This window comes from Oncorhynchus masou, chromosome 32 (assembly GCF_036934945.1).
Source record: "Oncorhynchus masou masou isolate Uvic2021 chromosome 32, UVic_Omas_1.1, whole genome shotgun sequence".
In the NCBI taxonomy this organism is placed as follows: domain Eukaryota; kingdom Metazoa; phylum Chordata; class Actinopteri; order Salmoniformes; family Salmonidae; genus Oncorhynchus; species Oncorhynchus masou.
The window spans coordinates 95266993-95411171 of NC_088243.1; the positions used below are offsets into that span (position 1 = coordinate 95266993).

Below are 144179 nucleotides of genomic sequence, written 5' to 3' on the forward strand. Positions count from 1 at the left end.
CCCTAAGTTTGTTTTACTCACTGCTTTAGCACACTCTGCTAACCCTGATGTCCTTGCCGTGTCTGAATCCTGGCTCAGGAAGGCCACAAAACATTCTGAGATTTCCATACCCGACTATAACATTTTCCGTCAAGATAGAACTGCCAAAGGGGGAAGAGTTGCAGTCTACTGCAGAGATAGCCTGCAAAGTAATGTTATACCTTCCAGGTCCATACCCAAACAGTTCGAACTACTAATTTTAAAAATGACTCTCTCCAGAAATAAGTCTCTCACTGTTGCTGCCTGCTACCGACCCCCCTCAGCTCCCAGCTGTGCCCTGGACACCATTTGTGAATTGATTGCCCCCCATCTAGCTTCAGAGTTTGTTCTGTTAGGTGACCTAAACTGGGATATGCACCCCGGCAGTCCTACAATCTAAGCTAGATGCCCTCAATCTCACACAAATCATCAAGGAACCCACCAGGTACAACCCTAAATCTGTAAACAAGGGCACCCTCATAGACGTAATCCTGACCAACTGGCCCTCCAAATACACCTCCGCTGTCTTCAACCAGGATCTCAGAGATCACTGCCTCATTGCCTGTATCCGCTACGGACCCGCAGTCAAACGACCACCCCTCATCACTGTCAAACGCTCCCTAAAACACTTCTGTGATCAGGCCTTTCTAATCGACCTGGCCCGAGTATCCTGGAAGGACATTGACCTCATCCCGTCAGTTGAGGTTGCCTGGTCATTCTTTAAAAGTAACTTCCTCACCATTTTAGATAAGCATGCTCCGTTCAAAAAATGCAGAACCAAGAACAGATATAGCCCTTGGTTCACTCCAGACCTGACTGCCCTCGACCAGCACAAAAACATGCTATGGCGGACTGCAATAGCATTGAATATTCCCCGCGATATGCAACTGTTCAGGGAAGTCAGGAACCAATACACACAGTCAGTCAGGAAAGCTAAAGCCAGCTTCTTCAGGCAGAAATTTGCATCCTGTAGCTCCAACTCCAAAATGTTCTGGGACACTGTGAAGTCCATGGAGAACAAGAGCACCTCCTCCCAGCTGCCCACTGCACTGAGGCTAGGTAACACGGTCACCACCGATAAATCCATGATTATCGAAAACTTCAACAAGCATTTCTCAACGGCTGGCCATGCCTTCATCCTGGCTACTCCAACCTCGGCCAACAGCTCCGCCCACCCCGCAGCTACTCGCCCAAGCCTCTCCAGGTTCTCCTTTACCCAAATCCAGATAGCAGATGTTCTGAAAGAGCTGCAAAACCTGTACCCGTACAAATCAGCTGGGCTTGATAATCTGGACCCTCTATTTCTGAAACTATCCGCCGCCATTGTCGCAACCCCTATTACAGTGCCTTGCGAAAGTATTCGCCCCCCTTGAACTTTGCGACCTTTTGCCACATTTCAGGCTTCAAACATAAAGATATAAAACTGTATTTTTTTGTGAAGAATCAACAACAAGTGGGACACAATTATGAAGTGGAACGACATTTATTGGATATTTCAAACTTTAACAAATCAAAAACTGAAAAATTGGGCGTGCAAAATTATTCAGCCCCCTTAAGTTAATACTTTGTAGCGTCACCTTTTGCTGCGATTACAGCTGTAAATTGCTTGGGGTATGTCTCTATCAGTTTTACTCATCGAGAGACTGAATTTTTTTTCCCATTCCTCCTTGCAAAACAGCTCGAGCTCAGTGAGGTTGGATGGAGAGCATTTGTGAACAGCAGTTTTCAGTTCTTTCCACAGATTCTCGATTGGATTCAGGTCTGGACTTTGACTTGGCCATTCTAACACCTGGATATGTTTATTTTTGAACCATTCCATTGTAGATTTTGCTTTATGTTTTGGATCAGTGTCTTGTTGGAAGACAAATCTCCGTCCCAGTCTCAGGTCTTTTGCAGACTCCATCAGGTTCTTCCAGAATGGTCCTGTATTTGGCTCCATCCATCTTCCCATCAATTTTAACCTGTTGCGTCGCGCAATCCCGGTTCCGGGATTCTATTTATAGCCTCAAGCTCATTAGCATAACGCAACGTTAACTATTCACGAAAATCGCAAATGAAATGAAATACATATATTTGCTCTCAAGCTTAGACTTTTGTTAACAACACTGTCATCTCAGATTTTCAAAATATGCTTTTCAACCATAGCTAAACAAGCATTTGTGTAAGAGTATTGATTGCTAACATAGCTATAAGCCTAGAATTCAGCCAGCAACATTTTCACAAAAACAAGAAAATAATTCAAATAAAATCATTTACCTTTGAAGAACTTCAGATGTTTTCAATGAGGAGACTCTCAGTTAGATTGCAAATGTTCAGTTTTTCAAAAAAATATTATTTGTGTAGGACAAATCGCTCCGTTTTGTTCACGTTTGGCTATGAAAAAAACCTGTATACAGTTATAGCCTCAAGCTCATTAACATTAACGTTAACGATTTCTGAAAATCGCAAATAAAATGAAAATAATGCACCTGCTCTCAAGCTTAGCCTTTTCTTAACAACACTGTCATCTCAAATTTTCAAAATATGCTTTTGAACCATAGCTATTCACTAATTTGTGTAAGAGTATGCTAAGCTAGCTTAGCATTTTGAGTAGCATTTAGCATGCAACATTTTCACAAAAACCAGATAACCAAATAAATAAAATCATTTACCTTTGAAGAGCTTCGGATGTTTTCAATGAGGAGACTCTCAGTTACATAGCAAATGTTCAGTTTTTCCTGAAAGAATCTTTGTGTAGGAGAAATCGCTCCGTTTTGTACATCACATTTGGCTACCGAAACTAACCGAAAATTCAGTCACCAACAACGTCAAACTTTTTCCGAATTAACTCCATAATATCGACTGAAACATGGCAAACGTTGTTTGGAATCAATCCTCAAGGTGTTTTTTCACATATCTCTTCATTGATATATCGTTCATGGAAGCCTGCTTTCTTCTCTGAATTCCATGGAAAAATACTTGCAGCTGAGGTTTGCGCACCAATTTCGGCGCAGGACACCGGGCGGACACCTGGTAAATGTGGTCTCTTATGGTCAATCTTCCAATGATATGCCTACAAATACGTCACAATGCGGCAGACACCTTGGGGAAACGACAGAAAGGGCATGCTCATTCATCTCGCATTCACAGCCATATAAGGAGACAATGGAAAATGGAGCCTCAAAAATCCTGCTGATTTCCTGGATGCCGTTTCATCTTGGTTTTGCCTGTAGCTCACGTTCTAGGGCACGCACAGAGAATATCTTTGCAGTTCTGGAAACCTCAGTGTTTTCTTTCCAAAGCTATCAATTATATGCATAGTCGAGCATCTTTTTGTGACAAAATATTGCGCTTAAAACGGGCACGTCTTTTTATCCAAAAATGATATAGCGCCCCAAGAGTTTCAAGAGGTTAACCATCTTCCCTGTCCCTGCTGAAGAAAAGCAGAGGCCGAAGCCATGATGCTGCCACCACCATGTTTGACAGTGGGGATGGTGTGTTCAGAGTGATGAGCTGTGTTGCTTTTACGCCAAACATAACGTTTTGCATTGTTGCCAAAAAGTTCAATTTTGGTTTCATCTGACCAGAGCACCTTCTTCCACATGTTTGGTGTGTCTCCCAGGTGGCTTGTGGCAAACTTTAAACAACACTTTTTATGGATATCTTTAAGAAATGGCTTTCTTCTTGCCACTCTTCCATAAAGGCCAGATTTGTGCAATATGGGCCTCTTGGCTGCATCTCTGATCAGTCTTCTCCTTGTATGAGCTGAAGGTTTAGAGGGACGGCCAGGTCTTGGTAGATTTGCAGTGGTCTGATACTCCTTCCATTTCAATATTATCGCTTGCACAGTGCTCCTTGGGATGTTTAAAGCTTGGGAATTTTTTTGGTATCCAAATCCGGCTTTAAACTTCTTCACAACAGTATCTCGGACCTGCCTGGTGTGTTCCTTGTTCTTCATGATGCTCTCTGCGCTTTTAACGGACCTCTGAGACTATCACAGTGCAGGTGCATTTATACGGAGACTTGATTACACACAGGTGGATTGTATTTATCATCATTAGTCATTTAGGTCAACTCTCTTCTGGAGAGAGTTTGCTGCACTGAAAATAAAGGGGCTGAATAATTTTGCACGCCCAATTTTTCAGTTTTTGATTTGTTAAAAAAGTTTGAAATATCCAATAAATGTCGTTCCACTTCATGATTGTGTCCCACTTGTTGTTGATTCTTCACAAAAAAATACAGTTTTATATCTTTATGTTTGAAGCCTGAAATGTGGCAAAAGGTCGCAAAGTTCAAGGGGGCCGAATACTTTCGCAAGGCACTGTAATGTTGTTAATCAACTGTTGTATATGATGTTCCATATATGTCATTTTTAGTTTTTGGTGCTTAATAAGCACCAGAGGAGGGTTATTTGGGAGAAAATGTACATATATGGAGGAGCATAAATACTATAACACAAGAGAGAGAGATACACTTATAGAGTGCATTTGCCATTCTGATAAAATACATTGTCTATTGAATAGCAGAGGAGACCAGAGGAGGCCATAGAAGTATAGGACAGCTGGAAACACTAAAAATGGAGACACATAGTCTGCTAATCTTAGACAACCACATGAAGGGAAGGCGACATATAGGCGCCAGGACAGCTGGACACACTAAAACTAGAGTAAGCACACAGTCTGCTGATCCGAGATAAAGACACACATACAAAGGAACACATGGAGCTAATTACAGGGTCAAAGCATAGGCCATAGGTTAGAGGGAAGTATATTATCTTTAGGTCAAAGCAAGGGTCTTGCCATCATTATAATCTAACGGAAAGCAGATGTGGGTGTTATTGGGCGGAAACAAGCAGGAAGCCTGAACTGGAGCCAGGGCTCTGGAAAAGGTGTGTGTTCCGCGGAGCACTCCGGCTTGCTATTCTCTTGTATTAAAGACTGATTGATTTCACAAGTTCTGGTATGCGTTGTATTTTGATCTGATTTTCCACGACAGCGTGCCCTTGTTTATAGATTTAGGGTTGTACCTGGTGGGTTCCTTGATGATTTGTGTGAGATTGAGGGCATCTAGCTTAGATTGTAGGACTGCCGGGGTGTTAAGCATATCCCAGTTTAGGTCACCTAACAGAACAAACTCTGAAGCTAGATGGGGGGCGATCGATTCACAAATGGTGTCCAGGGCACAGCTGGGAACTGAGGGGGGTTGGTAGCAGGCGGAAACAGTGAGAGATTTATTTCTGGAGAGAGTCATTTTTAAAATTAGTAGTTCGAACTGTTTGGGTATGTACCTGGAAAGTATGACAATACTTTGCAGGCTATCTCTGCAGTAGACTGCAACTCCTGCCCCTTTGGCAGTTCTATCTTGACGGAAAATGTTATAGTTGGGTATGGAAATCTCAGAATTTTTGGTGGCCTTCCTGAGCCAGGATTCAAACACGGCAAGGACATCAGGGTTAGCAGAGTGTGCTAAAGCAGTGAGTAAAACAAACTTAGGGAGGAGGCTTCTGATGTTGACATGCATGACACCAAATCTTTTTCGATCACAGAAGTCAACGAATGAGGGTGCCTGGGGACATGCAGGGCCTGGGTTTACCTCCACATCACCCGCGGAACAGAGGAGGAGTAGTATGAGGGTGCTGCTAAAGGCTATCAAAACTGGTCGCCTAGAGCGTTGGGGACAAAGAATAAAAGGAGCAGATTTCTGGGCATGGTAGAATATATTCAGGGCATAATGCGCAGACAGGGGTATGGTGGGGTGCGGGTACAGCGGAGGTAAGCCCAGGCACTGGGTGATGATAAGAGAGGTTGTATCTCTGGACATGCTGGTTGTAATGGGTGAGGTCACCGCATGCGTAAGAGGTGGGACAAAGGAGGTATCAAGGGTATGAAGAGTGGAACTAGGTGCTCCATTGTAAACTAAAACAATTATAACTAACCTGAACAACAGTATACAAGGCATATTGACATTTGAGAGAGACATACAGCGAGGCATACAGTAATCACAAGTGTTGATTGGGAGAGCTAGCTAAAACAGTAGGTGAGACAACAACAGCTGCTCAAATCTTTATTTTTTATTTATTTTTTATTTTTTTCACCTTTATTTAAACCAGGTAGGTAAATTGAGAACAAGTTCTCATTTACAATTGAGACCTGGCCAAGATAAAGCAAAGCAGTTCGACACATACAATGACACAGAGTTACACATGGAGTAAAACAAACATGCAGTCAATAATACAGTATAAACAATCGTCTATAAACGATGTGAGCAAATGAGGTTAGAGAATGGTGGTAAAGGCAAAAAAAGGCCATGGTGGCAAAGTAAATACAATATAGCAAGTAAAACACTGGAATGGTAGATTTGCAGTGGAAGAATGTGCAAAGTAGACATAAAAATAATGGGGTGCAAAGGAGCAAAATAAATAAATAAGTAAAATAGATACAGTAGGGAAAGAGGTAGTTGTTTGGGCTAAATTATAGGTGGGCTATGTACAGGTGCAATAATCTGTGAGCTGCTCTAACAGTTGGTGCTTAAAGCTAATGAGGGAGATAAGTGTTTCCAGTTTCAGAGATTTTTGTAGTTCGTTCCAGTCAATGGCTGCAGAGAACTGGAAGCAGAGGCGGCCAAAGAAAGTATTGGTTTTGGGGGTGACTAGAGACATATACCTGCTGGAGCGTGTGCTACAGGTGGGAGATGCTATGGGGACCAGCGAGCTGAGATAAGGGGGGACTTTACCTAGCAGGGTCTTGTAGATGACATGGAGCCAGTGGGTTTTTGCGACCAGCATGAAGCGAGGGCCAGCCAACGAGAGCGTACAGGTCGCAATGGTGGGTAGTATATCAAATCAAATTGTATTTGTCACATACACATGGTTAGCAGATGTTAATGCGAGTGTAGCGAAATGCTTGTGTTTCTAGTTCCGACAATGCAGTAATAACCAACACGTAATCAAACTAACAATTCCTAAACTACTCTTATACACAGTGTAAGGGGATAAAGAATATGTACATAAGGATATATGAATGAGTGATGGTACAGAGCAGCATAGGCAAGATACAGTAGGTGGTATCGAGTACAGTATATACATATGAGATGAGTATGTAAACAAAGTGGCATAGTTAAAGTGGCTAGTGATACATGTATTACATAACGATGCAGTCGATGATATAGAGTACAGTATATACGTATGCATATGAGATGAATAATGTAGGGTAAGTAACATTATATAAGGTAGCATTGTTTAAAGTAGCTAGTGATATATTTACATCATTCCCATAAATTCCCATTATTAAAGTGGCTGGAGTTGAGTCAGTGTCAGTGTGTTGGCAGCAGCCACTCAATGTTAGTGGTGGCTGTTTAACAGTCTTTAACTCTCGATTGTGCATCTGTAGAAGTTTGTGAGTGCTTTTGGTGACAAGCCGAATTTCTTCAGCCTCCTGAGGTTGAAGAGGCGCTGCTGCGCCTTCTTCACGATGCTGTCTGTGTGAGTGGACCAATTCAGTTTGTCTGTGATGTGTATGCCGAGGAACTTAAAACTTGCTACTCTCTCCACTACTGTTCCATCGATGTGGATAGGGGGGTGTTCCCTCTGCTGTTTCCTGAAGTCCACAATCATCTCCTTAGTTTTGTTGACGTTGAGTGTGAGGTTATTTTCCTGACACCACACTCCGAGGGCCCTCACCTCCTCCCTGTAGGCCGTCTCGTCGTTGTTGGTAATCAAGCCTACCACTGTTGTGTCGTCCGCAAACTTGATGATTGAGTTGGAGGCGTGCGTGGCCACGCAGTCGTGGGTGAACAGGGAGTACAGGAGAGGGCTCAGAACGCACCCTTGTGGGGCCCCAGGGTTGAGTATCAGCGGGGAGGAGATGTTGTTACCAACCCTCACCACCTGGGGGCGGCCAGTCAGGAAGTCCAGTACCCAGTTGCACAGGGCGGGGTCGAGACCCAGGGTCTCGAGCTTGATGACGAGCTTGGAGGGTACTATGGTGTTGAATGCCGAGCTGTAGTCGATGAACAGCATTCTCACATAGGTCCAGATGGGTTAGGATCTTGTCCAGATGGGTTAGGGCAGTGTGCAGTGTGGTTGAGATTGCATCGTCTGTGGACCTATTTGGGCGGTAAGCAAATTGGAGTGGGTCTAGGGTGTCAGGTAGGGTGGAGGTGATATGGTCCTTGACTAGTCTCTCAAAGCACTTCATGATGACGGAAGTGAGTGCTACGGGGCGGTAGTCGTTTAGCTCAGTTACCTTAGCTTTCTTGGGAACAGGAACAATGGTGGCCCTCTTGAAGCATGTGGGAACAGCAGACTGGTATAGGGATTGATTGAATATGTCCGTAAACACACCAGTCAGCTGGTCTGCGCATGCTCTGAGGGCGCGGCTGGGGATGCCGTCTGGGCTTGCAGCCTTGCGAGGGTTAACATGTTTAAATGTTTTACTCACCTCGGCTGCAGTGAAGGAGAGACCGCATGTTTCCGTTGCAGGCCGTGTCAGTGACACTGTATTGTCCTCAAAGCGGGCAAAAAAGTTATTTAGTCTGACTGGGAGCAAGACATCCTGGTCCGTGACTGGGCTGGATTTCTTCCTGTAGTCCGTGATTGACTGTAGACCCTGCCACATGCCTCGTGTCTGAGCCGTTGAATTGAGATTCTACTTTGTCTCTGTACTGACACTTAGCTTGTTTGATAGCCTTACGGAGGGAATAGCTGCACTGTTTGTATTCGGTCATGTTACCAGACACCTTGCCCTGATTGAAAGCAGTGGTTCGCGCTTTCAGTTTCACGCGAATGCTGCCATCAATCCACGGTTTCTGGTTAGGGAATGTTTTAATCGTTGCTATGGGAACGACATCTTCAACGCACGTTCTAATGAACTCGCACACCGAATCAGCGTATTCGTCATTGTTATCTGACGCAATACGAAACATGTCCCAGTCCACGTGATGGAAGCAGTCTTGGAGTGTGGAGTCAGCTTGGTCGGACCAGCGTTGGACAGACCTCAGCGTGGGAGCTTACATTTACATTACATTTAAGTCATTTGGCAGACGCTCTTATCCAGAGCGACTTACAAATTGGTGAATTCACCTTATGACATCCAGTGGAACAGCCACTTTACAATAGTGCATCTAAATCATTTAAGGGGGGGGGGGTGAGAAGGATTACTTTATCCTATCCTAGGTATTTCTTAAAGAGGTGGGGTTTCAGGTGTCTTGTTTTAGTTTTCGTCTGTAGGCAGGTATCAGCAAAATGGAGTCCTGGTCAGCTTTTCCGAAAGGGGGGCGGGCAGGGCCTTATATGCGTCGCGGAAGTTAGAGTAACAGTGATCCAAGGTTTTTCCACCCCTGGTTGCGCAATCGATATGCTGATAAAATTTAGGGAGTCTTGTTTTCAGATTAGCCTTGTTAAAATCCCCAGCAACAATGAATGCAGCCTCCGGATAAATGGTTTCCAGTTTGCAAAGAGTTAAATAAAGTTCGTTCAGAGCCATCGATGTGTCTGCTTGGGGGGGGGGTATATACGGCTGTGATTATAATCAAAGAGAATTCTCTTGGTAGATAATGCGGTCTACATTTCATTGTGAGGAATTCTAAATCAGGTGAACAGAAGGATTTGAGTTCCTGTATGTTTCTTTCATCGCACCATGCCTCATTAGCCATAAGGCATACGCCCCCACCCCTCTTCTTACCAGAAAGGTGTTTGTTTCTGTCGGCGCGATGCGTGGAGAAACCCGTTGGCTGTACCGCTTCGGATAGCGTCTCTCCAGTGAGCCATGTTTCCGCGAAACACAGAACGTTACAGTCTCTGATGTCCCTCTGGAATGCTACCCTTGCTCGGATTTCATCAACCTTGTTGTCAAGAGACTGGACATTGGCAAGAAGAATGCTAGGGAGTGGTGCACGATGTGCCCGTCTCCGGAGTCTGACCAGAAGACCGCCTCGTTTCCCTCTTTTTCGGAGTCGTTTTTTTGGGTCGCTGCATGCGATCCATTCCGTTGTCCTGTTTGTAAGGCAGAACACAGGATCCGCGTCGCGAAAAACATATTCTTGGTCGTATTCTTGGTCGTACTGATGGTGAGTTGACGCTGATCTTATATACAGTAGTTCTTCTTGACTGTATGTAATGAAACCTAAGATTACCTGGGGTACTAATGTAAGAAATAACACGTAAAAAAAACAAGCATAGTTTCCTAGGAACGCGAAGCGAGGCGGCCATCTCTGTCGGCTTCGGTGACAAAACGGATTGCACTGTGATAGACTGCATCCAATTTGTTGAGTAGGGTATTGGAGGCTATTTTGTAAATGACATCGCCGAAGTCGAGGATAGCTAGGATGGACAGTTTTACAAGGGTATGTTTGGCAGCATGAGAGAAGGATGCTTTGTTGCGAAATAGCAAGCCTATTCTAGATTTAACTTTGGATTGGTGATGTTTGATTTGGGTCTGGAAGGAGGGTTTACAGTCTAACCAGACACCTAGGTATTTGTAGTTGTCCACGTATTCTAAGTCAGAGCCGTCCAGAGTAGTGATGTTGGACAGGCGGGCAGGTGCAGGCAGCGATCAGTTGAAGAGCATGCATTTAGTTTTACTTGTATTTAAGAGCAAATGGAGGCCACGGAAGGAGAGTTGTATGGCATTGAAGCTTGCCTGGAGGGTTGTTAACACAGTGTCCAAAGAAGGGCCAGAAGTATACAGAATGGTGTCGTCTGCGTAGAGGTGGATCAGAGACTCACCAGCAGCAAGAGCGACATCACTGATGTATACAGAGAAGAGAGTCGGTCCAAGAATTGAACCCTGTGGCACCCCCATAGAGACTGCCAGAGGTCCGGACAGCAGACCCTCCGATTTGACACACTGAACTCTATCAGAGAAGTAGTTGGTGAACCAGGCGATGCAATCATTTGAGAAACCAAGGCTGTCGAGTCTGCCGATGAGGATGTGGTGATTGACAGAGTCGAAAGCCTTGGCCAGATCAATGAATACAGCTGCACAGTAATGTTTCTTATCGATGGCGGTTAAGATATCGTTTAGGACCTTGAGTGTGGCTGAGGTGCACCCATGACCAGCCCTGAAACCAGATTGCATAGCAGAGAAAGTATGGTGAGATTCGAAATGGTCGGTAATCTGTTTGTTGACTTGGCTTTCGAAGACCTTAGAAAGGCAGGGTAGGATAGATATAGGTCTGTGGCAGTTTGAGTCAAGAGTGTCCCCCCCTTTGATGAGGGGAATGACCGCAGCTGCTTTCCAATCTTTGGGAATCTCAGACGACACGAAAGAGAGGTTGAACAGGCTAGTAATAGGGGTGGCAACAATTTCGGCAGATGATTTTAGAAAGAAAGGGTCCAGATTGTCTAGCCCGGCTGATTTGTAGGGGTCCAGATTTTGCAGCTCTTTCAGAACATCAGCTGACTGGATTTGGGAGAAGGAGAAATGGGGAAGGCTTGGGCGAGTTGCTGTGGGGGGTGCAGTGCTGTTGACCGGGGTAGGAGTAGCCAGGTGGAAAGCATGGCCAGCCGTAGAAAAATGCTTATTTAAATTCTCAATTATGGTGGATTTATCAGTGGTGACAGTGTTTCCTATCTTCAGTGCATTAGGCAGCTGGGAGGAGGTGTTCTTATTCTCCATGGACTTTACAGTGTCCCAGAACTTTTTTGAGTTAGTGTTGCAGGAATCAAATTTGTGCTTGAAAAAGCTAGCCTTGGCATTTCTAACTGCCTGTGTATAATGGTTTCTTGCTTCCATGAACAGCTGCATATCACGGGGGCTGTTCGATGCTAATGCAGAACGCCATAGGATGTTTTTGTGTTGGTTAAGGGCAGTCAGGTCTGGGGAGAACCAAGGGCTATATCTGTTCCTGGTTCTACATTTCTTTAATGGGGCATGCTTATTTAAGATGGTTAGGAAGGCATTTAAAAAATATACCCAGGCATCCTCTACTAACGGGATGAGATCAATATCCTTCCAGGATACCCCGGCCAGGTCGATTAGAAAGGCCTGCTCGCTGAAGTGTTTCAGTGAGCGTTTGACAGTGATGAGTGAAGGTCGTTTGACCGCTGACCCATTACGGATGCAGGCAATGTGGCAGTGATCGCTGAGATCTTGGTTGAAGACAGCAGAGGTGTATTTAGAGGGCAAGTTGGTTAGGATGATATCTATGAGGGTGCCTGTGTTTAAGGCTTTGGGGAGATACCTGGTAGGTTCATTGATCATTTGTGTGAGATTGAGGGCATCAAGCTTAGATTATAGGATGGCTGGGGTGTTAGGCATGTTCCAGTTTATGTCGCCTAGCAGCACGAGCACTGAAGATAGATGGGGGGCAATCAGTTCACATATGTTGTCCAGAGCACAGCTGGGGGCAGAGGGTGGTCTATAGCAGGTGGCAACGGTGAGAGACTTGTTTTTAGAGAGGTGGATTTTCAAAAGTAGAAGTTCAAATTGTTTGGGTACAGACCTGGATAGTAGGACAGAGCTCTGCAGGCTATCTTTGCAGTAGATTGCAACACCGCCCCCTTTGGCAGTTCTATCTTGTCTGAAAATGTTGTAGTTTGGGATGAAAATTCTTCCTAAACCAGGATTCAGACACAGCTAGAACATCCGGGTTGGCAGAGTGTGCTCAAGCAGTGAATAGAATAAACGTAGGGAGGAGGCTTCTAATGTTAACATGCATGAAACCAAGGCTATTACGGTTACAGAAGTCATCAAAAGAGAGCGCCTGGGGAATAGGAGTGGAGCTAGGCACTGCAGGGCCTGGATTCACTTCTACATCGCCAGAAGAACCGAGGAGGAGTAGGATAAGGGTACGGCTAAAAGCAATAAGAATTGGTCGTCTAGAACGCCTGGAACAGAGAGTAAAAGGAGGTTTCTGGGGGCGATAAAATAGCTTCAAGGTATAATGTACAGACAAAGGTATGGTAGGATGTGAATACAGTGGAGGTAAACCTAGGTATTGAGTGATGAAGAGAGAGATATTGTCTCTAGAAACATCATTGAAACCAGGAGATGTCATCGCATGTGTGGGTGGGGGAACTAATAGGTTGGATAAGGTATAGTGAGCTGGACTAGAGGCTCTACAGTGAAATAAGCCAATAAACACTAATCAGAACAGCAATGGACAAGGCATATTGACTTTAAGGAGAGGCATGCTTAGTCGAGTGATCAAAAGGGTCCAGTGAGTAGAAAGGTTGGTTGGGGTCACGGCGATTTAGACAGCTAGCCGGGCCATCGGTAGCAAGCTAGCATAGGATGGAGGTCTGTTATTAGCCACCTCATGCGTTTCAGTCGGTAGGATTAGTGGGGTTCCGTGTGGGAGAGGGAATGAATCCAAATCACACACAAAAAAACAAAAACAAACAATAGATATGGTTGTAGAGGCCCAAGAAAAAAATAAAATAAAAAAAATAAAAAATAATTGTCTGATAGGCCTATTCAGACGATAAAACAGCTAATGGTTAGCGGGCCACAGATGGGCGTTCAGGTAAAGTCGCGACGGAGGAGACAGCCGGATAACTCCTTTGGGTAGATAACGTCGGTAGTCCAGTTGTGAAGGCCCGGTGGGGCTCCGCGTTGGCAGTAAAAACGGGTCCGGATAGGTGATTGTAGCCCAGGAGTGATTGATGGAACTCTTCAGCTGGCTAGCTACGGAATAATTGCTGTTTGCTCCGGAATCGACGAAAGCCGATAGTCACACGGATAGCAGCTAGCGAGCTGCGAGATTCCGGTATGAATATCTAGAGTTAGCGGTTGAAATCCAGGGACATGGAGAGAAAAATAGGTCCGGTGTGTTCCATTCCGAGCCGCGCCGTACAAAACTGGCGATAGATTTTCGAGCTAAAGGATAGCTGATGACCACAAACCGTGGTTAGCTGAATACTAATGATTAGCCAGTAAAGAAGCTAACTAGCTTCTGATGAGCTTCTGATTAGCACCTGGCTCGCTTCTGGTTAGCTTCTGGTTAGCTTCTATGGAGGATTACAGAATTGAGGTAAATAATAATATATTTTTTTAATAAATATAAATTGGTGAGGCGGGTTGCAGGAGAGTGTTTCGAAGATGAGTTTATGGAAAATAAAAAAATATATATAAAAAGGTATGCGAAAAAAGAAAAAAGGACACGACAAGACGAGGACAAAAGACGTCTGAACTGCTATGCCATCTTGGAACTTTCATTCTTGAGTAGAACCTCTCAAATTATCATATTACTCCAGTGCACAGAAGAGGACTGGCCACCCCTCAGAGCCTGGTTCCTCCCTAGGTTGCTTCCAAGGTTCCAGCCTTTCAAGGGAGTTTTTCCTAGCCACGTTGCTTCTACATCTGCATTGTTTGCTATTTGGGGTTTTAGGCTGGGTTTCTGTAAAAGCACTTTGTGACATCTGCTGATGTAAATAGGCTTTATAAATCCATTTGACTGATTGAGCAAGTAATCCTGCTGCGGTCTTTAGATCCTCTTTCCATCTAGACCTGCTGTCCCCACAATGACCTCTGACATGTGCTGATGTCCTTACAATGACCTCTGTTCTCTTTCCACTGAGGGAATTAAAGACTTCTAGGATATTAATGATAGGAAACATGTACCAACAATATGCTGAATGACTGTGTGTATGCTGGAGATTACTGTGAGTTAGTGGTTGTCACATGCAGTGTCATATGTTGGCCACTCAGTGTCCCCAACCATTCATATGATAGTTACCAGACAGTTCAGGTCAACCTTTATTCACATACTGGTTTAAGACAATGACCAATAATAAATACATTACATCAGAACACACGCATACATACAACATGTACACACTTAGTAATAACTAAACACACAGTGGCCAGTTTATTAGGTACACCACCCCGTTCAAGATAATGGTTCGCTCCTACAGACAGTTTGAGTTCATTTGGATTTTTACAGGGACAGTGCACATTAATTGATGTTTCAGTAAGCGTCAGTTTTAGCTATTTTTAAACCTCAGTCCCTGGGCTGGTTATTAAAAACAACTCCAATAACAATACAGACAAACAATGAGCAGTGGCCACATGCAGAGCAACATAGGACCTGCAACACATAACTTGCAGACAGACAGAGCAACATAGGACAATCAACACGTAGCATGCAGACAGACAGAGCAACATAGAACAAGCCACACTTAGCATGCAGACAGAAAAATAGCACAAAAAGCAACAAAACTAAATCCATAAAAGCAAGTGTTTCCACACTTCACCAGCTACAGACAACATGGAGAGGCAATACACACCTCACCAGCTACAGACAACATGGAGAGACAATACACACCTCACCAGCTACAGACAACATGGAGAGAAAATACACACCTCACCAGCTACAGACAACATGGAGAGACAATACACACCTCACCAGCTACAGACAACATGGAGAGACAATACACACCTCACCAGCTACAGATAACATGGAGAGACAATACACACCTCACCAGCTACAGATAACATGGAGAGACAATACACACCTCACCAGCTAGACAACATGGAGAGACAATACACACCTCACCAGCTACAGATAACATGGAGAGACAATACACACCTCACCAGCTACAGACAACATGGAGAGAAAATACACACCTCACCAGCTACAGATAACATGGAGAGACAATACACACCTCACCAGCTACAGACAACATGGAGAGAAAATACATACCTCACCAGCTACAGACAACATGGAGAGACAATACACACCTCACCAGCTACAGACAACATGGAGAGAAAATACACACCTCACCAGCTACAGACAACACGGAGAGACAATACACACCTCACCAGCTACAGATAACACGGAGAGACAACACACCTCACCAGCTACAGACAACACGGAGAGACAATACACACCTCACCAGCTACAGACAACACGGAGAGACAATACACACCTCACCAGCTAGACAACACGGAGAGACAATACACACCTCACCAGCTACAGACAACACGGAGAGACAATACACACCTCACCAGCTACAGATAACACGGAGAGACAATACACACCTCAGCAGCTAGACAACATGGAGAGACAATACACACCTCACCAGCTAGACAACACACACCTCACCAGCTACAGATTACATGGAGAGACAATACACACCTCACCAGCTACAGATAACATGGAGAGACAATACACACCTCACCAGCTACAGATAACATGGAGAGACAATACACACCTCACCAGCTACAGACAACATGGAGAGACAATACACACCTCACCAGCTACAGACAACATGGAGAGACAATACACACCTCACCAGCTACAGACAACATGGAGAGACAATACACACCTCACCAGCTACAGATAACATGGGGAGACAATACACACCTCACCAGCTAGACAACATGGAGAGACAATACACACCTCACCAGCTACAGATAACATGGAGAGACAATACACACCTCACCAGCTAGACAACATGGAGAGACAATACACACCTCACCAGCTACAGATAACACGGAGAGACAATACACACCTCACCAGCTACAGATAACACGGAGAGACAATACACACCTCACCAGCTACAGATAACACGGAGAGACAATACACACCTCACCAGCTAGACAACATGGAGAGACAATACACACCTCACCAGCTAGACAACATGGAGAGACAATACACACCTCACCAGCTACAGACAACACGGAGAGACAATACACACCTCACCAGCTAGACAACACGGAGAGACAATACACACCTCACCAGCTAGACAACACGGAGAGACAATACACACCTCACCAGCTACAGACAACATGGAGAGACAATACACACCTCACCAGCTACAGATAACACGGAGAGACAATACACACCTCACCAGCTAGACAACATGGAGAGACAATACACACCTCACCAGCTACAGATAACATGGAGAGACAATACACACCTCACCAGCTAGACAACATGGAGAGACAATACACACCTCACCAGCTACAGATAACATGGAGAGACAATACACACCTCACCAGCTACAGACAACATGGAGAGACAATACACACCTCACCAGCTAGACAACATGGAGAGACAATACACACCTCACCAGCTACAGATAACATGGAGAGACAATACACACCTCACCAGCTACAGACAACATGGAGAGACAATACACACCTCACCAGCTAGACAACATGGAGAGACAATACACACCTCACCAGCTACAGACAACATGGAGAGACAATACACACCTCACCAGCTACAGACAACATGGAGAGACAATACACACCTCACCAGCTAGACAACATGGAGAGACAATACACACCTCACCAGCTACAGACAACATGGAGAGACAATACACACCTCACCAGCTACAGACAACATGGAGAGACAATACACACCTCACCAGCTAGACAACATGGAGAGACAATACACACCTCACCAGCTACAGACAACATGGAGAGACAATACACACCTCACCAGCTACAGACAACATGGAGAGACAATACACACCTCACCAGCTACAGACAACATGGAGAGACAATACACACCTCACCAGCTACAGACAACATGGAGAGACAATACACACCTCACCAGCTACAGACAACATGGAGAGACAATACACACCTCACCAGCTACAGACAACATGGAGAGACAATACACACCTCACCAGCTACAGACAACATGGAGAGACAATACACACCTCACCAGCTACAGACAACATGGAGAGACAATACACACCTCACCAGCTGCAGACAACATGGAGAGACAATACACACCTCACCAGCTACAGACAACATGGAGAGACAATACACACCTCACCAGCTACAGACAACATGGAGAGACAATAGCCGTGTCTTTATGTTCACTATTCTGATTGGTCTTTAGTCATGTTCACTAGTCTGATTTGTCCTTTAGCCGTGTCTTTATGTTCACTAGTCTGATTTGGCCTTTAGCCATGTCTTTATGTTCACTAGTCTGATTTGGACATTGTCCATGTCTTTATGTTCACTAGTCTGATTGGTCTTTATGTTCACTTGTCTGATTTGGCCTTTAGCCGTGTCTTTATGTTCACGAGTCTGATTGGTCTTTAGTCATGTTCACTAGTCTGATTGGTCTTTAGTCATAGACATCTGGCTCAGTAGCATCAGATACCACCTGGAGCTTCTCCCCTGACACATAGACATCTGGCTCAGTAGCATCAGATACCAGCTGGAGCTTCTCCCCTGACACATAGACATCTGGCTCAGTAGCATCAGATACCACCTGGAGCTTCTCATCTGGCTCAGTAGCATCAGATACCAGCTGGAGCACATAGACATCTGGCTCAGTAGCATCAGATACCAGCTGGAGCTTCTCCCCTGACACATAGACATCTGGCTCAGTAGCATCAGATACCACCTGGAGCTTCTCCCCTGACACATAGACATCTGGCTCAGTAGCATCAGATACCACCTGGAGCTTCTCCCCTGACACATAGACATCTGGCTCAGTAGCATCAGATACCAGCTGGAGCTTCTCCCCTGACACACAGACATCTGACTCAGTGGCATCAGATACCACCTGCAGCTTCTCCCCTGACACATAGACATCTGGCTCAGTAGCATCAGATACCAGCTGGAGCTTCTCCCCTGACACATAGACATCTGACTCAGTAGCATCAGATACCAGCTGGAGCTTCTCCCCTGACACATAGACATCTGGCTCAGTAGCATCAGATACCACCTGGAGTGGCTTGCTGTATAAAGTTTGTCACGTGGCTGTGGCTTACTATATCAAGCAGGCAGACAGGCAATGGGGCATTCAGTTACTGTTTGATTGAACATTAGAATGGGAAAAACTAGTGACCTAAGTAACTTTGAGCGTGGTGTGATCGTCGGTTCCAGTTTCCCAGAAACAGCCTCCTGGGATTTTCACATACGACAGTGTCTAGGGTTTACTGAGAATAGGGTTAGAAACAAATAACCTCCAGTCATCGGAAATCCCGTGGGCAAAAACAGCTCGTTGATGAGAGAGGTTGAAGGAGAATGGCAAAAACCGTGCAAGCTAACAAATGGGCCACAAAAAGGCAAATGCAGTCCATCAAAGCAGCACGGTGCAGTACAGCAATGGTGTGCAGAACGGCATCTTGGAAAGCACATCTCTTCAGTCCTTGTCACGGATGGGCTATTGCAGCAGATGACCAGACCAGGTTCCACTCCAATCAGCTAAAAACAAGAAGAAGAGGCTCCAGTAGGCACACGGTCATCAAAACTGGACAATTGAGGAGTGAAAAAACATTGCCTGACATGATGAATCACAGTTTCTGTTGTCAGGATTTGGCATAAGCAGCATGAGACCATGGCTCCATCCTGCCTGGTGCAGGCTGGTGGCGGTGGTGTAATAGTGTGGAAAATGTTTTCCTGGCACATGTTAGGTCCCTCGATACAAACTGAGCAACATTTTAACAAGACACCTTGAAGAATCCATGCCCCAAAGAATTCAGGCTGTTCTGGAGCAAAGGCAGGTCCAACCCAGTACTAGATGAGTGTACCTAATAACCTGGCCGCTATATATTCCAGTCAAACATTTTGGACACATCTACTCATTCAAGGGTTTTTCTATATTTTACTGTTTTCTACATTGCAGAATAATAGTGAAGACATCAAACCTATGAAATAACCCATGGATTCATGTAGTAACCAACGCCCCATGAAAGAATCCCAAGAGTGTGCAAAGCTGTCAAGGAAAAGGATGAATTAAAATTATATTTAACACTTATTTTAGTAACTTGATTATTCCATAGTTTTATTTACCCTTAGGCAAGTCAGTTAAGAACAAATTCTTATTTTCAATGCCTTGTTCAGGGACAGATTTGCACCTTGTCAGCTCAGGGATTTGAACTTGGAACCTTTTGATTACTAGCCCAATGCTCTAACCACTAGGCTACCCAGCCACCCCATGCTCCATGTTTAATGTCTTTACTATTATTCTGCAATGTAGAAATGTGTGTGTGTGTGTGTGTGTGTGTGTGTGTGTGTGTGTGTGTGTGTGTGTGTGTGTGTGTGTGTGTGTGTGTGTGTGTGTGTGTGTGTGTGTGTGTGTGTGTGTACTACAGTTTAAAACTTTGGGGTCACTTAGAAATGTCCTTGTTTTTGTCCATTAAAATAACATCAAATTGATCAGAAATGCAGTGTAGACAAAATCTGGATCCCTACAAATCAGCTGGGCTAGACAATCTGGACCATCTCTTCCTAAAATTGTCCGCTGCCATTGTTGCAACCCCTATTACCAGCCTGTTCAACCTCTATTTTGTATCGTCTGAGATTCCTAAAGATTAGACATCGGCTGCGGTCATCCCCCTCTTCAAAGGGGGAGGCACTCTAGACCCAAACTGTTACAGACATACATCTATCATGCCCTGCCTCTCTAAAGTGAACAAACAGATCACTGACAATTTTGAATCCCACCATACCTTCTCCACTATGCAATCTGGTTTCCGAGCTGGTCACGAGCGCACCTCAGCCACGCTCAAGGTCCTAAATGATATCATAACCGCCATCGATAAAAGACAGTGCTGTGCAGCCGTCTTCATCGACCTGGCAAAGGCTTTTGACTCTGTCAACCACCGTATTCTTATCGCCAGACTCAACAGCCTTGGTTTCTCAAATGACTGCCTCGCCTGGTTCACTAACTACTTCTCAGAGAGTTTAGCGTGTCAAAACGGAAGGCCTGTTGTCTGCCTCTGGCAGTCTCTATGGGTGTGCCACAGGGTTCAATTCTTGGACTGACTGTTTTCGTTGTATGTAACAATAATGTCGCTCTTGATCCACCTCTACGCAGACGGCACCATTCTGTATATATCTGGCCCTTCTTTAGACACTGCGTTAGCAAACCTCCAGATGAGCTTCAACGCCATACAACACTCCTTCCGTGGCCTCCAACTGCTCTTAAATGCTAGTAAAATAAAATGCATGCTCTTAAACCGATCGCTGCCCGCACCCGCCCGCCCGACTAGCATCACTACTCTGGACAGTTCTGACTTAGAATATGTGGACAACTATAAATACCTAGATGTCGGGCTAGACTGTAAACTCTCATTCCAGACATACATATTTAAGCATCTCCAATCCAAAGTTAAATATAGTATTGGCTTTCTATTTCACAACAATTCCTAATTAACTCATGCTGCCAAACATACCCTCGTAAAACTGACTATCTTACCGATCCTTGACGTCAACGATGTCATTTACAAAATAGCCTCCAACACCCTACTCAGCAAATTATATGCAGTCTATCACAGTGCCATTTGTTTTGTCACCAAAGCCCCATATGCTACCCACCACTGCGACCTGTATGGTCTCGTTAGCTAGTCCTCGCTAGATATTAGTCACCAAACCCACTGGCTCCAGGTCATCTATAAGTCTTTCCTAGGTAAAGCTCCGCCTTATCTCAGCTCATTGGTCACCATAGCAACATCCACCCAAAGAGCGCTCCAGCGGGTATATTTCACTGGTCTTCCCCAATGCCAAGACCTCTTTGGCCGCCTTTCTTTCCAGTTTGCCTGCTGCCTATGACTGGAACGAATTGCCATTTTGAGCCTGTAATCGAACCCTCAAATGCTGATGCTCCAGATACTCGACTAGTCTAAAGAAGGCCAGTTTTATTGCTTCTTTAAATCAGAACAACAGTTTTCAGCTGTGTTAACATAAATGCAAAATGATTTTCTAATGATCAATTAGCCTTTTAAAATGAAAAACTTGGATTAGCTAACACAATGTGCCATTGAAACACAGGAGTGATGGTTGCTGATCATGGGCCTCTGTATGTAGATATTCCATAAAAAAATCTGCCGTTTTCAGCTACAATAGTCATTTACAAAATTAACAATGTTTACACTGTATTTCTGATCAATTTGATGTCGGTGAAATTTTGCACGCCCAATTTTTCAGTTTTTGATTTGTTAAAAAAGTTTGAAATATCCAATCAATGTCGTTCCACTTCATGATTGTGTCCCACTTGTTGTTGATTCTTCACAAAAAAATACAGTTTTATATCTTTATGTTTGAAGCCTGAAATGTGGCAAAAGGTCGCAAAGTTCAAGGGGGCCGAATACTTTCGCAAGGCACTGTAGGAAATTCACATGAGCACCACATTGCCAACTCCACCCATATTCTACCAAGGTTTTCCAGCACACAGCTTTGACCTACTACAGTAGCTATGTTGGTATTGTACATCAAACTATGTGTAGGTAGGATTAGGATTCAAATATTCTCAAACAGACTAATCCATAGTCTGAGAGGTGTGCCCACAATAATGTGTGTTTTACCTTGTGCAAGATAAAGTATTGGATTCTTCACACACCACAGTAAGACATTATCCCATTATGCTCTCTTTTCATGCTTTTTGTATTAAATGAAAGCATGCTTTCCTTTTATACTTACAAGACCATCAGGTTTGATTTCTCTTGTAGTAATGTGGTGCCTGCCTGTATTTCCTTAAACCTTTACTTTAGCAAAACATGTCATTACATTTTTTAAATTCCTTTTTTGGTTTATTTATGCTGCAGTAGTTTATGTGTCAGGGGCCTAGGGTCAGTTTGTTATATCTGGAGCACTTCTCCTGTCTTATTCGGTGACCTGTGTGAATGTAAGTATGCTCTCTCCAATTCTCTTTCATTCACTCTTTCTTTCTCTCTCTCGTAGGACCTGAGCCCTAGGACCATGCCTCAGGACTACCTGGCATGATGACTCCTTGCTGTCCCCAGTATCCCTGGCCATGCTGCTGCTAAATGACTTAAATGTAAATGTAAATGTGCTCCAGGTTCAACTGTTCAACTGTTCTGCCTGCGGCTATGGAACCCTGGCCTGTTCATCGGATGTGCTGCCTGTCCCAGACCTGCTGTTTTCAACTCTCTAGAGACAGCAGGAGCGGCAGAGATACTCTGAATGATCGGCTATGAAAAGCCATCTGACATTTACTCCTGAGGTACTGACTTGCTGCACCCTCGACAACTACTGTGATTATTATTATTTGACCATGCTGGTCATTTATGAACATTTGAGCATCTTGGTCATGTTCTGTTATAATCTCCACCCGGCACAGCCAGAAGAGGACTGGCCACCCCTCATAGCCTGGTTCCTCTCTAGGTTTCTTCCTAGGTTTTGGCCTTTCTAGGGAGTTTTTCCTAGCCACCGTGCTTCTACACCTGCATTTGCTTGCTGTTTGGGGTTTTAGGCTGGGTTTCTGTACAGCACTTTGAGATATCAGCTGATGTAAGAAGGGCTGTATAAATAAATTTGATATATATCATTTTAATAGCAGGGTAGAGTAAAGTCCATTATTTTTCTGAAGAGTATAGACTGTTTGAGAAGTGTTGAATGAGCATGGGCGGAGTATTCATTGTGGTGCTCGTGAATTTCCTTTCTTTTTCAGCTTCAAACCAATGACTATTCTCACTTAACTTAGTTTTTTGTTTTTCATTTCTATGTTTTTTACACCGGAAGGTGATTATCCAACATTATTATACAACATTATATAACAGCACATGCTCTCCTCACAATGTCATGCGTTTTATTGATTTGATTTATTGATAAGATCCTAGCTCATAATCCTACTGAACATTGGTCGAAGCAAATTGGCGAGAGCAAGGAAACACAAACTGAAGTGAATGGTTACTTTGTGATTACACAATGTGGCTGACTAGATGACTACAGGAGAGATTACACAATGTATCTTGCTGGATGACTACAGGAGCGAGAAATATGGATGAGCTGTTCAATGGAAGAGTTCTGAAATATTCTTTCTCGCCAAGGCAAAATGTGACTGTGAGTATGTCATATTCATCAAACTCAGTGGAAATTACTTGGGCCACACAAAGGGGACAGCCCTGGTGCTTCAGATGAGAGCTGATTTGGAGGTAGTCATCAGAATGTTCTCAGAGAGAACGGTGGTCAACTCTGACATCACACAGTGGAGGAGTTGGATGTTCCAGTGGGAGGAGACCAGGCTGGTACACAGCAAGTCACCAAGCAATGATTCTGATGTTTTAACCTGGTGCAGTGTGTGGAGTCCCCTGACTATGTTTTACTTGCGGATAGCGATTTCAGATTTTCTGTGAACACGCTGAAAAGTAATTTGACACCTAAGTTGATCAGTCAGCACACATTTGGATTCTAAATGTCAAGACGGCAGGAGAGGGAGTTTATGCCGGAGCTGTCATTTATTCGACAAATGTTTGAAACAGCAATGCTGTCAGTCTGGTAAGCATGCAGAACTGAGGTTCGGTTTCCATGTGCGTTTGGGGTTCTTAATTTTATGTAGTTCAACATTGCTAACTTAGTGTATCTCAACAAACCCATTTGTTTTCTTGGCTATGGTTTGTGTTGTGGTCTTGGTTCTTCTTAGGAAATGTAGCGTAGCTAACTGCAATGTTAGTCCTGTCTGACATTACCATAGCTTAATCAGTGCAATGCAAATAAACATGATGAGTATTTTTATTCATCCGTTATTTTACCAGGTAAGATGACTCAGAACACATTCTCAGCAACGACCTGGGAAATAGTTACAGGGGAGAGGAGGGGGATGAATGAGCCAATTTAAAACTGGGGATTATTAGGTGACTGTGATGGTTTGATGGCCAGATTGGGAATGTTAGTTACGGGTCTCCTGACTCTGCGCTCATTAAAGAGCCCATGGCACTTATCGTAAGAGTAGGGGTGAAAGGCAGCACCCTACACAGGGCAGTGTCCCCAATCACTGCCCTCAGGAATTGAGACATTGTTAGACCAGAGGAAAGAGTGCCTCCTACTGCCCTCCAACACCACTTCCAGCAGCATCTGGTCTCCCATCCAGGGACTGACCAGGACCAACCCTGCTTAGCTTTTACTTCCCAAAGTTTGGTGGTTTTAGACTTAATGTAACTAACATTAACTAAATAGTAATGTTTTGTGTAAGAAAGTATGATATATTGTCGTGCATGAACTGGCCATACACGTTAGCTAATGTTAAGTCTTATGTTGGCTAAGGTTACTTAGCTAGCTAAAGTTAATTGGCTATAATAGCAGCCAAGGACATTAGCTAATTTATTTCTGCATCTTTGTTTGTGCTCTGGTTACATGTAAGTGTCTAGATCAGCAGTTTACACAAGATGATTTCAGCATTATGTGAAAAATCTTATTGGCAAAATATAGCTTGCTAGCTAGCGTTCCCTACTTATTGGTTAACTACCTAGCCAATGTTAGCTCTCACTTGACTGGTATAACATTATGTTAGCTAGCTAGCTAGCTAGCTAATCAAAACAAAAGCACATTCATCGGCCTGCTACATTTATTTGCCTCTGTTTGCTGACTGGTGATAGCTAGCTACAGAGGCTAGCTGCTGGACTTTGTACAAGCAAGCTAATGTTAGCTAGGTAGCATTAGCTATTTAGCTACCTAGCTAATCAAAATATCTCTTTAAATTTATTGATTAACCTCAGCTATATGGTGGTATCGAAGCTGTCTTTTTAAAGTAGTCTTGGTTTGTTCCATACACTTATGACTGGCAGCATGGTGTTGTTAAAAGCACCTGACCCAGTGTTAGAACTCAGAGTTTCAGCTAAAAAATAGTTTAGCATTGTCCGAAATGCTACCAAAATGTAGCACGTCGTTGTTTCTTAACGGACAGAAATGTGCACTTGAGGCCGATTTGAAATGATAAATTTAACAAAAACTGTTAGTCAATCAGCCATTTTTTAAGTCCAATGGTCACTTTATGGAGGGTATAGCCTTGTTTTAATCCGCCATCTAGTATTTGACCTAGGTAGGCGCAAGAAAACACGCTTCACCATCTGGCAGTCTGACGGACGAATCTGGGTTTGGCGGGTGCCAGGAGAACGCTACCTGCCCCAATGCATAGTGCCAACTGTAAAGTTTGGGGGTGGGAATAATTTGTTGTTTTTCATGGTTCGAGCTAGGCCATTTAGTTCCAGCGATGGAAATCTTAATGCTACAGCATACAATTACATTCTAGACAATTCTGTGCTTCCAACTTATTTTGGGAAAGGCCATTCCCTGTTTCAGCATGACAATGCCCCAGTGCACAAAGCTAGGCCCATACAGAAATGGTTTGTCGAGATCAGTGTGGAAGAACTTGACTGGCCTGCACAGAGTCCTGACCTCAACCCCATCGAACATCTTTGGGATGAATTAGAACGCCGAATGCGAGCCAGGCCTAATAGCCCAACATCAGTGCCAAACCTCACTAATGCTCTTGTGGCTGAATGGAAGCAAGCATGCAATGTTCTAGTGGAAAGATTTCCCAGAAGAGTTGAGGTCAATATTGCAGCAAAGGGGTACCAACTCCATATGCATTGTGCATAGGGGCATTGTCATGCTGAAACAGGAAAAGGCCTTCCCCAAACTGTTGCCACAAAGTTGGAACTACAGAATTGTCTAGAATGTCATTGTATGCTGTAGCGTTAAGATTTCCCTTTACTAGAACTAATGGGCATAGCCCAAACCATGAAAAACAGAGCTTGACATTGTGCATCGTGATCTTAGGCTCGTGTGCCCCACTCACTCACTCACTCACTCACTCACTCACTCACTCACTCACTCACTCACTCACTCACTCAAAGCGTGTTCCCCTCCCTAACGGTGGCTGTGCCCCTGTCTCTGTGGCCGGTTGTCTCTGTGTCCTGCTAGTGGACCTGAATGTTGACAGGCGTCGTCTGAAGCCCTCTCCAGAGAAGAAGTAGAGCAAGGGGTCAAAGCAGGAGTTGGAGGCAGCCAGACAGAGTGTCACCACCACACTCTTCTGCATGTACACCAGCTCCGAACAGGAAGTGGCAGTCTGGGAGAGGAAGCTGAGGTGGACGGAGCGTTGGACGTGGTACGGCATGAAGCACAGCAGGAATGCTAGCATCACTATGACAATCATTCTGATGGCCTTAGACCCCGCCCCCTTCTGGCGCTGCGCAGTGTGTTGCCGTGACAGCAGAGCCCGGATAATCCCGGCATAGCACAGCAGGATGACCAAGAAAGGAAGCACGAAGCCCACGACCAATGAGAAGTAGTTGAGCATGATGAGCTTGCTAAGCCCGCCCCCTGTGCTGCGCTCTGGAGGCTCGAAGCACTTGGTCTTATTGGTGGCTGGGTCGAGGTGCTGACCAGTCATGAGGAAGGGGGAGGAGACAGTGCAGATGAACACCCAGATACAGACACACACCAGACGGGCGCGACGCTCTGAGACCAGGCGCAGGTTCTGCACGGGAAACACGATGGCGAGGAAGCGTGTGACGGACATGGCGGTCATGAAGAACACGCTGCAGTAGAGGTTCACGTAGAGGGCATAGGACGAAACCCTGCACAGGAAGTCTCCCAGGTTCCACTGACCCTGAGGGAGAGGGTCAAAAACAACAATAATCTATTTTAATAGCATCTCAAAGACCTGGATTCATTCAAAGGTGCTTTGTCGGCAATGTTCCTTTTAAAGGGAAATTTCTCCCGAAGTAAATTATCTGTAAAAGTCAAGTGAAATGCGCTTGTCGACAACTCAGCTTTGATTGAGTTCGTCCAAAACAATGTTACAGAGCACAACCCCCCAAAAAACAAGAAGTAGAAATAGTCCTACCTTATTGACGTAGTAGAGGACCCGTAGCGGCAGCGTGGAGACACACAGCAGGTCGGACACGGCCAGGTTCAACATGTAGATGTGGAACGCAGAACGCTGACGGAACGTTTTAACCAGAACCAACAGGGCGAAACCATTACCGGCCAGGCCGAACACTGTGATGATAGAGTACACCGTAGAGTACACCTGCAGAGACAAACACCTGGTTACAGACAGTAGAATGCACCTGTTAAAACATAGATACCTGGTTACAGACAGAGTACACCTGGTAACACACAGATACACCTAGTTACAGACAGAAAGTAGAATACACCTGGTTACAGACAGACAGTAGAAAACACCTGATAACACATGCAGTAGATACACCTGGTTACAGACAGAACGTAGAATGTGGCAGGGCTTGCAAACCATTGCAGATTACAAAGGGAAGCAAAGACGAGAGCTGCACAGTCACACAAGCCTACCAGACAAACTAAACTAGTTCTATGCTCGCTTCGAGGCATATAACACTGAAACATGCATGAGAGCACCAGCTGTTCCGGAAGACTGTGTGATCGCGATCTCTGCAGCCGATGTAAGACCTTTAACCTGTTAAATCTATGGGGGCGCTATTTCATTTTTGGATAAAAAGACGTGCCCGTTTTAAGCGCAATATTTTGTCACAGAAAGATGCTCGACTATGCATATAATTGATAGCTTTGGAAAGAAAACACTCTGACGTTTCCAGAACTGCAAAGATCTTGTCTATGAATGCCCCAGAACAGAAGCTACAGGCAAAACCAAGATGAAACTGCAACCAGGAAATGAGCAGGATTTTTGAGGCTCTGTTTTTCATTGTCTCCTTATTTTTTTAAATTTTCTAATTTTACCTTTATTTAACCAGGCAAGTCAGTTAAGAACAAATTCTTATTTTCAATGACGGCCTGGGAACAGTGGGTTAACTGCCTGTTCAGGGGCAGATTTGTACCTTGTCAGCTCGGGGTTTTGGACTTGCAACCTTTCGGTTACTAGTCCAACGCTCTAACCACTAGGCTACCCTGCCGACCACCATAGTCCCTGTGCCCAAAACACTAAGGTAACCTGCCTAAATGACTACCGACCCATAGCACTCACGTCTGTAGCCATAGCGCCCCCAAGTGCTTTGAAAGGCTGGTCACGGCTCACATCAACACCATTATCCCAGAAACCCTAGACCCACTCCAATTTGCATACCGCCCAAACAGATCCACAGATAATGCAATCTCTATTGCACTCAACACTGCCCTTTCCCACCTGGACAAAAGGAACACCTACGTGAGAATGCTATGCATTGACTAAAGCTCAGCGTTCAACACCATAGTGCCCTCAAAGCTCATCAATAAGCTAAGGACCTTGGAACTAAACACCTCCCTCTGCAACTGGGATCCTGGACTTCCTGATGGGCCGCCCCCAGGTGGTAAGGGTAGGTAACAACACATCCGCCACGCTGATCCTCAACATAGGGGCCCTTCAGGGGTGCATGCTGTGTCCCTTCCTGTACTCCCTGTTCACTCATGACTGCACAGCCAGGCATGACTCCAACAAAATCATTAAGTTTGCCGATGAGACAACAGTGGTAGGCCTGATCACCGACAACAACGAGTCAGTCTATAGGGAGGTCAGAGACCTGGCCGTGTGGTGCCAGGACAATAACCTCTCCCTCAACTTGATCAAGACGAAGAAGATGATTGTGGACTACAGGAAAAAGAGAATTGAGCACACCCCCATTCTCATCGACTGGGCTGTAGTGGAGCAGGTTGAGAGCTTCAAGTTCCTTGGTGTCCACATCACCAACAAACTAACATTCTTTAAAAAATATACATTTATTTTTATTTAACCTTTATTTAACCAGGTAGGCTAGTTGAGAAAAGTTATCATTTGCAACTGTGACCTGGCCAAGATAAAGCAAAGCAGTGTGACACAGACAACAACACAGAGTTACACATGTAGTAAACAATAAACAAGCCAATAACGCAATAAACAAGTCAATGACACAGTAGAAAAAATAAAGTCTATATACAGTGTGTGCAAAAGGCAATAAATAGGTAGGCAATAAATAGGCCATAGGAGCAAATAATTACAATTTAGCAGATTAACACTGGAGTGGTAAATGAGCAGATGATGAAGTGCAGGTAGAGATACTGGTGTGCAAAAGAGCAGAAAAGTAAATGAAACAAAAACAGTATGGGGATGAGGTAGGTAAATTGGGTGGGCTATTTACAGATGGACTATATACAGCTGCAGCGATCGGTTAGCTGCTCAGATAGTTGATGTTTAAAGTTGGTGAGGGAAATAAAAGTCTCCAACTTCAGCAATTTTTGCAATTCGTTCCAGTCAATGGCAGCAGAGAACTGGAAGGAAAGGCGGTCAAATGGGGTGTTGGCTTTGGGGATGATCAGTGAGATATACCTGCTGGAACGTGTGCTACGGGTTTCCTTCACTCTGCGGTCCAACTTATCCCAAACCATTTCAATTGGGTTGAGGTCGGGTAATTGTGGAGGAAAGGTCATCTGATACAGCACTCCATCACTCTCCTTCTTGGTCAAATAGCCTTTTTATTTATTTTTTATTTTTATTTCACCTTTGTTTAATCAGGTAGGCTAGTTGAGAACAAGTTCTCATTTGTAACTGTGACACTCGCCAAGATAAAACAGAGCAGTGTGAACAGACAACAACACAGAGTTACACAGAGTTCTCAACTAGCCTACCTGGTTAAATAAAGGTGAAGTTAAAAAATAAAAACAAATAAAATGCATACAAAGCTCTGCATTTGGAAAATCTGTCTATAGCTCTATACTCCTTATTCCCGCTCACAACCAAAGACTCAAACAGGAAGTTCCAGTGACGTGCACAATAAGGAAGTAATCTGAATACGCGGATGCTAAGCTACAGGACTGTTTCGCTAGCACAGACTCTTCCTGGTGTCCAGCAAAATTAAAGTAGTTTTTCCAAAACATTACAGTACATTCACAGATTTCATAACACACTGTGTGTCCTCAGGCTCCTACTCCACCACTACCACATATCTACACAACAAAATCTGTGTGTACATGTGTGTATAGTGCATATGTTATCGTGTGTGTGTATACATATGTCTGTGCCTACGTTTGTGTTTCTTCACAGTCCCTGCTGTTCAGAAGGTATTTGTATCTGTTTTTTAAAATCTGATTCTACTGCTTGCATCAGTTATTTGATGTGGAATAGAGTTCCATGTAGTCATGGCTCTTTGTAGTACTGTGGAATAGAGTTCCATGTAGTCATGGCAATATGTAGTACTCTGCACCTCCCATAGTCTGTTCTGGACTTGTGGACTGTGAAGAGACCTCTGGTGACATGTCTTGTGGGGTATGCATGGGTGTCCAAGCTGTACGCCAGCAGCTTAAACAGACAGCTTGGTGCATTCAACATGTCAATACCTCTCATAAATACAAGTAGTGATGAAGTCAATCTCCTCCACTTTGAGCCAGGAGAGATTGACATGCATATTATTAATATTAGCTCTCTGTGTACATCCAAGGGCCAGCCGTGCTGCCCTGTTCTGAACCAGGCGTGCTGCCCTGTTCTGAGCAAATTGCAGTTTTCCTAAGTCCCTCTTTGAGCACACGACTGAACAGTAGTCCAGGTGAGACAAAACTAGGGCCTATGGACCTACCTTGTTGATTGTGCTGTTAAGAAGGTAGAGCAATGCTTTTTTATGGACAGACTTCTCCCCATTTTAGCTACTGTTGTATCAACATGTTTTGACCATGACAGTTTACAATCCAGGGTTGATCCAGGGTTACTTCAAACATGTTACCTGTTGAAATTGCTGTACAATATGATTTTGTTGCCATTTGATGCACATTCAGATGTCATAAATCAGCACTGCAGAGCTTTCCCTGTACTATGCCGTGCCTTGACTGTAACACACTGCTTCTGTTAGATACCACTAACCAATCAATCTCTCTCATTGCACAGCTTTCCCATAGCATAGAAGTATATAAATGAGTGGGCATCCACCCTTTGCGTGATGCATGGACGAAAGGGGGAGCGGGGGGGCAGACAGGCAGGCAGAAAGACAGATATGGTTACCTGGTTACGGAAGTCATCGATCGACAGACAGTTGGTAGTGTTGTCCCTCAGAGTCACGTTGTCAAACTCCGCTAGATGCATGTCTGCATGTCTGGAACACACAGACAGACAGTATAAAAAGAGAGGAAGACAGACAGACAGTATAAAAAGAGAGGAAAACAGCCAGACAGTATGAGAAGAGAAGAAAACACGTTTCTACAGAGTTCAGGTACGCCTCTGCACTACATGAAAGAAAACACTTTTCTACAGAGTTCAGGTATGCCTTTGCATGAAAGAAAATAACGTTGGAGGAGTTTTCAACAACAATGACAGGAATCCCATACTAGGGCAGAACCAGGAAGCCTTCAAGTACTACAGTAATACAGAGTAGTTTTATGTTTGCTTTGATGGCAACCTACAAAACATGTGTTATCTAAGCTTTGTTTGTCGCAAAGCTTTGCTGTTTATGAAGCAGATACTAATCTGATAATTTTCTGTTGATGTTCCGTCAGTTCTCAGGAGAAGAGATTCCACAGAACACCAACAGAGCCCTCCACATTGTTACAAAATTTTAGAGGCACTCAGCGATGCGGTTATGGAGCTTGATTTAGCCTCAGCATGACTCCGGGGCCTTCGCAATTGCGTCACACAATCCACACGTAGCCACTGAACCTACGCTCCGGGATAAAGCATAAATTGAATTTAACTCTCCCTGAATATCACAGAACACCCTAACCCTCCCTGCTGCAGACAATAAGATAACAGCTATTGGGTCAGGACTGTTATGTTCTGTCAGTACCAGCTATTGGTTCAGAACTGTTATGTTCTGTCAATATCAGTTATTGGGCCAGGACTGTTCTGTCAGTACCAGCTATTGGGTCAGGACTGTTCTCACAGTACCAGCATTTGGGTCAGAACTGTATGTTCTGTCAGTACCAGCTATTGGTTAGGACTGTTCTGACAGTACCAGCTATTGGTTCAGGACTGTTCTGACAGTACCAGCTATTGGGTCAGGACTGTTCTGACAGTACCAGTTATTGGGTCGGGACTGTTCTGACAGTACCAGTTATTGGATCGTGACTGTTCTGACAGTACCAGTTATTGGGTCGGGACTGTTCTGTCAGTACCAGCTATTGGGTCGGGACTGTTCTGTCAGTACCAGCTATTGGTTCAGGACTGTTCTGTCAGTACCAGCTATTGGTTCAGGACTGTTCTGTCAGTACCAGCTATTGGTTCAGGACTGTTCTGACAGTACAAGGTATTGGGTCGGGACTGTTCTGACAGTACAAGGTATTGGGTCGGGACTGTTCTGACAGTACCAGCTATTGGTTCAGGACTGTTCTGACAGTACCAGCTACTGGTTAAGGACTGTTCTGACAGTACCAGCTACTGGTTAAGGACTGTTCTGACAGTACCAGCTATTGGGTCAGGACTGTTCTGACAGTACCAGCTATTGGGTCAGGACTGTTCTGTCAGTACCAGCTGAAAAACATCCTGCTAGTAGCTATGTCAAACACATCACTTCACTTTTCAATCGATTTCACCTCTAAGATTACAGTTAAGCTTGTCAGTAACTGGCTGGGAAATATAAGACACTGACAAACATCCTGTTTGTGTGTGTGTGCGCCCATGCGTGTGTGTCTAATATGTGTATGAACATGACGTCTCGTGACTGAAGTTTCTGCCAAAAAGGTTACCAAGTGAAGTTATGCAAATATCCAGCAGGTCAGAGAAGTGAAAGTGTTTCAAGTATTTAGATCTGCACCCTATCCCCAGCAGCACACCACCCTACATCCCACTGCTGGCTTGGTCCTGGTCAGTCTTATTGAGAATTGTCCAGACCATGTATGTTAATTATTAATTGCAGAAGAGCTAGTAAGATGGGTGCACTCTATATGTGCTCTGGGTCATTAGACACCATTAGACATGCACCTGTCTGGGGTGTGGACACAACTGGGTATTCCTGTAACGGTGTTATGGCCTAATTTGGACTGTTGCTATGGTCCTACATGCATGAAGCTGTCTTAAGGCGAGTACATGTCTGTATTTTTGTGGCTCTACAGTTTCTAATATGAAACCAAACTAAAATGAATGCAAGGCAATACGATAACGGTGGCTAAATGCCAGAGGGGAGGAGTCATTAAGAGGAGTTACTATTGGTGTGACGTAACGAGGAAAAATGTATAACAAGTACGTGCCAAGACTGAACCAGCTCGACTTTTATTATGCTGTAATAAAAGTCTATTTGAATCTGAGAAATATGATTGACTATATATTTCCACCACAGTCTCCAGATGGGAGACCAGATGCTGCTGGTAGTGGTATTGGAGGGCCAGTCTCTTGATGGGAAACCAGATGCTGCTGGTAGTGGTGTTGGAGGGCCAGTCTCTAGATGGGAATCCAGATGCTGCTGGTAGTGGTGTTGGAGGGCCAGTCTCTAGATGGGAGACCAGAAGCTGCTAGAAGTGGTGTTGGAGCGCCAATTTTTAGATGAGAGACCAGAAGCTTCTGGAAGTGGTGTTGGAGGGCCAGTAGGAGGTACTAGTTCTGGTCTAAAGTAACATATCCTAGGGCAGTGATTGGGGACATTGCCCTGTGTAGGGTGCAGTCTTCCGGTTGGGACGTTAAGCGGTTGTCCTGACTCTCTGTGGTCACTAAAGATCCCATGGCACTTATTGTAAGAGTAGAGGCGTTAACCCTGGTGTACTGGCTAAATTCCCAAACTGGCCCGCATACGATCATGGCTACCTAATCATCACCAGCTTACAACTGTCTCATTCATTATCCCTCCTCTCCCCTGTAAATATTCACGAAGTCGTTGCAGCAAAAGTGCAGATGAAGTGCAGGTCTTTTAACGAGGGTTCATAGGGACTATATGTTAGCTGTAGTCTACAACATAATAACATAATAAGATAATAAGACAAATATTTTAAAAACTTGTAGAAAGTGTACTGAGTTACAATGTTAGCTGTAGTCCAGAACACTGGTAGTTTAACTACAATGTCAGTTGTAGTCAAGTACACTGGTCCTCCTGGAAGTTTAACTTCAATGTTAGCTGTAGTCCAGAACACTGGTACTCCTGGTAGTTTAACTACAATGTTAGCTGGAGGCCTGACCACTGGTGCTCCTGGTAGTTTAACTGCGATGTTAGCTGTAGTCAAGAACACTGGTACTCCTGGGAGTTTAACTACAATGTTAGCTGTAGTCCAGAACACTGGTAGTTTAACCACAACGTTAGCAGTAGTGAAGAACACTGGTCCCTCTGGAAGTTTAACTACAATGTTAGCTTGAGGCCAGACCACTGGTCCTCCTGGTAGTTTAATTACAATGTTAGCTGGAGGCCTGGCCACTTGTGCTCCTGGTAGTTTAACTACAATGTTAGCTGTAGTCAAGAACACTGGTCCTCCTGGAAGTTTAACTAGAATGTTAACTGTAGTCCAGAACACTGGTCCTCCTGGTAGTTCAACTACAATGTTAGCTGTAGTCCAGAACACTGGTAGTTTAACTACAATGTAAGCTCTAGTGAAGAACACTGGTCCTCCTGGAAGTTTGACTACAATGTTCGCTGTAGGCCAGAACACTGGTCCTCCTGGTAGTTTAACTACAATGTTAGCTGGAGGCCAGACCACTGGTCCTCCTGGTAGTTTAACTACGATGTTAGCAGTAGTCCAGAACACTGGTCCTCCTGGTAGTTTAACTACAATGTTAGCTGGAGGCCAGACCACTGGTGCTCCTGGTAGTTTAACTACAATGTTCGCTGTAGGCCAGAACACTGGCCTTCCTGGTAGTGTATCAACAATGTTAGCTGAAGTCCAGAACACTGGTCCTCCTGGTAGTTTAACTACAATGTTAGCTGTTGTCCAGAACACTGGTCCCAATGGTAGTTTAACTACAATGTTAGCTGGAGTTTAACTACAATGTTAGCTGGAGGCCAGACCACTGGTGGTCCTGGTAGTTTAACTACAATGTTCGCTGTAGTCCAGAACACTGGCCTTCCTGGTAGTTTATCTACAATGTTAGCTGAAGTCCAGAACACTGGTCCTCCTGGTAGTTTAACTATAATATTAGCTGTAGTCCAGAACACTGGTCCCGCTGGTAGTTTAACTACAATGTTAGCTGAAGGCCAGACCACTGGTGCTCCTGGTAGTTCAACTACAACGTTAGCTGTAGTGACAAACACTGGTCCTCCTGGAAGTTTAACTACAATGTTAGCTGTAGTCCAGAACACTGGTCCTCCTGGCAGTTTAACTACAATGTTAGCTGGAGGCCAGCCCACTGGTGCTCCTGGTAGTTTAACTACAACGTTAGCTATAGTCCAGAACACTGGTCCTCCTGGTAGTTTAACTACAATGTTAGCTGTAGTCCAGAACACTGGTCCTCCTGGTAGTTTAACTACAATGTTAGCTGTAGGCCAGAACACAGTTAGTATAACTACAATGTTCGCTGGAGGCCAGACCACTGGTCCTCCTGGAGTTTAACTACAATGTCAGCTGTAGGCCAGAACGCTGGTCCTCCTGGTAGTTTACCTACAATGTTAGCTGTAGGCCAGAACACTCGTAGTTTAACTACAATGTTAGCTGTAGTCCAGAACACTGGTCCCGCTGGTAGTTTAACTACAATGTTAGCTACAATGTGCTGTAGTGAAGAACACTGGTCCTCCTGGAAGTTTAACTACAATGTTAGCTGTAGGCCAGAACACTGGTCCTCCTGGAAGTTTAACTACAATGTTAGCTGTAGGCCAGAACACTGGTCCTCCTGGTAGTTTAACTACGATGTTAGCTGGAGGCCAGACCACTGGTGGTCCTGGCAGTTTAACTACAATGTTTGCTGTAGGCCAGAACACTGGTAGTTTCACTTCAACGTTAGCTGTAGTGAAGAACACTGGTCCTCCTGGAAGTTTAACTACAATGTTAGCTGGAGGCCAGAACACTGGTCCCGCTGGTAGTTTAACTACAATGTTAGCTGGTCCTCCTGGTTGTTTAACTACAATGTTAGCTGTAGTCCAGAACACTGGTCCTCCTGGTAGTTTAACTACAATGTTAGCTGTAGTCCAGAACAATGGTCCTCCTGGTAGTTTAACTACAATGTTAGCTGTAGGCCAGAACACTGGTAGTTTAACTACAATGTTAGCTGTAGTGAAGAACACTGGTCCTCCTGGAAGTTTAACTACAATGTTAGCTGTAGGCCAGAACACTGGTCCTCCTGGTAGTTTAACTACGATGTTAGCTGTAGGCCAGAACACTGGTCCTCCTGGTAGTTTAACTACAATGTTAGCTGGAGGCCAGACCACTGGTGCTCCTGGTTGTTTAACTACAATGTTAGCTGTAGTCCAGAACACTGGTCCCGCTGGTAGTTTAACTACAATGTTAGCTGGAGGCCAGAACACTGGTAGTTTAACTACAATGTTAGCTGTAGGCCAGAACACTGGTCCTCCTGGTAGTTTAACTACAATGTTAGCTGTAGTCCAGAACACTGGTCCTCCTGGTAGTTTAACTACAATGTTAGCTGTAGTCCAGAACACTGGTCCCGCTGGTAGTTTAACTACAATGTTAGCTGTTGTCCAGAACACTGGTCCTCCTGGTAGTTTAACTACAATGTTAGCTGTAGTCCAGAACACTGGTCCTCCTGGTAGTTTAACTATAATGTTAGCTGTTGTCCAGAACACTGGTGCTCCTGGTAGTTTAACTACAATGTTAGCTATAGTCCAGAACACTGGTCCTCCTGGTAGTTTAACTACAATGTTAGCTGTATGCCAGAACACTGGTCCTCCTGGTAGTTTATCTACGATGTTCGCTGGAGGCCAGAACACTGGTCCTCCTGGTAGTTTAACTACAATGTTAGCTGTAGTCCAGAACACTGGTCCTCCTGGTAGTTTAACTACAATGTTAGCTGTAGTCCAGAACACTGGTCCTCCTGGTAGTTTAACTACAATGTTAGCTGTAGGCCAGAACACTGGTCCTCCTGGTAGTTTAACTACAATGTTAGCTGTAGTCCAGAACACTGGTGCTCCTGGTAGTTTAACTACAATGTTAGCTATAGTCCAGAACACTGGTCCTCCTGGTAGTTTAACTACAATGTTAGCTGTAGGCCAGAACACTGGTCCTCCTGGTAGTTTAACTACAATGTTAGCTGTAGTCCAGAACACTGGTCCTCCTGGTAGTTTAACTACAATGTTAGCTGTAGTCCAGAACACTGGTCCTCCTGGAAGTTTAACTACAATGTTAGCTGTAGTCCAGAACGCTGGTCCTCCTGGTAGTTTAACTACAATGTTAGCTGTAGGCCAGAACACTCGTAGTTTAACTACAATGTAAGCTGTAGTGAAGAACACTGGTCCTCCTGGAAGTTTAACTACCATGTTAGCTGTAGGCCAGAACACTGGTCCTCCTGGTAGTTTAACTACGATGTTAGCTGTAGGCCAGAACACTGGTCCTCCTGGTAGTTTAACTACAATGTTAGCTGTAGTGAAGAACACTGGTCCTCCTGGTAGTTTAACTACAATGTTAGCTGGAGGCCAGACCACTGGTGCTCCTGGTTGTTTAACTACAATGTTAGCTGTAGTCCAGAACACTGGTCCTCTGGTAGTTTAACTACAATGTTAGCTGTAGGCCAGAACACTGGTAACTGGTAAGCTCCTGGTCCTCCTGTTTAACTACAATGTTAGCTGTAGGCCAGAACACTGGTCCTCCTGGAAGTTTAACTACGATGTTAGCTGGAGGCCAGAACACTGGTCCTCCTGGTAGTTTAACTACAATGTTAGGTGTAGTCCAGAACACTGGTCCTCCTGGTAGATTAACTATAATGTTAGCTGTAGTCCAGAACACTGGACACTCCTGGTAGTTTAACTACAATGTTAGCTGTAGTCCAGAACACTGGTCCTCCTGGTAGTTTAACTACAATGTTAGCTGTAGTGGTGCAGACTACAATGTGGTGCTCCTGGTTGTTTAACTACAATGTTAGCTGTAGTCCAGAACACTGGTCCTCCTGGTTGTTTAACTACAATGTTAGCTGTAGGCCAGAACAATGGTCCTCCTGGTAGTTTAACTACAATGTTAGCTGTAGGCCAGAACACTGGTCCCAATGGTAGTTTAACTATAATATTAGATGTAGTCCAGAACACTGGTCCCGCTGGTAGTTTAACTACAATGTTAGCTGTTGTCCAGAACACTGGTCCTCCTGGTAGTTTAACTACAATGTTAGCTGTAGTCCAGAACACTGGTCCTCCTGGTAGTTTAACTATAATGTTAGCTGTTGTCCAGAACACTGGTGCTCCTGGTAGTTTAACTACAATGTTAGCTATAGTCCAGAACACTGGTCCTCCTGGTAGTTTAACTACAATGTTAGCTGGAGGCCAGACCACTGGTGCTCCTGGTAGTTTAACTACAATGTTAGCTGTAGTCCAGAACACTGGTCCCGCTGGTAGTTTAACTACAATGTTAGCTGGAGGCCAGACAACTGGTGCTCCTGGTTGTTTAACTACAATGTTAGCTGTAGGCCAGAACAATGGTCCTCCTGGTAGTTTAACTACAATGTTAGCTGGAGGCCAGACCACTGGTGCTCCTGGTAGTTTAACTACAATGTTAGCTGTTGTCCAGAACACTGGTCCCAATGGTAGTTTAACTACAATGTTAGCTGGAGGCCAGACCACTGGTCCTCCTGGTAGTTTAACTACAATGTTAGCTGTTGTCCAGAACACTGGTCCCAATGGTAGTTTAACTACAATGTTAGCTGGAGGCCAGACCACTGGTGCTCCTGGTAGTTTAACTACAATGTTCGCTGTAGGCCAGAACACTGGCCTTCCTGGTAGTGTATCAACAATGTTAGCTGAAGTCCAGAACACTGGTCCTCCTGGTAGTTTAACTGCAATGTTAGCTGTTGTCCAGAACACTGGTCCAATGGTAGTTTAACTACAATGTTAGCTGGAGGCCAGACCACTGGTGCTTCTGGTAGTTTAACTACAATGTTCGCTGTAGGCCAGAACACTGGCCTTCCTGGTAGTTTATCTACAATGTTAGCTGTAGTCCAGAACACTGGTCCTCCTGGTAGTTTAACTATAATATTAGCTGTAGTCCAGAACACTGGTCCCGCTGGTAGTTTAACTACAATGTTAGCTGAAGGCCAGACCACTGGTGCTCCTGGTAGTTCAACTACAACGTTAGCTGTAGTGACAAACACTGGTCCTCCTGGAAGTTTAACTACAATGTTAGCTGTAGTCCAGAACACTGGTCCTCCTGGCAGTTTAACTACAATGTTAGCTGGAGGCCATCCCACTGGTGCTCCTTGTAGTTTAACTACAACGTTAGTAATAGTCCAGAACACTGGTCCTCCTGGTAGTTTAACTACAATGTTAGCTGTATGACAGAACACTGGTCCCGCTGGTAGTTTAACTACAATGTTACCTGGAGGCCAGACAACTGGTGCTCCTGGTTGTTTAACTACAATGTTAGCTGTAGGCCAGAACAATGGTCCTCCTGGTAGTTTAACTACAGTGTTAGCTGGAGGCCAGACCACTGGTGCTCCTGGTAGTTTAACTACAATGTTAGCTCTTGTCCAGAACACTGGTCCCAATGGTAGTTTAACTACAATGTTAGCTGGAGGCCAGACCACTGGTCCTCCTGGTAGTTTAACTACAATGTTAGCTGTTGTCCAGAACACTGGTCCCAATGGTAGTTTAACTACAATGTTAGCTGGAGGCCAGACCACTGGTGCTCCTGGTAGTTTAACTACAATGTTCGCTGTAGGCCAGAACACTGGCCTTCCTGGTAGTGTATCAACAATGTTAGCTGAAGTCCAGAACACTGGTCCTCCTGGTAGTTTAACTACAATGTTAGCTGTTGTCCAGAACACTGGTCCCAATGGTAGTTTAACTACAATGTTAGCTGGAGGCCAGACCACTGGTGCTTCTGGTAGTTTAACTACAATGTTCGCTGTAGGCCAGAACACTGGCCTTCCTGGTAGTTTATCTACAATGTTAGCTGTAGTCCAGAACACTGGTCCTCCTGGTAGTTTAACTATAATATTAGCTGTAGTCCAGAACACTGGTCCCGCTGGTAGTTTAACTACAATCTTAGCTGAAGGCCAGACCACTGGTGCTCCTGGTAGTTCAACTACAACGTTAGCTGTAGTGACAAACACTGGTCCTCCTGGAAGTTTAACTACAATGTTAGCTGTAGTCCAGAACACTGGTCCTCCTGGCAGTTTAACTACAATGTTAGCTGGAGGCCATCCCACTGGTGCTCCTTGTAGTTTAACTACAACGTTAGTAATAGTCCAGAACACTGGTCCTCCTGGTAGTTTAACTACAATGTTAGCTGTATGACAGAACACTGGTCCTCCTGGTAGTTTAACTACAATGTTCGCTGTAGGCTAGACCACTGGTCCTCCTGGAGTTTAACTACAATGTCAGCTGTAGGCCAGAACACAGTTAGTATAACTACAATGTAAGCTGTAGTGAACAACACTCGTCCTCCTGGAAGTTTAACTACAATGTTAGCTGTAGTCCAGAACGCTGGTCCTCCTGGTAGTTTAACTACAATGTTAGCTGTAGGCCAGAACACTCGTAGTTTAACTACAATGTAAGCTGTAGTGAAGAACACTGGTCCTCCTGGAAGTTTAACCACAATGTTAGCTGTAGTCCAGAACACTGGTCCCGCTGGTAGTTTAACTACAATGTTAGCTGGAGGCCAGACAACTGGTGCTCCTGGTTGTTTAACTACAATGTTAGCTGTAGGCCAGAACAATGGTCCTCCTGGTAGTTTAACTACAATGTTAGCTGTAGGCCAGAACACTGGTCCCAATGGTAGTTTAACTATAATGTTAGCTGTAGTCCAGAACACTGGTCCTCCTGGTAGTTTAACTACAATGTTAGCTGTAGTCAGAACACTGGTTCCTGGTAGTTTAACTATAATGTTAGCTGTTGTCCAGAACACTGGTGCTCCTGGTAGTTTAACTACAATGTTAGCTATAGTCCAGAACACTGGTCCTCCTGGTAGTTTAACTACAATGTTAGCTGTAGGCCAGAACACTGGTCCTCCTGGTAGTTTATCTACAATGTTAGCTGGAGGCCAGAACACTGGTCCTCCTGGTAGTTTAACTACAATGTTAGCTGTGGTAGTTTAACTACAATGTTAGCTGTAGTGAAGAACACTGGTCCTCCTGGTAGTTTAACTTCAACGTTAGCTGTAGTGAAGAACACTGGTCCTCCTGGTAGTTTAACTACAATGTTAGCTGGAGGCCAGACAACTGGTGCTCCTGGTTGTTTAACTACAATGTTAGCTGTAGGCCAGAACAATGGTCCTCCTGGTAGTTTAACTACAATGTTAGCTGTAGGCCAGAACACTGGTCCTCCTGGTAGTTTAACTACAATGTTAGCTGTAGGCCAGAACACTGGTCCTCCTGGTAGTTTAACTACAATGTTAGCTGTAGTCCAGAACAATGGTCCTCCTGGTAGTTTAACTACAATGTTAGCTGTAGGCCAGAACACTGGTCCCAATGGTAGTTTAACTATAATGTTAGCTGTAGTCCAGAACACTGGTGCTCCTGGTAGTTTAACTACAATGTTAGCTGGAGGCCAGACCACTGGTGCTCCTGGTAGTTTAACTACAATGTTCGCTGGAGGCCAGACCACTGGTCCTCCTGGTAGTTCAACTACAATGTTAGCTGTAGTCCAGAACACTGGTCCCGCTGGTAGTTTAACTACAATGTTAGCTGGTCCTCCTGGTAGTTTAACTACAATGTTAGCTGTAGTCCAGAACACTGGTCCTCCTGGTAGTTTAACTATAATGTTAGCTGTTGTCCAGAACACTGGTGCTCCTGGTAGTTTAACTACAATGTTAGCTGTATGCCAGAACACTGGTCCTCCTGGTAGTTTATCTACAATGTTCGCTGGAGGCCAGACCACTGGTCCTCCTGGTAGTTTAACTACAATGTTAGCTGAAGTCCAGAACACTGGTGCTCCTGGTAGTTTAACTACAATGTTAGCTGTTGTCCAGAACACTGGTCCCAATGGTAGTTTAACTACAATGTTAGCTGGAGGCCAGACCACTGGTGCTTCTGGTAGTTTAACTACAATGTTCGCTGTAGGCCAGAACACTGGCCTTCCTGGTAGTTTATCTACAATGTTAGCTGAAGTCCAGAACACTGGTCCTCCTGGTAGTTTAACTATAATATTAACTGTAGTCCAGAACACTGGTCCCGCTGGTAGTTTAACTACAATGTTAGCTGAAGGCCAGACCACTGGTGCTCCTGGTAGTTCAACTACAACGTTAGCTGTAGTGACAAACACTGGTCCTCCTGGAAGTTTAACTACAATGTTAGCTGTAGTCCAGAACACTGGTCCTCCTGGCAGTGTAACTACGATGTTAGCTGGAGGCCAGACCACTGGTGCTGCTGGTAGTTTAACTACAACGTTAGCTATAGTCCAGAACACTGGTCCTCCTGGGAGTTTAACTACAATGTTAGCTATAGTCCAGAACACTGGTCCTCCTGGTAGTTTTACTACAATGTTAGCTGTAGTCCAGAACACTGGTCTTCCTGGTCGTTTAACTACAATGTCAGCTGTAGGCCAGAACACAGTTAGTATAACTACAATGTTAGCTGTAGTCCAGAACACTGGTCCTCCTGGTAGTTTAACTACAATGGTAGTTTAACTACAATGTTAGCTGTAGTCCAGAACACTGGTCCTCCTGGTAGTTTAACTACAATGTTAGCTGTAGTCCAGAACACTGGTCCTCCTGGTAGTTTAACTACAATGTTAGCTGTAGTCCAGAACACTGGTCTTCCTGGTCGTTTAACTACAATGTTAGCTGTAGTCCAGAACACTGGTCCTCCTGGTAGTTTAACTACAATGTTAGCTGTAGTCCAGAACACTGTTAGTTTAACTACAATGTTAGCTGTAGTCCAGAACACTGGTCCTCCTGGTAGTTTAACTACAATGTTAGCTGTAGTCCAGAACACTGGTCCTCCTGGTAGTTTAACTACAATGTTAGCTGTAGTCCAGAACACTGGTCCTCCTGGTAGTTTAACTACAATGTTAGCTGTAGTCCAGAACACTGGTCCTCCTGGTAGTTTAACTACAATGTTAGCTGTAGTCCAGAACACTGGTCCTCCTGGTAGTTTAACTACAATGTTAGCTGTAGTCCAGAACACTGGTCCTCCTGGTAGTTTAACTACAATGTTAGCTGTAGGCCAGAACACTGGTCCTCCTGGTAGTTTAACTACAATGTTAGCTGTAGTCCAGAACACTGGTCCTCCTGGTAGTTTAACTACAATGTTAGCTGTAGTCCAGAACACTGGTCCTCCTGGTAGTTTAACTACAATGTTAGCTGTAGTCCCAGAACACTGGTCCTCCTGGTAGTTTAACTACAATGTTAGCTGTAGTGAACAACACTCGTCCTCCTGGTAGTTTAACTACAATGTTAGCTGTAGTCCAGAACACTGGTCCTCCTGGTAGTTTAACTACAATGTTAGCTGTATTCCAGAACACTGGTCCTCCTGGTAGTTTATCTACAATGTTCGCTGGAGGCCAGACCACTGGTCCTCCTGGTAGTTTAACTACAATGTTAGCTGTAGTCCAGAATACTGGTCCTCCTGGTAGTTTAACTACAATGTTAGCTGAAGTCCAGAACACTGGTGCTCCTGGTAGTTTAACTACAATGTTAGCTGTTGTCCAGAACACTGGTCCCAATGGTAGTTTAACTACAATGTTAGCTGGAGGCCAGACCACTGGTGCTTCTGGTAGTTTAACTACAATGTTAGCTGTAGTCCAGAACACTGGTCCTCCTGGTAGTTTAACTACAATGTTAGCTGTAGTCCAGAACACTGGTCCTCCTGGTAGTTTAACTACAATGTTAGCTGTAGTCCAGAACACTGGTGCAACTGGGAGTTTAACTACAATGTTAGCTGGAGGCCAGAACACTGGTCCTCCTGGTAGTTTAACTACAATGTTAGCTGAAGTCCAGAACACTGGTCCTCCTGGTAGTTTAACTACAATGTTAGCTGTAGTCCAGAACACTGGTCCTCCTGGGAGTTTAACTACAATGTTAGCTGTATGCCAGAACACTGGTGCTCCTGGTAGTTTAACTATAATGTTAGCTGTAGTCCAGAACACTGGTCCCGCTGGTAGTTTAACTACAATGCTAGCTGGTCCTCCTGGTAGTTTAACTACAATGTTAGCTGTAGTCCAGAACACTGGTCCTGCTGGTAGTTTAACTACAATGTTAGCTGTTGTCCAAGAAGACTGGTCCTCCTGGTAGTTTAACTATAATGTTAGCTGTTGTCCAGAACACTGGTGCTCCTGGTAGTTTAACTACAATGTTAGCTATAGTCCAGAACACTGGTCCTCCTGGTAGTTTTACTACAATGTTAGCTGTAGTCCAGAACACTGGTACTCCTGGTCGTTTAACTACAATGTTAGCTGTAGTCCAGAACACTGTTCCAACTGGTAGTTTAACTACAATGTTAGCTGTAGTGCAGAACACTGGTCCTCCTGGTAGTTTAACTACAATGTTAGCTGTAGTCCAGAACACTGGTCCTCCTGGTAGTTTAACTACAATGTTAGCTGTAGTCCAGAACACTGGTCCTCCTGGTAGTTTAACTATAATGTTAGCTGTTGTCCAGAACACTGGTGCTCCTGGTAGTTTAACTACAATGTTAGCTATAGTCCAGAACACTGGTCCTCCTGGTAGTTTAACTACAATGTTAGCTGTATGCCAGAACACTGGTCCTCCTGGTAGTTTATCTACGATGTTCGCTGGAGGCCAGAACACTGGTCCTCCTGGTAGTTTAACTACAATGTTAGCTGTAGGCCAGAACACTGGTAGTTAACTCCTGTAGTGAACAACACTCGTCCTCCTGGAAGTTTAACTACAATGTTAGCTGTAGTCCAGAACGCTGGTCCTCCTGGTAGTTTAACTACAATGTTAGCTGTAGGCCAGAACACTCGTAGTTTAACTACAATGTAAGCTGTAGTGAAGAACACTGGTCCTCCTGGAAGTTTAACTACAATGTTAGCTGTAGTCCAGAACACTGGTCCCGCTGGTAGTTTAACTACAATGTTAGCTGGAGGCCAGACAACTGGTGCTCCTGGTTGTTAAACTACAATGTTAGCTGTAGGCCAGAACAATGGTCCTCCTGGTAGTTTAACTACAATGTTAGCTGTAGGCCAGAACACTGGTCCTCCTGGTAGTTAAACTACAATGTTAGCTGGAGGACAGACCACTGGTCCTCCTGGTAGTTTAACTACAATGTTAGCTGTAGTCCAGAACACTGGTCCTGCTGGTAGTTTAACTACAATGTTAGCTGTTGTCCAGAACACTGGTCCTCCTGGTAGTTTAACTACAATGTTAGCTGTTGTCCAGAACACTGGTCCCAATGGTAGTTTAACTACAATGTTAGCTGGAGGCCAGACCACTGGTGCTCCTGGTAGTTTAACTACAATGTTCGCTGGAGGCCAGACCACTGGTCCTCCTGGTAGTTCAACTACAATGTTAGCTGTAGTCCAGAACACTGGTCCTCCTGGTAGTTTAACTATAATATTAGATGTAGTCCAGAACACTGGTCCCGCTGGTAGTTTAACTACAATGTTAGCTGGTCCTCCTGGTTGTTTAACTACAATGTTAGCTGTAGTCCAGAACACTGGTCCTCCTGGTAGTTTAACTATAATGTTAGCTGTTGTCCAGAACACTGGTGCTCCTGGTAGTTTAACTACAATGTTAGCTGTAGGCCAGAACACTGGTCCTCCTGGTAGTTTATCTACAATGTTCGCTGGAGGCCAGACCACTGGTCCTCCTGGTAGTTTAACTACAATGTTAGCTGTAGTCCAGAATACTGGTCCTCCTGGTAGTTTAACTACAATGTTAGCTGAAGTCCAGAACACTGGTGCTCCTGGTAGTTTAACTACAATGTTAGCTGTTGTCCAGAACACTGGTCCTACTGGTAGTTTAACTACAATGTTAGCTGGAGGCCAGACCACTGGTGCTCCTGGTAGTTTAACTACAATGTTAGCTGGAGGCCAGAACACTGGCCTTCCTGGTAGTTTAACTACAATGTTAGCTGTAGTCCAGAACACTGGTCCTCCTGGTAGTTTAACTACAATGTTAGCTGTAGTCCAGAACACTGGTCCCCTGGTAGTTTAACTACAATGTTAGCTGTAGGCCAGACCACTTAACTACAATGTTAGCTGTAGTGACAGAACACTGGTCCTCCTGGTAGTTTAACTACAATGTTAGCTGTAGTCCAGAACACTGGTCCTCCTGGTAGTTTAACTACAATGTTAGCTGTAGTCCAGAACACTGGTCTCCTGGTAGTTTAACTACAATGTTAGCTGTAGTCCAGAACACTGGTCCTCCTGGTAGTTTAACTATAATGTTAGCTGTTGTCCAGAACACTGGTGCTCCTGGTAGTTTAACTACAATGTTAGCTGTAGGCCAGACCACTGGTCCTCCTGGTAGTTTAACTACAATGTTAGCTGTAGTCCAGAATACTGGTCCTCCTGGTAGTTTAACTACAATGTTAGCTGAAGTCCAGAACACTGGTCCTCCTGGTAGTTTAACTACAATGTTAGCTGTAGGCCAGAACACTGGTCCTGTAGTTTAACTACAATGTTAGCTGTAGTCCAGAACACTGGTCCTCCTGGAAGTTTAACTACAATGTTAGCTGTAGTCCAGAACACTGGTCCTCCTGGCAGTTTAACTACAATGTTAGCTGGAGGCCAGACCACTGGTGCTCCTGGGAGTTTAACTACAATGTTAGCTGTAGTCCAGAACACTGGTCCTCCTGGTAGTTTAACTACAATGTTAGCTGTAGGCCAGAACACTGGTCCTCCTGGTAGTTAAACTACAATGTTAGCTGGAGGACAGACCACTGGTCCTCCTGGTAGTTTAACTACAATGTTAGCTGTAGTCCAGAACACTGGTCCTGCTGGTAGTTTAACTACAATGTTAGCTGTTGTCCAGAACACTGGTCCCAATGGTAGTTTAACTATAATGTTAGCTGTAGTCCAGAACACTGGTGCTCCTGGTAGTTTAACTACAATGTTAGCTGGAGGCCAGACCACCGGTGCTCCTGGTAGTTTAACTACAATGTTCGCTGGAGGCCAGACCACAGGTCCTCCTGGTAGTTCAACTACAATGTTAGCTGTAGTCCAGAGCACTGGTCCTCCTGGTAGTTTAACTACAATGTTAGCTGTAGTCCAGAACACTGGTCCTCCTGGTAGTTTAACTACAATGTTAGCTGTAGTCCAGAACACTGGTCCTCCTGGTAGTTTAACTACAATGTTAGCTGTAGTCCAGAACACTGGTGCTCCTGGTAGTTTAACTACAATGTTAGCTGTAGTCCAGAACACTGGTCCTCCTGGTAGTTTAACTACAATGTTAGCTGTAGTCCAGAACACTGGTCCTCCTGGTAGTTTAACTACAATGTTAGCTGTAGTCCAGAACACTGGTCCTCCTGGTAGTTTAACTACAATGTTAGCTGTAGTCCAGAACACTGGTCCTCCTGGTAGTTTAACTACAATGTTAGCTGTAGTCCAGAACACTGGTCCTCCTGGGAGTTTAACTACAATGTTAGCTGTATGCCAGAACACTGGTGCTCCTGGTAGTTTAACTACAATGTTAGCTGTAGTCCAGAACACTGGTCCTCCTGGTAGTTTAACTACAATGTTAGCTGTAGTCCAGAACACTGGTCCTCCTGGTAGTTTAACTACAATGTTAGCTGTAGTCCAGAACACTGGTCCCGCTGGTAGTTTAACTACAATGCTAGCTGGTCCTCCTGGTAGTTTAACTACAATGTTAGCTGTAGTCCAGAACACTGGTCCTGCTGGTAGTTTAACTACAATGTTAGCTGTTGTCCAAGAAGACTGGTCCTCCTGGTAGTTTAACTATAATGTTAGCTGTTGTCCAGAACACTGGTGCTCCTGGTAGTTTAACTACAATGTTAGCTATAGTCCAGAACACTGGTCCTCCTGGTAGTTTTACTACAATGTTAGCTGTAGTCCAGAACACTGGTCTTCCTGGTCGTTTAACTACAATGTTAGCTGTAGTCCAGAACACTGTTCCAACTGGTAGTTTAACTACAATGTTAGCTGTAGTCCAGAACAGTGGTCCTTCTAGTAGTTTAACTACAATGTTAGCTGTAGTCCAGAACACTGGTCCTTCTAGTAGTTTAACTACAATGATAGCTGTAGGCCAGAACACTGGTCTACAATGTTAGCTGGTGGTAGTTTCACTACAACATTAGCTGTAGTCCAGAAAACTGGTCCTCCTGGTAGTTTAACTACAATGTTAGCTTTTGTCCAGAACACTGGTCCCCCTGGAAGTTTAACTACAATGTTAGCTGGAGGCCAGACCACTGGTGCTCCTGATAGTTTAACTACAATGTTAGCTGGAGGCCAGACAACTGGTGCTCCTGGTTGTTTAACTACAATGTTAGCTGTAGGCCAGAACAATGGTCAGGCTGGTAGTTTAACTACAATGTTTGCTGTAGGCCAGAACACTGGTCGTTTAACTACAATGTTCGCTGGAGGCCAGACCACTGGTGCAACTGGGAGTTTAACTACAATGTTAGCTGGAGGCCAGAACACTGGTCCTCCTGGTAGTTTAACTATAATGTTAGCTGTAGTCCAGAACACTGGTCCTCCTGGTAGTTTAACTATAATGTTAGCTGTAGTCCAGAACACTGGTCCTCCTGGTAGTTTAACTACAATGTTAGCTGTAGTCCAGAACACTGGTCCTCCTGGTAGTTTAACTACAATGTTAGCTGTAGTCCAGTACACTGGAACTCCTGGTAGTTTAACTACAATGTTAGCTGTAGTCCAGAACACTGGTCCTCCTGGTAGTTTAACTACAATGTTAGCTGGAGGCCAGAACACTGGTGCAACTGGTAGTTTAACTACAATGTTAGCTGTAGGCCAGAACACTGGTCTTCCTGGTAGTTTATCTACAATGTTAGCTGTAGTCCAGAACACTGGTCCTCTGGCAGTTCAACTACAATGTTAGCTGTAGTCCAGAACACTGGTCCTCCTGGTAGTTAAACTACAATGTTAGCTGTAGGCCAGAACACTGGTCCTCCTGGTAGTTTAACTACAATGTTAGCTGTAGTCCAGAATCCTGTTCCTCCTGGTATTTTAACTACAATACTAGCTGTAGTGAAGAACACTGGTCCTCCTGGAAGTTTAACTACAATGTTAGCTGTAGTCCAGAACACTGGTCCTCCTGGTAGTTTAACTACAATGTTAGCTGGAGGCCAGAACACTGGTCCTCCTGGTAGTTTAACTACAATGTTAGCTGTAGTCCAGAACACTGGAAACTCCTGGTAGTTTATCTACAATGTTAGCTGTAGTCGAGAACACTGGTCCTCTGGTAGTTCAACTACAATGTTAGCTGTAGGCCAGAACACTGGTAGTTTAACTACAATGTAAGCTGTAGTGAAGAACACTGGTCCTCCCGGAAGTTTAACTACAATGTTAGCTGGAGGCCAGACCACTGGTCCTCCTGGTTAGCTGTAGTTTAACTACAATGTTAGCTGTAGTCCAGAACACTGGTCCTCCTGGTAGTTTAACTACAATGTTAGCTGTAGTCCAGAACACTGGTCCTCCTGGTAGTTTAACTACAATGTTAGCTGTAGTCCAGAACACTGGTCCTCCTGGTAGTTTAACTACAATGTTAGCTGTAGTCCAGAACACTGGTCCTCCTGGTAGTTTAACTACAATGTTAGCTGTAGGCCAGAACACTGGTCCTCCTGGTAGTTTAACTACAATGTTAGCTGTAGTCCAGAACACTGGTCCTCCTGGTAGTTTAACTACAATGTTAGCTGTAGTCCAGAACACTGGTCCTCCTGGTAGTTTAACTACAATGTTAGCTGTAGGCCAGAACACTGGTCCTCCTGGTAGTTTAACTACAATGTTAGCTGTAGTCCAGAACACTGGTCCTCCTGGTAGTTTAACTACAATGTTAGCTGTAGTCCAGAACACTGGTCCTCCTGGTAGTTTAACTACAATGTTAGCTGTAGTCCAGAACACTGGTCCTCCTGGTAGTTTAACTACAATGTTCGCTGGAGGCCAGAACACTGGTCCTCCTGGTAGTTTAACTACAATGTTAGCTGTAGTGAACAACACTGGTCCTCCTGGAAGTTTAACTACAATGTTAGCTGTAGTCCAGAACACTGGTCCTCCTGGTAGTTTAACTACAATGTTAGCTGGAGGCCAGAACACTGGTCCTCCTGGTAGTTTAACTACAATGTTAGCTGTAGTGAACAACACTCGTCCTCCTGGAAGTTTAACTACAATGTTAGCTGTAGTCCAGAACGCTGGTCCTCCTGGTAGTTTAACTACAATGTTAGCTGTAGTCCAGAACGCTGGTCCTCCTGGTAGTTTAACTACAATGTTAGCTGTAGGCCAGAACACTGGTAGTTTAACTACAATGTAAGCTGTAGTGAAGAACACTGGTCCTCCTGGAAGTTTAACTACAATGTTAGCTGTAGGCCAGAACACTGGTAGTTTAACTACAATGTTCGCTGGAGGCCAGACCACTGGTCCTCCTGGAAGTTTAACTACAATGTTAGCTGTAGTCCAGAACACTGGTCCTCCTGGTAGTTTAACTACAATGTTAGCTGTAGTCCAGAACACTGGTCCTCCTGGTAGTTTAACTACAATGTTAGCTGTAGTCCAGAACACTGGTCCTCCTGGTAGTTTAACTACAATGTTAGCTGTAGTCCAGAACACTGGTCCTCCTGGTAGTTTAACTACAATGTTAGCTGTAGGCCAGAACACTGGTCCTCCTGGTAGTTTAACTACAATGTTAGCTGTAGTCCAGAACACTGGTCCTCCTGGTAGTTTAACTACAATGTTAGCTGTAGTCCAGAACACTGGTCCTCCTGGTAGTTTAACTACAATGTTAGCTGTAGTCCAGAACACTGGTCCTCCTGGTAGTTTAACTACAATGTTAGCTGTAGTCCAGAACACTGGTCCTCCTGGTAGTTTAACTACAATGTTAGCTGTAGTCCAGAACACTGGTCCTCCTGGTAGTTTAACTACAATGTTAGCTGTAGTCCAGAACACTGGTCCTCCTGGTAGTTTAACTACAATGTTAGCTGTAGTCCAGAACACTGGTCCTCCTGGTAGTTTAACTACAATGTTAGCTGTAGTAAGAACACTGGTCCTCCTGGTAGTTTAACTACAATGTTAGCTGTAGTCCAGAACACTGGTCCTCCTGGTAGTTTAACTACAATGTTAGCTGTAGTCCAGAACACTGGTCCTCCTGGTAGTTTAACTACAATGTTAGCTGTAGTCCAGAACACTGGTCCTCCTGGTAGTTTACCTACAAGGTTAGCTGTAGTCCAGAACACTGGTCCTCCTGGTAGTTTAACTACAATGTTAGCTGTAGTCCAGAAAACTGGTCTTCCTGGTCGTTTAACTACAATGTTAGCTGTAGTCCAGAACACTGTTCCAACTGGTAGTTTAACTACAATGTTAGCTGTAGTCCAGAACACTGGTCCTTCTAGTAGTTTAACTACAATGTTAGCTGTAGGCCAGAACACTGGTACTCCTGGTAGTTTATCTACAATGTTAGCTGTAGGCCAGAACACTGGTCTTCCTGGTAGTTTATCTACAATGTTAGCTGTAGTCCAGAACACTGGTCCTCTGGCAGTTCAACTACAATGTTAGCTGTAGGCCAGAACACTGGTCCTCCTGGTAGTTTAACTACAATGTTAGCTGTAGTCCAGAACACTGGTCCTCCTGGTAGTTTAACTACAATGTTAGCTGTAGTCCAGAACACTGGTCCTCCTGGCAGTTTAACTACAATGTTAGCTGTAGGCCAGAACACTGGTAGTTTCACTACAACATTAGCTGTAGTCCAGAAAACTGGTCCTCCTGGTAGTTTAACTACAATGTTAGCCATAGTCCAGAACACTGGTCCTCCTGGTAGTTTAACTACAATGTTAGCTCTAGTCCAGAACACTGGTCCTCCTGGTAGTTTAACTACAATGTTAGCTGTAGTCCAGAACACTGGTCCTCCTGGTAGTTTAACTACAATGTTAGCTGTAGTCCAGAACACTGGTCCTCCTGGTAGTTTAACTACAATGTTAGCTGTAGTCCAGAACACTGGTCCTCCTGGTAGAACACAATGATAGCTGTAGGCCAGAACACTGGTAGTTTAACTACAATGTTAGCTGTAGTCCAGAACACTGGTCCTCCTGGTAGTTTAACTACAATGTTAGCTGTAGTCCAGAACACTGGTCCTCCTGGTAGTTTAACTACAATGTTAGCTGTAGTCCAGAACACTGGTCCTCCTGGTAGTTTAACTACAATGTTAGCTGTAGTCCAGAACACTGGTCCTCCTGGTAGTTTAACTACAATGTTAGCTGTAGTCCAGAACACTGGTCCTCCTGGTAGTTTAACTACAATGTTAGCTGTAGGCCAGAACACTGGTCCTCCTGGTAGTTTAACTACAATGTTAGCTGTAGTCCAGAACACTGGTCCTCCTGGTAGTTTAACTACAATGTTAGCTGTAGTCCAGAACACTGGTCCTCCTGGTAGTTTAACTACAATGTTAGCTGTAGTCCAGAACACTGGTCCTCCTGGTAGTTTAACTACAATGTTAGCTGTAGTCCAGAACACTGGTCCTCCTGGTAGTTTAACTACAATGTAAGCTGTAGTGAAGAACACTGGTCCTCCTGGTAGTTTAACTACAATGTTAGCTGTAGTCCAGAACACTGGTCCTCCTGGTAGTTTAACTATAATGTTAGCTGTTGTCCAGAACACTGGTGCTCCTGGTAGTTTAACTACAATGTTAGCTGTAGTCCAGAACACTGGTCCTCCTGGTAGTTTATCTACGATGTTCGCTGGAGGCCAGAACACTGGTCCTCCTGGTAGTTTAACTACAATGTTAGCTGTAGTGAACAACACTCGTCCTCCTGGAAGTTTAACTACAATGTTAGCTGTAGTCCAGAACGCTGGTCCTCCTGGTAGTTTAACTACAATGTTAGCTGTAGGCCAGAACACTGGTCCTCCTGGTAGTTTAACTACAATGTTAGCTGTAGTCCAGAACACTGGTCCTCCTGGTAGTTTAACTACAATGTTAGCTGTAGTCCAGAACACTGGTCCTCCTGGTAGTTTAACTACAATGTTAGCTGTAGTCCAGAACACTGGTCCTCCTGGTAGTTTAACTACAATGTTAGCTGTAGTCCAGAACACTGGTCCTCCTGGTAGTTTAACTACAATGTTAGCTGTAGTCCAGAACACTGGTCCTCCTGGTAGTTTAACTACAATGTTAGCTGTAGTCCAGAACACTGGTCCTCCTGGTAGTTTAACTACAATGTTAGCTGTAGTCCAGAACACTGGTCCTCCTGGTAGTTTAACTACAATGTTAGCTGTAGTCCAGAACACTGGTCCTCCTGGTAGTTTAACTACAATGTTAGCTGTAGTGTAGGCCAGAACACTGGTAGTTTAACTACAATGTTAGCTGTAGTCCAGAACACTGGTCCTCCTGGTAGTTTAACTACAATGTTAGCTGTAGTCCAGAACACTGGTCCTCCTGGTAGTTTAACTACAATGTTAGCTGTAGGCCAGAACACTGGTCCTCCTGGTTTAACTACAATGTTTGGAAGAACACTGGTCCTCCTGGTAACTACAATGTTAGCTGTAGTCCAGAACACTGGTCCTCCTGGTAGTTTAACTACAATGTTAGCTGTAGTCCAGAACACTGGTCCTCCTGGTAGTTTAACTACAATGTTAGCTGTAGTCCAGAACACTGGTCCTCCTGGTAGTTTAACTACAATGTTAGCTGTAGTCCAGAACACTGGTCCTCCTGGTAGTTTAACTACAATGTTAGCTGTAGTCCAGAACACTGGTCCTCCTGGTAGTTTAACTACAATGTTAGCTGCTGAAGTCCTCCTGGTACTACTGTTAGCTGTAGTCCAGAACACTGGTCCTCCTGGTAGTTTAACTACAATGTTAGCTGTAGTCCAGAACACTGGTCCTCCTGGTAGTTTAACTACAATGTTAGCTGTAGGCCAGAACACTGGTCCTCCTGGTAGTTTAACTACAATGTTAGCTGTAGTCCAGAACACTGGTCCTCCTGGTAGTTTAACTACAATGTTAGCTGTAGTCCAGAACACTGGTCCTCCTGGTAGTTTAACTACAATGTTAGCTGTAGTCCAGAACACTGGTCCTCCTGGTAGTTTAACTACAATGTTAGCTGTAGTCCAGAACACTGGTCCTCCTGGTAGTTTAACTACAATGTTAGCTGTAGTCCAGAACACTGGTCCTCCTGGTAGTTTAACTACAATGTTAGCTGTAGTCCAGAACACTGGTCCTCCTGGTAGTTTAACTACAATGTTAGCTGTAGTCCAGAACACTGGTCCTCCTGGTAGTTTAACTACAATGTTAGCTGTAGTCCAGAACACTGGTCCTCCTGGTAGTTTAACTACAATGTTAGCTGTAGGCCAGAACACTGGTCCTCCTGGTAGTTTAACTACAATGTTAGCTGTAGTCCAGAACACTGCTACAATGTTAGCTGTAGGCCAGAACACTGGTCCTCCTGGTAGTTTAACTACAATGTTAGCTGTAGTCCAGAACACTGGTCCTCCTGGTAGTTTAACTACAATGTTAGCTGTAGTCCAGAACACTGGTCCTCCTGGTAGTTTAACTACAATGTTAGCTGTAGTCCAGAACACTGGTCCTCCTGGTAGTTTAACTACAATGTTAGCTGTAGGCCAGAACACTGGTCCTCCTGGTAGTTTAACTACAATGTTAGCTGTAGGCCAGAACACTGGTCCTCCTGGTAGTTTAACTACAATGTTAGCTGTAGTCAAACACTGTTAGCTACAATGTTAGCTGTAGTCCAGAACACTGGTCCTCCTGGTAGTTTAACTACAATGTTAGCTGTAGTCCAGAACACTGGTCCTCCTGGTAGTTTAACTACAATGTTAGCTGTAGTCACTGGTCCTCCTGGTAGTTTAACTACAATGTTAGCTGTAGTCCAGAACACTGGTCCTCCTGGTAGTTTAACTACAATGTTAGCTGTAGTCCAGAACACTGGTCCTCCTGGTAGTTTAACTACAATGTTAGCTGTAGTCCAGAACACTGGTCCTCCTGGTAGTTTAACTACAATGTTAGCTGTAGGCCAGAACACTGGTAGTTTAACTACAATGTAGCTGTAGTCCAGAACACTGGTCCTCCTGGTAGTTTAACTACAATGTTAGCCAGTCCAGAACACTGGTCCTCCTGGTAGTTTAACTACAATGTTAGCTGTAGTCCAGAACACTGGTCCTCCTGGTAGTTTAACTACAATGTTAGCTGTAGTCCAGAACACTGGTCCTCCTGGTAGTTTAACTACAATGTTAGCTGTAGTCCAGAACACTGGTCCTCCTGGTAGTTTAACTACAATGTTAGCTGTAGTCCAGAACACTGGTCCTCCTGGTAGTTTAACTACAATGTTAGCTGTAGTCCAGAACACTGGTCCTCCTGGTAGTTTAACTACAATGTTAGCTGTAGTCCAGAACACTGGTCCTCCTGGTAGTTTAACTACAATGTTAGCTGTAGTCCAGAACACTGGTCCTCCTGGTAGTTTAACTACAATGTTAGCTGTAGGCCAGAACACTGGTCCTCCTGGTAGTTTAACTACAATGTTAGCTGTAGTCCAGAACACTGGTCCTCCTGGTAGTTTAACTACAATGTTAGCTGTAGTCCAGAACACTGTTAGCTGTAGTCCAGAACACTGGTCCTCCTGGTAGTTTAACTACAATGTTAGCTGTAGTCCAGAACACTGGTCCTCCTGGTAGTTTAACTACAATGTTAGCTGTAGGCCAGAACACTGTTTAACAATGTTAGCTGTAGTCCAGAACACTGTCCTCACTGGTAGTTTAACTACAATGTTAGCTGTAGTCCAGAACACTGGTCCTCCTGGTAGTTTAACTACAATGTTAGCTGTAGTCCAGAACACTGGTAGTTTAACTACAATGTTAGCTGTAGGCCAGAACACTGTTTAACTACAATGTTAGCTGTAGTCCAGAACACTGGTCCTCCTGGTAGTTTAACTACAATGTTAGCTGTAGTCCAGAACACTGGTCCTCCTGGTAGTTTAACTACAATGTTAGCTGTAGTCCAGAACACTGGTCCTCCTGGTAGTTTAACTACAATGTTAGCTGTAGTCCAGAACACTGGTCCTCCTGGTAGTTTAACTACAATGTTAGCTGTAGTCCAGAACACTGGTCCTCCTGGTAGTTTAACTAACTACAATGTTAGCTGTAGTCCAGAACACTGGTCCTCCTGGTAGTTTAACTACAATGTTAGCTGTAGTCCAGAACACTGGTCCTCCTGGTAGTTTAACTACAATGTTAGCTGTAGTCCAGAACACTGGTCCTCCTGGTAGTTTAACTACAATGTTAGCTGTAGTCCAGAACACTGGTCCTCCTGGTAGTTTAACTACAATGTTAGCTGTAGTCCAGAACACTGGTCCTCCTGGTAGTTTAACTACAATGTTAGCTGTAGTCCAGAACACTGGTCCTCCTGGTAGTTTAACTACAATGTTAGCTGTTGGCCAGATTACTGGTCCTCCTGGTTGTTTATCTACAATGTTATCTGGATGCCAGAACACTGGTCTTCATGGTAGTTTACCTACAAGGTTAGCTGTAGTCCAGAACACTGGTCCTCCTGGTAGTTTAACTACAATGTTAGCTGTAGGCCAGAACACTGGTAGTTTCACTACAAGGTTAGCTGTAGTCCAGAAAACTCGTCCTCCTGGTAGTTTAACTACAATGTTAGCCATTGTCCAGAACACTGGTCCTCCTGGTAGTTTAACTACAATGTTAGTTGTAGTCCAGAACACTGGTCCTCCTGGTAGTTTAACTACAATGTTAGCTGTAGGCCAGAACACTGGTCCTACAATGTGGTAGTTTAAAGTTTAACTACAATGTTAGCTGTAGTCCAGAACACTGGTCCTCCTGGTAGTTTAACTACAATGTTAGCTGTAGGCCAGAACACTGGTCCTCTGGTAGTTTAACTACAATGTTAGCTGTAGTCCAGAACACTGGTCCTCCTGGTAGTTTAACTACAATGTTAGCTGTAGTCCAGAACACTGGTCCTCCTGGTAGTTTAACTACAATGTTAGCTGTAGGCCAGAACACTGGTGCTCAACTGGAAAACTGGTCCTCCTGGTAGTTTAACTACAATGTTAGCTGTAGTCCAGAACACTGGTCCTCCTGGTAGTTCAACTACAATGTTAGCTGTAGTCCAGAACACTGGTCCTCCTGGTAGTTTAACAATAATGTTAGTTGTAGTCCAGAACACTGGTCCTTCTGGTAGTTTAACTACAATGTTAGCTGTAGGCCAGAACACTGGTAGGTTAACTACAATGTTAGCTGTAGAGCAGAACACTGGTAGTTTAACTACAATGTTAGCTGTAGTCCAGAACACTGGTCCTCCTGGTAGTTTAACTACAATGTTAGCTGTAGTCCAGAACACTGGTCCTCCTGGTAACTACAATGTTAGCTGTAGTCCAGAACACTGGTCCTCCTGGTAGTTTAACTACAATGTTAGCTGTAGTCCAGAACACTGGTCCTCCTGGTAGTTTAACTACAATGTTAGCTGTAATGTTAGCTGGTAGTTTAACTACAATGTTAGCTGTAGTCCAGAACACTGGTCCTCCTGGTAGTTTAACTACAATGTTAGCTGTAGTCCAGAACACTGGTCCTCCTGGTAGTTTAACTACAATGTTAGCTGTAGTCCAGAACACTGGTCCTCCTGGTAGTTTAACTACAATGTTAGCTGTAGGCCAGAACACTGGTAGTGCTGTCCAGAAAACTGGTCCTCCTGGTAGTTTAACTACAATGTTAGCTGTAGTCCAGAACACTGGTCCTCCTGGTAGTTTAACTACAATGTTAGCTGGAGGCCAGAACACTGGTCCTCCTGGTAGTTTAACTACAATGTTAGCTGTAGGCCAGAACACTGGTCCTCCTGGTTTTACACAATGTTAGCTGTAGTCAGAACACTGTTCCTACTGGTAGTTTAACTACAATGTTAGCTGTAGTCCAGAACACTGGTCCTCCTGGTAGTTTAACTACAATGTTAGCTGTAGTCCAGAACACTGGTCCTCCTGGTAGTTTAACTACAATGTTAGCTGTAGTCCAGAACACTGGTCCTCCTGGTAGTTTAACTACAATGTTAGCTGTAGGCCAGACCACTGGTCCTCCTGGTAGTTTAACTACAATGTTAGCTGTAGTCCAGAACACTGGTCCTCCTGGTAGTTTAACTACAATGTTAGCTGTAGTCCAGAACACTGGTCCTCTGGTTTTTAACTACAATGTTAGCTGTAGTCCAGAACACTGGTCCTCCTGGTAGTTTAACTACAATGTTAGCTGTAGGTCCAGAACACTGGTCATCCTGGTAGTTTAACTACAATGTTAGCTGTAGTCCAGAACACTGGTCCTCCTGGTAGTTTAACTACAATGTTAGCTGTAGGCCAGAACACTGGTCCTCCTGGTAGTTTAACTACAATGTTAGCTGTAGTCCAGAACACTGGTCCTCCTGGTAGTTTAACTACAATGTTAGCTGTAGTCCAGAACACTGGTCCTCCTGGTAGTTTAACTACAATGTTAGCTGTAGTCCAGAACACTGGTCCTCCTGGTAGTTTAACTACAATGTTAGCTGTAGTCCAGAACACTGGTCCTCCTGGTAGTTTAACTACAATGTTAGCTGTAGTCCAGAAACTGGTCCTCCTGGTAGTTTAACTACAATGTTAGCTGTAGTCCAGAACACTGGTCCTGGTAGTTTAACTGGTAGTTTAACTACAATGTTAGCTGTAGGCCAGAACACTGGTCCTCCTGGTAGTTTAACTACAATGGTCCTCCTGGTAGTTTAACTACAATGTTAGCTGTAGTCCAGAACACTGGTCCTCCTGGTAGTTTAACTACAATGTTAGCTGTAGTCCAGAACACTGGTCCTCCTGGTAGTTTAACTACAATGTTAGCTGTAGTCCAGAACACTGGTCCTCCTGGTAGTTTAACTACAATGTTAGCTGTAGTCCAGAACACTGGTCCTCCTGGTAGTTTAACTACAATGTTAGCTGTAGTCCAGAACACTGGTCCTCCTGGTAGTTTAACTACAATGTTAGCTGTAGGCCAGAACACTGGTCCTCCTGGTAGTTTAACTACAATGTTAGCTGTAGTCCAGAACACTGGTCCTCCTGGTAGTTTAACTACAATGTTAGCTGTTGTCCAAGAACTGTACTGGTCCTCCTGGTAGTTTAACTACAATGTTAGCTGTAGTCCAGAACACTGGTCCTCCTGGTAGTTTAACTACAATGTTAGCTGTAGTGGTCCTCCTGGTAGAACTACAATGTTACTGGTCCTCCTGGTAGTTTAACTACAATGTTAGCTGTAGTCCAGAACACTGGTCCTCCTGGTAGTTTAACTACAATGTTAGCTGTAGTCCAGAACACTGGTCCTCCTGGTAGTTTAACTACAATGTTAGCTGTAGTCCAGAACACTGGTCCTCCTGGTAGTTTAACTACAATGTTAGCTGTAGTCCAGAACACTGGTCCTCCTGGTAGTTTAACTACAATGTTAGCTGTAGTCCAGAACACTGGTCCTCCTGGTAGTTTAACTACAATGTTAGTGTAGGCCAGAACACTGGTAGTTTAACTACAATGTTAGCTGTAGTCCAGAACACTGGTCCTCCTGGTAGTTTAACTACAATGTTAGCTGTAGGCCAGAACACTGGTCCTCTACTGGTAGTTTAACACTACAATGTTAGCTGTAGTCCAGAACACTGGTCCTCCTGGTAGTTTAACTACAATGTTAGCTGTAGTCCAGAACACTGGTCCTCCTGGTAGTTTAACTACAATGTTAGCTGTAGTCCAGAACACTGGTCCTCCTGGTAGTTTAACTACAATGTTAGCTGTAGGCCAGAACACTGGTCCTCCTGGTAGTTTAACTACAATGTTAGCTGTAGTCCAGAACACTGGTCCTCCTGGTTTTAACTACAATGTTAGCTGTAGTCCAGAACACTGGTCCTCCTGGTAGTTTAACTACAATGTTAGCTGTAGTCCAGAACACTGGTCCTCCTGGTAGTTTAACTACAATGTTAGCTGTAGTCCAGAACACTGGTCCTCCTGGTAGTTTAACTACAATGTTAGCTGTAGTCCAGAACACTGGTCCTCCTGGTAGTTTAACTACAATGTTAGCTGTAGGCCAGAACACTGGTCCTCCTGGTAGTTTAACTACAATGTTAGCTGTAGTCCAGAACACTGGTCCTCCTGGTAGTTTAACTACAATGTTAGCTGTAGTCCAGAACACTGGTCCTGTTAGCCTGGTGCTCCTGGTAGTTTAACTACAATGTTAGCTGTAGGCCAGAACACTGGTCTCCTGGTAGTTTAACTACAATGTTAGCTGTAGTCCAGAACACTGGTCCTCCTGGTAGTTTAACTACAATGTTAGCTGTAGTCCAGAACACTGGTCCTCCTGGTAGTTTAACTACAATGTTAGCTGTAGGCCAGAACACTGGTCCCTTCTAGTAGTTTAACTGTTAGCTGTAGTCCAGAACACTGGTCCTCCTGGTAGTTTAACTACAATGTTAGCTGTAGGCCAGAACACTGGTAGTTTCACTACAATGTTAGCTGTAGTCCAGAACACTGGTGGTCCTCCTGGTAGTTTAACTACAATGTTAGCTGTAGTCCAGAACACTGGTCCTCCTGGTAGTTTAACTACAATGTTAGCTGTAGTCCAGAACACTGGTCCTCCTGGTAGTTTAACTACAATGTTAGCTGTAGTCCAGAACACTGTTCTCAACTGGTAGTTTAACTACAATGTTAGCTGTAGTCCAGAACACTGGTCCTTCCTGGTAGTTTAACTACAATGTTAGCTGTAGTCCAGAACACTGGTCCTCCTGGTAGTTTAACTACAATGTTAGCTGTAGGCCAGAACACTGGTCCTCCTAACTACAATGTTAGCTGTAGTCCAGAACACTGGTCCTCCTGGTAGTTTAACTACAATGTTAGCTGTAGTCCAGAACACTGGTCCTCCTGGTAGTTTAACTACAATGTTCCTCCTGGTAGTTTAACTACAATGTTAGCTGTAGTCCAGAACACTGGTCCTCCTGGTAGTTTAACTACAATGTTAGCTGTAGTCCAGAACACTGGTCCTCCTGGTAGTTTAACTACAATGTTAGCTGTAGTCCAGAACACTGGTCCTCCTGGTAGTTTAACTACAATGTTAGCTGTAGTCCAGAACACTGGTCCTCCTGGTAGTTTAACTACAATGTTAGCTGTAGGCCAGAACACTGGTCCTCCTGGTAGTTTAACTACAATGTTAGCTGTAGTCCAGAACACTGGTCCTCCTGGTAGTTTAACTACAATGTTAGCTGTAGTCCAGAACACTGGTCCTCCTGGTAGTTTAACTACAATGTTAGCTGTAGTCCAGAACACTGGTCCTCCTGGTAGTTTAACTACAATGTTAGCTGTAGTCCAGAACACTGGTCCTCCTGGTAGTTTAACTACAATGTTAGCTGTAGTCCAGAACACTGGTCCTCCTGGTAGTTTAACTACAATGTTAGCTGTAGTCCAGAACACTGGTCCTCCTGGTAGTTTAACTACAATGTTAGCTGTAGGCCAGAACACTGGTCCTCCTGGTAGTTTAACTACAATGTTAGCTGTAGGCCAGAACACTGGTCCTCCTGGTAGTTTAACTACAATGTTAGCTGTAGTCCAGAACACTGGTCCTCCTGGTAGTTTAACTACAATGTTAGCTGTAGTCCAGAACACTGGTCCTCCTGGTAGTTTAACTACAATGTTAGCTGTAGTCCAGAACACTGGTCCTCCTGGTAGTTTAACTACAATGTTAGCTGTAGTCCAGAACACTGGTCCTCCTGGTAGTTTAACTACAATGTTAGCTGTAGGCCAGAACACTGGTCCTCCTGGTAGTTTAACTACAATGTTAGCTGTAGTCCAGAACACTGGTCCTCCTGGTAGTTTAACTACAATGTTAGCTGTAGTCCAGAACACTGGTCCTCCTGGTAGTTTAACTACAATGTTAGCTGTAGTCCAGAACACTGGTCCTCCTGGTAGTTTAACTACAATGTTAGCTGTAGTCCAGAACACTGGTCCTCCTGGTAGTTTAACTACAATGTTAGCTGTAGTCCAGAACACTGGTCCTCCTGGTAGTTTAACTACAATGTTAGCTGTAGTCCAGAACACTGGTCCTCCTGGTAGTTTAACTACAATGTTAGCTGTAGTCCAGAACACTGGTCCTCCTGGTAGTTTAACTACAATGTTAGCTGTAGGCCAGAACACTGGTCCTCCTGGTAGTTTAACTACAATGTTAGCTGTAGTCCAGAACACTGGTCCTCCTGGTAGTTTAACTACAATGTTAGCTGTAGTCCAGAACACTGGTCCTCCTGGTAGTTTAACTACAATGTTAGCTGTAGTCCAGAACACTGGTCCTCCTGGTAGTTTAACTACAATGTTAGCTGTAGTCCAGAACACTGGTCCTCCTGGTAGTTTAACTACAATGTTAGCTGTAGGCCAGAACACTGGTCCTCCTGGTAGTTTAACTACAATGTTAGCTGTCCAGAACACTCCTCCTGGTAGTTTAACTACAATGTTAGCTGTAGTCCAGAACACTGGTCCTCCTGGTAGTTTAACTACAATGTTAGCTGTAGTCCAGAACACTGGTCCTCCTGGTAGTTTAACTACAATGTTAGCTGGAGGCCAGAACACTGGTAGTTTAACTACAATGTTAGCTGTAGGCCAGAACACTGGTCCTCCTGGTAGTTTAACTACAATGTTAGCTGTAGTCCAGAACACTGGTCCTCCTGGTAGTTTAACTATAATATTAGATGTAGTCCAGAACACTGGTCCCGCTGGTAGTTTAACTACAATGTTAGCTGTTGTCCAGAACACTGGTCCTCCTGGTAGTTTAACTACAATGTTAGCTGTAGTCCAGAACACTGGTCCTCCTGGTAGTTTAACTACAATGTTAGCTGTAGTCCAGAACACTGGTCCTCCTGGTAGTTTAACTACAATGTTAGCTGTAGGCCAGAACACTGGTAGTTTAACTACAATGTTAGCTGTAGTCCAGAACACTGGTCCTCCTGGTAGTTTAACTACAATGTTAGCTGTATGACAGAACACTGGTCCTCCTGGTAGTTTAACTACAATGTTAGCCATAGTCCAGAACACTGGTCCTCCTGGTAGTTTAACTACAATGTTAGCTGTAGTCCAGAACACTGGTCCTCCTGGGATTTTAACTACAATGTTAGCTGTAGTCAAGAACACTGGTAGTCCTGGTCGTTTAACTACAATGTTAGCTGTAGTCCAGAACACTGGTCCTCCTGGCAGTTTAACTACAATGATAGCTGTAGGTCAGAACACTGGTAGTTTAACTACAATGTTAGCTGTAGCCAAGAAAACTGGTCCTCCTGGTAGTTTAACTACAATGTTAGCTGTAGTCCAGAACACTGGTCCTCCTGGCAGTTTAACTACAATGTTAACTGCAGGCCAGAACACTGGTCCTCCTGGTAGTTTACCTACAAGGTTAGCTGTAGTCCAGAACACTGGTCCTCCTGGTCGTTTAACTACAATGTTAGTTGTAGTCCAGAACACTGGTCCTCCTGGCAGTTTAACTACAATGTTAACTGCAGGCCAGAACACTGTTAGTTTCACTACAACGTTAGCTGTAGTCCAGAAAACTGGTCCTCCTGGTAGTTTAACTACAATGTTAGCTGTAGTCCAGAACACTGGTAGTTTAACTACAATGTTAGCTATAGGCCAGAACACTGGTCCTCCTGGTCGTTTAACAATAATGTTAGGTGTAGTCCAGAACACTGGTCCTTCCTGGTAGTTTAACTACAATGTTAGCTGTAGGCCAGAACACTGGTAGGTTTTAACTACAATGTTAGCTGTAGGCCAGAACACTGGTAGTTTCACTGGTTAGTTTCCAAAAACTGGTCCTCCTGGTATGTTAGCTGTAGTCCAGAACACTGGTCCTCCTGGTAGTTTAACTACAATGTTAGCTGTAGTCCAGAACACTGGTCCTCCTGGTAGTTTAACTACAATGTTAGCTGTAGGCCAGAACACTGGTTAGTTTAACTACAATGTTAGCTGTAGTCCAGAACACTGGTCCTCCTGGTAGTTTAACTACAATGTTAGCTGTAGTCCAGAACACTGGTCCTCCTGGTAGTTTAACTACAATGTTAGCTGTAGTCCAGAACACTGGTCCTCCTGGTAGTTTAACTACAATGTTAGCTGTAGTCCCGAAAACTGGTCCTCCTGGTAGTTTAACTAAAATGTTAGCTGTAGGCCAGAACACTGGTAGTTTCACTACAACATTAGCTGTAGTCCAGAACACTGGTCCTCCTGGTAGTTTAACTACAATGTTAGCTGTAGTCCAGAACACTGGTCCTCCTGGTAGTTTAACTACAATGTTAGCTGTAGTCCAGAACACTGGTCCTCCTGGTAGTTTAACTACAATGTTAGCTGTAGTCCAGAACACTGGTCCTCCTGGTAGTTTAACTACAATGTTAGCTGTAGTCCAGAACACTGGTCCTCCTGGTAGTTTAACTACAATGTTAGCTGTAGTCCAGAACACTGGTCCTCCTGGTAGTTTAACTACAATGTTAGCTGTAGGCCAGAACACTGGTAGTTAACTACAATGTTAGCTGGTGGTAGTTTAACTACAACATTAGCTGTAGTCCAGAAAACTGGTCCTCCTGGTAGTTTAACTACAATGTTAGCTGTAGTCCAGAACACTGGTCCTCCTGGTAGTTTAACTACAATGTTAGCTGTAGTCCAGAACACTGGTCCTCCTGGTAGTTTAACTACAATGTTAGCTGTAGTCCAGAACACTGGTCCTCCTGGTAGTTTAACTACAATGTTAGCTGTAGTCCAGAACACTGGTCCTCCTGGTAGTTTAACTACAATGTTAGCTGTAGTCCAGAACACTGGTCCTCCTGGTAGTTTAACTACAATGTTAGCTGTAGTCCAGAACACTGGTCCTCCTGGTATTTTAACTACAATGTTAGCTGTCGTCCAGAACACTGGTCCTCCTGGTCGTTTAACAATAATGTTAGGTGTAGTCCAGAACACTGGTCCTTCTGGTAGTTTAACTACAATGTTAGCTGTAGTAAATAACACTGGTCCTCCTGGAAGTTTAACTACAATGTTAGCTGTAGTCCAGAACACTGGTAGTTTAACGACAATGTTAGCTGTAGTCCAGAACACTGGTCCTCCTGGTAGTTTAACTACAATGTTAGCTGTAGGCCAGAACACTGGTCCTCCTGGTAGTTTAACTACAATGTTAGCTGTAGGCCAGAACACTGGTCCTCCTGGTAGTTTAACTACAATGTTAGCTGTAGTCCAGTACACTGGACACTCCTGGTAGTTTATCTACAATGTTAGCTGTAGTCCAGAACACTGGTCCTCCTGGTAGTTAAACTACAATGTTAGCTGTAGGCCAGAACACTGGTAGTTTAACTACAATGTTAGATGTAATCCAGAACACTGGTCCTCCTGGTAGTTTAACTACGATGTTTGCTGGAGGCCAGAACACTGGTGCAACTGGTAGTTTAACTACAATGTTAGCTGTAGTCCAGAACACTGGTCCTCCTGGTAGTTTAACTACAATGTTAGCTGTAGTCCAGAACACTGGTCCTCTGGTAGTTTAACTACAATGTTAGCTGTAGGCCAGAACACTGGTAGTAAATAACTGGTAGTTTAACTACAATGTTAGCTGTAGTCCAGAACACTGTAGTTTAACTACAATGAGCAGTCCAGAAAACTGGTCCTCCTGGTAGTTTAACTACAATGTTAGCTGTAGTCCAGAACACACTGGTCCTCCTGGTAGTTTCCTGGTAGTTAGTTTAACTACAATGTTAGCTGTAGTCCAGAACACTGGTCCTCCTGGTAGTTTAACTACAATGTTAGCTGTAGTCCAGAACAACTGGTCCCAGAACACTGTTCCACTGGTAGTTTAACTACAATGTTAGCTGTAGTCCAGAACAGTGGTCCTTCTAGTAGTTTAACTACAATGTTAGCTGTAGTCCAGAACACTGGTCCTCCTGGCAGTTTAACTACAATGATAGCTGTAGGCCAGAACACTGGTAGTTTCACTACAACATTAGCTGTAGTCCAGAAAACTGGTCCTCCTGGTAGTTTAACGACAATGTTAGCCATTGTCCAGAACACTGGTCCTCCTGGTAGTTTAACTACAATGTTAGATGTCGTCCAGAACACTGGTAGTTTAACTACAATGTTAGCTGGAGGCCAGACCACTGGTCCTCCTGGTAGTTTAACTACAATGATAGCTGTAGGTCAGAACACTGGTCCTCCTGGTAGTTTAACTACAATGTTAGCTGTAGTCCAGAAAACTGGTCTTCCTGGTCGTTTAACTACAATGTTAGCTCTAGTCCAGAACACTGTTCCAACTGGTAGTTTAACTACAATGTTAGCTGTAGTCCAGAACAGTGGTCCTTCTAGTAGTTTAACTACAATGTTAGCTGTAGTCCAGAACACTGGTCCTCCTGGCAGTTTAACTACAATGATAGCTGTAGGCCAGAACACTGGTAGTTTCACTACAACATTAGCTGTAGTCCAGAAAACTGGTCCTCCTGGTAGTTTAACTACAATGTTAGCCATTGTCCAGACCACTGGTCCTCCTGGAAGTTTAACTACGATGTTAGCTGTAGGCCAGAACACTGGTATTTTAATTACAATGTTAGCTGGAGTGAAGAACACTGGTCCTCCTGGAAGTTTAACTACGATGTTAGCTGTAGTCCAGAACACTGGTCCTCCTGGTAGTTAAACTACAATGTTAGCTGTAGGCCAGAACACTGGTCCTCTGGTAGTTCAACTACAATGTTAGCTGTAGGCCTGAACACTGGTAGTTTACCTACAAAGTAAGTTGTAGTGAAGAATACTGGTCCTCCCAGAAGTTTAACTACAATGTTAGCTGTAGGCCAGAAACACTGGTCCTCCTGGTAGTTTAACTACAATGTTAGCTGTAGTCCAGAACACTGGTCCTCCTGGTAGTTTAACAATAATGTTAGTTGTAGTCCAGAACACTGGTCCTCCTGGTAGTTTAACCACAATGTTAGCTGCAGGCCAGAACACTGGTTAGTTTCACTACAATGTTAGCTGTAGGCCAGAAAACTGGTCCTCCTGGTAGTTTAACTACAATGTTAGCCATAGTCCAGAACACTGGTCCTCCTGGTATTTTAACTACAATGTTAGCTGTGGTCCAGAACACTGGTCCTCCTGGTCGTTTAACAATAATGTTAGGTGTAGTCCAGAACACTGGTCCTTCTGGTAGTTTAACTACAATGTTAGCTGTAGGCCAGAACACTGGTAGGTTAACTACAATGTTAGCTGTAGGCCAGAACACTGTTAGCTGTAGTCCAGAACCTCCTGGTAGTCCTCCTGGTCCAGTTTCCTGGTCTAACAATAATGTTAGCTGTAGTCCAGAACACTGGTCCTCCTGGTAGTTTAACTACAATGTTAGCTGTAGGCCAGAACACTGGTAGTTTAACTACAATGTTAGCTGTAGTAAATAACACTGGTCCTCCTGGAAGTTTAACTACAATGTTAGCTGTAGTCCAGAACACTGGTCCTCCTGGTAGTTTAACACAATGTTAGCTGTAGTCCAGAACTGGTCCTCCTGGTAGTTTAACTACAATGTTAGCTGTAGGCCAGAACACTGGTAGGTTTTAACTACAATGTTAGCTGTAGTCCAGAACACTGGTCCTCCTGGTAGTTTCACTACAACGTTAGCTGTAGTCCAGAAAACTGGTCCTCCTGGTAGTTTACCTACAAGGTTAGCTGTAGTCCAGAACACTGGTCCTCCTGGTAGTTTAACTACACTGTTAGCTGTAGTCCAGAACACTGTTCCAACTGGTAGTTTAACTACAATGTTAGCTGTAGTGAAGAACACTGGTCCTCCCAGAAGTTTAACTACAATGTTAGCTGTAGGCCAGAAACACTGGTCCTCCTGGTAGTTCAACTACAATGTTAGCTGTAGGCAAACACTGGTAGTTTCACTACAACATTAGCTGTAGTCCAGAAAACTGGTCCTCCTGGTAGTTTAACTACAATGTTAGCTGTCGTCCAGAACACTGGTCCTCCTGTTTTAACTACAATGTTAGCTGGAGGCCAGACCACTGGTCCTCCTGGTAGTTTAACTACAATGTTAGCTGTAGGTCAGAACACTGGTAGTTTAACTACAATGTTAGCTGTAGTCCAGAACACTGTTCCTACTGGTAGTTTAACTACAATGTTAGCTGTAGTCCAGAACACTGGTCCTTCTAGTAGTTTAACTACAATGTTAGCTGTAGTCCAGAACACTGGTCCACCTGGTCGTTTAACAATAATGTTAGCTGTAGTCCAGAACACTGTTCCTACTGGTAGTTTAACTACAATGTTAGCTGGAGGCCAGACCACTGGTGCTCCTGGTAGTTTACCTACAATGTTAGCTGTAGTCCAGAACACTATTCCTCCTGGTAGTTTAACTACAATGTTAGCTGTTTTCCAGAACACTGGTCCTTCTGGGATTTTAAATACAATGTTAGCTGTAGTCAAGAACACTGGTAGTCCTGGTCGTTTAACTACAATGTTAGCTTTATTCCAGAACACTGGTCATCCTGGTAGTTTGACTACAATGTTAGCTGTAGTCCAGAACACTGGTCCTCCCGGAAGTTTAGCTACAATGTTAGCTGTTGGCCAGAATACTGGTCCTCCTGGTTGTTTATCTACAATGTTATCTGGATGCCAGAACACTGGTCTTCCTGGTAGTTTACCTACAAGGTTAGCTGGAGGCCAGACCAGTGGTGCTCCTGGTAGTTTAACTACAATGTTAGCTGTAGTCCAGAATACTGGTCCTCCTGGTAGTTTACCTACAATGTTAGCTCTAGACCAGAATACTGGTCCTCCTGGTAGTTTACCTACAATGTTAGCTGTAGTCCAGAACACTGGTCCTCCTGGTAGTTTAACTACAATGTTAGCTGTAACTACAATGTGGCCAGAACACTGGTCAATTTTAACTACAATGTTAGCTGTAGTCCAGAACACTGGTCCTCCTGGTAGTTTAACTACAATGTTAGCTGTAGTCCAGAACACTGGTCCTCCTGGTAGTTTAACTACAATGTTAGCTGTAGTCAAGAATAATATTCCTCCTGGTCGTTTAACTAGAAAAGAACACTGGTCCTCCTGGTGTTTTAACTACAGTGTTAGCTGTAGTCAAGAACACTGGTAGTCCTGGTCGTTTAACTACAATGTTAGCTGTCGTCCAGAACACTGGTCCTCCTGGTAGTTTACCTACAATGTTAGCTCTAGACCAGAATACTGGTCCTCCTGGTAGTTTCACTACAACATTAGCTGTAGTCCAGAAAACTCGTCCTCCTGGTAGTTTAACTACAATGTTAGCCATTGTCCAGAACACTGGTCCTCCTGGTAGTTTAACTAAAATGTTAGCTGTAGTCCAGAAAGCTGGTTCTCCTGGCAGTTTAACTACAATGATAGCTGTAGGCCAGAACACTGGAAGTTTAACGACAATGTTAGCTGTAGTCCAGAACACTGGTCCTCCTGGTCGTTTAACTACAATGTTAGCCATAGTCCAGAACACTGGTCCTCCTGGTAGTTTAACTACAATGTTAGCTGTTGGCCAGATTACTGGTCCTCCTGGTTGTTTATCTACAATGTTAGCTGTAGTCCAGAACACTGGTCCTCCTGGTAGTTTAACTACAATGTTAGCTGTAGTCCAGAACACTGGTCCTCCTGGTAGTTTAACTACAATGTTAGCTGTAGTCCAGAACACTGGTCCTACTGGTAGTTTAACTACAATGTTAGATGTAGTCCAGAACACTGGTCCCGCTGGTAGTTTAACTACAATGTTAGCTGTTGTCCAGAACACTGGTCCTCCTGGTAGTTTAACTACAATGTTAGCTGTAGTCCAGAACACTGGTCCTCCTGGTAGTTTAACTACAATGTTAGCTGTAGTCCAGAACTGGTTCTCCTGGCAAACTGGTGTCCTGGAAGTTTAACTACAATGTTAGCTGTAGTCCAGAACACTGGTCCTCCTGGTAGTTTAACTACAATGTTAGCTGTAGGCCAGAACACTGGTCCTCCTGGAAGTTTAACTACCATGTTAGCTGTAGGCCAGAACACTGGTCCTCCTGGTAGTTTAACTACGATGTTAGCTGGAGGCCAGAACACTGGTAGTTTAACTTCAACGTTAGCTGTAGTGAAGAACACTGGTCCTCCTGGTAGTTTAACTACAATGTTAGCTGTTGTCCAGAACACTGGTCCCAATGGTAGTTTAACTACAATGTTAGCTGGAGTCCAGAACACTGGTCCTCCTGGTAGTTTAACTACAATGTTAGCTGTAGTCCAGAACACTGGTCCCGCTGGTAGTTTAACTACAATGTTAGCTGTAGTCCAGAACACTGGTCCTCCTGGTAGTTTAACTACAATGTTAGCTGTAGTCCAGAACACTGGTCCTCCTGGTAGTTTAACAATAATGTTAGCTGTAGTCCAGAACACTGGTCCTCCTGGTAGTTTAACTACAATGTTAGTTTAACTACAATGTTAGCTGTAGTCCAGAACACTGGTCCTCCTGGTAGTTTAACTACAATGTTAGCTGTAGTCCAGAACACTGGTCCTCCTGGTAGTTTAACTACAATGTTAGCTGTAGTCCAGAACACTGGTCCTCCTGGTAGTTTAACTACAATGTTAGCTGTAGTCCAGAACACTGGTCCTCCTGGTAGTTTAACTACAATGTTAGCTGTAGTCCAGAACACTGGTCCTCCTGGTAGTTTAAGCTGTAGTCCAGAACACTGTCCTCCTGGTAGTTTAACTTTAGCTGTAGTCCAGAACACTGGTCCTCCTGGTAGTTTAACTACAATGTTAGCTGTAGTCCAGAACACTGGTCCTCCTGGTAGTTTAACTACAATGTTAGCTGTAGGCCAGAACACTGGTCCTGTTAGCTGTAGGCCAGAACACTGGTCCTCCTGGTAGTTTAACTACAATGTTAGCTGTAGTCCAGAACACTGGTCCTCCTGGTAGTTTAACTACAATGTTAGCTGTAGTCCAGAACACTGGTCCTCCTGGTAGTTTAACTACAATGTTAGCTGTAGTCCAGAACACTGGTCCTCCTGGTAGTTTAACTACAATGTTAGCTGTAGGCCAGAACACTGGTCCTCCTGGTAGTTTAACTACAATGTTAGCTGTAGGCCAGAACACTGGTCCTCCTGGTAGTTTAACTACAATGTTAGCTGTAGTCCAGAACACTGGTCCTCCTGGTAGTTTAACTACAATGTTAGCTGTAGTCCAGAACACTGGTCCTCCTGGTAGTTTAACTACAATGTTAGCTGTAGGCCAGAACACTGGTCCTCCTGGTAGTTTAACTACAATGTTAGCTGTAGTCCAGAACACTGGTCCTCCTGGTAGTTTAACTACAATGTTAGCTGTAGTCCAGAACACTGGTCCTCCTGGTAGTTTAACTACAATGTTAGCTGTAGGCCAGAACACTGGTCACTGGTATTAGCTGTAGTCCAGAAAACTGGTGGTAGTTTAACTACAATGTTAGCCAGTGTCCAGAACACTGGTCCTCCTGGTCGTTTAACTACAATGTTAGTTGTAGTCCAGAACACTGGTCCTCCTGGTAGTTTAACTACAATGTTAGCTGTAGTCCAGAACACTGGTCCTCCTGGCAGTTTAACTACAATGTTAGCTGTAGTCCAGAACACTGGTCCTCCTGGTAGTTTAACTACAATGTTAGCTGTCGTCCAGAACACTGGTCCTCCTGGTAGTTTAACTACAATGTTAGCTGTAGTCCAGAACACTGGTCCTTCTGGTAGTTTAACTACAATGTTAGCTGTAGTAAATAACACTGGTCCTCCTGGAAGTTTAACTACAATGTTAGCTGTAGTCCAGAACACTGGTAGTTTAACGACAATGTTAGCTGTAGTCCAGAACACTGGTCCTCCTGGTAGTTTAACTACAATGTTAGCTGTAGTCCAGAACACTGGTCCTCCTGGTAGTTTAACTACAATGTTAGCTGTAGTCCAGAACACTGGTCCTCCTGGTAGTTTAACTACAATGTTAGCTGTAGTCCAGAACACTGGTCCTCCTGGTAGTTTAACTACACTGTTAGCTGTAGTCCAGAACACTGTTCCAACTGGTAGTTTAACTACAATGTTAGCTGTAGTGAAGAACACTGGTCCTCCCAGAAGTTTAACTACAATGTTAGCTGTAGGCCAGAAACACTGGTCCTCCTGGTAGTTCAACTACAATGTTAGCTGTAGTCCAGAACACTGGTCCTCCTGGTAGTTTAACTACAATGTTAGCTGTAGTCCAGAACACTGGTCCTCCCAGAAGTTTAACTACAATGTTAGCTGTAGGCCAGAAACACTGGTCCTCCTGGTAGTTCAACTACAATGTTAGCTGTAGTCCAGAACACTGGTCCTCCTGGTAGTTTAACTACAATGTTAGCTGTAGTCCAGAACACTGGTCCTCCTGGTCGTTTAACTACAATGTTAGCTGTAGTCCAGAACACTGGTCCTCCTGGTAGTTTAACTACAATGTTAGCTGTAGTCCAGAACACTGGTCCTCCTGGTTTAACTACAATGTTAGCTGTAGGCCAGAACACTGGTAGTTTAACTACAATGTTAGCTGTAGTCCAGAAAACTGGTCCTCCTGGTAGTTTAACTACAATGTTAGCCATAGTCCAGAACACTGGTCCTCCTGGTAGTTTAACTACAATGTTAGCTGTAGTCCAGAACACTGGTCCTCCTGGGATTTTAACTACAATGTCAGCTGTAGTCAAGAACACTGGTAGTCCTGGTCGTTTAACTACAATGTTAGCTGTAGTCCAGAACACTGTTCCAACTGGTAGTTTAACTACAATGTTAGCTGTAGGACAGAACACTGGTACTCCTGGTAGTTTATCTACAATGTTAGCTGTAGTCCAGAACACTGGTCCTCCTGGTAGTTTAACTACAATGTTAGCTGTAGTCCAGAACACTGGTCCTCCTGGTAGTTTAACTACAATGTTAGCTGTAGGCCAGAACACTGGTCCTCCTGGTAGTTTAACTACAATGTTAGCTGTAGTCCAGAATTAGCTAGCTGTAGTGAAGAACACTGGTCCTCCTGGTAGTTTAACTACAATGTTAGCTGTAGTCCAGAACACTGGTCCTCCTGGTAGATTAACTATAATGTTAGCTGTAGTCCAGAACACTGGAAACTCCTGGTAGTTTATCTACAATGTTAGCTGTAGTCCAGAACACTGGTCCTCTGGTAGTTCAACTACAATGTTAGCTGTAGGCCAGAACACTGGTAGTTTACCTACAATGTAAGCTGTAGTGAAGAACACTGGTCCTCCCGGAAGTTTAACTACAATGTTCGCTGGAGGCCAGACCACTGGTCCTCCTGGAAGTTTAACTACGATGTTAGCTGTAGGCCAGAACACTGGTAGTTTAATTACAATGTTAGCTGGAGTGAAGAACACTGGTCCTCCTGGAAGTTTAACTACGATGTTAGCTGTAGTCCAGAACACTGGTCCTCCTGGTAGTTAAACTACAATGTTAGCTGTAGGCCAGAACACTGGTCCTCTGGTAGTTCAACTACAATGTTAGCTGTAGGCCTGAACACTGGTAGTTTACCTACAAAGTAAGTTGTAGTGAAGAACACTGGTCCTCCCAGAAGTTTAACTACGATGTTAGCTGTAGTCCAGAACACTGGTCCTCCTGGTAGTTTAACTACAATGTTAGCTGTAGTCCAGAACACTGGTCCTCCTGGTAGTTTAACTACAATGTTAGCTGTAGTCCAGAACACTGGTCCTCCTGGTCGTTTAACAATAATGTTAGCTGTAGTCCAGAACACTGGTCCTCCTGGTAGTTTAACCACAATGTTAGCTGTAGGCCAGAACACTGGTAGTTTCATTACAACATTAGCTGTAGTCCAGAACACTGGTCCTCCTGGTAGTTTAACTACAATGTTAGCCAGTGTCCAGAACACTGGTCCTCCTGGTAGTTTAACTACAATGTTAGCTGTAGGCCAGAACACTGGTCCTCCTGGTAGTTTAACTACAATGTTAGCTGTAGTCCAGAACAGTGGTCCTCCTGGTAGTTTAACTACAATGTTAGCCAGTGTCCAGAACACTGGTCCTCCTGGTCGTTTAACTACAATGTTAGTTGTAGTCCAGAACACTGGTCCTCCTGGTAGTTTAACTACAATGTTAGCTGTAGTCCAGAACACTGGTCCTCCTGGCAGTTTAACTACAATGTTAGCTGTAGTCCAGAACACTGGTCCTCCTGGTAGTTTAACTACAATGTTAGCTGTAGTCCAGAACACTGGTCCTCCTGGTAGTTTAACTACGATGTTAGCTGTAGTCCAGAACACTGGTCCTCCTGGTAGTTAAACTACAATGTTAGCTGTAGGCCAGAACACTGGTCCTCCTGGTAGTTTAACTACAATGTTAGCTGTAGTCCAGAACACTGGTCCTGGTAGTTTAACTACAATGTTAGCTGTAGTCCAGAACACTGGTCCTCCTGGTAGTTTAACTACAATGTTAGCTGTAGTCCAGAACACTGGTCCTCCTGGTAGTTTAACTACGATGTTAGCTGTAGTCCAGAACACTGGTCCTCCTGGTAGTTAAACTACAATGTTAGCTGTAGGCCAGAACACTGGTCCTCCTGGTAGTTTAACTACAATGTTAGCTGTAGTCCAGAACAGTGGTCCTTCTAGTAGTTTAACTACAATGTTAGCTGTAGTCCAGAACACTGGTCCTTCTAGTAGTTTAACTACAATGATAGCTGTAGGCCAGAACACTGGTAGTTTAACTACAATGTTAGCTGTAGTCCAGAACACTGGTCCTCCTGGTAGTTTAACTACAATGTTAGCTGTAGTCCAGAACACTGGTCCTCCTGGTAGTTTAACTACAATGTTAGCTGTAGGCCAGAACACTGGTCCTCCTGGTAGTTTAACTACAATGTTAGCTGTAGTCCAGAACACTGAGTTTAACTACAATGTTAGCTGTAGTCCAGAACACTGGTCCTTCTAGTAGTTTAACTACAATGATAGCTGTAGGCCAGAACACTGGTAGTTTAACTACAATGTTAGCTGTAGGCCAGAACACTGGTAGTTTCACTACAACATTAGCTGTAGTCCAGAAAACTGGTCCTCCTGGTAGTTTAACTACAATGTTAGCTTTTGTCCAGAACACTGGTCCCCCTGGAAGTTTAACTACAATGTTAGCTGGAGGCCAGACCACTGGTCCTCCTGGTAGTTTAACTACAATGTTAGCTGTAGTCCAGAACACTGGTCCTCCTGGGAGTTTAACTACAATGTTAGCTGTAGTCCAGAACACTGGTCCTCCTGGTAGTTTAACTACAATGTTAGCTGTAGTCCAGAACACTGGTCCTCCTGGTATTTAACTACAATGTTAGCTGTAGTCCAGAACACTGGTCCTCCTGGTAGTTTAACTACAATGTTAGCTGTAGTCCAGAACACTGGTCCTCCTGGCAGTTTAACTACAATGTTAGCTGTAGGCCAGAACACTGGTAGTTTAACTACAATGTTAGCTGTAGTCCAGAACACTGGTCCTCCTGGTAGTTTAACCTGTTAGCTGTAGTCCAGAACACTGGTCCTCCTGGTAGTTTAACTACAATGTTAGCTGTAGTCCAGAACACTGGTCCTCCTGGTAGTTTAACTACAATGTTAGCTGTAGTCCAGAAAACTGGTCCTCCTGGTAGTTTAACTACAATGTTAGCTGTAGTCCAGAACACTAGTCCTCCTGGTAGTTTAACTACAATGTTAGCTGTAGTCCAGAACACTGGTCCTCCTGGTCGTTTAACTACAATGTTAGCTGTAGTCCAGAACACTGGTCCTTCTGGTAGTTTAACTACAATGTTAGCTGTAGGCCAGAACACTGGTCCTACAATGTTAGCTGTAGTAGTTCCTAACTACAATGTTAGCTGTAGTCCAGAACACTGGTCCTCCTGGTAGTTTAACGACAATGTTAGCTGTAGTCCAGAACACTGGTCCTCCTGGTAGTTTAACTACAATGTTAGCTGTAGGCCAGAACACTGGTCCTCCTGGTAGTTTACCTACAAGGTTAGCTGTAGTCCAGAACACTGGTCCTCCTGGTAGTTTAACTACAATGTTAGCTGTAGTCCAGAAAACTGGTCCTCCTGGTAGTTTAACTACAATGTTAGCCATTGTCCAGAACGCTGGTCCTCCTGGTAGTTTAACTACAATGTTAGCTGTAGTCCAGAAAACTGGTCTTCCTGGTCGTTTAACTACAATGTTAGCTGTAGTCCAGAACACTGTTCCAACTGGTAGTTTAACTACAATGTTAGCTGTAGTCCAGAACAGTGGTCCTTCTAGTAGTTTAACTACAATGTTAGCTGTAGTCCAGAACACTGGTCCTCCTGGCAGTTTAACTACAATGATAGCTGTAGGCCAGAACACTGGTAGTTTAACTACAATGTTAGCTGTAGGCCAGAACACTGGTCCTCCTGGTAGTTTAACTACAATGTTAGCCATTCCAGAACACTGGTCCTCCTGGTAGTTTAACTACAATGTTAGCTGTCGTCCAGAACACTGGTAGTTTAACTACAATGTTAGCTGTAGGCCAGAACACTGGTCCTCCTGGTAGTTTAACTACAATGTTAGCTGTAGTCAGAACACTGGTCCTCCTGGTAGTTTAACTACAATGTTAGCTGTGGTCCAGAAAACTGGTCCTCCTGGTAGTTTAACTACAATGTTAGCTGTAGTCCAGAACACTATTCCTCCTGGTAGTTTAACTACAATGTTAGCTGTTTTCCAGAACACTGGTCCTCCTGGGAGTTTAACTACAATGTTAGCTGTATGCCAGAACACTGGTGCTCCTGGTAGTTTAACTATAATGTTAGCTGTAGGCCAGAACACTGGTAGTTTAACTACAACATTAGCTGTAGTCCAGAAAACTGGTCCTCCTGGTAGTTTAACTACAATGTTAGCTGGTCCTCCTGGAAGTTTAACTACGATGTTAGCTCCAGAACACTGGTATTTTAATTACAATGTTAGCTGGAGTGAAGAACACTGGTCCTCCTGGAAGTTTAACTACAATGTTAGCTGTAGTCCAGAACACTGGTCCTCCTGGTAGTTTAACTACAATGTTAGCTGTAGGCCAGAACACTGGTCCTCTGGTAGTTTACAATGTTAGCTGTAGGCCTGAACACTGGTATTTAGCTGTAGTGAAGAACACTGGTCCTCCCAGAAGTTTAACTACAATGTTAGCTGTAGGCCAGAAACACTGGTCCTCCTGGTAGTTTAACTGCAATGTTAGCTGTAGGCCAGAATACTGTTCCTACTGGTAGTTTAACTACAATGTTAGCTGTAGTCCAGAACACTGGTCCTCCTGGTCGTTTAACAATAATGTTAGCTGTAGTCCAGAACACTGGTCCTCCTGGTAGTTTAACTACAATGTTAACTGCAGGCCAGAACACTGTTAGTTTCACTACAACGTTAGCTGTAGTCCAGAAAACTGGTCCTCCTGGTAGTTTAACTACAATGTTAGCCATAGTCCAGAACACTGGTCCTCCTGGTATTTTAACTACAATGTTAGCTGTGGTCCAGAACACTGGTCCTCCTGGTCGTTTAACAATAATGTTAGGTGTAGTCCAGAACACTGGTCCTTCTGGTAGTTTAACTACAATGTTAGCTGTAGGCCAGAACACTGGTAGGTTAACTACAATGTTAGCTGTAGGCCAGAACACTGGTAGTTTCACTACAACGTTAGCTGTAGTCCAGAAAACTGGTCCTCCTGGTAGTTTACCTACAAGGTTAGCTGTAGTCCAGAACACTGGTCCTCCTGGTAGTTTAACTACAATGTTAGCTGTAGTCCAGAACACTGGTCCTACTGGTAGTTTAACTACAATGTTAGCTGGTAGTTTAACTACAATGTTAGCTGTAGTCCAGAACACTGGTACAATGTTAGCTGTAGTCCAGAACACTGGTCCTCCTGGTAGTTTAACTACAATGTTAGCTGTAGGCCAGAACACTGGTAGTTTCACTACAACGTTAGCTGTAGTCCAGAAACTGGTCCTCCTGGTAGTTTAACTACAATGTTAGCTGTAGGCCAGAACACTGGTAGGTTAACTACAATGTTAGCTGTAGTCCAGAACACTGGTCCTCCTGGTAGTTTAACTACAATGTTAGCTGTAGTCCAGAACACTGGTCCTCCTGGTCGTTTAACAATAATGTTAGCTGTAGTCCAGAACACTGGTCCTCCTGGTAGTTTAACTACAATGTTAGCTGTAGGCCAGAACACTGGTAGTTTAACTACAATGTTAGCTGTAGTAGAACACTGGTCCTCCTGGTAGTTTAACTACAATGTTAGCTGTAGTCCAGAACACTGGTCCTCCTGGTAGTTTAACTACAATGTTAGCTGTAGTCCAGAACACTGGTCCTCCTGGTATTTTAACTACAATGTTAGCTGTAGTCCAGAACACTGGTCCTTTAGTTTAACTACAATGTTAGCTGTAGTCCAGAACACTGGTCCTCCTGGTAGTTTAACTACAATGTTAGCTGTAGTCCAGAACACTGGTAGTTTCACTCAACTTAGCTGTAGTCCAGAAAACTGGTCCTCCTGGTAGTTTACTACAATGTTAGCTATAGTCCAGAACACTGGTCCTCCTGGTAGTTTTACTACAATGTTAGCTGTAGTCCAGAACACTGGTCTTCCTGGTCGTTTAACTACAATGTTAGCTGTAGTCCAGAACACTGTTCCAACTGGTAGTTTAACTACAATGTTAGCTGTAGTCCAGAACAGTGGTCCTTCTAGTAGTTTAACTACAATGTTAGCTGTAGTCCAGAACACTGGTCCTCCTGGCAGTTTAACTACAATGATAGCTGTAGGCCAGAACACTGGTAGTTTCACTACAACATTAGCTGTAGTCCAGAAAACTGGTCCTCCTGGTAGTTTAACTACAATGTTAGCCATTGTCCAGAACACTGGTCCTCCTGGTAGTTTAACTACAATGTTAGCTGTAGTCCAGAAAACTGGTAGTTTAACTACAATGTTAGCTGTAGTCCAGAACACTGGTCCTCCTGGTAGTTTAACTACAATGTTAGCTGTAGTCCAGAACACTGGTCCTCCTGGTAGTTTAACTACAATGTTAGCTGTAGTCCAGAACACTGGTCCTCCTGGGATTTTAAGTACAATGTTAGCTGTAGTCCAGAACACTGGTCCTCTGGTAGTTTAACTACAATGTTAGCTGTAGTCCAGAACACTGGTCCTCCTAGTAGTTTAACTACAATGTTAGCTGTAGTCCAGAACACTGGTCCTCCTGGCAGTTTAACTACAATGTTAGCTGTAGGCCAGAACACTGGTAGTTTAATTACAATGTTAGCTGTAGTCCAGAACACTGGTCCTCCTGGAAGTTTAACTACAATGTTAGCTGTAGTCCAGAACACTGGTCCTCCTGGTAGTTTAACTACAATGTTAGCTGTAGTCCAGAACACTGGTCCTCCTGGTAGTTTAACTACAATGTTAGCTGTAGTCCAGAACACTGGTCCTCCTGGTAGTTTAACTACAATGTTAGCTGTAGGCCAGAACACTGGTAGTTTCATTACAACATTAGCTGTAGTCCAGAACACTGGTCCTCCTGGTAGTTTAACTACAATGTTAGCCAGTGTCCAGAACACTGGTCCTCCTGGTCGTTTAACTACAATGTTAGTTGTAGTCCAGAACACTGGTCCTCCTGGCAGTTTAACTACAATGTTAACTGCAGGCCAGAACACTGTTAGTTTCACTACAACGTTAGCTGTAGTCCAGAAAACTGGTCCTCCTGGTAGTTTAACTACAATGTTAGCCATAGTCCAGAACACTGGTCCTCCTGGTATTTTAACTACAATGTTAGCTGTCGTCCAGAACACTGGTCCTCCTGGTCGTTTAACAATAATGTTAGGTGTAGTCCAGAACACTGGTCCTTCTGGTAGTTTAACTACAATGTTAGCTGTAGGCCAGAACACTGGTCCTCCTGGAAGTTTAACTACAATGTTAGCTGTAGTCCAGAACACTGGTAGTTTAACTACAATGTTAGCTGTAGTCCAGAAAACTGGTCCTCCTGGTAGTTTAACTACAATGTTAGCTGTAGTCCAGAACACTGGTCCTCCTGGCAGTTCAACTACAATGTTAGCTGTAGTCCAGAACACTGGTCCTCCTGGTAGTTTAACTACAATGTTAGCTGTAGGCCAGAACACCGGTAGTTTAACTACAATGTTAGCTGTAGTAAATAACACTGGTCCTCCTGGAAGTTTAACTACAATGTTAGCTGTAGTCCAGAACACTGGTCCTCCTGGTAGTTTAACTACAATGTTAGCTGTAGTCCAGAAAACTGGTCCTCCTGGTAGTTTAACTACAATGTTAGCTGTAGGCCAGAACACTGGTAGTTTAACGACAATGTTAGCTGTAGTCCAGAACACTGGTCCTCCTGGTAGTTTAACTACAATGTTAGCTGTAGGCCAGAACACTGGTAGTTTCACTACAACAATTAGCTGTAGTCCAGAACACTGGTCCTCCTGGTAGTTTAACTACAATGTTAGCTGTAGTCCAGAACACTGGTCCTCCTGGTAATTTTAACTAGTCCAGAACACTGTTAGTTTAACTACAATGTAGTCCAGAACACTGGTCCTCAATGTTAGCTGTAGTCAGAACACTTTAAACTACAATGTTAGCTGTAGGCCAGAACACTGGTAGTTTCACTACAACATTAGCTGTAGTCCAGAAAACTGGTCCTCCTGGTAGTTTAACTACAATGTTAGCCATAGTCCAGAACACTGGTCCTCCTGGTAGTTTAACTACAATGTTAGCTCTAGTCCAGAACACTGGTCCTCCTGGTAGTTTAACTACAATGTTAGCTGTAGTCCAGAACACTGGTCCTCCTGGTAGTTTAACTACAATGTTAGCTGTAGTCCAGAACACTGGTCCTCCTGGTAGTTTAACTACAATGATAGCTGTAGGCCAGAACACTGGTCCTCCTCGTTTAACTACAATGTTAGCTGTAGTCCAGAACACTGGTCCTCCTGGTAGTTTAACTACAATGTTAGCTGTAGTCCAGAACACTGGTCCTCCTGGTAGTTTAACTACAATGTTAGCTGTAGTCCAGAACACTGGTCCTTCCTGGTAGTTTAACTACAATGTTAGCTGTAGTCCAGAACACTGGTCCTCCTGGTAGTTTAACTACAATGATAGCTGTAGGCCAGAACACTGGTAGTTTACTACAATGTTAGCTGTAGTCCAGAACACTGGTCCTCCTGGTAGTTTAACTACAATGTTAGCTGTAGTCCAGAACACTGGTCCTCCTGGTAGTTTAACTACAATGTTAGCTGTAGGCCAGAACACTGGTCCTTTAACTACAATGTTAGCTGTAGTCCAGAACACTGGTCCTCCTGGAAGTTTAACTACAATGTTAGCTGTAGTCCAGAACACTGGTCCTCCTGGTAGTTTAACTACAATGTTAGCTGTAGTCCAGAACACTGGTCCTCCTGGTAGTTTAACTACAATGTTAGCTGTAGTCCAGAACACTGGTCCTCCTGGTAGTTTACTACAATGTTAGCTGTAGTCCAGAACACTGGTCCTCCCAGGTAGTTTAACTACAATGTTAGCTGTAGGCCAGAATACTGGTCCTCCTGGTAGTTTAACTACAATGTTAGCTATAGGCCAGAAACACTGGTCCTCCTGGTAGTTCAACTACAATGTTAGCTGTAGTCCAGAACACTAGCCCTCCTGGTAGTTTAACTACAATGTTAGCTGTAGTCCAGAACACTGGTCCTCCTGGTAGTTTAACTACAATGTTAGCTGCAGGCCAGAACACTGGTCCTCCTGGTAGTTTAACTACAATGTTAGCTGTAGTCCAGAAAACTGGTCCTCCTGGTAGTTTAACTACAATGTTAGCCAATGTTAGTCCAGAACACTGGTCCTCCTGGTAGTTTAACTACAATGTTAGCTGTAGTCCAGAACACTGGTCCTCCTGGTCGTTTAACAATAATGTTAGTTGTAGTCCAGAACACTGGTCCTTCTGGTAGTTTAACTACAATGTTAGCTGTAGGCCAGAACACTGGTAGGTTAACTACAATGTTAGCTGTAGGCCAGAACACTGGTAGTTTCACTACAACGTTAGCTGTAGTCCAGAAAACTGGTCCTCCTGGTAGTTTACCTACAAGGTTAGCTGTAGTCCAGAACACTGGTCCTCCTGGTCGTTTAACAATAATGTTAGGTGTAGTCCAGAACACTGGTCCTTCTGGTAGTTTAACTACAATGTTAGCTGTAGGCCAGAACACCGGTAGTTTAACTACAATGTTAGCTGTAGTAAATAACACTGGTCCTCCTGGAAGTTTAACTACAATGTTAGCTGTAGTCCAGAACACTGGTCCTCCTGGTAGTTTAACTACAATGTTAGCTGTAGTCCAGAAAACTGGTCCTCCTGGTAGTTTAACTACAATGTTAGCTGTAGGCCAGAACACTGGTAGTTTAACTACAATGTTAGCTGTAGTCCAGAACACTGGTCCTCCTGGTAGTTTAACTACAATGTTAGCTGTAGGCCAGAACACTGGTAGTTTCACTACAACGTTAGCTGTAGTCCAGAAAACTGGTCCTCCTGGTAGTTTACCTACAAGGTTAGCTGTAGTCCAGAACACTGGTCCTCCTGGTAGTTTAACTACAATGTTAGCTGTAGTCCAGAAAACTGGTCTTCCTGGTCGTTTAACTACAATGTTAGCTCTAGTCCAGAACACTGTTCCAACTGGTAGTTTAACTACAATGTTAGCTGTAGTCCAGAACAGTGGTCCTTCTAGTAGTTTAACTACAATGTTAGCTGTAGTCCAGAACACTGGTCCTCCTGGCAGTTTAACTACAATGATAGCTGTAGGCCAGAACACTGGTAGTTTCACTACAACATTAGCTGTAGTCCAGAAAACTGGTCCTCCTGGTAGTTTAACTACAATGTTAGCCATTGTCCAGAACACTGGTCCTCCTGGTAGTTTAACTACAATGTTAGCTGTCGTCCAGAACACTGGTAGTTTAACTACAATGTTAGCTGGAGGCCAGACCACTGGTCCTCCTGGTAGTTTAACTACAATGATAGCTGTAGGTCAGAACACTGGTAGTTTACCTACAAGGTTAGCTGTACTCCAGAACACTGTTCCTACTGGTAGTTTAACTACAATGTTAGCTGTAGTCCAGAACACTGGTCCTTCTAGTAGTTTAACTACAATGTTAGCTGTAGTCCAGAACACTGGTCCACCTGGTCGTTTAACAATAATGTTAGCTGTAGTCCAGAACACTGTTCCTACTGGTAGTTTAACTACAATGTTAGCTGTTTTCCAGAACACTGGTCCTTCTGGGATTTTAAATACAATGTTAGCTGTAGTCCAGAACACTGGTAGTCCTGGTAGTTTAACTACAATGTTAGCTTTTTCCAGAACACTGGTCATCCTGGGAGTTTAACTACAATGTTAGCTGTAGTCCAGAACACTGGTCCTCCTGGTCGTTTAACTACAATGTTAGCTTTATTCCAGAACACTGGTCATCCTGGTAGTTTGACTACAATGTTATCTGGATGCCAGAACACTGGTCTTCCTGGTAGTTTACCTACAAGGTTAGCTGGAGGCCAGACCAGTGGTGCTCCTGGTAGTTTAACTACAATGTTAGCTGTAGTCCAGAATACTGGTCCTCCTGGTAGTTTACCTACAATGTTAGCTGTAGTCCAGAACACTGGTCCTCCTGGTAGTTTAACTACAATGTTAGCTGTAGGCCAGAACACTGGCAATTTAACTACAATGTTAGCTGTAGTCAAGAACACTGGTCCTCCTGGAAGTTTAACTACAATGTTAGCTGTAGTCCAGAACACTGGTCCTCCTGGGATTTTAAGTACAATGTTAGCTCTAGACCAGAATACTGGTCCTCCTGGTAGTTTAACTACAATGTTAGCTGTAGGCCAGAACACTGGCAATTTAACTACAATGTTAGCTGTAGTCAAGAACACTGGTCAATTTAACTACAATGTTAGCTGTTTTCAAGAACACTGGTCCTCCTGGTGTTTTAACTACAATGTTAGCTGTTTTAAAGAACACTGGTCCTCCTGGTGTTTTAACTACAGTGTTAGCTGTAGTCCAGAACACTGGTCCTCCTGGTAGTTTAACTACAATGTTAGCTGTCGACCAGAACACTGGTCCTCCTGGTAGTTTACACTACAATGTTAGCTGTAGTCCAGAAAACTGGTCCTCCTGGTAGTTTAACTACAATGTTAGCCATTGTCCAGAACACTGGTCCTCCTGGTAGTTTAACTAAAATGTTAGCTGTAGTCCAGAAAGCTGGTTCTCCTGGCAGTTTAACTACAATGATAGCTGTAGGCCAGAACACTGGAAGTTTAACGACAATGTTAGCTGTAGTCCAGAACACTGGTCCTCCTGGTCGTTTAACTACAATGTTAGCCATAGTCCAGAACACTGGTCCTCCTGGTAGTTTCACTACAACGTTAGCTGTAGTCCAGAAAACTGTTCCTCCTGATAGTTTAACTACAATGTTAGCCATAGTCCAGAACACTGGTCCTCCTGGTAGTTTAACTACAATGTTAGCTGTAGTCCAGAACACTGGTCCTCCTGGGATTTTAAGTACAATGTTACCTGTAGTCCAGAACACTATTCCTCCTGGTAGTTTAACTACAATGTTAGCTGTTTTCCAGAACACTGGTCCTCCTGGGATTTTAACTACAATGTTAGCTGTAGTCAAGAACACTGGTCCTCCTGGTAGTTTAACTACAATGTTAGCTGTAGTCCAGAACACTGGTCCTCCTGGCAGTTTAACTACAATGTTAACTGCAGGCCAGAACACTGGTAGTTTCACTACAACGTTAGCTGTAGTCCAGAAAACTGGTCCTCCTGGTAGTTTAACTACAATGTTAGCTGTAGGCCAGAACACTGGTAGGTTAACTACAATGTTAGCTGTAGGCCAGAACACTGGTAGTTTCACTACAACGTTAGCTGTAGTCCAGAACACTGGTCCTCCTGGTATTTTAACTACAATGTTAGCTGTCTTCCTGAACACTGGTCCTCCTGGTCGTTTAACAATAATGTCAGGTGTAGTCCAGAACACTGGTCCTTCTGGTAGTTTAACTACAATGTTAGCTGTAGGCCAGAACACTGGTAGGTTAACTACAATGTTAGCTATAGGCCAGAACACTGGTCCTCCTGGTCGTTTAACAATAATGTTAGGTGTAGTCCAGAACACTGGTCCTTCTGGTAGTTTAACTACAATGTTAGCTGTAGGCCAGAACACTGGTCCTCCTGGTAGTTTAACTACAATGTTAGCTGTAGTCCAGAACACTGGTAGTTTCACTACAATGTTAGCTGTAGTCCAGAACACTGGTCCTCCTGGTAGTTTAACTACAATGTTAGCTGTAGTCCAGAACACTGGTCCTCCTGGTAGTTTAACTACAATGTTAGCTGTAGTCCAGAAACTGGTCCTCCTGGTTGTTTAACTACAATGTTAGCTGGAGTCCAGAACACTGGTCCAACTGGTAGTTTAACTACAATGTTAGCTGTAGTCCAGAACAGTGGTCCTTCTAGTAGTTTAACTACAATGTTAGCTGTAGTCCAGAATACTGGTCCTCCTGGTAGTTTACCTACAATGTTAGCTCTAGACCAGAATACTGGTCCTCCTGGTAGTTTACCTACAATGTTAGCTGTAGTCCAGAACACTGGTCCTCCTGGTAGTTTAACTACAATGTTAGCTGTAGGCCAGAACACTGGCAATTTAACTACAATGGCAGTCAAGAACACTTTAAGTTTAACTACAATGTTAGCTGTAGTCCAGAACACTGGTCCTCCTGGGATTTTAAGTACAATGTTAGCTCTAGACCAGAATACTGGTCCTCCTGGTAGTTTACCTACAATGTTAGCTGTAGTCAAGAACACTGGTCCTCCTGGTAGTTTAACTACAATGTTAGCTGTAGGCCAGAACACTGGCAATTTAACTACAATGTTAGCTGTAGTCAAGAATAATATTCCTCCTGGTCGTTTAACTACAATGTTAGCTGTTTTAAAGAACACTGGTCCTCCTGGTGTTTTAACTACAGTGTTAGCTGTAGTCAAGAACACTGGTAGTCCTGGTCGTTTAACTACAATGTTAGCTGTCGTCCAGAACACTGGTCCTCCTGGTAGTTTACCTACAATGTTAGCTCTAGACCAGAATACTGGTCCTCCTGGTAGTTTCACTACAACATTAGCTGTAGTCCAGAAAACTTGTCCTCCTGGTAGTTTAACTACAATGTTAGCCATTGTCCAGAACACTGGTCCTCCTGGTAGTTTAACTAAAATGTTAGCTGTAGTCCAGAAAGCTGGTTCTCCTGGCAGTGTAACTACAATGATAGCTGTAGGCCAGAACACTGGAAGTTTAACGACAATGTTAGCTGTAGTCCAGAACACTGGTCCTCCTGGTAGTTTAACAATAATGTTAGCTGTAGTCCAGAACACTGGTCCTCCTGGTAGTTTAACTAAAATGTTAGCTGTAGGCCAGAACACTGGTAGTTTCACTACAACATTAGCTGTAGTCCAGAAAACTGGTCCTCCTGGTAGTTTAACTACAATGTTAGCCATTGTCCAGAACACTGGTCCTCCTGGTAGTTTAACTACAATGTTAGTTGTAGTCCAGAACACTGGTCCTCCTGGTAGTTTAACTACAATGTTAGCTGTGGTCCAGAAAACTGGTCCTCCTGGTAGTTTAACTACAATGTTAGCTGGAGGCCAGACCAGTGGTGCTCCTGGTAGTTTAACTACAATGTTAGCTGTAGTCCAGAATACTGGTCCTCCTGGTAGTTTACCTACAATGTTAGCTCTAGACCAGAATACTGGTCCTCCTGGTAGTTTACCTACAATGTTAGCTGTAGGCCAGAACACTGGCAATTTAACTACAATGTTAGCTGTAGTCAAGAACTCTGGTCCTCCTGGAAGTTTAACTACAATGTTAGCTGTAGTCCAGAACACTGGTCCTCCTGGGATTTTAAGTACAATGTTAGCTGCAGTCCAGAACACTATTCCTCCTGGTCGTTTAACTACAATGTTAGCTGTTTTCCAGAACACTGGTCCTCCTGTTGTTTTAACTACAGTGTTAGCTGTAGTCAAGAACACTGGTAGTCCTGGTCGTTTAACTACAATGTTAGCTGGCGTCCAGAACACTGGTCCTCCTGGTAGTTTACCTACAATGTTAGCTGTAGTCCAGAATACTGGTCCTCCTGGTAGTTTACCTACAATGTTAGCTGTAGTCCAGAACACTGGTCCTCCTGGTCGTTTAACAATAATGTTAGCTGTAGTCCAGAACACTGGTCCTCCTGGTAGTTTAACTACAATGTTAGCTGGAGGCCAGACCAGTGGTGCTCCTGGTAGTTTAACTACAATGTTAGCTGTAGTCCAGAATACTGGTCCTCCTGGTAGTTTACCTACAATGTTAGCTCTAGACCAGAATACTGGTCCTCCTGGTAGTTTACCTACAATGTTAGCTGTAGGCCAGAACACTGGCAATTTAACTACAATGTTAGCTGTAGTCCAGAACACTGGTCCTCCTGGTAGTTTAACTACAATGTTAGCTGTAGTCCAGAACACTGGTCCTCCTGGAAGTTTAACTACAATGTTAGCTGTAGTCCAGAACACTGGTCCTCCTGGTAGTTTAACTACAATGTTAGCTGTAGTCCAGAACACTGGTCCTCCTGGTAGTTTAACTACAATGTTAGCTGTAGTCCAGAACACTGGTCCTCCTGGTAGTTTAACTAAAATGTTATCTGGAGGCCAAAACACTGGTCCTCCTGGTAGTTTAACTACAATGTTAGCTGTTTTCCAGAACACTGGTCCTCTTGGTGTTTTAACTACAGTGTTAGCTGTAGTCCAGAACACTGGTCCTCCTGGAAGTTTACCTACAATGTTAGCTGTCGTCCAGAACACTGGTCCTCCTGGTAGTTTAACTACAATGTTTGCTGTCGTCCAGAACACTGGTCCTCCTGGTAGTTTACCTACAATGTTAGCTGTAGTCCAGAACACTGGTCCTCCTGGTCGTTTAACTACAATGTTAGCTGTAGTCCAGAACACTGGTCCTCCTGGAAGTTTAACTACAATGTTAGCTGTAGTCCAGAACACTGGTCCTCCTGGTAGTTTAACTACAATGTTAGCTGTAGTCCAGAACACTGGTCCTCCTGGTAGTTTAACTACAATGTTAGCTGTAGTCCAGAACACTGGTCCTCCTGGTAGTTTAACTAAAATGTTATCTGGAGGCCAAAACACTGGTCCTCCTGGTAGTTTAACTACAATGTTAGCTGTTTTCCAGAACACTGGTCCTCTTGGTGTTTTAACTACAGTGTTAGCTGTAGTCCAGAACACTGGTCCTCCTGGAAGTTTACCTACAATGTTAGCTGTCGTCCAGAACACTGGTCCTCCTGGTAGTTTAACTACAATGTTTGCTGTCGTCCAGAACACTGGTCCTCCTGGTAGTTTAACTGCAATGTTAGCTGTAGTCCAGAACACTGGTCCTCCTGGTAGTTTAACTACAATGTTAGCTGTAGTCCAGAACACTGTTCCTCCTGGTATTTTAACTACAATGTTAGCTGTAGTCCAGAACACGGTTCCTCCTGGTATTTTAACTACAATGTTAGCTGTAATCTAGAACACTGGTCCTCCTGGAAGTTTAACTATCATGTTAGCTGTAGTCCAGAACACTGGTAGTCCTGGTAGTTTAACTACAATGTTTGCTGTCGTCCAGAACACTGGTCCTCCTGGTAGTTTAACTACAATGTTAGCTGTAGTCCAGAACACTGTTCCTCCTGGTATTTTAACTACAATGTTAGCTGTAGTCCAGAACACGGTTCCTCCTGGTATTTTAACTACAATGTTAGCTGTAATCTAGAACACTGGTCCTCCTGGAAGTTTAACTATCATGTTAGCTGTAGTCCAGAACACTGGTAGTCCTGGTAGTTTAACTACAATGTTTGCTGTCGTCCAGAACACTGGTCCTCCTGGTAGTTTAACTACAATGTTAGCTGTAGTCCAGAACACTGGTCCTCCTGGTAGTTTAACTACAATGTTAGCTGTAGTCCAGAACACTGTTCCTCCTGGTATTTTAACTACAATGTTAGCTATTGTCCAGAGCACTGGTCCTCCTGGTAGTTTAACTACAATGTTAATGTTGTTTTTTTTCTACTCTGGTACCCTGGAATTTCCTCTACAGGGAGTAGCTCCAACTCCTGGTAATGAGAATGTCTTGGTTCCATCAATTACTTGTGGGCTTTTTCTATCATAAATGACCTCCAGACCTGACTGCTTGACCCCTAGCACCTTCATAAATGACGTCCAGCCCTGACTGCTTGACCACTAGCACCTTCATAAATGACCTCCAGACCTGACTGCTTGACCCCTAGCACCTTACTAGCAAAGCTAACAATTTTTTGTAACATTCTTAAAGCGCCAATCATTAGTTGAAACAATATCAAAGCCGTCTCCCCAACACTGTTTCAGTAAAAAGCAGGGGGATGGGCCTGGAGAAAAGGAACCACTACCAAATTCAAAGACACAGGTATGGATGCAAGGACTGACCATGATATCAACAGTAAAGGTTTAACAATATGTTAAGGCTATATAGATGTGTTTACATTTGCTTTGTTTATAAACATTGGAGTAAAACAAACTAATATTTTGGGTTCTGATGAGGTACGATTGTAGAACTAAGCTCATGAGGCACTTATAAGTTATATTCTTCAAGAATCAAAGGGAGTATACACTATCATACATTTTTATGTCCAAAAATGGATGCAGCAACTGCTGATTGCCACTCTAAGGTCTGAGTTCAGCTCCAGCTCTCTGATAACAGAGTTTTGCTCTCTGCTGTAAAACCACCAATCAGATATCAGCAGGGTTCTGCTCTCTAGTGTATGGACGTGTGCTGATGAAAGACCAGGCCAATTCCAAATGCCTAGCATTTGGCAGGCCGTACCCAATACACATCTTCTCTCCATGTGTATTTTCCCCTTTGTGAATAACTTCTCTATTTCAAGGAGAACATGTCATGCTTTGTATCATTATGTAGGGAACATTATGGACTGAACAATGACCTACCTTTCCCGGTTGTACAAGGGATTTATATTTTCAAAACAATACTGAAGATGGTTCTTCTCCCTCCTCAAGAGAGGTCCAGTTTGAGAGGTCCAGCAGGATAAGGGAGGCTGGGAGAGAGAGAGAGAAAGAGAGAGGTTCAGCAGAATAAGGGAGGACAAGAGAGGCTGAGAGAGAGAGAGAGAGAGAGAGAGGTTCAGAAGAATAAGGGAGGACAAGAGAGGCTGAGAGAGAGAGAGAGAGAGAGAGAGAGAGGTTCAGCAGAATAAGGGAGGACAAGAGAGGCTGAGAGAGAGAGAGAGAGAGAGAGAAAGGTTCAGCAGAATAAGGGAGGACAAGAGAGGCTGAGAGAGAGAGAGAGAGAGAGAGAGAGAGAGCAGAATAAGGGAGCAGAATAAGGGAGGACAAGAGAGGCTGAGAGAGAGAGAGAGAGAGAGAGAGAGAGGTTCAGAAGAATAAGGGAGGACAAGAGAGGCTGAGAGAGAGAGAGAGAGAGAGAGAGGTTCAGCAGAATAAGGGAGGACAAGAGAGGCTGAGAGAGAGAGCGAGAGAGAGAAAGGTTCAGCAGAATAAGGGAGGACAAGAGAGGCTGAGAGAGAGCGAGAGAGAGAGAGAGGTTCAGAAGAATAAGGGAGGACAAGAGAGGCTGAGAGAGAGAGAAGAGAGAGGTTCAGCAGAATAAGGGAGGACAAGAGAGGCTGAGGAGAGAGAGAGAGAGAGAGAGAGAGAGAAGAGAGAGAGGTTCAGCAGAATAAGGGAGGACAAGAGAGGCTGAGAGAGAGAGAGAGAGAGAGAGAGGAATAAGGAGGACAAGAGAGGCTGAGAGAGAAGGAGGACAAGAGAGGCTGAGAATAAGAGGACAAGAGAGAGAGAGAGAGAGAGAGTTCAGCAGAATAAGGGAGGACAAGAGAGGCTGAGAGAGAGAGAGAGAAGAGAGAGAGAGAGAGAGAGAGAGGTTCAGCAGAATAAGGGAGGACAAGAGAGGCTGAGAGAGAGAGAGAGAGAGAGAGAGAGAGGTTCAGCAGAATAAGGGAGGACAAGAGAGGCTGAGAGAGAGAGAGAGAGAGAGAGAGGTTCAGAAGAATAAGGGAGGACAAGAGAGGCTGAGAGAGAGAGAGAGAGAGAGAGAGAGAGAGAGAGGTTCAGCAGAATAAGGAGGACAAGAGAGGCTGGGAGAGAGAGAGAGAAAGAGAGAGAGAGAGGTTCAGCAGAATAAGGGAGGACAAGAGAGGCTGAGAGAGAGAGAGAGACTTTGACTTTTGGTCTTTCTTTATTGAAATATTCTCAATTCATTTAAAAATCACCCCCCACTCCTAAAATAAAAAAATAAAAATAGATCCTGTACTGCATACATGTACCATACTCATCTTTCCATCTACCACATGATACAAATCACCATACACAAAAACCCTCTCCTACAACCGTATATCCAAAACATCTTCCCCAGCAATACAGACAGCCCCCCCAACACACCATATCTCCTCAAACATCTCCACACATTTGATCATTTTATAGAACTCAAACTCAACCCTAAGGCGCGCAGAGACCATCCCATTAAACAGTAGTAAAGGGTCTGTTATCCCCCCACCTTTGACCCTGTTCCTCCTTGTTAGCCAAATAGCTAACTTTGCCTGAGCAAACAGAAAATTCAACAAAACACATTTTTCTTTCTCCTTACTCGAATACCTGTATCCCATTATAAATATCCCAACAGCAAAAACCACCCCCAACCTGTCACACAGACATTCCAACAGAGACATTAATGGCATTAACCTGGTGCACACAGAAAACACATGAATTACAGTTTCTTTCATTTGACAGAAAGTACACCCCTGCCCAATTCCCGGATCAACCCGTGCCAACCAGCTGTTAGTGGCCAGGGCTCCATGAAGAACCCTCCACTGGAGGTCCCCTGACCTCTTTGGTACTGGGGGTTTGTAGAGCGCCCTCCATCTAAAACCCACCATACTCTCCGCCCCACATACCCCCTGCCACTGATGTGCCTTCACTCCTGTTAGGCTCCTAATGTTCCTAACCTTAACGCAGAGGTTGTAGAGGGCTTTACCTCCGACCCCTCAAACTCCCCCAGGCTTGGAGTGTTAAAATCTAACAAGTCCTCCAGACCCCCTTGCCAGTCTCCAGTCTCTGCCGTCACCTGCAGTGGCGGGAACATTGGTGGCCCCTCTCCCTTTGGCCTCTCAAACACCCCCTTACCGGCTCAGACAGTGCCTCCTGGACCTCCTCCAGGAATCTCTCCAGCAGCCTAAGAGACGTTATTCCTGTTTGTTGCGCCAAGACCTCCGGGGTTTTCCACCCTCCTCTCCCAGCAGTCTCAGGTCACCCAGCCTTTGTAAACCCCCTGCCATCAGTTGCCTCTGCAGGGTGGCCGACTGAACCGATCTCAAAGGGATGGCTGGGTTGTGGAAGATAGGCTCCTCCCACACCCACTGCCCAGGCTCCACACCCCCTTCTCGTGTGGGCCTTAGCAGCTGCCAGGCCCTCAGCACCGCAGAGTAAAACTCTGAGAGACCTGCTGTACTCAGCCTCTCCAGCTTCATGAGGAACAGCTGCCGGTCCAACCCTAATCCACCAGCTCTCCTCAGCAGCGCGCATGCTGGTTCCCTCCAGCCAACATCAGTGTGGTACAGCAGTCTCTGCACCGCCTTTAGTCGGAAAGCAGCCATCCTGCTCTCCAGTTCCACCAGGCCTTGTCCTCCTTCATGGACGGTCATGTACAAAACTGCTGCCTTCAGCCAGTGATGTCCCGACCAAAAGAAGTCCACCAGCTTGCGTTGCAGGTCTGCAAGCAAACCGGCGGGGGGTTGAGGACAGCCAGTTTATGCCACAAGGAAGATGCCACCAGGTTGTTGATTATCAGCACCCTCCTCTATATGACACTTGGGACAGGAGCCACCTCCACCTGGCCAGTCTTGACACCACTGCCTGTGACAGCCCCTCCCAGTTCTTGCTGACCCACCTCTCCGAGCCCAGGTACACCCCCAACACTTTAAGCCCTTCACAACCCCACTGCAAACCCCCTGGAAGCAGAGGAGGAGCCCTATCCCCCCATGCCCCACATAACAGAGCTTTGCTCTTTCCCCAGTTTACCTTAGCTGATGAAGCTCCCTCGTACACCTTCAGACTGGTCTCTAGTTCCTGCATATCTTGCCCATCCCTGACCATCACAGAAACATCATCTGCATAAGCTGAGACTGCTATTCCTGTCACCACATCCATGCCTGTCCAGCACACTCCCCGCAGTCTCCTGCGTAGCAGTCCTAAAAAGGCTCAATGGCTAGTGTGTACAGCTGCCCAGATAGAGGGCATCCTTGTCTAATGCCCCGTCTCACCCAGACTGGCCTACTGAGCCCCCTCCCACCTTAACCATACATGACGCCCCAGCATACAACAGCTTCACACAGGTCACAAAACTCTTCCCAAACCCAAACACAGACATCACATTAAACAGATACTCATGATCCACTCTATCAAAAGCCTTCTCTTGATCTAAAGAGACCAGTCCAAAGTTCACATTAGAACCTCTCGACAAGTCCAACATGTCCCTAATCAAGAACAAGTTGTCCGTGATTGAGCGTCCCGGTACACAATATGTCTGGTCCTTGTGTATTATAGAGTCCAGATGGGACTTCAGTCTGTTAGAGAGGACCTTGGCAAAAATCTTGTAGTCCGCACAGAGTAATGCCACAGGCCTCCAGTTCTTAAGTTCACACAAGTCCCCTTTTTGGGCAGGAGAGTCAGAGCCGCCCGACGGCAGCTCATCGGCAACTCTCCTACCTCGACGCATTCTCGCAACACGCAAAGGAAATCCTGTCCAATTGTTCCCCAGAATTTTTTGTAAAATTCCACTGGAAGTCCATCGACCCCGGGTGCACGACCGGGGACATCTGAGTTACTGCCTCTGCCAGTTCATGTGACAACAGAGGAATGTCCATTTCATCCCTCTGTGCCCGAGAGAGCTTAGGGAGTCCTGCGAACAAGACCTGAGCACACATGGGATCACACATTTCTGCCCTATACAATTCAGTATAAAACTCCACAGTCCGCTCCCGCATCTCCCCCACCACAGAGGTCACCCGCCCATCAGACAGCCGTAGACAATGCATACCCTTGGCTTCACTGCTCTGTCTTTCCAACCCAAAGAAGAAGGAGCTGGGAGCATCCATCTCCTTGAGCATGGAGAACCTAGCTCTTACAAGTGCTCCTTTTGCTTTAACCTGGAAAAAACTGCCCAGGTCCCTACGTAATCGGCTAAGTTAGCCTGGAGGCCTACATTGCCTTGCCCCACCATCTCTACCTCCATCTCACTAATACACCGCTCTAGTTCCCCCAATACTCTCCTAGCCTCTGAGGATGAGAGAGCTGTGTACTGTTGACAAAAAAGCTGAATTTGCACTTTCCCCACATCCCACCATTGACTCAGAGACTCATACTCCTCTCTTCGCTGCCCCCATCTTTCCCAAAAAGTCTGGAAACCTGAGCAAAAAGTGGCATCTTGTAAGAGCTTTACATTGAACTTCCAATAAGATGCCTGCCGGGGCCCTGGTGAAATAGACAGCCGAGCCATGGTTATGTGGTGATCCGAAAACCCCACTGGGAGAATGGTAGCACCCAGCAGCCTATTGCTCTGATTCCTGAACATGTAAAAACGATCAAGTCGAGCTGCACTCACCCTAGCCCCAAAAACCTTCACCCACGTATACTGTCTTGTGTTTGGATGTTTAGTTCTCCAAACATCCACTAGGTCAAACTGATTAAAAATGTCCCTTAACACTCCCACTGACACTGAATGAGGCTCTTCCCCATTTCTGTCTTTTGTAAAATCCATTGTACAGTTCCAGTCACCTCCGATCACCAGCGTCTCCTCAGGCGCTACTTGTGAGAGTTCCTGTCTAAGACTCCCAAATAGAACCCCTCTTTCTCTCCCTGTGTTAGGCGCATACACATTTATAAAGACAAAACACATGTTGTTAATTTCTGCTTTAACAACAAGCAACCTACCCCTACACACCTCCTTTGAGGAGCAAATTTTTACAGCCAGACCCGGTGCAAAAAGGACTGCCACACCTGCACTAAGATTTGTCCCATGGCTCAACACACTTGCCCCTTTCCACCAGAGCCCCCAATCAACTTCATTCACTACATCACTATGCGTCTCCTGCAGAAACAACACCTGTACTTTTTTTTGTTTTACATATTCACCCAACACACTCCTCTTTCCCGCATCTCTGGCGCCATTTATATTGAGCGAGCCTACCCGAAGAGTCTCCATAAGAATTGGGAGAAAAGCAAGCAGAGAAATAGACCAATAGCAAAGCTCAAAAGCCCCAGTGTCAGTAAGAAATTAAACATTTAAACAGTGTCTGAAGGTAAACCTTTACGCACTGTTGTGACCCACTTCCTCAACCTAAACCGTTTCCTGGGTGAGAGGACACCATGCCCCTCATTTCTCATAGCATGTTGTACTGATCTTACAAACTTTCTAGGATCAGGAAAAAAGCCTCAAGATTAACTTTTTCCCCTTAGTCTCATTCAGGAACCTTGTCAGTTCTCTCAATGTGTACTTAGACCCCTCTGGTTGACTAGCTGTCAGCTCCGGGCCAATTGAAGAGGAGTCTGAAAAAAATAACTCCTCATCCTCTTCCTCAGACTCACTTTCCTCCTCTTCTCTATCTCCCACCCTGACCACCTGCCCTTTCTCTCTGGTTAGGGCCTCACCCACAGCAACAGGCAACATTTCCATGGTGCCTTTGTTCACACCCTTTTTCCTTTTCCTCTTGACACCCTCCTCCTCCCCCCCTAATCTCTTACACTTCCCCACTATACTCTCCTCATCCACTAGAATAACCTGACTAGACGCAGTATCATCTGCACCACCCTCCATAGCATGACTAGGGCCAGCCTCATCTACACCACCCTCCATAGCATGACTAGGCCCAGCATCATCTGCACCACCCTCCATAGCATGACTAGGGCCAGCCTCAGCTACACCACCCTCCATAGCATGACTAGGCCCAGCCTCTGCTTCTCCACCATCTCTAGCATGACTAGGCCCAGCCTCTGCACCCACCATCTCTAGCCTGACTAGGGCCAGCCTCTGCTTCTCCACCATCCTAGCCTGACTAGGGCCAGCCTCTGCTTCTCCACCATCTCTAGCCTGACTAGGGCCAGCCTCTGCTTCTCCACCATCTCTAGCCTGACTAGGGCCAGCCTCACTACACCACCATCTCTAGCCTGACTAGGGCCAGCCTCTGCTTCTCCACCATCTCTAGCCTGACTAGGGCCAGCCTCAGCTACACCACCATCTCTAGACTGACTAGGCCCAGCCTCTGCTGTCTGCATCTCCTTACCCCCTGCATTTTGACCTCGATTTCCCCACTTGCGCTTGTACCCTCACCTTTTCTATGGCCTTTATGTGGGCACGCAAAGCTCTTGTGCCCCAAATCCCCACATTCAAAACACCGTAGACTATCTGTGCTGGCAAAACCTGCATAGAGCCCCTCCCCATGCCTCACTTTAAAATGCACATTTAGCTGTTGCTCATTATTGTTCAGAAACATAAACACTTGCCTCCTGAACGAAACAACGTGCTTAACGGCATCTGCCTGAAAACCTGCTGACAGTACACGGAAACCGCTAGCAAACTTACCAAAACGACTCAACTCTTTCCTAATTTGATCATCAGTAATAAACGGAGGCAAATTTGCCACTACAACTCTTGTTGAAGGGGTAGAGAGAGGTGAAATTGACACCAACACATCCCTTACAAATATTCCGCTAGCAATTAGCCTACCGACCAAATTAGCCCTTTTCATGAACACAACCACAGCTTTGTTCATTCTAGAAGCAGAATGTATAAACTCAGCTCCTACCTGTTCACCGACCGCGAGCAGAACCTCCTCCACCTTAACTCCGTTCTCAGGAACACACCTGAATCCATGCTGTATCGACAGCGTCTCCTCCGCTAGGCTGAGAAGCCATTGCGCACACTACACCTTCCAACCCCCAGGAAAGTTACTCTGTCCTCTTCCACCCTAACTTTGAAAAGAAAAACTTTGGATACCGCTAAAAACAAATATTGCATTAACCCTCCACCATAGAAAATAACATGTAAAGAAAAGAATCAAGAAAGTTAGTTAGGATAGAGCTTCCCACACCAAACACTCAAACTCCAAAAACACCCAGCATGCACCGAGAGAGAGAGAGAGAGAGAGGTTCAGAAGAATAAGGGAGGACAAGAGAGGCTGAGAGAGAGAGAGAGAGAGAAAGGTTCAGCAGAATAAGGGAGGACAAGAGAGGCTGAGAGAGAGCGAGAGAGAGAAAGGTTCAGCAGAATAAGGGAGGACAAGAGAGGCTGAGAGAGAGCGAGAGAGAGAGAGAGGTTCAGAAGAATAAGGGAGGACAAGAGAGGCTGAGAGAGAGAGAGAAAGAGAGAGGTTCAGCAGAATAAGGGAAGACAAATCAAATCAAATTTTACTTGTCACATACACATGGTTAGCAGATGTTAATGCGAGTGTAGCGAAATGCTTGTGCTTCTAGTTCCGACAATGCAGTAATAACCAACAAGTAATCTAACTAACAATTCCTAAACTACTGTCTTATACACAGTGTAAGGGGATAAAGAATATGTACATAAGGATATATGAATGAGTGATGGTACAGAGCAGCATAGGCAAGATACAGTAGATGGTATCGAGTACAGTATATACATATGAGATGAGTATGTAAACAAAGTGGCATAGTTAAAGTGGCTAGTGATACATGTATTACATAAGGATGCAGTCGATGATATAGAGTACAGTATATACGTATGCATATGAGATGAATAATGTAGGGTAAGTAACATTATATAAGGTAGCATTGTTTAAAGTGGCTAGTGATATATTTACATCATTTCCCATTCAATTCCCATTATTAAAGTGGCTGGAGTTGAGTCAGTGTCAGTGTGTTGGCAGCAGCCACTCAATGTTAGTGGTGGCTGTTTAACAGTCTGATGGCATTGAGATAGAAGCTGTTTTTCAGTCTCTCGGTCCCAGCTTTGATGCACCTGTACTGACCTCGCCTTCTGGATGATAGCGGGGTGAACAGGCAGTGGCTCGGGTGGTTGATGTCCTTGATGATCTTTATGGCCTTCCTGTAACATCGGGTGGTGTAGGTGTCCTGGAGGGCAGGTAGTTTGCCCCCGGTGATGCGTTGTGCAGACCTCACTACCCTCTGGAGAGCCTTACGGTTGAGGGCGGAGCAGTTGCCGTACCAGGCGGTGATACAGCCCGCCAGGATGCTCTCGATTGTGCATCTGTAGAAGTTTGTGAGTGCTTTTGGTGACAAGCCGAATTTCTTCAGCCTCCTGAGGTTGAAGAGGCGCTGCTGCGCCTTCTTCACGATGCTGTCTGTGTGAGTGGACCAATTCAGTTTGTCTGTGATGTGTATGCCGAGGAACTTAAAACTTGCTACTCTCTCCACTACTGTTCCATCGATGTGGATAGGGGGGTGTTCCCTCTGCTGTTTCCTGAAGTCCACAATCATCTCCTTAGTTTTGTTGACGTTGAGTGTGAGGTTATTTTCCTGACACCACACTCCGAGGGCCCTCACCTCCTCCCTGTAGGCCGTCTCGTCGTTGTTGGTAATCAAGCCTACCACTGTTGTGTCGTCCACAAACTTGATGATTGAGTTGGAGGCGTGCGTGGCCACGCAGTCGTGGGTGAACAGGGAGTACAGGAGAGGGCTCAGAACGCACCCTTGTGGGGCCCCAGTGTTGAGGATCAGAGGGGAGGAGATGTTACCTACCCTCACCACCTGGGGGAGGCCCGTCAGGAAGTCCAGTACCCAGTTGCACAGGGCGGGGTCGAGACCCAGGGTCTCGAGCTTGATGACGAGCTTGGAGGGTACTATGGTGTTGAATGCCGAGCTGTAGTCGATGAACAGCATTCTCACATAGGTATTCCTCTTGTTCAGATGGGTTAGGGCAGTGTGCAGTGTGGTTGAGATTGCATCGTCTGTGGACCTATTTGAGCGGTAAGCAAATTGGAGTGGGTCTAGGGTGTCAGGTAGGGTGGAGGTGATATGGTCCTTGACTAGTCTCTCAAAGCACTTCATGATGACGGAAGTGAGTGCTACGGGGCGGTAGTCGTTTAGCTCAGTTACCTTAGCTTTCTTGGGAACAGGAACAATGGTGGCCCTCTTGAAGCATGTGGGAACAGCAGACTGATATAGGGATTGATTGAATATGTCTGTAAACACACCAGCCAGCTGGTCTGCGCATGCTCTGAGGGCGCGGCTGGGGATGCCGTCTGGGCCTGCAGCCTTGCGAGGGTTAACACGTTTAAATGTTTTACTCACCTCGGCTGCAGTGAAGTAGAGACCGCATTTTTCCGTTGCAGGCAGTGTCAGTGGCACTGTATTGTCCTCAAAGCGGGCAAAAAAGTTATTTAGTCTGCCTGGGAGCAAGACATCCTGGTCCGTGACTGGGCTGGGTTTCTTCCTGTAGTCCGTGATTGACTGTAGACCCTGCCACATGCCTCTTGTGTCTGAGCCGTTGAATTGGGATTCTACTTTGTCTCTGTACTGACGCTTAGCTTGTTTGATAGCCTTACGGAGGGAATAGCTGCATTGTTTGTATTCAGTCATGTTACCAGACACCTTGCCCTGATTGAAAGCAGTGGTTCGCGCTTTCAGTTTCACGCGAATGCTGCCATCAATCCAAGGTTTCTGGTTAGGGAATGTTTTAATCGTTGCTATGGGAACGACATCTTCAACGCACGTTCTAATGAACTAGCACACCGAATCAGCGTATTCGTCAATGTTTTTATTTGACGCAATACTAAACATGTCCCAGTCCACGTGATGGAAGCAGTCTTGGAGTGTGGAGTCAGCTTGGTCGGACCAGCATTGGACAGACCTCAGCGTGGGAGCTTCTTTTTTTAGCTTTTGTCTGTAGGCAGGTATCAACAAAATGGAGTCGTGGTCAGCTTTTCTGAAAGGGGGGCGGGGCAGGGCCTTATATGCGTTGCGGAAGTTAGAGTAACAGTGATCCAAGGTTTTTCCCGCCCCTGGTTGCGCAATCGATATGCTGATAAAATTTAGGGAGTCTTGTTTTCAGATTAGCCTTGTTAAAATCCCCAACAACGATGAATGCAGCCTCCGGATAAATTTCCAGTTTGCAAAGAGAGAGAGAGAGAGATAGAGAGAGGTTCAGCAGAACAAGGGAGGACAAGAGGCTGAGAGAGAGAGAGAGAAAGAGAAAGGTTCAGCAGAATAAGGGAGGATAAGACAGACAGACAGACAGACGTCTTGGTATCGTACATAGGTGTGAAGGGCCACAGTTCAGCATTATAGACAGACAGTAAAAGTATGTTCAACATATGATAGTAAAATGACACGTTGCCGCACTGCTGTATAACCACCAATTAGATATCACATTAGGTTATGCTCTCTGCTGGAAAACCACCAATCAGATATCATCATCTGAACACGTTTGTTATGCGTCCGTCTGTCTGTCTGCCTGTCTGTGTGTCTGTCTGCCTGTCTGTGTCTGCCTGTCTGTCTGTGTCTGCCTGTCTGTGTCTGTGTCTGTCTGTCTGTCTGTCTGTCTGTCTGTGTCTGTCTGTCTGTCTGTCTGCCTGCCTGTGTCTGTCTGTGTCTGTCTGTGTCTGTCTGTGTGTCTGTGTCTGTCTGTGTCTGTCTGTCTGTGTCTGTATGTGTCTGTCTGTCTGTGTCTGTATGTGTCTGTCTGTCTGTGTCTGTATGTGTCTGTCTGTCTGTGTCTGTCTCTGTCTGTCTCTGTCTGTCTGTCTCTGTCTGTCTGACTCTGTCTCTGTCTGTCTGTCTGGGTCTCTCTGTGTGCCTGTCTGTCTGTGTCTGTCTGTGTGCCTGTCTGTCTGTGTGCCTGTCTGTGTGTCTGTCTGTGTGCCTGTCTGTGTGTGTGCCTGTCTGTCTGTGTGCCTGTCTGTCTGTGTGCCTGTCTGTCTGTCTGTCTGTGTGCCTGTCTGTCTGTCTGTGTGCCTGTCTGTCTGTCTGTGTGCCTGTCTGTCTGTGCCTGTCTGTCTGTGTGCCTGTCTGTCTGTGTCTGTCTGTCTGTGTCTGTCTGTGTCTTTCTGTCTGTGCCTGACTGTCTGTCTGTGTGTGTCTGTCTGTGTCTGTCTGTCTGTGTCTGTGTCTGTGTCTGTCTGTGTCTGTCTGTGTCTGTCTGTGTCTGTGTGTCTGTCTGTGTGTCTGTCTGTGTGTCTGTCTGTGTGTCTGTCTGTGTCTGTCTGTGTGCCTGTCTGTCTGTCTGTGTCTGTCTGCCTGCCTGCCTGTCTGTGTCTGTGTGTGTCTGTCTGTCTGTGTCTTTCTGTTTGTCTGTGTCTTTCTGTCTGTCTGTGTCTGACTGTCTGTCTGTCTGTCTGTCTGTGTGTGTCTGTCTGTGTCTGACTGTCTGTCTGTGTGTGTCTGTCTGTGTCTGTGTCTGTCTGTCTGTGTCTGTCTGTCTGTCTGTCTGTGTCTGTCTGTCTGTGTGTGTCTGTGTGTGTCTGTCTGTCTGTCTGTCCGTGTCTGTGTCTGTGTCTGTCTGTCCGTGTCTGTCTGTCTGTCTGTCCGTGTCTGTGTCTGTCTGTCCGTGTCTGTGTCTGTCTGTCCGTGTCTGTCTGTCCGTCTGTCCGTGTCTGTGTCTGTCCGTGTCTGTGTCTGTCTGTACGCCTGTCCGTGTCTGTGTCTGTCTGTCTGTCCGTGTCTGTCTGTCTGTCCGTGTCTGTGTCTGTCCGTGTCTGTCTGTCTGTCTGTCTGTCCGTGTCTGTGTCTGTCTGTCCGTGTCTGTGTCTGTCCGTGTCTGTCTGTCTGTCTGTCAGTGTCTGTGTCTGTCTGTCCGTGTCTGTGTCTGTCTGTCCGTGTGTGTGTCTGTCTGTCCGTGTCTGTGTCTGTCTGTCCGTGTGTGTGTCTGTCTGTCCGTGTCTGTGTCTGTCTGTCCGTGTCTGTGTCTGTCTGTCCGTGTCTGTGTGTCCGTGTCTGTGTCTGTCTGTCCGTGTCTGTGTCTGTCTGTGTCTGTGTCTGCATGTATGTGTCTGTCTGCCTGCCTGTCTGTGTCTGTCTGCCTGTCTGTCTGTGTGTGTCTGTGTCTGTCTGTCCGTGTCTGTCTGTCCGTGTCTGTGTCTGTCTGTCCGTGTCTGTGTCTGTCTGTCCGTGTCTGTGTCTGTCTGTCCGTGTCTGTCTGTCCGTGTCTGTGTCTGTCTGTCCGTGTCTGTGTCTGTCTGTGTCTGTGTCTGCCTGTATGTGTCTGTCTGCCTGCCTGTCTGTGTCTGTCTGCCTGTCTGTCTGTGTCTGTGTCTGTCTGTCCGTGTCTGTGTCTGTGTCTGTCCGTGTCTGTGTCTGTCTGTCCGTGTCTGTGTCTGTCTGTCCGTGTCTGTCTGTCCGTGTCTGTGTCTGCCTGTATGTGTCTGTCTGCCTGCCTGTCTGTGTCTGTCTGCCTGCCTGCCTGTCTGTGTCTTTCTGTCTGTGTCTGTGTCTGTCTGCCTGTGTCTGTGTCTGTGTGTGTCTGTCTGTCTGTGTCTGTCTGTGTGTCTGTCTGTGTGTCTGTCTGTGTCTGTCTGTGTCTGTCTGTGTCTGTCTGTGTCTGTCTGTCTGTCTGTCTGTGTCTGTCTGTCTGTGTCTGTCTGTGTCTGTCTGTCTGTCTGTGTCTGTCTGTCTGTGTCTGTCTGTCTGTGTCTGTCTGTCTGTCTGTCTGTCTGTCTGTCCGTGTCTGTGTCTGTCTGTCCGTGTCTGTGTCTGTCTGTCCGTGTCTGTGTCTGTCTGTCCGTGTCTGTGTCTGTCTGTCCGTGTCTGTGTCTGTCTGTCCGTGTCTGTGTCTGTCTGTCCGTGTCTGTGTCTGTCTGTCCGTGTCTGTCTGTCTGTCCGTGTCTGTCTGTCTGTCAGTCGTGTCTGTGTCTGTCTGTCTGTCCGTGTCTGTCTGTCTGTGTCTGTGTCTGTCTGTCCGTGTCTGTGTCTGTCTGTCCGTGTCTGTGTCTGTCTGTCCGTGTCTGTGTCTGTCTGTCCGTGTCTGTGTCTGTCTGTCCGTGTCTGTGTCTGTCCGTGTCTGTCCGTGTCTGTGTCTGTCCGTGTCTGTCCGTGTCTGTGTCTGTCCGTGTCTGTGTCTGTCTGTCTGTCCGTGTCTGTGTCTGTCTGTCTGTGTCTGTCTGTCCGTGTCTGTGTCTGTCTGTCCGTGTCTGTGTCTGTCCGTGTCTGTGTCTGTCTGTCCGTGTCTGTGTCTGTCTGTCCGTGTCTGTGTCTGTCTGTCCGTGTCTGTGTCTGTCTGTCCGTGTCTGTGTCTGTCTGTGTCTGTGTCTGTCTGTCTGTGTCTGTGTCTGCCTGTATGTGTCTGTGTCTGCCTGCCTGTCTGTGTCTGTCTGCCTGTCTGTCTGTGTCTGCCTGTCTGTGTCTGTGTCTGTCTGCCTGTCTGTGTCTGTCTGTCCGTGTCTGTGTCTGTCTGTCCGTGTCTGTGTCTGTCCATGTCTGTGTCTGTCTGTCCGTGTCTGTGTCTGTCTGTCCGTGTCTGTGTCTGTCTGTCCGTGTCTGTGTCTGTCTGTCCGTGTCTGTGTCTGTCTGTGTCTGTGTCTGTCTGTCTGTGTCTGTGTCTGCCTGTATGTGTCTGTGTCTGCCTGCCTGTCTGTGTCTGTCTGCCTGTCTGTCTGTGTCTGCCTGTCTGTGTCTGTGTCTGTCTGCCTGTCTGTGTCTGTCTGCCTGTCTGTGTCTTTGTCTGTCTGCCTGTCTGTGTCTGTGTGTGTCTGTCTGTCTGTGTCTGTGTGTGTCTGTCTGTCTGTGTCTGTGTCTGTCTGTCTGTGTCTGTGTGTGTCTGTCTGTGTCTGTGTCTGTCTGTCTGTGTCTGTGTGTGTCTGTCTGTCTGTGTCTGTGTCTGTCTGTCTGTCTGTGTCTGTGTCTGTCTGTGTCTGTGTCTGTCTGTCTGTGTCTGTGTCTGTCTGTGTCTGTCTGCCTGTCTGTGCCTGTCTGTCTGTGTCTTTCTGTTTGTCTGTGTCTTTCTGTCTGTCTATGTCTGTCTGTCTGTCTATGTCTGTCTGTCTGTCTATGTCTGTCTGTCTGTCTGCCTGCCTGTCTGTGTCTGTCTGTTTGTCTGTGTGTGTCTGTCTGTCTTTCTGTTTGTCTGTGTCTTTCTGTCTGTCTGTGTCTTTCTGTCTGTCTGCCTGCCTGTCTGTGTCTGTGTGTGTCTGTCTGTCTGTGTCTTTCTGTTTGTCTGTGTGTGTCTGTCTGTCTGTGTCTTTCTGTTTGTCTGTGTCTGTCTGTCTGTCTGTCTGTCCCAGGTCAGTCTCACACATCTTCCCTTTCTAATCTCACACGTCGCCCACACGAACACCTGTTTATACAAACCTATCTGTTTACTAACACTGCGTGTGAACCAGTAAGCATTGCTCTCTTGATGTTGACACATTTATGGCCTTGAATAGACCTGTTATCTACAGTGATCTGATTGCTGCTCAAACACTTTACCTGCTGCTGATGAAGAAGTTGTGTTCCAGTTTAAACATTGAATGAGTGATGGCATTATTATTATATTATCAAACAGTTTAAGGGTTTCCTATTGAAGTCAGCAGACCACAGGGGAGCCCTGTTCAAGAAGGGCAGCTCAATCAATGGTAAATATGAAGTAACTAATTTAATTCCATTCCATATACAGAGGTTTGTTCATATAAACAGAGAGTTTCTTACCGTAACCTGCAGAATATTGCCTGATAGATGACAGAACCTGCTGCTCTGCTTCAGCCTCTGAGTACTGCTGCTGTGGGATACACTCAGACTCCTCTCTCTCTCTCTCTCTCTCTCTCTCTCACACACACACACTCTCTCTCTCACTCTCTCTCACACACACTATTTCGCTCTCACATGTTTTCTCGGACTCGCTGTGTTTTTGTTGTCATAATGTTGAGTGATGATGCCTGTTGGAGGGAGGGAGACCACACAGTAACATCAATAAAGTTCTTTACCGTAAATTGATGATGACCTCAGCGTCTGTTATTATAGCAGATAATCCCATGTCAATAATCTCCTGCAACACCCACTTCTAGAGAAGAAGAATGAAAAGACAAGATGTCCAGTGTGTGAGGGCATCATCAATTTACAGTAAAGATCTTTATGGATGTCCCCTCCCTCCCTTTGCCAGCCAGTCAGTCAACCAGTCAAGCAGCCAGTCAGTCAGCCAGTCAGCCATTCAAGCAGCCAGTTATCCAGTCAGCCAGTCTGTCAGTAAAGAAGCCAGCCAGCTAGTCAGAAAGTCAGTCAGTCTGTCAAGCAGCCAGTCAGCCAGTCAGTCTCATCACACCATATGGTAATGTATTTAAACCAGATTAACCCGTTTCTTCATTCTGTCTGTCTGTCTATTGAACCGACATCATCCATGAAACTCAAAACTCCATCTGCCCACTCAGAAAAAGCCTAGGCATTAGTTATGGTAGTTAACAGGTCTCAGGTGTGTTCTCAGCTCCACTGCCACCACATCACCCCCTGGTAACTCTACAGGCACCACATTACCCCCTGGTAGCTCTACTGGCACCAGATTACCCCCTGGTAACTCTACAGGCACCAAATCACCCCCTGGTAACTCTACAGGCACCACATTACCCCTTGGTAGCTCTACTGCCACCCCATCACCCCCTGGTAGCTCTACTGCCACCACATTACCCCCTGGTAGCTCTACTGTCACCACATTACCCCCTGGTAGCTCTACTGGCACCACATCACCCCCTGGTAGCTCTACTGGCACCACATCACCCCCTGGTAGCTCTACTGGCACCACATCACCCCCTGGTAGCTCTACTGGCACCACATCACCCCCTGGTAACTCTACTGGCACCCCATCACCCCCTGGTAACTCTACAGGCACCACATTACCCCCTGGTAGCTCTACTGCCACCACATTACCCCCTGGTAACTGTACTGCCACCACATTACCCCCCTTGTAGCACCACTGCAACAACATTAACCCCTGGTAGCTCTACTGATACCAAATTAACCCCTGGTAGCTCCGCTGCCACCACATAACCCCCCTTGTACCACCACTGGCACCACATTACCCCCTGGTAACTCTACTGGCACCACATTACCCCCTGGTAACTCTACTGGCACCACATTACCCCCTGGTATCACCACATTGCCCCCTGGTAGCACCACATTGCCCCCTGGTAGCTCCACTGCCACCACAATACCCCCTGGTAGCTCCACTGCCACCACATTACCCCCTTTGTAGCACCACTGGCACCACATCTCCTCCTGCCACCACATTACCCCTGGTAGTTCCACTGCAAAAACATTACCCCATGGTAGCTCCGATGCCACCACAATTTCCCCTGTTAGCTCCACTGCTACCACATTACCCCCTAGTAGCTACACTGCCACAACAATACCTCCTGCCACCACAATACCTCCTGCCACCACATCACCCCCTGCCACCACATCACCCCTGGAAGCTCCACTGCAACAACATTCCCCCCAGGTAGCTCCAATGCAACCACTTTGTCCCCTGTTAGCTCCACTGCTACCACATTAAACCCTGGTAGCTAAACTGCCACCACAATACCTCCTGCCACCACAACACCAACTGCCAACAGCCACCACAACATAACTCCACTGGCACCACATCTCCTCCTGCCACCACATTATCCCTGGTAGCTACACTGCCACCACAACACCTCCTGACACCACATCTCCTCCTGCCACCACATTATCCCTGGTAGCTACACTGCCACCACAACACCTCCTGACACCACATCTCCTCCTGTCACCACATCTCCTCCTGCCACCACATTACCCCTGGTAGCTACACTGCCACCACAACACCTCCTGCCACCACAACACCTCCTGCCACCACAACACCTCCTGCCACCACAACACCTCCTGCCACCACAACACCTCCTGCCACCACAACACCTCCTGCCACCACAACAACTCCTGGCACCACATGACCTCGTGGCAGCTCCACTGGCACCACATCACCTCCTGGTAGCACCACATCACCTCCTGGTAACTCTACTGGCACCACATCACCCCCTGGTAGCTCCACATCACCCCCTAGTAGCACCACATCACCTCCTGGTAGTGCCACTGGCACCACATTACCCCCTGTTAGCTACACTGCTACCACATCACCCCATGGTAGCTACACTGGCACAACACTATACCTCCTGCAACCACATCACCTCCTCCCACCACAGTACCTCCTGGTAGCTCCACTGCTACCACATTACCTCCTGGTAGCTCCACTGCTAGCACATTACCTCCTGGTAGCTCCACTGCTACCACATTACCTCATGGTAGCTCTACTGCTACCACATTACCCCCTGGTAGCTACACTGGCACAACACTATACTTCCTGCCACCACAACACCTCCTGCCACCACAACACCTCCTGCCACCACAACACCTCCTGCCACCACATCTCCTCCTGCCACCACATCTCCTCCTGCCACCACATCACCTCCTGGTATATCCACTGGCACCAATCTAAACCCTGGTAGCTCCATTGGCACCACATCACCTCCTGCCACCACATTACCCCTGGTAGCTACACTGCCACCACAACACCTCCTGCCACCACATATCCTCCTGTCACCACATCTCCTCCTGCCACCACATCTCCTCCTGCCACCACATCTCCTCCTGCCACCACATCTCCTCCTGCCACCACATCTCCTCCTGCCACCACATCTCCTCCTGCCACCACATCACCTCCTGGTAGCTCCACTGGCACCACATTACTCCCTGGAAGCTCCACTGGCACCACATCACCCCCTGGTAAACACTCACAAATCTTTACAGATGCACAAGAGAGCATCCTGTTGGTCCTGTATCACCGCCTGGTACGGCAACTGCTCTGCCCACAACCGTAAGGCTCTACAGACGGTAGTGAGGTCTGCACAACGCATCACCGGGGGCAAACTACCTGCCCTCCAGGACACCTACACCACACGATGTCACAGGAAGGCCAAAAAGATCATCAAGGACAATAACCACCCGAGCCACTGCCTGTTCACCCCGCTATCATCCAGAAGGCGAGGTCAGTACAGGTGCATCAAAGCAGGGGCCGAGAGACTGAAAAACAGCTTCTATCTCAAGGCCATCAGACTGTTAAACAGCCATCACTAACATTGAGCTACTGACTAATCGCTAGCCACTTCAATAAGGAAAAATTGATGTAATAAATGTATCACAATGCCACTTTATATTTTGTTTACATACCCTACATTACTCATCTCATATGTATATAATGTACTCTATACCATCTACTGCATCTTGCCTATGCCGTTCGGCCATCACTCATTCATATATTTTTATGTACATATTCTTATTCATTCCTTTACACTTGTCTGTATAAGGTAGTTGTTGTGAAATTGTTAGGTTAGATTACTTGTTAGATATTACTGCATGGTCGGAACTAGAAGCACAAGCATTTCGCTACACTCACATTAACATATGCTAACCATGTGTATGTGACAAATACAATTTGATTTGACTTGGTAGCTCCACTGATACCACATTACCCCTTGGTAGCTCCAATGGCACCACTTTCTCCTCCACTTCTTCCTCCTCCTGCCAGAATATCACCTCCTGTCACCACATTACCCCCCTGGTAGCACCACATTCCCCCCTGGTAGCTCAACTGCCACTTCATTACCCCTTGGTAGCTCCACAGGCACCACATCCCCTCCTGGCACCACATTACCTCCCAGTCACTCAGCTGGCACCACATTACCCCTGGTAGCTCCATTTCCATCATATTACCCCCTGGTAGCTTCACTGGCACCACAATACCTCCTGCCACCACATCTCCTGCAACCATATTACCTCCTGCCACCACATTACCCCCTGATATCTCACTGCCACCACATTACCTCTGGTAGCTCCACTGCCACCACATTACCCCCTGATATATCCACTGGCACCACACCTCCTGCCATCACATTACCTCCTGGTAGTACCACATTACCTCCTGGTAGCACCACATTACCCATTGGTAGCACCACATTACCTCCTGGTAGCACCACATTACCCCCTGGTAGCACAACATTACCCCTGGTAGCACAACATTACCCCCTGGTAGCTCCACTGGCACCACATTACTTCCTGGTAGCGCCACATTACCTCCTGGTAGCGCCACTGGCAACACATTACCTCCTGGTAGCGCCACTGCACCACATTACCTCCTGGTAGCGCCACTGGCACCACAATACCTCCTGGTAGCACCACATTAACCCCTGGTAGCGCCAAATTACCCCCTGGTAGCACCACATTACCCCCTGGTAGCGCCATATTACATCCTTGTAGCTCCACTGGCACCACATTACCTCCTGGTAGCACCACATTACCTCATGGTAGCACCACATTACCCATTGGTAGCACCACATTACCTCCTGGTAGCGCCACTGGCACCACATTACCTCCTGGTAGCGCCACATTACCCCCTGGTAGCACCACATTACCTCCTTGTAGCACCACATTACCCCCTGGTAGCGCCACATTACATCCTTGTAGCTCCACTGGCACCACATTACCTCCTGGTAGCGCCACTGGCACAACATTACCCCCTGGTAGCACCACATTATCTCCTGGTAGCGCCACTGGCACAACATTACCCCTGGTAGCACCACATTACCTCCTGGTAGCTCCACTGACACACCATTACCCCCTGGTAGCACAGCATTGCCCCCTGGTAGTACCACATTATCCCCTGGTAGCACCACATTACCCACTGGTAGCTCCACTGGCACAACATTATCCCCTGGTAGCACCACATTACCCAATGGTAGCTCCACTGGCACCACATTACCTCCTGGTAGCTCCACATTACCCCCTGGTAGACCACATTACCTCCTGGTAGCGCCACTGGCACCACGTTACCCCTTGGCTGCACACAACATGTTGCAACACTGATCCTGATACTATCAATCTCAATGCAAACGCCGTCTTCAAACATACATTTTGGGGTGAGGGGTGAGAACACTCAAACACCGAATATCCAGATCAGATATGGAACATAACCTTATATTGTGTTCTCATGATTAGGTCTTTGGCATGTTGCCCTGTATGTACTCCACTTAACTTATCTACCCTACAAAGGCAATGCAGTAAATACATAAAATATTTAACTGCGAAATCTATCCAGTGAAAGATACATTATTTATTCTGATTGTCTGGCTTGTTTTTGTGTCAGGAAACTAAATACCAACAGGACATTACAACAGATTGGCAGTTTTTGCACTTTGCAGCACAGTAAGGTTGTTGACATGGTGTTCTGCCGGTATTTATCCTACTTAGCTTCTGACCTGGTCCGGGTACAACACAACCTTCTGACCTGATCCGGGTACAACACAACCTTCTGGCTTGGGCTGGGTACAACAAAACCTTCTGACCTGGTCCAAGTACAACACAACCTTCTGACCTGGTCCAAGTACAACACAACCTTCTGGCTTGGGCTGGGTACAACACAACCTTCTGACCTGGTCCGGGTACAACACAACCTTCTGGCTTGGGCTGGGTACAACACAACCTTCTGACCTGGTCCAAGTACAACACAACCTTCTGACCTGGTCCAAGTACAACACAACCTTCTGACCTGGTCCAAGTACAACACAACCTTCTGACCTGGTCCAAGTACAACACAACCTTCTGACCTGGTCCAAGTACAACACAACCTTCTGACCTGGTCCAAGTACAACACAACCTTCTGACCTGGTCCAAGTACAACACAACCTTCTGACCTGGTCCAAGTACAACACAACCTTCTGACCTGGTCCAAGTACAACACAACCTTCTGACCTGGTCCAAGTACAACACAACCTTCTGACCTGGTCCAAGTACAACACAACCTTCTGACCTGGTCCAAGTACAACACAACCTTCTGGCCTGGGCTGGGATTCAAGTGGTTAGAAGGACATTTCCTCTTAATGAGTTGCTGTGTGTTGGCTACAGTACTTAGAGGATGTTAGGTCATGGAGTAGCAGATACAGAGGAAATGAGAAACCAGTTCTGTTGTGGAAAGTGATAATTCAGTTACAATTCAGTCTTACAGAGAGACAACTTATGCAGTTATACATCCCAGGGAGGGGGAGGTAGGGGCAGAGAGCCTTAACACTCAGGCTGACTGGCACCCAGGACCAACAGCAACATTACAGTAATGAGCATTATTATACAAACATCATTAGTGTATAAGTGGTTTACTCCATCGGAAGACAGTGTGTGGTTATAAGTCTCAGTGGATCTCTAGTGGGAGCAATGGGGAGATTCTCAATTTTACAAAAGTACGTCCTCTCCTCTCTCCTTCCTGACCCAGAAATGTGGTCAAATGGTCGAGGAGAGATTCAATTAGTTCGTAGGCGAATCGAGGAGTGTTCTCACCTCCTCCCGCTAAGGAAGCATATCAGTATCCTAGCTGAGTCCTTCACGTAAGAGTTTGAAAACCCCCTTTGAATCAACTGTTGTGTACTTGGAAAAGAAAAGCATGTACACTACCATTCAAAAGTTTGGGGACACGTAGAAATGTTCTTGTTTTTGTCCATAAAAATAACATCAAATTGATCAGAAATACAGTGTAGACATTGTTAATGTTGTAAATGACTATTGTAGATTTTTTATGGCATATCTACATAGGCGTACAGATGCTCATTATCAGCAACCATCACTCCTATGTTCCAATGGCATTATGTGTTAGCTAATCCAAGTTGATAATTTTAAAAGGCGAATTGATCATTAGAAAACCGTTTTGCAATTATGTTAGCACAGCTGAGAACTCAGTCTATTTTTGTTCTGAGAAATGAAGGCTATTCCATGCGAGAAATTGCCAAGAAACTGAAGATGTCGTACAACGCTGTGTACTACTCCCTTCACAGAACAGCACAAACTGGCTTTAACCAGAATAGAAAGAGGAATGGGAGGCCCTGGTGCACATCTGAGCAAGAGGACAAGTACATTAGAGTGTCTAGTTTCAGAAACAGACACCTCACAAGTCCTCAACTGGCAGCTTCATTAGATAGTATGCTCAAAACACCAGTCTCAAAGTCAACAGTGAAGAGGCGACTCCGGGATGCTGGCCTTCTAGGCAGAGTTCCTCTGTCCAGTGATTTGCATTAGTTAAATATGGTTATAGCGTGCTTGACATTAAAAGGTAATAGCCGATTGAGCTGACCTCCACAATGTTTATCGTGAATGCAATCTCCACGAACGTCAGGGAAAATGTCTTTGTGCTATGAATTGAATGCCAGTCCAAGCCTCTTTTTCTTCATGTTCAGACCAGACCATCTGGTCACTGAAGAGCATTGTTTACTGGAAGTCATTATGATTCTCCTGAAAATCTTTGTTGTCATTCCAGTAGATCTCTGAGCTTTCCTCCATATCACTCCCTGCATGAATAAAGCTGTAGCTTTCTGGTCTCTCATCCCCATCACACCATGTTAGGATAGAGCGGTAGCTCTCTGGTCTGTCCTCCCCATCACTCCTTGCATGAATAGAGTTGTAGCTCTCTGGTCTCTCCTCCCCATCACTGCTTGCATGAATAAAGCTGTAGCTCTCTGGTCTCTCCTCCCCATCACTCCCTGCATGAATAGAGTTGTAGCTCTCTGGTCTGTCCTCCCCATCACTCCCTGCATGAATAGAGTTGTTGCTCTCTGGTCTCTCCTAAAAATCACACCATGTTAGGATAGAGCTGTAGCTCTCTGGTCTGTCTTCCCCAGCACTCCTTGTTAGGATAGAGCTCTATTAATGAGTCTAAAGATAACAGCAGAATATTATTGAGTCAAAAACAGCAGAACATTACTGTCTAAACACAACATGACTGTATATACACACACACACACACACACACACCAGCAGAATATGACTGTATATAGACACCAGCAGCAGAAAATGACTGTATATAGACATCAGCATAAACCTAGAGAGGAACCAGGCTATGTGGGGTGGCCAGTCCTCTTCTGGCTGTGCCGGGTGGAGATTAAAACAGAACATGGCCAAGATGTTCAAATGTTCATAAATGACCAGCATGATCGAATAATAATAATAATAAAGGCAGAACAGTTGAAACTGGAGCAGCAGCACGGCCAGGTGGACTGGGGACAGCAAGGAGTCATCATGTCAGGTAGTCCTGGGGCATGGTCCTAGGGCTCAGGTCCTCCGAGAGAGAGAAAGAAAGGAGAGAATTAGAGAACGCACACTTAGATTCACACAGGACACCGAATAGGACAGGAGAAGTACTCCAGATATAACAAACTGACCCTAGCCCCCGACACAAACTACTGCAGGATAAATACTGGAGGCTGAGACAGGAGGGGTCAGGAGACACTGTGGCCCCATCCGAGGACAACCCCGTACAGGGCCAAACAGGAAGGATATAACCCCACCCACTTTACCAAAGCACAGCCCCCACACCACTAGAGGGATATCTCCAACCATCAACTTACCATCCTGAGACAAGGCTGAGTATAGCCCACAAAGATCTCCGCCACGGCACAACCCAAGGGGGGGCGCCAACCCAGACAGGATGACCACATCAGTGAATCAACCCACTCAGGTGACGCACCCCTTCCAGGGACGGCATGAGAGAGCCCCAGTAAGCCAGTGTCTCAGCCCCTATAATAGGGTTAGAGAATCCCAGTGGAAAGAGGGGAACCGGCCAGGCAGAGACAGCAAGGGCGGTTCCTTGCTCCAGAGCCTTTCCGTTCACCTTCCAACTCCTGGGCCAGACTACACTCAATCATATGACCCACTGAAGAGATGAGTCTTCAGTAAAGACTTAAAGGTTGAGACAAAGGTTGAGACCAAGTTTGCGTCTCTGACATGGTAGGCAGACCGTTCCATAAAAATGGAGCTCTATAGGAGAAAGCTCTGCCTCCAGCTGTTTGCTTAGAAATTCTAGGGATAATAAGGAGGCCTGCGTCTTGTGACCGTAGTGTACGGCAGGACCAAATCAGAGAGATAGGTAGGAGCGAGCCCATGTAATGCTTTGTAGGTTAGTAGTAAAACCTTGGAAATCAGCCCTTGATTTGACAGGAAGCCAGTGTAGAGAGGCTAGCACTGGAGTAATATGATCAAATTCTTTGGTTCGAGTCAGGATTCTAGCAGCCGTATTTAGCACTAACTGACGTTTATTTAGTGCTTTATCCAGGTAGCCGGAAAGTAGAGCAGTGCAGTAGTCTAACCTGGAAGTGACAAAAGCATGGATTAATTTTTCTGCATCATTTTTGGACATAGTTTCTGATTTTTGCAATGTTACGTAGATGGAAAAAGCTGTCCTTGAAATGGTCTTGATATGTTCTTTAAAAGAGAGATCAGGGGGAGCACGTGATGCCGCGGAGCTGAGCAGACGTTGACAAACCGAGCTCTTCAAAGTTCTATTTTTACCTAAATAACAACGTTGAAACAATATTCTAACATCGGCTGATAAACTGTCAAGTATTTACCTTCCCAAAGAGCCATGGACCTCCGACCGAGAGGCAAGAAGGACGTCCAAAACGTTGTTGATTCCCAAGATAACGATAACGCTACAGCTAGCAAGATTAGCATTAGCCCTCATAACTCAGACGACAGTTCCAGACTGTTGCTCTCAGCAGCCTCTTGCGAGCCTGCCGGCTACTCTCCTCTGGGAAATTCAGGATGGTAACAGAGGTCTTTCTCTGAAAATCGATAAGAAATCGGCTGAACTCCATTCCTCCATTGACGACCTGAAATCCTCCATGAAAGATCTCCTTTTGAGAACGACTGAGGCAGAGTTGCGCATTAGCACAGTTGAAGATACCGTCGCTAGACATGACCAGGTCTTGACACAACTGCAAAGGACAATGCCTACCTCAAAAACAAAGTAGATCAGATGGAAAACCAGAGTAGACGTAGTAATATCCGTGTGGTGGGATTGAATGAGGACAGCGAGGGCCGTGACCCGGTCCGTTTCTTCACTCAATGGATCCCGGAAGTCATAGGCATAATCAACTTCACCAAACCGCTGGAAATCGAACGCGCCCACAGACCATCAGCGCCGAAACCCCGGCCAGATGAGCCCCCACGAGCCGTCCTGATCAGGTTCCTCCGTTTCCAAGACAGAGAGAAGATACTGCAACTCGCAAGAGCCAAAGGGGACATCACCATCGATGGAAAGAGTGTCAGCCTTTTCCCAGATATGAGCTCGGATCTCGCCAGACGCCGCAAGCAGTTCAGACCTGCCGCCAAAGCACTGAAGGAGAAGAACATCACCGGCTACCTCATCCACCCTGCACGGATGAAAGTTCAGTACAAAGGCCGAAGCCATCTCTTCAACACACCGGGAGAAGTGCACACTTTTCTCAAAGAACTGAGCAACGTCTGAGCCAGGACGGTCTCTCTGGGGGATAAAATGCAGTTCGTTTGTTCTCTTATCCGGATTGAACTGCTGGTATCTCCCGGTCACTTTAATTGATTTGTACATTTTCAACTAACCGTATCTTCCCGGGGTGAGTTCTATTACATTTACAGGAGAGTATATTTTGGTTTAGTCCATATCTACTGGGCGTAGCAATAAGTGGGCTTAGGCCCACTGCCTTCCCCCTCATTTATGTTAATCTTTCGTAAAGAGACTCAAGCATCATGGGCAGTAAATATTCAGCCATAAATATCTATTCACAACGTTTGTTTTCAATTTAGAGAGCTTGCAGGTTTTCGTTTACGCCAAGGTTTAGCTAGTAAGAGCAAGATGGAAAGCGAGCAGCAACGTATCTCTACAAGTGTATTCATGTTTGATTGTTTAGACTGTTGTTCTAGTCTGACAATCGGGGTGGGTGGGATTTTTATTATTTTTTTCTATGTTTATTGTTTCCTTCCTAAAGAGACACACAGGTCACTTTTGTGCTCAAACCAAAGTTGAAACATTTCCTAATTATCTGCATATGATAGATTTCTATTCAGTTACATATTTGAAACCCAACCTATGCTTAATTAACCCACTAAAATAGGTCACATTCAACGTAAAAGGTCTTAACAGCCCGATTAAAAGGAAAAGAGTCTATACATACCTTAAGAAATTAAAGGCTGACATTGTGTTTTTACAAGAAACACATCTTACAGCCAGTGAACACAAGAAATTGAAGAGGGAATGGGTAGGACAAGTTTTTGCATCCTCTTTTAACTCCAAAGCAAGAGGAACTGCAATTTTGATAAGTAGACACATCCCCTTCTGCGTCAACAACACCATCTCTGATCCCTCTGGCAGGTTTGTTTTGGTGCAGGGGCATATGTTTTCAGAGTCTTGGACCCTATTGAATATTTATGCTCCTAACTTTGATGACCATATGTTTATTCAGAATGTCTTCCTTCAGGTTGCTAAAGCACCACCAGGATGGCTACTGGTTGGAGGAGATTTTAATTTTTGCTTACATACAGTTCTTGATAGGTCTTCTGATAAACCCTCACTTCTTACCAAAGCCGGCAAGCTCACCAAGTCATTCATGAAAGATCTCAATTAACTAGACATCTGGAGACAGATGCACCCACAGGATAGGGACTACTCTTTTTATTCACACCCACACAAGACACACACACGCATAGATAACTTTTTACTTTCGACAACTGTTTCATAGAGTGTTAGATGTCGAGTATCTCCCCAGATTGCTTAGTGACCATTCTCCTCTGGTATTATCAATCTCCATTCCTACCAAGGTAAATGGAGCATATAGATGGAGACTAAATCCTACACTTCTAAAGCAACCTGAATTTTGTGCATTCAAAGAGCAGATCAATATTTTTACTTTGACAAACAAACCCTCTGCTCCTGAGAGCTTCATTCTTTGGGACACATTGAAGGCCTATCTGAGGGGACAGATTATTTCCTATACTAAAGGGCTGAAGAAAAAACACGGTGCGGAACTGATTGCACTTGAATCTGAAATCTCCGAGCTGGAGAAAACCTACCAAAGAGGCCCGACTAAAGATCTATACAAGCTTTTGGTAAATAAAAAACTTAAATATAATATTCTGAACACATCAAGCTGAGAGGGCCATCACTAAATCAAAACAGCGTTATTATGAGCTTGGAGAGAAAGCTCACAAAGTATTGGCATGGCAACTGAAAGCAGAGGAAAGTAAGAGGACAATTAATGCCATAGAAACTCTTACTAAAGAGATATCCTTTGACCCTACTGAAATTAATAATACTTTTAAGAAATACTATGAAGACCTCTACACTTCCCAATCAAGCGATGATCTATCAGAGAGACTCCTCTCTCAAACTCCCATGCCTGTCAGGGGAAGACAGCGAGCACCTGAGTGAACACTTCTCAGTTCCTGAATTGTTGGAGGCCATTAAATCCCTACCTTCTAATAAATCTCCTGGGGAGGATGGCTTCGCTCCAGAGTTCTATAAAGAATTTAAGGAGCTGTTGGTCCCCTACCTTATGGAGGTACTTAAAAAAGTCAGAAGAAGACAACTACTTTCCAGAGTCCTTCTCTCAAGCAGTGATTACTGTAATCCACAAGAAAGGGAAAAACCCGCTAAAGTGCGCCTCCTATAGACCAATCTCTCTCCTTAACACAGATTGTAAACTGGTCACCAAGATGCTATCTAAGAGACTGGAGTCATGTCTTCCCCTGTTGGTCAACCCAGATCAGACTGGCTTCATAATTAATAGATTGTCCTCCAACAATCTCAGAAGGTTCTTTGATATAGTTCACCTTGCTAACAAAAACAAAATACCTAGTGTCGCAGTCTCCCTCGACGCTGAAAAGGCCTTTGATAGGGTTGAATGGCCATACCTCTTTCGCATCTTGGAAAATTTCGGTTTAGGTACCGTGTTTGTAAATTTGATAAAATCACTCTACAAATCTCCTAAAGTTAGGATTGCTACTAATGGGATTACTTCCTCCTCTTTCCCTCTTTATAGGGGGAACAGACAAGGTTGCCCAATTAGCCCCCACCTCTTTGCCCTCGCCATTGAACCGTTGGCTGAGGCTATTAGAACGTGCCCTGACATGGCTTTGAGGTGGGCCCCCATACCCATAAATTATCACTCTTTGCGGACGACCTTGTCTTATTTCTAACAAACCCAGAACACTCCCTCTCTCACTTGCAGATCCTACTACAGTGTTATAGTTCTTTCTCTGGATATAAGGTCAATCTTGATAAAAGCGAAATCTTACCGTTGTCTGTCTTTGACCATCATACCATCAAGCACAAGTTTCCTTTCAGATGGTCGCCTATGGGCTTCACATATTTGGGCATAATGGTGGATGGTAATCTGAACAACCTCTATAAACTCAATCTGGCCAGTTTGTTGCAAAAGGTGGAGGTTGACCTCTGTAAATGGATGGACTTACCTCTCACTCTACTGGGTAGAATCAATGTAATTAAAATGAATGTCCTGCCCAGGTTTCTGTATCTGTTTCAATCTCTCCCTATCCCTGTTCCCGCAGCATTTTCCTCTCTCGACAAGCTGACCAGACGGTTTATCTGGCACCTCAAAACCCCTAGGGTTGGCCTGGATAAATTGACCCTTGATTACAGTCAAGGGGGCTTAAACCTCCCCAATTTTAGAATGTATTACTGGGCTGCACAGTCTAGGTTTCTGGCTCAGAGGTTTGACAAGGGTCCCTCTCCCTCATGGTTGAACATTGAAAAGTTTGAGGTAAATGATGACACTGGGGCAGATTTGTTTTACAAATGGGACAGAAAATCTATAAAAACCATCACAGACAACCCTTTAGTCATACATTCTGTCCTGGCATGGTGCAAACTGCATGAGCTGTTCGGACGAGGGGGATTCCTTTCCCCTAAAACCCCTTTATGGAACAATAGATTGATCCCTATGTTTTTCCAGATTAGTAACTTTAGACCATGGTCTGATAAGGGGATCACTCTTCTGGAACATTGTTACGGGGAGGGAGTTCTTATGTTTTTTGATCAGCTGAAACAGAAATACCACTTGCCTAACAGGGACTTCTTTAGCTACCTACAACTATGAAACTGTATTAGGGTGACTCTCAAGGGACAATGGAACCTACCTAAGATGTCACCTATTGAACAACTCTGCCACGCAGACCAACCACTGTTCAAGACCATTTCCCGTGTTTACAATGCTCTTATGTCAGGACTAACACTGCCTGGGCTAGATAAACCCCGACTTAGATGGGAGAAAGATCTGGGTATTGATCTTGATGAGGATCTATGGAGTGACCTATGCAGGGATGGGGTTACATCCACATTGAACTCCAGATACAGACTGATCCAGTTTAATTTCCTCCATCTGCTCTATATCACCCCATCTAGACTGCACAAGTTCAACCCATATATCTCCTCCCTATGTTTTAGATGTGGCTCAGATGAAGGAACATTCCTCCATTCCACTTGGCAGTGTTCAAAACTACACGGTTTCTGGCAGGGGGTATGCAATACCATACCCTCAATTCACGGGGTTGCATTCCCTTTAGACCCGGAGGTCTGTCTACTGGGTAACTTTATTAAACACCAATCTTAGGCAAAGCCATACTATAAAGCTAACAGAAATATTGCTAGCGATTGCCAAGAAATGTATTGCCTTGAAATGGAAATTGGATTCCTCCCTGCCAGTTGCAATGTGGCTTTCGGAAGTTAATAGTTGTATCCCTTTGGAGAAAATCACTTACTGCTTGAGGAATAAGTTAAAGACATTTTACAGAATTTGGCAACCTTTTGACTATATGGAGAATCTCCCCCCACATCTCATTGAATCTATATATAATCCTCACATAATGTTTCACACGTAATGTATAATATGTAGCCTACGGCAGGTGATCCAATGTCTCGTTATTTTTTATTTTTGTATGTTTGTTTATATAATTATAATTTATTTTTGTTATGTTCGTCTGTTACTGTCACTTTGTCCTATCGTTGTCTAAAATCTTTTCACTTTTGTTTTGAATGTTCTTAATTGGAAAACGCAAAAAAAAAAAAAAAAAAAAAAAAAAAAAAAGAGAGATCAGGGTCCAGAGTAACGCCAAGGTCCTTCAGTTTTATTTGAGACGACTGTACAACCATTAAGATTAATTGTCAGATTCAACAGAAGATCTCGTTGTTTCTTGGGACCTAGAACAAGCATCTCTGTTTTGTCCGAGTTTAAAAGTAGAAAGTTTGCAACCATCCACTTCCTTATGTCTGAAACACATGCTTCTAGCAAGGGCAATTTTGGGGCTTTACCATGTTTCATTGAAATGTACAGCTGTGTGTCATCCGCATAGCAGTGAAAGTTAACATTATGTTTTTGAATGACATCCCCTAGAGGTAAAATATATAGTGAAAACAATAGTGGTCCTAAAACGGAACCTTGAGGAACACCGAAATTTACAGTTGATTTGTCAGAGGACAAACCATTCAGAGACAAATTGATATCTTTCCGACAGATAAGATCTAAACCAGGCCAGAACTTGTCCATGTAGACCAATTTGGGTTTCCAATCTCTCCAAAAGAATGTGGTGATCGATGGTATCAAAAGCAGCACCAAGGTCTAGGAGCACGAGGACAGATGCAGAGCCTCGGTCCGATGCCATTAAAATGTCATTTACCACCTTCACAAGTGCCGTCTCAGTGCTATGATGGGGTCTAAAACCAGACTGAAGCATTTCGTATACATTGTTTGTCTTCAGGAAGGCAGTGAGGTGCTGCGCAACAGCCTTTTCTAAAATGTTTGAGAGGAATGGAAGATTCGATATAGGCCGATAGTTTTTTATATTTTCTGGGTCAAGGTTTGGCTTTTTCAAGAGAGGCTTTATTACTGCCACTTTTAGTGAGTTTGGTACACATCCGGTGGATAGAGAGCAGTTTATTATGTTCAACATAGGAGAACCAAGCACAGGAAGCAGCTCTTTCGTAAGTTTAGTTGGAATAGGGTCCAGTATGCAGCTTGAAGGTTTAGAGGCCATGATTATTTTCATCATTGTGTCAAGAGATAGTACTAAAACACTTGAGCGTCTCTCTATCCAAGGTCCTGGCAGAGTTGTGCAGACTCAGGACAACTGAGCTTTGAAGGAATACGCAGATTTAAAAGAGGAGTCCATAATTTGCTTTCTAATAATCATAAATTCATGAACTTCTTTGAGGAAAAGATTATCACTGCTAAAGTGAAAGTCATCCTCTCTTGGGGAATGTTGCTTTTTAGTTAGCTTTGCGACAGTGTCAAAAAGGAATTTCGGATTGTTCTTATTTTCCTCAATTAAGTTAGAAAAATAGGATGATCGAGCAGCAGTAAGGGCTCTTCGATACTGCACGGTACTGTCTTTCCAAGCTAGTCGGAAGACTGCCAGTTTGGTGTGGCGCCATTTCTGTTCCAATTTTCTGGAAGCTTGCTTCAGAGCTCAGGTATTTTCTGTGTACCAGGGAGCTAGTTTCTTATGAGAAATGTTTTTAGTTTTTAGAGGTGCAACTGCATCTAGGGTATTGCGCAAGGTTAAATTGAGTTCCTCAATTAGGTGGTTAACTGATTTTTGTCCTCTGGCGTCCTTGGGTAGACAGAGGGAATCTGGAAGGACATCAAGGAATCTTTGTGTCGTCTGTGAATTTATAGTCTGAGCAGATTATTTGTTGCAATTGCAAACATAATAAAATGGTGGTCCGATAGTCCAGGATTATGAGGAAAAACATTAAGATCCACAACATTTATTCCATGGGACAAAACTTGGTCCAGCGTATGACTATGACAGTGAGTGGGTCCAGAGACATGTTAGACAAAACCCACTGAGTTGATGGCTCCGAAAGCCTTTTGGAGTGAGTCTGTGGACTTTTCCACGTGAATAATAAAGTCACCAAAGATTAGAATTGTCACGCCGTGGTCTTAGTATTTTGTGTTTTAGTTGGTCAGGCCAGGGTGTGACATGGGTTTATTGTTTGTTGTAATTCTTAGTGGGGTTTTTTAGTTATTGGGATTGTAGCTGATTAGGGGTGTGTGTTACATAGGTTTGGCTGCCTGAGGCGGTTCTCAATCAGAGTCAGGTGATTCTCGTTCTCTCTGATTGGGAACTGTATTTAGGTAGCCTGGGTTTCACTTTGTATTTCGTGGGTGATTGTTCCTGTCTCTGTGTTAGTGTTCACCAGACAGGCTGTATAGGTTTTTCACGTTCCGTCTGTTGTTTTTGTTTTTTCATGTATCGTCGTTTGTTCAATTAATAAACATGAGTAACCAACACGCTGCATTTCGGTCCGACTCTCTTTCGACAAACGAAGAACGTCGTTACAAGAATATTATCTGCTATGACTACAAGGTCCGATAGGAATTCAGGGAACTCAGTGAGGAACGCTGTATATGGCCCAGGAGGCCTGTAAACAGTAGCTATAAAAAGTGATTGAGTAGGCTGCATAGATTTCATGACTAGAAGCTCAAAAGACGAAAACGTCATTTGAAATTTGCTATCGTAAATGTTAGCAACACCTCCGCCTTTGCGGGATGCACGGGGGATATGGTCACTAGTGTAGCCAGGAGGTGAGGCTTCATTTAACACAGTAAATTCATCAGGCTTAAGCCATGTTTCAGTCAGGCCAATCACATCAAGATTATGATCAGTGATTAGTTCATTGACTATAATTGCCTTTGAAGTAAGGGATTTAACATTAAGTAGCCCTATTTTGAGATGTGAGGTATCATGATCTCTTTCAATAATGACAGGAATGGAGGTGGTCTTTATCCTAGTGAGATTGCTAAGGCGAACACCGCCATGTTTCGTTTTGCCCAACCTAGGTCGAGGCACAGACACAGTCTCAATGGTGATAGCTGAGCTGACAACACTGACTGTGCTAGTGGCAGACTCCACTATACTGGCACGCTGGCTAACAGCCTGCTGCCTGGCCTGCACCCTATTTCATTTAGGAGTTAGAGGAGTTAGAGCCCTGTCTATGTTGGTAGATAAGATGAGAGCACCCCTCCAGCTAGGATGGAGTCCGTCACTCCTCAGCAGGTCAGGCTTGGTCCCGTTTGTGGGAGAGTCCCAGAAAGAGGGCAAATTATCTACAAATTCTATCTTTTGGGAGGGGCAGAAAACAGTTTTCAACCAGCGATTGAGTTGTGAGACTCTGCTGTAGAGCTCATCACTCCCCCTAACCGGGAGGGTGCAAAAGACAATTACTCGATGCCGACATCTTTCTAGCTGATTTACATGCAGAAGCTATGTTGCGCTTGGTGATCTCTCATCCTAACATAGTTGGTGCCGACGTGGATAACAATATCCCTATACTCTCTACACTCGCCAGTTTTATCTTTAGCCAGCACCATCTTCAGATTAGCCTTTACGTCGGTAGCCCTGCCCCCTGGTAAACAGTGTATGATCGCTGGATGATTCGTTTTAAGTCTAATACTGCGGGTAATGGAGTCACCAATGACTAGAGTTTTCAATTTGTCAGAGCTAATGGTGGGAAGCTTCGGCGTCTCAGACCCCGTAACGGGAGGAGTAGAGACCAGAGAAGGCTCGGCCTCTGACTCCGACTCGCTGCTTAAATGGGGAAAACCGGTTGAAAGTTTGTCGGCTGAATGAGCGACACCGGTTGCCAGGGGATTTATACTACTAGTGGTACTTACTGGTGGCACAGACGCTGTTTCATCCTTTCCTACACTGAAATTACCCTTGCCTAACAATTGCGTCTGAAGCTGGGCTTGTAGCACAGCTATCCTCGCAGTAAGGCGAGTACAGCGACTGCAATTAGAAGGCATCATGTTACTGTTACTACTTAGCTTCGGCTGTTGGAGGTCCTGACGAATCGTGTCCAGATAAAGCGTCCGGAGTGAAAAGTTGAGGGGGAAAAATATATATAAACGGTAATTAAAAAGTAAAAACCGTAAAGTTGTCAGGTATCAAAATAGGTTGGCAACAAAACGCACAGCAACTCGAAAACAAGTCTGCAAGTTGTGACCGGAAAATGACTGTCTATAGACAGCGTCAGAATATCACTGTCTATAGACAGCGTCAGAATATCACTGTCTATAGACAACATCAGGGGCGGCAGGGTAGCCTAGTGGTTAGACCGTTGGACTAGTAACCGAAAGGTTGCAAGTTTGAATACCCGAGCTGACAAGGTACAAATCTGTCGTTCTGCCCCTGAACAGGCAGTTAACCCACTGTTCCTAGGCCGTCATTGAAAATAAGAATTTGTTCTTAACTGACTAGCCTAGTAAAATAAAGGTAAAATAAAAATAAAATCAGTATATGACAAGAGCAGTATATGACTGTCTATAGACAAGAGCAGCATATGACTGTCTATAGACAACCACAGAATATTACCGGAGTCTAAAGTCAACAGCATAATATTACTGTCGAAAAACAACAGCATACTATTGCTGTCTAAATGAGTTGGGGTAAGGGTTAGGTTTCAAGTTGAGTCGGTTGATCCACTTCCATCTCTGACATGTGGAGGGGGAAGGAGGGGTGTGCACTCCACATCATATACGCGCGGGCCGGAGGGGTCCGGGCGCAACTGGCCAAAGTAGTAGACCCCATGGTTGCCCACTTGTAGATTAACCCGTTGGTTGGGTTAAAGACTGTCTGTAGGGTTAGGTATAGTTTTTAGAATGCAGCTGGTCTGTATGGGTATACTCGGCGTAGGATCAGGCAAAACCATCGAGTTGCGTACCTTGTGCAGGTCCGGACCTCAGTTGGTTGCCATGTGTCCCTGTCAAGTGCTAAGTCATTGAACTGCCAATGGTTTGAGCAGACAAATACCCAGAAGGCGAGCCCTCTCTACGGTTGTCATGCATCCGCCCTTGGAGTTCCATCCTGCGTTTCGGTAGGTGTATGTTTTTTTTAGGATCAGGCAAACATCATCTGGCTTTTGTATCGTACGTCTGCCAGGAGTCATAGTCGATTGCCATGTTCCTTCCCCACCATCTTGGTCGTAGGTGATTCAGTGGTTCGGGTGATAGTGACCAGTGGAGCTACTCACTTCCAGGATCGTAACGTTTCCAGAGGTATATCCTCCCTAGACAGTGAATTTATTCGTAGTCCAGGTAAAAAGGTGGATCGGTTGTCCAGGCTTAGTGCGGCGGGGTAAGGGGTCCCCCAGTGAAAATGTATTCTGTGTGATCCAATTCTCCGCCAGACATAATCTGGGCACCCAGGGATTACAAGGCCGAGGCGATACTCCAGCCGCAGCGCCCGACCCAAAAGGTAACCCAACTCGCTAGGCGGAGCCACGCGCTACTGAACATAATGCCAATTCTAAATTGAGGTAGATAGTCATCCAGCGCAGTACATGAGTCCCCTGTTTGTGTGGAGCTTGTGTGGAGCTGTCTGCCAACAGGACCCCGAGAGGTCCCGGAGGAGTCCGGTCCATCCTTTTCATCCCGTCTTCTTACTTGGTGTATGGAAGAGCCTAATTGCTCAGGGTGTAATCGCTGCGGGGGAGTCGCCAGGTCGGGGTCCCCAGAGTAGTTGGAGAATAAAGGTTCTCGTCCGTCGGGGGTGCTGGTGGGTCTCTAAAAGAAGTATATTTGGAAGGATGGTGGGTTGGTGAGGGTTATTAGTTTGTAATTTTAGTTATGTTCTATTTTGTAGTTTTTTTGTCAAGGGTCCATGGTAACCCCGAGTTCAAGAGACTTAAATAATAATAAATAAATATATATTTTAAAAAACAATTTATGTATAAGTAACTAAAGGTAAGAATTTTTTGAGAGTCCGTGGTCACGGTAACTCTAGTGCTATAGTGCTAGTAAAGTAGCTAAAGTAAAGTGTTATTTAGGGTCCGTGGTCACGGTACTCTATAGGGCATATAAGGGGTCTATTTTTTTGGTCTTAATGACCCCCTATCTTTTGTATGGGATGTGGGGTGTGTAAGGTGCAAGTGCAGTGTGTGTTTGGACGTTCCTCCACAGTACTGATGCCTCAGTGGTGGTCCAGTCCGTAGTGGTGGTGTTGGACCTGGAGGGGTTCGGGAGGTCGGCCCTGTTCCGTGGGTCCCGGAGAGTTTATTTGGTTTCTTCCCTGTGGTTTATTTTGGAGGTAGCTGCTGACCAAGGAATTCCTGAGATTTTTGTTTCATTTTGAAGGCCAGGATGGGTATGTGAAGAGGGAGTAGTTGTTTGTGCTTGAGTCTTTTTTGGATGAGTGTAGCCACTCGGTAGCTGGGTGAGTTGTAGGTTGTGATGATGGGTATGATATGGTGGTTTCCTTTAGTTAGTCCCATTCGTGTGCGTGTCCCTTGGTGTGGTGTTTGGTTTTTAGCAGCTCCGAGCGGGTGTATCCTCTGTTTTTGGTGAGGGCTTTGGAGAGGGTGCGAGTGGCAATTTTGAGGTCTTCGGGTTGGGTGCATATCCTGCGGTACCTCAGAAATTGTGATTTTAGTATTCCTCTACTTGTGTGTGGAGGATGGAAGCTGGTAGCATGCAGAAGGGCGTGCGTCTGTTTTCTTGAAGTACATGTTTGTATCAAGTCTACCTTTCCCGATGAGGTTGGGTCCTTTGTAGGTGACGGTGTCCAAGAAGTGTACTTCAGAGCGGTGGAGTTCGTGTGTCAGGTGGATGGAGGGGTGGTGGCTGTTGAGAATGGCGGTGAATTGTAGAAATTCTGCTTCGCCGTGTTGCCATACGTCGTCAAGGTATTGGTAGAAGTGGAATGGTTTGAGTGGGCATAGTGGGTAAACAGTGTTTTCCCATTCCGCTAGGTAGATGTCCGCATATGCCGGTGCAAATCTTTTTCCCATAGCTACACCTTTGGTTTGTAGGTAGGTGTTGCTATTGAATCCGAAGTCGTTGCGGGTGAGTGCCATTTTCAGGAGACGTAGGAGGTGGTTATCCGGTCTACCCGGGGAAGGGTATTTTTGTAAGTGGGCCCTGACCGCTGTTAGTCCTGCTCCTAATTCGATGTTGGTGTAGAGGCTCTCGATGTCCATGGTGAATAAGAAGTCATCAGCGGTGACCGGTGTGTTGGCGAATTTGTTGAGGAAGTCGGGAGTATCCTTGAGGTAGCTGTTGTGTTTGGAGGCAAGAGGGTGTAGGTGTATGTCTATCCATTGTGAGATGCTGTATGTTTTGCTTCCACGATCTGAGATTATGGGTCTCCCCAGAGGTACTTCAAATGGGAGAGGCCAGGAGGAGGGGTCTTTGTGTATTTTGGGGAGTAGATAAGCACCTGCTCCTAGTGGGTAAATCCCCTATGAGGTAGTCTCGTTGCCTTTTGGTGATGTGGTTCTTCCGTTCCATTTGTAGGAGTTCTCTTTTGATGATTGCTGCAAATCGGAGGTAGATGGGTCCCTGTATTTTCTGGTAGAATTCTGTGTTTCGGAGTTGTTTTCTGCTTGGAGGATGTATTGCTGGTTATCCAAGATGACAATCGCTGAGCCTTTATCTGCTGGTTTTATGATAATGGAGGGGTTGTTTTTTAGTTGATTTAGCGCTGCAGTTTCCTCCTTCGTGAGGTTATCGGTGGGTTCCGGGGAGAAGTCAGTGGTGTTGAAGGTGTCCCAGTCTTTATCCATAATTTTTGGGGGACCCAGCCCGAGGGTGTGCGTAGCGGTGTTAGTTTATCCCTGCAGTCTGTGGTTTCGTGTGGTAGGGGTTCCCGCTGATGAAAGAACGTGGCCACTGAGTTTGTTGTGGTAGTTGTTGATTTCAGTTCGTAGTGTGTTGCGGGTGCGGTGTCCGTTTTTGGTGATAGGGATGTAGGTGAGGCCTCTGCGTAGGAGGTTGAGTAACCAGAACTATGTCGGTGGGTATCAAGGTTGGTGTTAGTGGAACTCCTTTTGTTTCAGGAGTAGGTGTGTGCTTGTCTATCCAACGTATTTTTATTTTTTTTTGGGGGGGGGGGGGTGGTTCCGTAGTGAAGGGAATTTTTTTACTGGCTTTCTGTTTGGTAGGGAAGGGTGGTGCTGTCTTCAGCGTGGGTGTGTGCCTGCTCCCCCTGGTCAGGGTAAGAGAGGCAATGTGCTATGCGGTGTGCTGTTTCCACCATTTCCAGGTTCCTGTGGCAGTCTTGGGGGTCCAGTGGAGGTCGTCCTGAAGGGTGTTGAATTCAGCTGTAGGTAGAAGAGGGATGTATGGGTGATTTTTGATATATCTGTTGATGACGTCCAGGTTAATTCGCTCCTCGAGTGGCATTTTCGGAGAGTAGTTGATGAGCGGGATGAATATGTCCGCGTTGAGGAAGGCTAAGGTAGCCGTGTGGTGAAGGTTGGAAACATTGGCACGGTGCTTCGAGGCGTTCCCTTGTACTCTGTTGTTGAGGCCGAAGGAGAGGATTAATTTGGTGACCAGAGGTTCTCTTTGGGGTAGAAGGAGTTGTATCATCTTTGTCGCGTGGTTGATGCTAGCTCCCGGATAGGCTTCGATTTGGACCTGTTCTGAGTAGATGAGGGGTAGTTTGCAGATGTTAGAGTCTTCCATGATGAGAGGAGGTCGGAATGGTAGGATTCTCCACCCGTTTTTGTCCCTGTTGACGGGTGTATCCTGAAGTGACTGTTGTTACCCGAGTTGGGTGGTATAAGCTCCGGTGGTGTCCCTAGGGGATCTGAGGGTGAGTTGGATGTCTCTGTGGATTCCGCTGGTAGTGGGTTGGGGAGTGGAAGTTACCCTTTTCCCTGGAATCCATGGGATTTTCCTGTGGTGCGGTGTCGTTTGGAGAGAAGGAATCTCTGTCTGTAGGGGTGGGAGGGTTCGTTGATCGGAAGTGATCCGAGTGTTATTCTGGTGTGGGGTGGTTGCGAGGATGTTGAGTTTTTCCACCTGAGATGCTGCATCCATTTTTTTATTTCACCTTTATTTAACCTGGTAGGCAAGTTGAGAACAAGTTCTCGTTTTCAATTGCGACCTGATAAAGCAAAGCTGTTCGACACATACAACAACAGAGTTACACATGGAGTAAAACAAATACAGTCAATAATACAGTATAAACAAGTCTGTATACGATGTGAGCAAATGAGGTGAGATAAGGTAGGTAAAGGCAAAAAAAGGCCATGGTGGCAATGTAAATACAACATAGCAAGTAAAACACTGGAATGGTAGATTTGCAGTGGATGAATGTGCAAAGTAGAAATAAAAATAATGGGGTGCAAAGGAACAAAATAAATAAAATAAATACAGTAGGGAAAGAGGTAGTTGTTTGGGCTAAATTATAGGTGGGCTATGTACAGGTGCAGTAATCTGTGAGCTGCTCTGACAGTTGGTACTTAAAGCTAGTTAGGGAGATACGTGTTTCCAGTTTCAGAGATTTTTTTAGTTTGTTCCAGTCATTGGCAGCAGAGAACTGGAAGGAGAGGCGGCCAAAGAAATAATTGGTTTTGGGGGTGACCAGAGAGATATACCTGCTGGAGCGCGTGCTACAGGTGGGTGATGCTATGGTGACCAGCGAGCTGAGATAAGGGAGGACTTTACCTAGCAGGGTCTTGTAGATGACATGGAGCCAGTGGATTTGGTGATGAGTATGAAGTTCCGGTTCCGGTTGGAGCGAGCGGTCGCATCTACACTTCGGTCCGCAGGTAGTATAACTTTTCAATACATTTAGTTATAGTACAACGGTTTGATTTGTCTAATCTTAGCAATTTCTTCTTAGCCAGCTACATAGCCGTCTTTGTATCAACGACAATTGCATAATTATCGTATTTCGTCGTCCTAACGTATCTGCCCAGCAGCTAGCTAAGCAGCTAGCTAACATCCACTGTCCACTAGCACTGTAGAAACTATTACACTCAACTGAACGACTCGATTAGCGTAGTGTCAGCTAGCTACATAGTTGTCTTCGCTGTCTTCGTATCCAAGATAATTGTGCAGTTTAGAGTGTGTAGACTTAGAGTGATTATCTTAATTTACCGAGGTTAGCTAGCCAGCTATTTGTCGTCCTTAACGTAGGAAATGCTGCTAGCTAGCTAGCCAACAGCTAGCCAACCTCTACTGAATTGAACTCCAACTACCCGGTCAACATTCCGCGTCGCTCCACAGGTAGTATCACATTTTCATTTCACTTCATTACAGTACAACGGTTTGATTTGTTTGATCGTAGCTAGCCAGCTACATAGCCGTCTTTGTATCTAAGACAATTGTGTAGTCTAGAGCGATTTTCTAGGTTAGCTGGCCAGCTATTGTCGTTCTTCTAACGTAGCTAGCCAGCTAGCCCCCGAATAGCAGCACTGTAGTAACTATTACAGTACAACGGTTTGTTTTGTTTGATCGTAGCTAGCTAGCTACATAGCCGTCTTTGTATCTAAGACAATTGTGTAGCCTAGAGCGATTTTCTAGGTTAGCTGGCCAGCTATTGTCGTTCTTGTAACGTAGCTAGCCAGCTAGCCCCCGAATAGCAGCACTGTAGTAACTATTACAGTACAACGGTTTGTTTTGTTTGATCGTAGCTAGCTAGCTACATAGCCGTCTTTGTATCTAAGACAATTGTGTAGCCTAGAGCGATTTTCTAGGTTAGCTAGCCAGCTATTGTCGTTCTTTTAAAGTAACGTAACGCAATTAACCTGCTAGCTAGCCAGCTAGCCCCCGAATAGCAGCACTGTAGAAACTATTACACTCGACGGAACGACTTGATTAGTGTAGTGTCAACATCGCAGCCACTACCAGCTAGCCTACTCCAGCAGTACTGTATCATTTCAATCATTTTAGTCAATAAGATTCTTGCTACGTAAGCTTAACTTTCTGAACATTCGAGACGTGTAGTCCACTTGTCATTCCAATCTCCTTTGCATTAGCGTAGCCTCTTCTGTACCCTGTTAACTATGTGTCTATCTATCCCTGTTCTCTCCTCTCTGCACAGACCATACAAACGCTCCACACCGCGTGGCCGCGGCCACCCTAATCTGGTGGTCCCAGCGCGCACGACCCACGTGGAGTTCCTGGTCTCCGGTAGCCTCTGGAACTGCCGATCTGCGGCCAACAAGGCAGAGTTCATCTCAGCCTATGCCTCCCTCCAGTCCCTCGACTTCCTGGCACTGACGGAAACATGGATCACCACAGATAACACTGCTACTCCTACTGCTCTCTCTTCGTCCGCCCACGTGTTCTCGCACACCCCGAGAGCTTCTGGTCAGCGGGGTGGTGGCACCGGGATCCTCATCTCTCCCAAGTGGTCATTCTCTCTCTCTCCCCTTACCCATCTATCTATCGCCTCCTTTGAATTCCATGCTGTCACAGTTACCAGCCCTTTCAAGCTTAACATCCTTATCATTTATCGCCCTCCAGGTTCCCTCGGAGAGTTCATCAATGAGCTTGATGCCTTGATAAGCTCCTTTCCTGAGGACGGCTCACCTCTCACAGTCCTGGGCGACTTTAACCTCCCCACGTCTACCTTTGACTCATTCCTCTCTGCCTCCTTCTTTCCACTCCTCTCCTCTTTTGACCTCACCCTCTCACCTTCCCCCTACTCACAAGGCAGGCAATACGCTCGACCTCATCTTTACTAGATGCTGTTCTTCCACTAACCTCACTGCAACTCCCTCCAAGTCTCCGACCACTACCTTGTATCCTTTTCCCTCTCGCTCTCATCCAACACTTCCCACACTGCCCCTACTCGGATGGTATCGCGCCGTCCCAACCTTCGCTCTCTCTCCCCCGCTACTCTTTCCTCTTCCATCCTATCATCTCTTCCCTCTGCTCATACCTTCTCCAACCTTTCTCCTGATTCTGCCTCCTCAACCCTCCTCACTTCCCTTTCTGCATCCTTTGACTCTCTATGTCCCCTATCCTCCAGGCCGGCTCGGTCCTCCCCTCCCGCTCCGTGGCTCGATGACTCATTGCGAGCTCACAGAACAGAGCTCCGGGCAGCTGAGCGGAAATGGAGGAAAACTCGCCTCCCTGCGGACCTGGCATCCTTTCACTCCCTCCTCTCTACATTTTCTCCTCTGTCTCTGCTGCTAAAGCCACTTTCTACCACTCTAAATTCCAAGCATCTGCCTCTAACCCTAGGAAGCTCTTTGCCACCTTCTCCTCCCTCCTGAATCCTCCTCCCCCTCCCCCCTCCTCCCTCTCTGCAGATGACTTCGTCAACCATTTTGAAAAGAAGGTCGACGACATCCGATCCTCGTTTGCTAAGTCAAACGACACCGCTGGTTCTGCTCACACTGCCCTACCCTGTGCTCTGACCTCTTTCTCCCCTCTCTCTCCAGATGAAATCTCGGTTCTTGTGACGGCCGGCCGCCCAACAACCTGCCCGCTCGACCCTATCCCCTCCTCTCTTCTCCAGACCATTTCCGGGGACCTTCTCCCTTACCTCACCTCGCTCATCAACTCATCCCTGACCGCTGGCTACGTCCCTTCCGTCTTCAAGAGAGCGAGAGTTGCACCCCTTCTGAAAAAACCTACACTCGATCCCTCCGATGTCAACAACTACAGACCAGTATCCCTTCTTTCTTTTCTCTCCAAAACTCTTGAACGTGCCGTCCTTGGCCAGCTCTCCCGCTATCTCTCTCAGAATGACCTTCTTGATCCAAATCAGTCAGGTTTCAAGACTAGTCATTCAACTGAGACTGCTCTTCTCTGCATCACGGAGGCGCTCCGCACTGCTAAAGCTAACTCTCTCTCCTCTGCTCTCATCCTTCTAGACCTATCGGCTGCCTTCGATACTGTGAACCATCAGATCCTCCTCTCCACCCTCTCCGAGTTGGGCATCTCCGGCGTGGCCCACGCTTGGATCGCGTCCTACCTGACAGGTCGCTCCTACCAGGTGGCGTGGCGAGAATCTGTCTCCTCGCCACGCGCTCTCACCACTGGTGTCCCCCAGGGCTCTGTTCTAGGCCCTCTCCTATTCTCGCTATACACCAAGTCACTTGGCTCTGTCATAACCTCACATGGTCTCTCCTATCATTGCTATGCAGACGACACACAATTAATCTTCTCCTTTCCCCCTTCTGATGACCAGGTGGCGAATCGCATCTCTGCATGTCTGGCAGACATATCAGTGTGGATGACGGATCACCACCTCAAGCTGAACCTCGGCAAGACGGAGCTGCTCTTCCTCCCGGGGAAGGACTGCCCGTTCCATGATCTCGCCATCACGGTTGACAACTCCATTGTGTCCTCCTCCCAGAGCGCTAAGAACCTTGGCGTGATCCTGGACAACACCCTGTCGTTCTCAACCAACATCATGGCGGTGGCCCGTTCCTGTAGGTTCATGCTCTACAACATCCGCAGAGTACGACCCTGCCTCACACAGGAAGCGGCGCAGGTCCTAATCCAGGCACTTGTCATCTCCCGTCTGGATTACTGCAACTCGCTGTTGGCTGGGCTCCCTGCCTGTGCCATTAAACCCCTACAACTCATCCAGAACGCCGCAGCCCGTCTGGTGTTCAACCTTCCCAAGTTCTCTCACGTCACCCCGCTCCTCCGCTCTCTCCACTGGCTTCCAGTTGAAGCTCGCATCCGCTACAAGACCATGGTGCTTGCCTACGGAGCTGTGAGGGGAACGGCACCGCAGTACCTCCAGGCTCTGATCAGGCCCTACACCCAAGCAAGGGCACTGCGTTCATCCACCTCTGGCCTGCTCGCCTCCCTACCATTGAGGAAGTACAGTTCCCGCTCAGCCCAGTCAAAACTGTTCGCTGCTCTGGCCCCCCAATGGTGGAACAAACTCCCTCACGACGCCAGGACAGCGGAGTCAATCACCACCTTCCGGAGACACCTGAAACCCCACCTCTTCAAGGAATACCTAGGATAGGATAAGTAATCCTTCTCACCCCCCCCATAATGATTTAGATGCACTATTGTAAAGTGGCTGTTCCACTGGATGTCAGAAGGTGAATTCACCAATTTGTAAGTCGCTCTGGATAAGAGCGTCTGCTAAATGACTTAAATGTAAATGTAAATGTAAGCAAGGGCCAGCCAACGAGAGCATACAGGTCGCAATGGTGGGTAGTATATGGTGCTTTGGTGACAAAACGGATTGCACTGTGATAGACTGCATCCAATTTGTTTAGTAGGTTATTGGAGGCTATTTTGTAAATGACGTCGCCGAAGTCGAGGATTGGTAGGATGGTCAGTTTTACAAGGGTATGTTTGGCAGCTTGAGTGAAGGATGCTTTGTTGCGAAATAGAGAGTTTACAGTCTAACCACAAGGGCTAGAAGTATACAGAATGGTGTCGTCTGCATAGAGGTGGATCAGAGACTTACTAACAGGCAAGAGCGACATCACTGATGTATACAGAGAAGAGAGTCGGTCCAAGAATTGAACCCTGTGGCACCCCCATAGAGACTGCCAGAGGTCAAGACAGCAGACCCTCCGATTTGTGTGCCTCGTCCTCGATGACGTTAATCTCCAACAGGTGCTGTGGGGGTGATGGTAGTGGTGGTCCTGAGAGTGTAGGTGGGTTGGTGGTAAGCATCTGGAAGGTGGGGAGGTTTTTGTCTGTAGCTGCCCATTTGTTTACGGTCTCTTTAATCCTCGCTGATTGGGGAGGATGGTTCTTGTCTTTGTGTGGTACGTGGCTAGCCAAGGATTTCCATGGCTTAGTTGTAACCCGCTCCTGCTGATTTTCATGACATTCCTCCCTGGTTTGGGTATGGGATCTTTTGATCAGAGGCCACCTTAGCACTCTCCCTCTGCTCCTTTCCTTCAATCACCCAGGGTATGGCTGGGTCTCTAGGTCCCTGGGTGTGGTGGAGGTAAGCCGCTTTTTGTAGGAAGTATCCTTGGTTTTTTGTGTTGGGGAAATATTTTTCCCTGGAGTGGTGTGGGGTGATGATTCCCGAAGAGGGGGCGTATTAACCTCCTTCGGGGGGGGGTATCGATCCGATGTAAGGCGTCTGTTGGTCCGTGGAGATGTCCTCCTGGTGTGCGTAGCTAGTGTGGCTGCATCATCCTCGTCCTCGCTGTAAGGTTGGTAGTGGGTAAGTGGTGGCTTGAATTGGCTGTTGTCTCTTGTTAGCCAATTACCGTAGAAGTTGGGGAGTGAGTCCCTAATGTCCTGTAGGAGGCGGTACAGGAGTGGTTCGCTGAAGAGATTTTGGGCCCAAATGATGCCTCGGTACCAGGCTTCCTGCCAGTCGGGGCATGATGGTGTGTTGCAGAGTGCGGCCTCTCTTTTGCATACTTCCTCCCTGTAGTGCCGTTGTAGGATCTCATGGCTGATTTTTATCCAAAGTGAGGATGCCATACAGAGTGCCGCCAGTGTGGTATCGGATGCTCCTGATGGTGTGAAGGCCGCCGTGAGAGTTCTAGCCTCGTGGAGATAACCAGGAGGTAGGTCATTATCTGAGAGGTAGAAGCTGATAGTCTCCAGTTGGTGTCTTGCTCTAATGAGCTTGGAGAGTGTCCGTGCTGTTGTGTTAAGGCTGGAGGGGATTTGTGGTTCCCTGGTTTTGTAACTGGTTGGTGAGACCAGGTTGTCCGAGCGGTTTGGGATGGTGCCCGTAGAGGCCTGCTGTTCTGCTAGGCTCTCAGTACTCATAAGAGTGATGTTGAGTATAGGGGTTTCAGTTCTATGGTGCTGTGTGGGTGAAGGTATTGGTCTGGGTTGGGTATGCTGCTCAACCTGATCTGCTTGTTGGGTTTGAACCGTAGAGTGTCTGGAGATTGGTTTAAGGCGTGTGCCCCATATGTTAAGCTTCGGCGTGTGATGTCCATCCCTGTATACATGGCGTTTGAGAGTGTCCGGTGGATGTGATGGGATGGAGGGTTACCTGGAGTAGGGGTAGCTCATTGGTTTCCACCCACCGTATCTGGTCCCATAACAAGTAGGCCGGTATTCAGTTTGTCTATCCCTGTATGAAGGATTGTTTTTCTGGGTTAGGTTCAATAAATGACAGACGAATCTGATGTACACTGGCAACCCCTTTAGAATAAATGGTAAGACTTGTGTATAACATACTTTAGATGACTAAAAAAGGGCTATAAAAGAAAGCCAAAATCAAGGTCAGAGCGGTGGTCTAGGAGGAAAGGTTAGGTATGAGGATCTAGGTGTTGAAACAGATATAGGGAGTCAGGGATTCGGATTAGGTATGTGGGTCTAGGGATTTAAGGTAGGGTTGGGAATTATGGAAAGGATTTAGGAGTTAGGGGTTAAGGTAAGAATTCGGGTTGGGGTTACAGCTGGGGTCAGGATTAGAGTACAGGTCAAGATAAATTAAGATCAGGTATGAGGGTCTAGAGGTTTAGGGTTAGGCATGAGGGTCTCAGGGTAACTAGGGTTAGGGTCAGCAAAAGAGTACAGGTCGGGTTAACCTAAGATGAGGTATGGGGGTCTAGAGGTTAGGGTTATGCAGGAGGATCCCAGGGTTAGGGATTCGGGTCTACAAGATAAACCACCCAATGAATACAAAAATAAAAAGTACATATTAAAAACAATCATAAATGCCATCAAACAAAGAAAAAAACTTTCAACTCAAAATAAGTGCTATAAAAGTATCCAAAAAATAAATAAGGTGAAGCCACGCCACACTACAAGATGAAAGAATATGATAAAAATAAGTGCCATCGTATTTATGGTCAGTGAGTAGATCCATAAATAAATAAGTAGTACATATTTTAAAGACAATCATAAGTGCTATCAGACAATGGCAAATCCACCATGGACGAGTCAACATAAATAAAATCAATAATACAATAAACATTTATAATGGGCGGCTCTCCCACAGCTCCCCACTACCTCCCCCTTCCCTCCCCCCCACCAAATAACCCATGTCACTGCACCGAAGATGACCCATTCCATCAGTTAAGTAAGCCAAGGTAAATCAATATTTTTTCAAAGTTATTTCCATCCCCTGTCGTTATGTCCTGGACCAGCTCCCGTTTGTCTCCAGACCAAAAATACTCAAACCGTCCACTGCATGTATGCCAAAATGCAAATACAGTACCGTAGTCTTATTACCTTTAGCTATCTGGTATAGGTGTTGTTTCAGTCTGACCTGTAGTGCATTCTTTGTTTCTCCTATGTAAATCTTTTGCCACAATTTGCACTTAATTCCATAGATCAAGTTTACAGTGGACAATTCGATCCTCTGTCTTACGAGGGACCCCAGCCCCGAGAATGCATTAACAATATACTTTGGTCTCCCCAAATTTTATCCAATTTATTAGGTGCATCTTTCGTCTGGAAGGCAGAGTGGACTAAACTGTCCACAAGGTTTTTGTTTCTTCTATACGCTGAGATTACTCTACAATCTACCAGCCCTTCCACCGCTTGTTGAGCTTCCCTGAAATTAGACCTCAAGTTCCTACTAAATCCACCCAAACTCCCAGAGTATGTTGTAACAAATGGTATCAGTGTGTGTTTCCGCTGTTTTATTGTATCCCCCTTCCCTGCCAAATAATTCACCTACCTCTGCCTTTATCCCCCTAAGGAAACGTTTGGAATATCCCCGTGGCCCCAAGGCTCTAAAAATAATGGTTATGGCCTCCTCCACATGCTCACCCAATGTACAGATTATATTGAACTGGATCAGCTGAGATTTAAAAATCACTCTGAAAGTATGTTTTGGATGGTAACTTGCCATGTGGGTGGCAGTGTAGCCTAGTGGTTAGAGCGTTGGACTAGTAACCATGAAGGTTGCAAGTTCAAACCCCCGAGCTGACAAGGTACAAATCTGTCGTTCTGCCCCTGAACAGGCAGTTAACCCACTGTTCCTAGGCCGTCATTGAAAATAAGAATTTGTTCTTAACTGACTTGCCTAGTTAAATAAAGGTTAAAAAAATGTAGCAAGGCATGCCTATCAGTCTCCTTAAAGACTTTAGTGGCCAATGATTTATTTACCCCATCATAAGACCTGAGTGTCCAAAAACTCTAGTTTTTCCCTTTGTATATTGTGGGAAGTTGTAATGGCAGGATGATGTGTATTGAGGGTTTCTAAGAAACACTCAAAGTCCTGCATAGAACTCACCCAAATTCCAAAGATGTCATCCAAATACCTGAGATATAGAAAAGGAAGGATCTGGCATTTAAGAAATGCTGTTTCTTCCCAAAAACACATTTATAAATTAGCAAAGGCCGGAGCAAATTTCTTACCCATAGCAGTCCCATGGATCTGAAGATAAAACTCATCATTAAAATTGAAATCGTTCCTTAAGAGACTCAACTCCAACAGATCTAAGATTTCCTTGTCCAGGCGCTGAGGATCAGGAAACCTATCAAATGCCTGTTTTATCGCCTGCAGTCCCAAAGAAGTTTCAATGTTTGTATATAATGAGTTGATATCTATTGAAAATAAGAACACCCCTAGTGGTCGTTGAGGCCTTTAACAAACTCATATGTATCCTTAACATAAGAAGCATGCTTCTGGGATAACGGATTGATAAAATAATCAATGTATTCAGCAATTCGATACGATTCCGATCCACAGTCACTAACAATTGGGAGGGCACTAGGGATCTGAAAGGGCACAGACCACTCTTCCAAAGGTTTATGAATTTTTGGAAGAAGATAGAATTGTTGCGGTCTTGGTACCTCGGGGCCCAACAGGTAAGTATATTGCTTGGAAGTAATACACTTCTTTTCAAGTAATTCCACCAATATCCTCTTAATCATTTCTTGAGTTTCAGATTGAATAGTGGTCTAATGGGACATAATTTTTCACATTATTCAATTCCCTGTTAGCCTCCAACAAATACTGTACTCTGTCCATGATTAAAATCTGTGATTCTTTATCCGCAGGTTTAATGACTATACTCTGATTGGACCCCAACGATATAATAGTATCTAGCTCCAATTGCGTAATATTCCCCCTGGTGACTGGACCAGGTCAGAACCTCCTAAATGCCCTTCCTGATCAATGTTTGAATGGATGGAGATATAGATTGTACTCTAGGTTCCCAAAGCGATGGATCTGTAAATGGCACAAAAGGAATGTCAGTTTAATAATTAAAATTATCAAACAATTTTAGTCTCCTATGGTATAGGTGTCGGTCCTGCAATGCTCCAGCCTATCCAGTATTCGTGGGGTGGGGATAAAAGACAATCCCCGTTCCAATACCTTTCTTTCTGTCTCAGAAAGCCTATATGAGTGTGAGAGATTAGTAATATTTGAATGTGGAGCTGTATCAGGGCACTGTTCTCCCCTTACATGTTTAAATTATCCAGCCAATAGTTAAAGATGATATTTCCTGTTTCAGATGTACTGGGTCATGTGGCAGTGTATGGAACCTAAGTTTGCTAATCTCAGGAAAGCAGTTACATTGCTCTAGGATCTTTTGATTAAGTTGTTCCAAGAGTATCAGTTGCTGTTTTTCCAATCTCAGAGTAGTTGATAATTGGCACGTAGAGTATTGAATTGGGAAATTTACTTTCCGCCATTTTCAACAGTTGTTGTAGTTGTTTCCATGGGGTCAACACCAGCTGTTTCAAAAGGCAGTTGTTTAAACCCCCCGATAGAGCCACCTTCTCCACTGTTGGGTGTTGTTCTAATTTTTTCTACTACCACTTTCAGATGGTGGAATGTGGCCCCAGGGAAGCTGTCTGCTTGCACTCTGGGTTCAACAAACCTAGGTACCCGTGAGATATTAGAATCTCCAATTATAACAATTGGTTTTCTAATTGTAAGTTCCCAATCCCACATTTTCCGGCTAGAATTTGGGTGCCTAACTGGTTCAAAGCAGGTGGATATAGGCTTCCTGACAGGTAGGTTAATCACTGGGGTGGGAGAAGGGACCCCCGGGTGCACCTCAGCTGGGGCTGATCCCACTGTTTTACTTTTACCTTGACCAAGAGGCGGAGTCCCTGAAGAGAGTAGCAGCGGGAGGACCGGAGCGGCAGCAATGCGGGACCCCCAGGGGGCTCAGATAAGGGCGTAATCAGGGAAAATTCCGTTTTGTCGTCACTTATCATATTTTCATCCCCCCCTCCGGTCCCAAGGGCAGTCCGCCACGGTTCCCTCCAACTCCGGGGTCCTCCTGGCCAGAGTCAGATAAGAGGTAATAGTATTACTACATTACTGTATAAAGACCTCTTAGGACTACAAACAAGAGCAGACCTCACCTGTGTTTGCCTCCCAATATCAGCCCCCCCTGGCACTAACTCTGTGGTCAATGGATCTCCAGCAGGTACTTGGGGTCTAGGGGAATATGTTTCAGCTGTAACCTCCGGTCCCCACCCGTTTCACTGGGTCCAGCTCTAGAGCTGATAGGCTGGGAGACCTCCTAAGGGAGCTCCCCCTAGGTCCATGTTTAGGCCCACTATGGACTAACCCACTGGCCGGACTGCTATCTCCCACCCCTTCCATATTACTGGGAGCTGGAGACAGGACCCCCGACAAGGGTGGAAAGTCCACCGTAGTCAATTGGCCTGGGCCTGCCACCTCACTGGCACCAGTGCTGGCCTTGGGAAGCATAGTCTTTAACGTTGCCACTGATGATTGAGTAAACTTGTATCTATATCTGGTCCTTGCCCAAGCAACAGCTCGCTCAAAGGAATTAGTATTAAATCTCCTCATCTCCAGTAACCCCGCTGCAAGGACTGAATCATAATGATCCAAAAAGGTACACATATTTTGGTCCGTATTTTCCTTCACCAGTGCCAGAGTACTTGAGTTAGGTGAGAAAGGTTTAATAAAAGCTGTAAGTCTAACAACCTGTTTCATCATGCCAGGCGGGAAAGACCTAGTCCTTTGTAATTCTGCTAAAATTTCCGCATGATAGATGGCTTGTAATAATTTAAAATACTGCTTAGTCAATTTAGGGTCGAAAGAGGTTTTAAGAGTGTCTGAGCTTAAGGTGGGTGTATTCTCCCCAAAAGCTATAGAATGAGCCAGAGGCCCAAACCTGTTGCTTCTGGGAAGCGTCATCCTCTGCCACCATAAACAATGACCGCAATCAGAAATTTTATCCCAGCTGTGTCTCCACTACACCATAGGCGGTTTAAAAAAATTCAAGGACATAGGGGAAGAAAAAAATGAAAGAAAAAAACAAGATATAAAACCAAGAAACAACAAGACATAAAAACAATTAAAATCATGAGGTTCCCTTGAGTTTATCCTACACAAACATTCTCTGGTAATGATCCACTAACCAAAGGAGATTTTCCATGGAATTAGCAATGTTCAAAAGATCTTTCACCTTAATCCTTTTCCAGGCGTTTGTTCTCATTGGAGCTTCCTTTCGAGTGAATTTGCAGTCCAAGAGGCCTTCATGTGCTAGATTCCACAGTACTATCATTGTATAGTTTGTTAGAGCAAAACATCTATCAAAGGAACTTTCAGAAATTAAAACAGACAACAAACAGAGACCTGACGTTTCAGCATCATAGCTTTCCTGAGAGGTAATGAGTAGTCACCAACACCTGTGTTGATATGGGGAATTGAGGGGGCGGGTCACTTCTTCCCGAGACATATGTATGGCTTAGTCCCCCGTCCATCCCCCCATTATCCTCCCATCAACCGTCCCAATTTGGGTAGGTGTTCAATCATTGTGACCTACTTGATAAACAAATGTAAAAAATTAACATACTAAAACAATCCAGTCAAAGAAGTCTTTTGAAACCCAAATAATGTATAAAACTACAAACGTGTGTCTGAGTGGTATGGTCAATGTGACAACCGTGGTTTGGCACCATCCACGTTAAAAATGGACCGAGCCGATGTTCGAGGATTCCTGAATTATCTTATTCCATTCCGGCCAAATGGTCTGCAAGCTATTCAAAATTCGAAAGATGTTTCTCCGCTTGGCAAAGATGGACAGGGATTCGCGGCAGAGCCAGGCAACGCATAGGGAAAAATTTCGCAAACGCTGCAGGGACGAGGTGCTCAGCGCTGCGGAGTTAAAACGGTTTGTTGAGCTAAGCAATCAAGCCATTCCTTCAGTTCTCAGTAGGCTGGAGGTCCGTGCCACCTGCTCTGACAGGCGTAGGTTTGTGGCTCTTATGTCCAGCCGGTTGGCCATATTTAATGGCACTCGATGATCCCCAGTCACCATGTTTAGTGAGAGTGATTTTACTGAAGTAACCCCGGAAAGTGGGAGTTATCAGATGTCCATTGCGAGCCACAAAACAAACTACACTTGGGCAAAATACACTTGGCTTAAATGATTCCATCAGATCAGGCCTCATCTGAGTGGAATGGCCTCAGACACAGAACTCTTCTTTTTCACATCCTGCGGTCAATGTACGGTAATCTCTGTGTATGTGGGCCAGATATTTGCAGAATTCGGAATTGGAATTAAAGTGACCTTCGGTACAATTCGACAGTGTTGCCCCATTGAACCAAGGGTCGGTTACAGACCGGGGAACTGTGGCTGACCATATGTGTCACTCTCTGGAAACGCAGGCACGGCACTACCGGTACCATAATTTGCCCCAAAACGCCAGCCGGGCCCGGACACTGTTTGAGGGACAAATCAATCCATGATTAACTGATTAAATGAAGTATATTTGTTTGAAATTCACCCTTGTATTTGTGTCATTATGCATTAAAATAATTAAAAATGTTACTCATTTTGGGTTACCAGGTGCAGATATCCAATCACCAGTTGCACATAAAACAGTGCTATTTTTGAGATGTGTAGACATAGAAGTTTTTCTGAACTTTTTTTGAAACCTCCATAAATTGACCTTTGGCGCCCTCCAGTGACTTTTCCCCAGCAGTGGAGTTCTCCCACAGCAGGCATGAATATTAGGAAGCCAGGTCAATGCATTTAGAACCGTATCTCTTTTTGGGTTAGCAGGTGCCCAATTTCAATCACCAGGTGCACAGAGGTCAATACTAATCCACATTTCGAAAAATATCTTAAACCTTCCAAAAATCACCCAGACCGGCCCCCATTGATAAAGGGCCGTAGTAGGGTGCTCCCATAGCGGGTATGGAGATCTGGAACACCGGTAAATGCATTTAGAACCGTGTTTCATTTTAGGATACCAGGTGCCTATTTTCAATCACCCAGTGCATGGCAGTGAAAAGTGGTAACTGTCATTTTTTCGACCGATTTCTGTAATTTTCAAAAAATGATTAAAAACACTTCCCGAAGGGCTAGAGGTCCCAAATTTCGGGTCATACCCTCTCTCGTGATGGGCAACAATTACACCATGTTTAAAAAAGTTTGCATCCACAGGCACCTATGCGCCCTGTAACATGCACTTTTTTCCAAACCTTAAAACACGATCTCCTATTAAAATGTTTTATACAAAAACGGTTTTAATTCAATGGAAATGCTCGTCTATGTGTGCCCTTTCGTGCAAAAAAAACTCATCCAGATTGGAGGTGTACATTTTGAGTTACTCAAGTTTTGGTGTACCGGCATTTGACCTACAATGGCGGGGCACACAGAAGCTCTGCGAGGTTCACCGCTTATGTCGATAATTTGGCCTGCCAGTTAATGACACACTCAGTGGTGGGTGGACCAGACAGGTACCGGCGCGAAATCAGAAACCTGGTTTTTGACAACAAGACTTCCATGTCCTAGAGAGACATGGGTGGTTAGGGTTAGGTTTTGAATATAATTGTGTTTCGTTTCAACTAGTTAGTTTTACGGTGCACAGGCCTATCTCCTGTTTATCCCTCCCATTTCTGATGATCTGATATCATAGGTGTAGTACTTAAGGCCCGTAGATGTCCTCCTAGGATCATACATTCAACTGAGGTCAGCTCCAAGTTGCCTCTTTTTCTGGGTGGCAGTCCAGAAGTCGATGTGGTGAGAGATTCATTCAACCATAGTGTTGTTAAATATGAACATAAATGCCA

General features: G+C 45.2%; 1 protein-coding gene across 1 annotated transcript; it reads right to left on the reverse strand.

Annotated features, from left to right (window-relative positions):
- Nucleotides 1–26493: 26493 nt before the first annotated feature.
- On the reverse strand, nt 26494–105412 carry LOC135527299 (cysteinyl leukotriene receptor 1-like). The gene is made up of 5 exons (XM_064955887.1): nt 105357–105412; nt 90675–90781; nt 31588–31678; nt 27499–27684; nt 26494–27261 (listed from the first exon to the last, which is right to left on the reverse strand). The coding sequence occupies exons 3-5, from the start codon at nt 31666–31668 to the stop codon at nt 26494–26496; spliced, it is 1035 nt and encodes a 344-aa protein (XP_064811959.1). The 5' UTR covers nt 31669–31678; nt 90675–90781; nt 105357–105412.
- Between the last annotated feature and the right edge of the window lie 38767 nt (nt 105413–144179).

Bases quoted from the DNA above. Each gene is read 5' to 3' on its own strand.
- LOC135527299 (XM_064955887.1), bottom strand. From the start codon at position 31,668: ATGCATCTAGCGGAGTTTGACAACGTGACTCTGAGGGACAACACTACC. The intron at 27,685-31,587 runs GTAACCATATCT...TTGTCTCTGCAG, and splicing joins TCGATGACTTCCGTAACCAG to GTGTACTCTACGGTGTACTC. The intron at 27,262-27,498 runs GTAGGACTATTT...CCTCTCCCTCAG, and splicing joins TCCTCTACTACGTCAATAAG to GGTCAGTGGAACCTGGGAGA.